General features: G+C 43.9%; 1 protein-coding gene, 1 long non-coding RNA gene and 1 pseudogene across 2 annotated transcripts; 1 reads left to right on the top strand and 2 right to left on the bottom strand.

Moving 5' to 3' along the window:
- Positions 1-58,019: 58,019 nt before the first annotated feature.
- RYBP (RING1 and YY1 binding protein) lies at positions 58,020-138,376 on the bottom strand. Its single transcript, XM_058726217.1, has 5 exons — positions 138,231-138,376; positions 137,338-137,463; positions 59,224-59,400; positions 59,028-59,126; positions 58,020-58,594 (listed from the first exon to the last, which is right to left on the bottom strand). The coding sequence occupies exons 1-5, from the start codon at positions 138,260-138,262 to the stop codon at positions 58,342-58,344; spliced, it is 687 nt and encodes a 228-aa protein (XP_058582200.1). The 5' UTR covers positions 138,263-138,376; the 3' UTR covers positions 58,020-58,341.
- Positions 71,058-76,335, top strand: LOC131509908 (uncharacterized). Its single transcript, XR_009260772.1, has 3 exons — positions 71,058-71,170; positions 75,352-75,580; positions 76,016-76,335. It is a non-coding gene; the product is annotated as an uncharacterized LOC131509908 (long non-coding RNA).
- LOC131511231 (small nucleolar RNA SNORA62/SNORA6 family) lies at positions 125,910-126,066 on the bottom strand (annotated as a pseudogene).
- Positions 138,377-144,179: the final 5,803 nt, after the last annotated feature.

Here is a 144,179-nt window from a genome sequence, read left to right as displayed (position 1 = left end):
AGTTAATCCTGCTGGATATCTCGGTAAGCAAAAGGTGCTGTTGACCCCATCCCCAGCCTCTTCCCAGATTTCAGCTCATGCATTCCGCAACATTCAGGATGTATTGAATAAGACTGAGTTAGGCTGCAAGTAACATGAAGCCCAAATATCAGTGGCTGCTCTAAACTATAAAGAGAGATTTTTCTTATATGACAATGTCCAGTAGGAAATTGTTTAAACTAAAAGATGTCAGAACAGAGAGAGGTCTTGGATGGCCCTGTTGGCCTTTGCCACACGGACATGAGATGGCTCCAGCCATTAAATGTATACTCAAAACAAGAGGAAAGCGGGAGGTCACGAACAAAAGGTCTCCTATCTGCTGAGTCAGGCTTTCTTTAGCAAGGCTGTTCTGGAAGTCCGCTGCAAGGTGTGACACTTTCATAACAGTCACTGCGCCTGCCCCTTCCACATCCCCGTGACAGTCATCACCCAGTCACCAAAGAATCTACTTTTACAAACACATTCCTGTGGCCCCAGGAGCTTGGTCAGATCCACACACAGACGAGGCTAGAAGTGCCAGAGTTCATGGTACCTAGGGGTAGCCTCAACCAAAGCTGGGCAGCCCTTGGTGAACAAATACCCAAGCTTTCTTGCCTTTGGGTGGGAAAACCTGGGGTCTGTCCTAGAGCAACTTGCAGAGGTTCCCAGTGGGATGGGGCCTCAGTTGTCCCCAGCAATAACCTCATCCCTTATATACTCTGCATTTGGCTTCTTCTCTTCTTTGTCTCATTTCCCCACTTCCATACAAGTCCTTCCTGGAATCACCTTCCAGAAAAACTGGCTCTTAGGCCTTTGCTTCACAACGTGTGCTTCTGGGAACCCAACCTGAGACAGCCCGGTTGGTGACACTACATGGCTACCTGGCTGCAAGGGTCTGGAGACTGTGACCCTTCAGACGGAAACATGACCCTCCCATCAACACAGGGATTCTGCTGCAACAAGGGGGGAAGAGGTATTGGGTGAGCATCTAGCAGTCTCTACCACACTTAAGTCTGGTTCTCCCCAGATTAGGTCTAGAATTTCCCATCTTTGCCCTAAGACCCACCCCGTACTATATCACACCAAGCATCATGCTGGGCACAGAGTTCCAGTGGAGGCCAGGCACAGCCTCTGCCCTCAGAGAGCTTACAGTCTCCAGGGAGAGGCAGGCAGACAGACAAAGAACAGCTATAATACTGCTTTGGAAAGCCCTAGTTCCAGGCAGGGCTCCATCCTATGAGATTTACATGCATGATGACACTTACTATTTCTATTACCAATACTCGTGTCTGAGAGCATCCAAACTTATGTTATACTCCTTCCTACTGCTGCGATGCACATTCCCACCCCCTCGCTTGTGTTCCAGCTGTTCTGCCCACCTGGCAGGCCTTCTCTTGGCCTCTCTGTGTATTCAAGCAATTCCCTGTATAAGACCTGGGAGCCTCTCCCTCCAGCTATGTCTCCTTTGGCTCGGTGGGTCTCCAACTTGGCTGCCTATTAGAATCACTGGAGAGATTTTCTAAATCCCCACACAGAGGCCGCAAAGGGATGTACTGCGTCAGCACTGAGCTGAGTGGGGACCAGGCATCGGTATTTCTTCTGGCTCCCCCAGGCAGTTCTGATCGGCAGGCAGGATGGGAACCAGTGTCCTGACCTCTCCCTCCTATAAAGGGCTTCCGTTTGACCCAAATTTCTCCGGCAGCTTTCGTTGTTTGAGGCTGGGTCGTGTGTATTTGTCTCGTCCCCCGAGACAAGTTCCTGCAGTATCTTTCAGAGCATCCGGCAAGTGCTGACCGTCCTTTGCACACTCGGTCAGGATGTGTCCACCAGGAGGCTGGTGGACACGCAGTGAGTCATTTATCTCTGTCTCTCTTCTCCTCCCCATGGCCCTTCCCGCTCGGTGGTGGCCATCACGCGGGCCCCCTCGGGGCTGACCTCTGCCTTGTCCACATGTGGCTCCCGGCAGGGACTCCTCAAAGCAAATTCAAAGGGCCTGCCCTACCCTCATGCAGCCTGCCCTGCCAGGGTCAGAGGGCCTCACGTGCTGGCGTGCGCACAGCCAGCCTGCACCCCCGTCCATCGCTGCCGGACACTGCCGCGCCCCCTCTGCCTCCCTCCCTGCAGGTCCGTCCTCAGGAAGACCTCGGGGACGAGAAACATGCAGGCTGTTGTAGAAAATATTCTCCAAAGTGGCCAGGGACACTGGAGTGGCTCTCACTCCACAGGCCCTTCTTAACATGTAACTTTGCCCACCTGCCACCAAGGGGGAGAGAGAGCTCCTCTTCTCCACCCAGGCAGACTTTTGTTTCTGCTTCTACCAGTAAAGTGTGGTGGTAGTAACTCCGAGGCTGGGTCATCAAGACAATTCAGCTTCCTTTTGCTTCTCCCTCATGGGACACTCACTCAGAACCAGTCGCCTCACGGGAAGGATGCCCAGGCCCCATGGAGAGGCTACGTGCAGGTGTTCCGTGTAGTAGCCCCCGCCGGAGCCTCAGCCAACAGTCAGATGGACTGCAGATGTGTGGGTGACACTCCCAGCCACCATCGGACTGGGCGTCAGGAGAGCCGAGAGAGCACCACGGCCCTGACCCAGCCAGCCTACGAACCGCGACAGGTAACGGTAACGGATGATTGTTGCTTCCCACCACAAAGTTTATATGGTGTCTTTCACAGCACGGGAAACTGACACACTGGTCCTGAAAGTGAACTCAAGGTCTTCAGGGCAGGGAATGTGGGGGTCCCCAGAGGCTGCTGGAGAAGTGGGGCTGTGGCCCTGGGCAGGCACACCCCTTGGCCGAGAGAGCATGGCCGACTGAGGTGTCCTGATGGTCTGGATCCAAAGGTGGCACTGCCCCCAGGCATTCACCCCAAAAGTGGCTCGGGAGTGATGGCCCAGACTGGCGGCCTTTGAGCCGAAGTCTCCCTCTTGCCTTCTGTGTGGAGGGAGCAGAGTGCAGGGGTGAATGTGCAGGGCTTTGCAGCAAGGAGTTACCACCCAATGCCGTGCTTGACTTGGCTGCCGTTGTGGTTTGTTGTTGTTGTTGTTGTTGTTGTTGTTGTTGTTTTAAAGACATGTATTGCCAACATTTAAAAACTGGAAGACTTCAAATAAAAACCTGTAGATACATAAATATGTATTTTCCCCCTGATTATAGAAACAAACATGCCAAGATTTTTCTCTTGAAAATCAAACAAGCCGGGCCCACTGGGTCCACCTGTCCTGGTGGAAGCAAGTAGCGAGAGCTGAGCATTAGATAGGGTGTCCCCGCCTGGGCACCCCCATCCCTGCCACTCCCTACTGCCTTCAACTTACCAGGCTTCACTCATGGCATTAAACCACCCCGGAGGTGTTTGATTTTAGAATTCCCAAGGCTCGTTTGCTCAGCTGGCCACCCAGGTCCACCACTTAGTAGGTGTGTGAGCTAGGACAAACCCCTTACCTTCCCCTACCTCTGGTTTCTAGCCTGGAAAACTATGATCCACCTGCCTGGGAGCACCGGGGGGAGAGCTAAACAAAAATGCATGGGAGAGGCTTATCCCAGCATCTGGCCCATGGTAAGTCCTTTATAAATAACTGCTATTGCTATCATTATAGTCATTTTATCTGAGGCCTTGGACCTAATTCCCTGCCTGCCATCTCCTGTAGCTCCCTCTCAGCCCACACAAGCTGTGTCCCAACACCCCACTCTGCAAATCCATCCCCCAGGCCCAGGAGAACCACGGGGACGGGAACCGGCCCTGAGCCACAGCTTTGCCTGCAAAAGTAAATATTAGTGTTGGCCCAGCCTAGGAGCACTGGATGCAGGAGAGCCTTGTGCCAGAGCCCCACGCAGCCCGTCTGCCAGGAGCTGCCGGGCAGAAGGACCACCCCAGCCTGGCCCTCCAGGCTGCTTACAGGAGGTTGGGGCCAGTGAGAACTCGGCGGGCAACAGTTGCACCCCCACCTGTGGCCCACCACCAGGACGGGTCAATTCCCCCCAGGCCTGGGGTCTCTGACTACAGCAGAATAAGAGCCGATGCTGAGGCCCAGGGCTCTGGATGGTCCAGGGTTCTCCCCTATCGATAGTAGGAGTTCAGCAAACTTCCAAGTACCCAGACATCTGCGGGGAGGTAGTTACAGGGGTGGTGGCCTTTGGGTTGGCCTGGGTTTGCATCCCATCTCTGCCATTTAGTAGCTGTGTGATCTTGATCAAGAGATCCTTAACTTCTCTGCGCCTCAGTTTGCTCATCTGTAAAATGGGGATAATAGTACCTACCTCCTTGGATGAAATGAGACACTTCCCCTTCCCCACGCCTGACCCTCAAGTGAATGCGGTTGGACTAGTTGAGCAGGGCTTTGTGCCCAGCACCTCCTAAGTCACTGACCAGCCTGTGGACAGTCAGCCTTGTGCCCACCCTACCTACTCCACCATCACCACTGCCAGCCCACATGTATACGGTGGAGTACTACGCAGCCGTTGAAAAAGGAACGAGGCCTTCTCCATCACCTTGTCTGGAAAGAGGCAGCAGCTCCCTCTGGATGGGCTAATGGACATCCAGGGAGGGTTGATGAGACAGTTTTCTTGGCTTATCTCTCCCCTATGGGTGGACAGGCACTGCAGGCTAATACCTATCATCTTGGCTCAGCACAGAGACTCTGATGGCCCCAACTCCCTATATGAAGCCGTCCCCCTCCTACAACAGCATCCCCCACAAATAACCATGGACACAGTACATTTCTGCTAGGGAAAAACTCCTTCTCAACTCAATTCACTGCCAAGCCAGGCGAGCGCTCCAGCTCGACAGAATTATCAGCACTGAGCTAACAGTGACAGATGAACCGAGAGGCGAGTGGGGACAGTGAGCAAACAGATCTATTTCCCAGCTCCGAGATTCCATCTGGGCTTCCCCCAACAAAAGACGAATTTCTCTGCGGAGGTGTCCACAGGCCCTTGTGGTGGAGTCAATTTTCTTCCCCTCGGCCTTTTGCCAGCGGCTGAGGAAGGGGACAGGAACCCCGGGAGGCGAGCCCCTTTGCTGCAGCCCCAAGCATCTTCCTAGCCAGGGAAGCTTTCCCGCCATCCCATCCAAGAGGCCACTGGAGGACCAGGAAAAAAAGAGTCTGAAAAATGCAGCTCTTTGGTGAAAAGAGATTGGCTGTCTGGAGGGTGAATGGAAAACAGTCAACTTCAATCCAAGGGGAAATTCTTCTTTTCCTGGGCATTCTATCTGATGAGTTTTTCCAGCCAGTCTTGCCCCCCACTCCCCAGCCCTCTATGGATTGGAACTGTTTGTGTGGGGGCGGTGGCAGCGGAGTGGGGGGAGGGCTCAGGTCCCGCCGGAAAAAGGCTCCAAAGATGATAAAACTGGAAGGCTCTCAAGGCAGTGATCTGTGGCTGCAGACGGGCCAGGTGGTGTCCACACACGTGCAGCCGCGGGGGCCGGTGACCCCGGGAGCTGTCTCTCTGAGTAGAGGGGAGGTCCCGCACCAGTGGTTTCCAGGCCCCCCCTCCCGGGCACCCTGAGAGAGCTGCTAAGTGACTTCACAGCTCAACGCCTAGACAGCCCCATCCATCACCTGGGACAGGGACACCCTCCCTTACAAAGCAGGAGTTGCTCGAAATATCATTGCTCTTGTGTCTTGATACAGAGTGTTTCCGTAGGCCAGACACCTGGAAGGAGAATACTGGGTCAAAGGGCATTGCATTAAACATTTTGATAGATACTAAAAGCTCTCCCAGTTTTCACCCCTGTGTCAGGCAGCTTTTACTACGTAACAACCTTGAAATTTCAGCTGTGCAAAGCAACAAGCATCTATTCTCTGGCCAACTTGCCAGCAGTGCAGCCGGGGTAGGGCTGAGCCTGGCTGGGCATGGCTGGGCCGAGTGCCAGGCCAAGTCTCCCGCCCTCCTGGGGCCAGAAGCTCCCCCAGGGAATGTGATTCTCACAGCATAAGCACCAAGGGGACAAGCGGAAACATTTGAGGCCTCTTAAGGCCCAAGCTCAGAACTGGCCGTCATCACTCCCACCCCCATCTTGTCAGGCAAAGCGAGTCCCGGTCACTCCTGACAGAGGGTGGAGGCTGGCTCCCCCCATGAAGTCTGGAGGAGGGGAGGAGGGAACACTCACTGAGCTATTGGCCCATCTACCCCACTCTCGGTCACGTGTGTGCCACACTCCTACATGGTGGAGGTGGCGGGGTATGTATCAGAATGTCCACTGTAACACAGTTAGTACTATTGGAACCTACGAGAGAAGCCCAAATATCCATCAACAAGAGAGTGACGAACTAAACCACACGTACACAGCAGGATAATACGAGGCCCTGAACAAGGAATGAGGCCTATCTCTGTTAACAGATCTAGAAAGGTTTCCCACATCACAGAACAAGTGATCATGCACAGGATGATTCTTCTTGGGGGAAAGAACATCCCACTGATGTGTGTGTGTGTGTGTGTGTGTGTGTGTGTGTGTGTCTGTGTGTGTGTGTGTGTGTGTGTGTGTGTGTGTGCGCACGCGTGCAGAAGGAAGACTGGGAGGAAGGCCATAGTCAATTTTACCTATGGGGAAGAACTTCTGAATTATTTTAACATTTTATACAGGGAATTATGGTTATATATGATTTTTTTTTTAAACTTGAAGAGCTGAAGAAAAATTTTAAAATAACTTTGTTAGGGGCTTGAGACCTTATTAGATGCAAATGTTCTAGGAACTCAGGAATGTTTGAATCCTGCCAAACCAGAGTGATCCTCTTTCCCCTCTGCCATACACACTCCTGTCCCACAAACTCCCTTTGGGAGACAAACTCACATGAGCCATCAGGGAAGGAAACTAAGAGTGGCCCTTTTATAATGAGCTGGGCTTAGTGCCCAGGCAGGCAAAGGCCTTGGATAGTAAATGAAGCATGAAGTGCAGGCCCACGACCCACGTGGGCTACTCCAGCCTGCTGAGCCTGGCCTCATGTCCTGCTGTCTGCTGGTCCTGATAAGACCAGAGTTTCAGAGATGCCCAAAAGGAGTGGAAAAGAGCCAAGTTCGTTATACAGGCCCTGAGGAGGTAAGCTGAGCTTACACTGGCTATCCAGCCTTGGAGAGAAGGAAGCCACACCCATGTGAGTGAGGCTGCCCACCAGGAAACCCCATTCCCCATTGGCATTCCCCCTCCCATCTTTTTTTTAAAGTTTATTGATTGACTTCGAGAGAGAGAGAGAGTTGGGAAGGGGCAGAGAATCCCAAGCAGACTCCCCACTGCTAGCATGGAACCCAAGGCAGGGCTCGAACTCATGAACCTCTGAGATCGTGACCTGAGCCAAAATCCAGAGTCAGACACCTAACCAACTGAGCCACCCAGGCGCCACAGCGTTTCCCCCCTTTTGGAGAGAGATGAGAAAGGGGGGAGGAGTACTATCTCTATAATCACAACAGTTTCTTCCAAACCTCTAGACCTACCCTGTCCAGTATGGCGGCCACTAGTCCCATAAGGCTACTTAAATTTAAATTGTTTTAAATTAAATAAAAGATCCAGCTGCTCAGTCCCACTAAACACACATCACGTGGGCAGTAGCCCCATGTGGCCGGCGGTTACCATATTGAGCGGCCCAGATGGAGAACGCTGGCAAGGACATGGGAAGTTCTGCGGGGCGATGTGGCTTCAGGCTTTCACAGCCTCTTGCAGGTGCAGTGACTGAGGGGTTCCCCCCACACTCTGCGTTTGGTATGGGAGTTGCCCCTAGGAGTGGTGAACCTCACCGATGCTTCCTGGACATCATCAGCAATTTCAAAATGTCTCTGGTTCATAACACCCCAGGAGGGTACAGTTCAGTCTCCCTCCAAGGGAACTGGGGGAACTGGTCTCACACTGGTTGGTTCGTCCTGGCCCCACTGGCTGCAAAGGGCAGCCCTGGTCTGAATCAAAGAAATTTCCATCTGTCTCCCCTTCATTGTTGCATGTGAGGAAGGTGGACACCTTTGGAACAAGAAAGATGGATCCCATACCCACCAAAGTCTGGCTTCTGCCAGTCTCACTGCACGACCCTGCTCTGTTAAAACCCTCACATACGTGATCCCCCAAAGCTCAAGTTTTCAGTCTCAAGCCCCTGGTCCTCTCTATGATGTTCGACACTCCAGCACACCACCTGCTTAGAACGGCTGCCTTCTGTGCCTTTGGCCAGACAGCAACCCCTACAACTCCACTCTCCCAGGGTCCTGCCCCCAGACTTTCCCTCACTCTCTTACCCCAGAGGCGGTCAACTGATTGCCCATGGGCTGAATCCAGCTCACAGATGTGGATTATTTGGTCCATACAGCCCTTAGAGCAAAGTTTGAGTAAATGGTCTCAAAAATCCAAGAACTGTCACATAAAACCCCCAATTTTTGGCTTCCTTCAACAACCAGAAGCTCTTACAAGCCCAGACCTATCTTTCCACATGGCAATAAGCCAATGGAAGCTGAGGGAGGCTGCCTCTTCTTCCAGAAGTGATACAGGCATTTACATTTGCCTCAGGCCTCATTGCTCCCCTAAAGCTCCTGCCTGACTCCCATAGGCATTAGAATAAGGGACTCTGTTCCCGCCATCTGCCCCCCAAGGGCCCTACTCTCACTGTTCTCTGGGGGTTCCCAGTATTCTTCCATGCTGGATTTTCCATCACCCCTCCTGTCCTCACTTCCATCCCTAGCCTAGACCTCACGTGAACATCCACCAACACCTCCACCTCATCCCATATAAATATGCCATCTTGCCTGCCTCCCCTGGCGTGCCCCCCACCAAGTCTCCAGGGACGGGAGCTCCCTGCACAGGCCAGAACACCAGGAACCATCATTACACTCTACAGCCCTTCTCTCTCATAAGTACGTTGCCCCTCAACCTCCGCTGCACAGTCTGTTCTTACCTGCGGTAGCTCAGTAGCTTCCTTCCTGGCCTCCCTGATATCAGCCAACAGCCATTCATTCATTCATTCATTCACCTGTTCATTCAGCAAGTAGGCATTGAATGACCCACTATGTGCCAGGCACTATCCCAGGAGCAGTGACCAAAACGGACAAAAATCTGTCCTCATGTGCTTACATTCTAGCAGAAGAGGACATAGTAAAAAAAAATGAGTGAGGAAAGATACTCATGTGTAAGATGGTGGTAGGTGTCATGAAGAGAAATTAAAAGGGGAAGGAGGGTAGCGATGGGGGGGGGTGTCATTTTAAAGAGGCAGTGAGTAGAGGCCTCAATAAGAAGGTGGCATTTCAGCGATGACCTAAAACAGGTGAAGAAGTGAGCCGTGTGGCTAACAGTGGGCAAAGCAACTCAGACAGAGGGAACAGCAGATGCAAAACCTCGAGGCAGGATGTGCCAGGGTCTAGGAACAGCAAGCAGCTCGCGTGGCTGGAATGAGTAAATCGGGCCTGGTGAGTGTTATGGATGAATCCAGGAGGTGTTTGATGGGGAGGTCATGGAGAACCTCGCGGGCCATTGGAAGGACTTCATTTTCTGAGCTGAAAGAAACGGGCTGTTCTCAGAATGTCTGAGGCAATATGCGAAATGGAACAGACAGGTGTTCTCGGGATCTCTCTGGCTGCGGTGTGGAGCAGAAGCCCAAGGGGCCAGGCCTAATGTAGGGAGACCAGTTGCCAGGCTGCCCCAGGGAGGCAGGCAGGAGATGGTGGGCTGGCACAGCGTAGGTAGAATGGAGGAAGGGAGACAGAAGCAGTGGTTTTCTGGACCCAAAGAAAGTAGCACCAAATGGATCTGCAGATGTGCTAGTGTGGAGATGGGAGAGCAAGAGCCATTTGAAGGTAAGGGCGAGCTTTATGGCTAAGTATCTACAAGGACACAGTTGCCATTAACCAAGATGGTGAATTTATTGTGTTCTAACCACTGAACCCAGTGCTTTACTAGAATTGTTTAATGTAATCCTCCTGCAAACCTACAAAGTTGGGACCAGCGCCCCTCCAGTCCATGTACTGGGTGGGTTAAATAAAGACTGTAAAGGCGGGGCTGGAGCCCCTCACTGCTTAAGCGTGGGGCTCCTGAGCCGGCCTGTGCGTGTGGCTCGCGTCCTGGTTCCGCCACTCTCTAGTTACATGATACAGGGGAGTTGATTTCCCCATGGCTCCCATCATGGCTGCGTAACAAACCACCCTGAACTTCACATCTGTCCTTTCATTATCACGCATGCTCTGGGGGTGGATGGGATCAGCTGGGCTGTTCTCCCTCTCCCCCCACCTCCCTACCCCCCTCACCATCCTCCCTTCCCCTCTCCAAGGGTCGCTGGTGCAGCCAGGGTCAGGCAGGGCCAGAGCCATGTGCCAGGGCTCTGGGGGCTCAAGCTCCCGAGACCAGAATGGCTGGAGCTGTTTGGGGCTCTCTGAAGCCTCTCCAGCGTGGTGGCTTCAAGGTTCCCCAAATTCTTTAATGGGGGTGCAGGGCTCCAAAGTACGTGTCTTAAAAGAGACAGAGCCAGGAGGAAGCTGCACCAGCATTGTGATCTAGACTCAGAAGTTACTGGGTCATCTCTATTCTATTCTATTCCTCAGAATTGAGATGCTAATCCCAGTCTGTATTGGAGGGGAAGGGAATTAGACTCTACCTCCTGATGGGAGGGAAGAATTTGCAGGCACATTTTAAAACCACTATAAAACCCCTGTCCCTCAGTCTCCTCATCTGGAAAATGGGGAAGATTATGATAAGAACAGTCTGCTTCAAAGGATGAAAAATTCAGGTGAAGCATTTATGCAACCTCCCATATATACTGAGCACTGTGTTTTTAAACACCTGATCGGTCATTTCATTTAGATCAAACTCAAATCACTTTCAAGCCAACGACCTGCCTTTTCCCGGATCTTCAGACATCTATCGGGGTTTTGGCTTAGATGCTGTGGATCCTCTGCAAGTACCAGCCAGCCCAGAAGGGGCTTCCAGCCAAGCAGCACCTGGCTGAGCCTGGGACTTGGGCCTTCCACGTTCTGCTCCCCCCATGGCAGGTAGGGGTTAATTCATGCTGGCTTATTAGTGAATTCAATTAGGGCGCACAGGTCTGTGGCTTCCAGCCACACTTCCCGCTCCCCTCCCAAGAAGCCATGCCAGAAGAGGGAAAATAATTAGTCATTAAAACAAGTGCTTCAGGAACATGACAAACGTCAAGCCCCCATCTCACAGCTGGGAGACATCCTGACATTTAAAACAGTTGCACAGCCCCCTTGCAATGCTCGGGATGCATCAGCCATCTGCCTTCCAAGGCATGGCCCAGAGGACTGCCAGGCTGCCCTGTTGGCTGCAGACCTCACGTGCCCTGGATTCCCGAGAATAACTCACTCTTTGTCATCTCTCTGGCGGGAGTGGAATTACAGAGAGTGTCCCGTGCTAACAACACCAAAATCAGGGCCTTGCTTCCCATCCATCCAACCACAAACCTGCTTATCTATCCATCCACCCGCCAACCTACTCCCCCATTTTTTCATCTCTTTATCCATCCATATACTAACCTAGCCATGCACTCACTACCCCTATCCTTTCATTAGTCACCCACCCATCCATCTGTATACCAATCTACCCATTCACCCACTCCAATATCCGATCACCTCCAACCCAACCCATTCCATCTGTGTGTCAGCCAACCCATCTACTCATCCAGCCAGGCAACAGACACTTAGCATCCACTAACCATTCATGTACTCATTAGTTTATCCACCAAACATCTATTAGCAACAACTATTCATGCACTCATGCACCCATTCAACCAGCATATACAAAGAACTTACTATCTCATTTATTCAGCAATGGGCACCTACCGTTTACACACTCAACACGGATGACGCAGCAACCATGTATTCACTTATTCAACATACATTTTAGCAACCATTATTCAGCCAGTCAGCAAACAAGGGAGCATTTATTGAGCACTTACTAATGCCAGGGCCTGTACCAATCATTTGGGATACCGGGATGATGAGGACAAAGCCCATACCGTTAAGCAACAGACAGTCCCAGCAAGAAGACAGATCCATCAAAGGAGAACTGTTCTGCGAGGCTGTTAGCATACTGATGAAGCCACACACATAGGGAGTCTCTAAGAAGGTGTGCAGGATCTAGTCTGGAAGATTTAGAGGAGGCTTCCTGAGGGAGTCATGTGAGCTGTGAGTCAACTGTGGGCTTGAAACTCGGGCCATCCGGAATCCCAGCTCCGTCTTCTGGCTCTGTGACTTGGGGTCGTCAGTTTCTCACCGTAGAATGGTGAGATCATAACAGTGAGCTGGTAGAGTACCAGTGCTTACCAAAAAAATCGTGAAGAGGGAGGCATAAATGGTTAATGACCAATAAGTGGTTGCTCCTACTACTTACAGCACGGGTAGCAGTTAGCCAGTGAGAAGGGGGAGGGAGGGCACTGCAGGCAGCAAGACCCAAAGCCAAGGAGGACCAGAGGTCAGAAAGTCTTGGCCAGGGCAGTTGGGACTAAATGTGATTTAAGGTTGCTGAGGGAGGAAAAGGAAGGGCAGGAAGGGCTGGGAAAGACACAGACCACAGCATCTAGGACAGGGTTCTCCAAGTTAGCTCCCTGGAGCACAGCATCAACAGCATGTGGACACTAGAAATGCAGATTCTTGGGCCAGACGCCAGGCCTACTGGATGAGAAACTTCAGGGTTGAGGCCCAACCTCCAGTGTGTTCGCCAGCCCTTCGGGTGACTGTTGATGCATTTGAGACTGATCTAGAGGGCTAGGGATTATCTCATAGTGGTGGCAGGGAGAGAATGGATGGAAGAGCCTGGCAAGGCTTCCCTGAAGGAGTGTTTTTCAATGGATTTGCTTTCCTTACCAAACAATTACATACCTTTTAAAAAAAAGTTTATAGGGGCGCCTGGGTGGCTCAGTCGGTTGAGCGTCCAACTTCTGCTCAGGTCATGATCTAATGGTGCGTGAGTTTGAGCCCCACATCGGGCTCTGTGCTGACAGCTCGGAGCCTGGAGCCTGCTTCGGATTCTGTGTCTCCCTCCCTCTCTGACCCTTCTCTACTTGCGCTCTCTCTCTCTCTCTCTCTCTCTCTCTCTCAAAAATACACATTAAAAAAGAATTCTTTTTAATAAAAAATAAATAAATAAAATAAAATAAAAAAAGTTTATATATATATGTATATATTTTTTTAGTGATCTCTACACCCAGCGTGGGGCTCGAACTTACGACCCTGAGATCAAGAGTCACGTGCCGTTCAGACTGAGCCCCCCAGACAATAAAATATCTTTAGTTGCAAGCTGTTGACAAGGGGAATGAGGGGCAGGGAATGCAGGTAACAGAAAACCCAGCTGTCCTGCTGACCAAGCAATTCCCTGCGGCCAGCTGGGGGTCCAGGCGTGAGGCAGCTCTTGCCTCGAGGGAGTTCTTACTCCTGAAGGCCAGGGACAGCTTCTGGCTCAGATCTGAGGGCAGCAGGCCAGGATCCAGCCAGTTCTGGGGGCTCTGCCTCCCCCGTGCTGCCCCTACCCTCTGCCTGTCGCACGCAGGGATGTCACAGGAAACAATGTGCCTTTGCGAGCCGCCCCGGCTGCGTTGGCAGCGGCCTGGCGTCAGGCCTCACAATGACTCTCATTTCCTAGGAAACAAGGAGTCGCACTTGTACCTTTGCTGGGAGCCTCCGCATTTGGAGCCATCATGTGACTCGGGGAGCTATTTTTAGCCTCCCCCAGCCCTGGGTTGTAGGAAGAATGATTTGATGAAAATACTAAACTCATTAAAAGCCCGGGGGAGGGGGAGGGGAGGAAGGGCTGCCAGAGCAGGGAGGCTGCAGCCACCAAGATTTCAGCCCAGGCTGAGCAGCACAGAGGTGATGACGGCTGGGACATGGCATTTCCACAGGGCCTGTGCCCTGTGGAGGTAGGTGGGGGGAGGGAATAACCCTAGGACATAGGATGGTCGGTTCGGGCTCTGGGCCAGGCGTGGCACTCAGCTTTTTATTTGCATGGTTTTATTTCTGCCTGACAATGCTCCTAGAAAAGAAGAACCACATCACATTTTGCAGATGAGGAAACTGAGGCTCAGAGGGTTTGGAGAGGTTGCTTGAGGTCATCAGTTAGGAAGCTGGGAATCCGGGATTGGAACTCAGGCCACCTGACGCCGGGGCTTGCCCCTTACCCACCCTGCCAGAGGGAACCCCGTCTGTACCCACTAGCTGTTGGAAGCAGGGGAACAGGGCCAACGTCAAGGGTGTGCCCTCCGAGTAGTCACACAGGGCCCACCCTTAGAAGGGCCCTGGGGTCAGTTTAATAAGTGCTGTTACCATCTTGAAATTCTCAATCACTCTTAAACAAGGGGCCCTGTATTTCCATTTTGCACTGGGCTAGCAAATGACACTGCCGGTCCTACTAGAGAATTCTCCTGCCCCCTTCACAGGCCTCTCTGATCTGCACACTAGCAAGTTTCTCAGTGTATTTTTCTTCCTCCTATTCAGGATAAAGGAGGACTTTCTTTTTATTGTGTTCGTGGTGAGGATTCAGACTCCAGAGTCACCCACACGTGCATTCCAGTCCCAGCTCGGCCACATACTAGCCGTGTGTTCCTGGGAATCCACTTCTCCTTCCTGAGCCTCAGTTTCCTCATCTGTTAAGTGAAGACAATTATAGTTGCTCTCTTGCTTCACTGCCTCCAGGATGAAATAGGATTTTTTGTGGCAAGCACCCAGCATGGTGCGGGGCCTGCAGTAAAGCTCACTCAAGGCTGGTTAGTAGTGTTGAGTAAATAGAAAAAGCATTTTGCGGGCTTGCTCCCCCTGCATGCACACCAGGACCTTTCGTTCCCTGCCCAGCGTTCCCTGCATGCATTAGGTTTCCAAGCAGGCGTCCTGTGGTCTCAGGAGCCTGCTGTCTGCACCATCTGCCTGGCACATCCTCTCCTCTACAGCCCCCTCCATCAGTGTTCACTGCCTGGCGTCTCCTGAGGGGGTCTCAGCTGTGCCCCCAATACCAAGATGGCTGAGTGGGTCCCAACAAGGTGTATGTGACTCCCAGGATCTTCAAAGTCTCGAAGCCTCCCAGAACACACCCCAAGAAGCCCCGGATTCCTGGCTGAAGTTAGGACACACTCCACACCATCATTTATCCAATGTATCCAGACCCAATGTCATGCTTACACTCACCCTGTGAGGTAGGTATGAAAAACTGGCCCCATTTATAGATGCAGAAGAATGAGCTTGGAGAAGAAAGTAAATTTGTCCAAGGTCACAGCCACAGGGTGGCAAAGGCAGGATTAGAACCCAAGCCTAACTATAGGTCCAGGGTGAAGGTCAGGCCCCATCCTATGTTAAGCAGACAGTGTGTCCCCTCATCTCACAGAAAAGTGTGACCTTAGTTTCCACTGTGGCCCCTTCTTCCAAAGGAGTCAGAGCATGATGTGGGGTCACATGGCTTCATGCCCAGCCTCCATACATACATGCAGGGAATCTCCTCCCGGCCCCTTTAGCCAAAACATGTTTTTTTGTTTTTTTGTTTTTAATGTTTATTTATTTTTGAGACGAGAGAGACAGAGCATGAACGGGGGAGGGCCAGAGAGAGAGGGAGACACAGAATCTGAAGCAGGCTCCAGGCTCTGAGCTGTCAGCACAGAGCCTGACGCGGGGCTCAAACTCACGAACTGTGAGATCATGACCTGAGCTGAAGTTGGACGCTTAACCGACTGAGCCACCAAGGTGCCCCTAGCCAAAACATGTTTTAATTGTCCTCAGGCAAACCAGCTCCATCCAGACCAGTACGCCATTTTCCCAGCCAGCTCCAACTGTTCAGAGCCCCCGGTGGGATGCCCTACCAGAGAGCATGGAGGAGAAAAACCTGGAGAAGGTGCCAGTGGAGGAAGGATTGTTCAAGACAGACCCATCATTCTCTGGGAAAGACACGGTCTTCAGAGTGGAGGAGAGGAGGGCCCCAATCATCTTTGCCTTGGAAAGACTTCTTAGCATCAGGGAGCCCAAATCAAGTCAATTGCTGCCTCACTTATGTCCCTTCGGCCCTCACTTCTGCTGACATCCAAAGGCTTCTTGGATGGGAACCCACTGTCCATGGGAACCACTGGTCTCAGGAGCAAACTTGGCCACACAGAGAATATCCAGTTATCCAGTTCGTGTCCCCCAGGAGCAGCCTCCAGCGATGACAGTGGGGAGGGAGGGATCAAATGCCTGCTGCCTTGCACCTCAAGTGGGACAATTCTAAGGTATGTTCCACGCTGTCTCCCAGGGGACCCAATGGCACTGAGGCCAGTTGCCCATGGCAACAACCTGCTCATTACCTCATCCTGTGTTGTTGGCTGCCTTCCCTTCTGTATCTCACTTCCCTACACCTCTGCCAGTATCTCCTGGAGTGTCCTCAAACCTTTCCTTCAGAGTCTGCTTCTGAGGGAACAGGCCTCGCCACAGAAGACATTCTTTCACTCATTCATTCATGCTACACAATTTCTGCCATTTTATGAACATTAAAAATTCCCTTAAGGGGCACCTGGGTGGCTCAGTCAGTTAAGTGGCTGACTTCGGCTCAGGTCACGATCTCATGGTTCGTGAGTTCGAGGCCCACATTAGGATCCTTGCTGACAGTGAGGAGCCTGCTTGGAATTCTCTCTCTATCCCCCTCTCTCTGCTCCTCCCCCACTCATACTCACTCTCTCTCTCAAAATAAATAAATAAACTATGAACAAAAAAGTTCCCTTAAGCCTCTAGAAAATGGGAATTGTCATTCAGTTAAATCTGTGGAACACCTCCGCGAGCCCCGTCTCTGACACCAGCCCCACCTCAGGTGTCTGGGAGGCAATGGATACAAATAAAACCAGAAAAATTTCCCGAGAGTGTCCCATGTGCCACGCCCCGTGCAAAGAGCTCCACGGCATTCTCTCCTTTTGCATCCACGATGACCCAGCAAAGTGGCTATTTGTAGCCTCCTTTTTCAGACAGGGAACTGAACCCTCAGGGAGGTCAAGTGTTTCTCCAAGGGGACACCACAAGTAACCAGAAAAGCCAGGATCTCAACCAGGGCTGTGGGAACCTTGAGTCTACTGAACCTTGACCTAACCGCCCCACTACACAACTGCCCATTCTCCCCACGGCCTACCAGGCTCCCCTCGCCGGCCAAGCACCCCTCGTCATTTCATCCAGCAACTGCTCACAGACTCAACCACAAGTGGAGAAGCTTAGGCCAAAAGGATTCTCTCCCCTCCCTTTACATGCTCTGTGACCTCAGGCAAGTCAGTTCACCTCTCTGAGCCCCAGACTCCTCATGGCCAAAACAGGGTGGTGGTGAAGGAAGTTCTTTGTCCTGTGGTTATGAACCGATGCTTTAGGACTACCAGAATCAGGACTGGGCCCGCATTGCTGTATCTAAACAGACAGGTGTGATTGTTGGTGGGAAGCCATTTCCAACTTTTCCCAGAGGCACCTGGGAGTCAGTGGGCTGAACCACAGATGCTTTTCCCATGGAAACAGTGTCCTCAGTCCACAAGACCCTCTTTGAGTCACCAGGTCCCCTGGGTAAGGCTGGTTCAGAGGATGACACTGGCCTCACTCCTCCACCAGCCGGCACCTCTTTCACGAGAAAAGACTGGGGCATAAAAGGTAGAAGTCACAAGGCCAAGAGCACAGGTCACCTCCCGTGGGGTAGGTGAGGGAGGTAGGCGGGAGCTTTGTGACAGCAGTGACTGGTGATGACCACCTGAGCTGCTGAAGGCTCTGGAGATAGGGAGGTTCTGACACTACGGCTATCTAGGTAGGTAGCCTTGGGTAAGTTACCTCTCTGAACCTCAATTTCCTCATTTCTGAAATAGCAGCAGAAGGAAGGGGTTGTTGTGAGGGTTACAGGAGACACTCTGTACAAAGGCCTCAGCTCATTGTCTGCCTAAGTGGTGACACTTGATGGGTAGGGCAACAAAAAGCAGGGCAAATCATACTTTTCAAATGTGATCAAAACAGTATCCCTATTTTGTATGCGCTTCTTACAATGTGATTTGACACTTCTCCCATCAAGAAATAGAGTCTCTGTCCCCTGCTCTAGAATCTGGGCAGGCTGTGACTTCCAAGGCTGGGTCAGAAAAGACAATGCACCCGTCCCTGGCTCTTTTGGGATGCTTGCTCTTAGGATCCAGCCGCCATGCTGTGCAGAAGCCCAAGCAGCCCCATGGACAGACTCCCACGGAGAAGAAACAAAGTATTCAATCTGCAGCCCTGGCTGAGCTCCAGGCCGACAGCCAGCACCCTCTTGCTAGCCACGTGACTGAGTCATCTCAAAGTACACCCTCCAGTCCCAGCCAAGCTGCTTCAGCTGTTGTCACAAGGAACTGAGAAAAGCTCTCCCCACTGAGCCCTGCCCAAATTGCAGCTATGAGCAAAATACATGATGGTTGTTGTTTTCAGCCACTCGGCTTGGGGGTGATTTGTTTACAGCAGAAGATCACAGATGCAGAGAAGTCAGAGGACTCACCTGAGTACCACCGCTGGTCAGTGGAACTAAACCTGGAACCAAAGTCCCAGCCTCCTGGGACAATTCTCCCCTTCGCAATCCTCACTTAATAGATGAGGAAAACGGGGCTCAGGGATGCTTGGCAGCACAGTCAAGGTCACAAAGCAAATGTTATGGGCTGAACTGTGTCTCCCCGAAAAGATAAGTTGAAGTCTAACCCCCAGTACTGCAAAACATGATCTCATTTGGAGATAGGGGTTTCACAGATACAATTAAATTAAGAGGAGGTCATTAGGGTAGGCCCTATGCAAATATGACTGGTGTCCTTCTTATTTTTTAAAAAAGGAAATTTGGGGGCACTTGCATGGCTCAGTTGGTTAAACGTCCGACTCTTGATTTCCGCTCGGGTCCTAATCTCATGGTTGGTGGGACTGAGCCCCACATAGGCTATCAGCACAGAGCCTGCCTGGGATTCTCTCTCTCCCTCTCTCTCTGCCCCTCGCCTGCTCACTCACAACTGAATGTGCTTTCTCTCTCTCTCTCTCTCTCTCTCAAAATAAATAAACATTAAAAAAAAAAAAAAAAAAAGGAAATATGGGCACAAAGGGATCACACAAAGAAAATACCATGTGGAGGCCCAGAGAGAAGGCCATGTACAAGCCAAGGAACACTCGAGGCTACCATCTGTAGGAGTCTCTCTCACAGCCCTCAGACAGAGTCAGCTGTGCTGACACCTTGATTTCAGACTTCCAGCCTCCAGAACTGGGCGACAATAAATTTCAGTGGTTTGAGATACCAAGCGTGTGGGACTTCGTTACTGCAGCCTCAGGCAAATGATAGAGCTAGTGAGTGGATGTCTAACCCTGAATGATGTTCTACTGCCTCTCCCCTGAGGCATTCTGGGAAGGCTTCCTGAAGGAAGGGGCATCTATGCCCTGAGGGATGCACGGGAGTTAGCCAAGGAGGCAAGAGGGTTCTCTGTAGAGGGGCACCTTGGGTGACAGGAGACCTGCTCTAAAGACACAAGACACTCTACTGGCAGGAATGGGCTGTGTGTGGCAAGGGTACAAGCTGGCCCCGGAGGCAGGAAGAGGATGGCCTTTGTTAATCCAGCAGGCAGGCCATTTGGATGTTATCCCAAGGGCAGTGGGGAGCCATCTGCCTTTTTCTTCTGATTCTTGTCACCCCAGCAGGATTCCTCTAAGAGCATTTCACACTGGGCCCGGCCCTCCCCCTTGGAGCCTGGAAGTGAGGAAAATGGTGGGTTTGTGCTCAGCGGGAGAGGCACTGTCTTTGCAAGCCCCCTCAGGTCTGGGAATTAAGGGCTTCTGCTGCTGACTTCTACCCTGCAGGCCCCTCAAAAAGTATCCTCACTGCCAAGTCTGAGTCCAAATAAAGAAACACCTCCATAGAGCCGCTGGGGGTGGGGGATAGGGAGTAGGGGGTAGAGGCTCGTTTGGGAGGCCCTCGGAGGGGAGGGTGGCTTACTGAAATCTCCCCTACCTTACAGGGTGGCCCCATCTCAGGAGGCTCTGAGTGGAATCCTCAGGTCCTTACTAAGAATGGGAAGTTTTCTAGATGAAGATGTCCCCTCCCACCCCCAAGGAGGTGGCAGGTGGAGTCATTATTAAGATTCCTGTTATGAAAGAAAGGCCCCGCAGGTTGTGGCACTTTGGATGCCAGAAGACTGTCTCCTACACCACCAACCCCCACCCCCCCCAGAAGTCTTCTTTGTATCTCCCAAAGTCTTCCCCTCCAATCCTTTCAGATTCAAATTCCTCAGCCAAACTAGGGTTTCTGAAGTGTCCCTGGGCCTCCACCTCCCCACCGGCTCCCCAGCGCCTCCTGCCCCCACCAATACCCACTCAGTTGTTCACCAGTCCTAGATCAACAGACATTGTCAACAAACACCTTATCAGGGGACAGCAGAGATAGAGCAGAGCCTGGGAGTCAGGAGGGGGTGCAGGGGTATGCCTGGGGCAAAGAAAACACAGCACCCAACCACTCCCCCCAGAGACCCTGGAAATCTTTCCAAGAAGCTTAAGGTATCTTTAAACCTTAAGATTCTCCAAGAAGAGGCTGTCATGGGAAGAGTGGGTAGTGGACCTGACAGGAGCCAGCCGAGCAGCCTGGTTAACTGGGTTCTCCCCAAGTGGGTCTGCTGCACTCCCCCAACCCCCACATGGTACAGGTGTGCTGCCCCCCACCCAGGACGCAGGGGCACTGCTCTAAAGAGGTCAAGGGTATGCCAAGTGTGGACTTGGGAGCACAGAGTAGGAAGGTGCGGGGAGGGGGGGGGGTATGGGGTGGGCAGGGTGTTAACTCAGACCTTAGTTTGTGTGCGTTTGTTTTGTGTTTGCTGCTGGGAAGGAATCAGGAGACAGAGCTGTTTGTGGCTTGCTCACAGCAGGCCCCAGGAGGTAGCCAGGCCCTTTGGGGTTATTGCTGGACTTGGAGACAGCCTCTCCCCGGCTGCTGTGAAATCTAGATTAGGCTGGGTTTCCAGGGGGAATCAAGGGGAATGATTTCCTAGGAAGGGGATGGAGTCTGAAGATGTTCAGGGCACCACCAGGGAGGTGGCTGGGGGCAAGGGGTGGGGGGTGGGTGGCCAGATGATAATGGATGTGAGGACCTCCCTACGAAGGCTGGCCCCTTCCTCAGAACTCACGCCAGCCAGCCCCGGCAGGCCTTGGAAGGAGCAGCAGCTCTGGGAGACTTCAAAGCACTGAAGTGTGGGGAGAGGCCAGAGGGACCTGCAAACCCTGTGGGAAAGAGGTGGGGTGTCTCCATGAGGCTGGGATGGCCCAGCCAGTCCCACCAGCCTCCTGACTGGGGCTTGCATCAGGCTTAGGTTATCTTGGAGAACATACAGACACGAGGCAGCTCTTGCACAACTGAATTCACGGCTGCAGATTCACCAAAGGAGAGAGAAAATATAGGAGAGAAGGAGAGACAGACAAAAGGAAACATTCAGACTGAAGGAGGGGGACAGGAAAAGAGGCTGGAAGAAAGTGATGATGGGAAGGAGATCAAAGTTCTATACAGGCAGAAAGAGACCCAGAGAAGAGGGGACAGAGGGGGAAGGGGAGGGACAGAGAGGGAGGAGGGAGGAGAAGGGAAGAGGGGAGGAGAGTGGGGGAAGGGGAAAAGGGAGAAGCAGAAGGGGAGAAGGGGGGAAAGGATTAGGGGAAGGGGAGGACAAAGGGAGCAAGAAGTCAAGTAGATAGGAGAGGCAGGAAGAAAGGGGGGCTAAAGTCTAAGTCGTCTCAGAAAAGGAAAGACCAGATGTTGGGGTGCAGGGGCAGGAGGTATACGTGGCTTTCGGTAGGAGGGGAGGCACCATGTGTCTTCCCCTGGACCTTAGGAGTCGGCAGGTTCTGATTTTGCCCCCACTACCTGTGGCTTTAGGCAAATGACGCCACCTCCCAGAACCTCCGTTTCTTTCTCTGTAAAGTGGGCATAGCAATAGCACGGACTGTTATCGCAGGGTTGCAGTGTGAAACACAGCAGTGCCAGGCACACCGGAAGCCCTCGGTGACTAGAAGCTATGATAGAGCAGGGGTGAGCGGAACCAGGTGGAGAGAAGGGACATGGGAAGAAGCCTCTAGGCGCCCCTTTGGCCTGGGCCATCATTTTGCCTACTTGGAAGAACTCAGTCCCGGGTGGGCGGTCCCAGGAAAGCTGCCCAGAGCCCTCTCCATACTTTCTTACATCCTCACCCAGCCCTAGTAGGTGGGATCCACTCCCGTCTCCATGTTAAGGAGGAGGGTACCTAGCGTCTAAACACCCAACATGCCCAGTGTGGTCACCAGGCTAATAAGCAGTTGGGCTCAGGTGCTAGAAGGGGTCCAGAGGGTCCTCTCTGCCAAAGCTCACTCCTTTCCAGCAGCCTCAGTTCTCCCTGAGATGAACGTTCTCCCCTCAGGCTTAGAAATCCTGGCAGACTCTGCCGGGCCAGCCTGTGTTTGCCAGGTAACAGAACGCCTGGGGAACCCTGCCTGGCTGTGGGAAAGCCCCAGGCCAAGACCCAGGCAGCCAGTGAGCCAGATGCCTCCCTCCCAGGCTTTTCCTCGTCACTCCTCTCCCTGAGCTGGTGGAGGAGGAGCTGCAGCAGGAAAAACCCGCCCACGTCCAGGTCCCTGATGCTCATGCCAGGATGGGGATCCAGCAGGGGCACGTGCATGCTGGGCAGGCGGAATCCAGAGAGCCGAGGGGAGGGGCCGGGGCACAGAGGGGGCCCAGTGTTTTCTCCCAGGCTGTTTGGAACAGGATGTTCTGCAGTGAGGAGGCAAGCCAAGAAGCAAGGCGTGTGTGTGTGTGCGCGCGCGCACACGCACGCACGTGTGCATGTGTGTGCATAGGGAAGGTGAGTGGCACTGTGGGAGTCAAGGGCAGAATCCGAGCAGATGGGGGGGTGGAGGGTTAGGCGTTTATCTGAGCAGAGCAACTAGAAGCTAATGATGGAGGATGGACAGGAGGAGCAAAGGGGAGGAGAGAAGGGGGAGGGGAGGGAGGAAAAGGAGGACCCCAGGGATTTCAGGGGCATCTCCTGCTCTCACTGTGCCCTGCTTCCTTCCACTGGGAAGAGCATGAGGGTCCCTGCTCTGAAGAAAGCCTCACAGAGCATCGAGGTGGTGAGGGCAGAAAGGTGGCCAAGGTCTCCTCCCCTGGCTCCCTGGCCATCAGCCTGCGGCCTCTCTGGTTGACAAGTGGGTTTTATCGGAGTCACATGTCAGCTTATTTCCCACCTGACACCCATCCTTCCTGACGAAACAGGAGGAGGAGGCTGATTTGGGACCACTAATTCTGGACATGGCTGCAGGGAGTTAAGGCACGTTTCTGGTTCCATTTAGGGATTCTCTCCGGAATTCTCCAATGATTCATTTGGTTCTGTGAGAAGCCAGCGTGGGTCTTGGAGTTGATGAGGTTAGATGACTGGCTGGTGGTAGATGGGTGGTTGTCATTGGGATTGACCAGGACTCAGGCTGTGGGAGCCTGTGACTAACTATGACTGACTGGCTGACTGAAGCAGGGTGGATGGATTGAGCCTGACTGTCTAGGTGACCGACTGACCAGCAGACAGACTCACCGACTACAGGTCTGACCAGCTGACTGGCTGAGAACAATGAGCTTGGTGGGTAGTTGACTTGTTGGTTGCCTCATTCAAACTGACTGGCTGACTGGCTGACTAACAATGACCTCCTGACCAGTAGCCCTGAGTAATGATCTCGCCTGAATGACGTTAGCTGGCCGTCTCCTTCAGACTGACTAGATGACTGGATGCCTGTCAGTGACCCCAGAGCCTTGACTGATGGCCTTTATTGCACACCTCACTCTCTGACATTGATCAACTGACTGGCTGGCTGCTGTTCCCTTGTGGCTGTGACTGACCAGGCCACACCGTAGTTGCCAGTGACGGACCAACAGGCAGAAAGTGACTGGTCTGGTTGGGTGGCCCGACCACCTGCCCTTGCTCCATGAACATCGACTGTCTGGCTGCCTTGACTGCCATAGGCCGCTCGATGACCATCTGGCTGTAGGACAGCGTCCTACCAAGTGACATACCTTAATATGCTGACTGGCTGACTGATTTTGATTAGCTGTTGGGTGACAGATGACTACTAGGGGGATGGCTGGCTGTTTGAGGTGGGCTGACTGACCCTGCCTTGACTGACTGGCTGGCTAACAGGCTGAGACTGACCAGGTCGGGGAGACCTGCTGACCATGGCCGCGACTCACACTGTGAGTGACTGTGTCTGACTGGGTAGCCGTGACTGTGCAGAGTCTGACTGTGAGACAATGAACAATGGATTGACTGGCTGAGATTGGCTGGCTGGCTGTGACTGTGACCCCTGGTGTGAACAGCTGTGACGGGGTGTAACTGAGTCCAACTGTGAGTCAGGGGCCGACTGCCTGACTAGCTGACTGGTTGAGGTGGGCCAGATGACTGGCTGACCGCAGCTGTGACTCGTGTCGCGAGTGGCCCTGCCTCGCTGGGTGGCCCTGGCTGCGTGTCAGAGTCAGACTGTAAGACCGTGACAGACTGACTGACTTTCCTGGCTGACTGCCGCTGGGTCAGCCTGTCAACACAGTCCCTACCTGTCCCGGAACCATCCGAGGCCCTACAGGGAGCTAGCCCAGCCTGAGGGACAGAGCAGTTTCTGTGGAGCAGGTGGGGCAGGAAGACGAGGCAGGAGCCGCCAGAGGGAAGAGGAGAATTGGCCCTGCCCAGGGCTGGGCCCAGATGGAAAGTTCTCCGCCTCACCCCTGCAGGGGCTGGGTCACTGGCACACATACTCTGAGCTGTGTTTTTGGCCCTAGTCTCACAGCTCCTTTATTTGGGTGAGGGGAGTGGGGAGGGGGAGGAGGAGGGAGCTGGGGGAACCTATAAAAATATTGAGCCAGTAACTCACCGACAGGACTCCAGTTATAACAGGAGCCTGGTGTGGGGGAGGGGAGGGAGGAAAGCCAGGTGGGGGTGGACGGGCTGCTTAGGGGGCTTGGACTGGGGCCAAACTCTGCCCTGGAAAATTCAGGCCTTGTAACGCAGAGCTGGGGAAGCCTTAGGAAGGAGCCGTGCGTCTGTCAGGCACACCTCCTCTTACTTCCTCCATTTTATAGCTGAGGAAACAGGCCCACGGCCCTCAGGGCCCAGGGCATTTCCCAAAACCCAGCCCTCCGGGGGCCTCCCCAGCAGAACCCAGGAAAACGGTGAACTCCAGTCCTCTCTTCACTGCCCCCAAAAGGTGCTGGGCAGCTGGTTTTCAGGGGAAGAACTGAGGACTTGGGGGTGAGGCACTCCAGCTGAGCCTCAGTTTCCTCATCTGTTAAACATATTTCTACCGGGAAGGCATCTGGCAAAACTCAGATTGGATTCACAGACGTCTCCACCACCTGCTCAATGTGTGGTTTCCTCACCCACAAATGTGAATGATATCAATAATGGCTCTTACTCTCTAAGCTTCTCAAGAGAGGAAAAAACATAATCCAGATAAAGACTTCAGCTCAGGGCCTGGCACTTAGTAAACAACTAGGAGATGTGAACTTTCATGATGATTAATACTCCTCTCTCAGGGATGTGTTGGGATTAGTGAAGATCTTCCATGCAAATGTACCTGGGAAGCCGCGAGGCTATGCCGCCTGGCAACCACTCTTTCCCTGGGCCTGGCAAGGCTGTCCCCAGCTGCCCTGAAATGCCAGCTGGCCCCCCCACCCCAAAGGATTCGACAGACTCTCTGGGGTTTTCAGCTGCTCCTGACGCCACAGCTGCTGGAGCCTGGCCCCACAGGGACAGGGAGGTGAAAACAGGAGGAAATTCTCTGGGGTTCCCCTGGGAAGAGCCAAGGACCCAGTTGTCACGCGTGAGCCCTGGTGGGGCCGAGGCCTCTTCTAGGAAGACCCAGGGTTTCAGACCCTCCAGGGCCAGGAGAAAAGGCCAGGCTTTCCTCTGGGGCAGGGCAGACTGAGGGGCAGGATTTCCCCAGGAGACTCAGAACCCAGGTATGAGCCCAGAAAAGTCCCTCCCACACTAATACCGTCATCCTGTTCTCAAAGAGCTGCTGAGGATATGAACTCATGTGACCTTCAGAGCTACCCGTATCTGCAAAATAATACAAACCAGGTAATGAAGCATCCCCAAGGTCACAGCCAAAGAACAGAAGGTCCCCTGTGAACTCATTCCCTCCTCACTCATTCCTTCGTGAGGCTTAAGACTTCAGGCAAGACTGCGTTCGAATCCCAGCTCAGCCAGTTGCTGGATCTGTGACCTTGGGCCACAAACTTACCTGCTCAGAGACTCAATTTTCCCATCTGTGAAATGGGGATGACTACAGCGCCAACCTCACAGGTTCATGGTGAGGATGTGACAAAATGCTCAAGAAATGTTTTAACAATGAACGGCTCGAGGAGCTGAGAGTTTTCCCTCTTTGGCCTCACCAAGTGCTTCCTCACTGAAAAATGGACACAGGGACCTACCACACAGGGTCCCTGGGAAGAGTTAACATGCGCTCGGCATAGTTGCAGCCACCTGGCACAGCTCCAGGGGCCCGCTGCTCACATCCTAGGTGATCAGTCACAGCCTCCACAGCTCTTCACAGCAGCCCTAGCTGGCACACAATCAGGGCTCAGTAAATAGAAACTATTTGTCTTACTCTTAGTGGGTAAAGCAAAGAATGAAACAAGCATTTAAATATGAAGGGTGTGCTAAGGGCCACGTGAAGGTGTGGGGAGGAGGCAGAAAGGGGCGGTGAAGGAAGGAGGAAGGAATAGAAGGTGTCAGAGACTTCTAGGGCTAAGCAGAGGGCCAGACTGCACCAGCTGGGGGCTCCTGGCAGAGGGAAGCCCATGCAAAGGCCTGGAGGCTGGAGAGAGTGGGCATCTGTGGGCACCCCAGATCCTAGTGGGGCTGGAGTTAGAATCCCAGGGGTACATAGCAGGGAAAAATGCCCTGAGCCCATGTTTGCGATGGGATGGGGCAGAAGGAAGACCCTTATTCCTGACTTCCAGGAACACTAGCGGGTGATCCTTGGGGCTCTGGCCGTGTTCTCAGCCAGTCCCTCAGCCCCTTTCCTGCCTGGGGCAGGGCCACTGGGCTCCCCGCTCCCCTCATGCTACAGGGCTTCAGGCAGGGGCTATCACTGGACCATTTCACATGAAAAGAAATGAGCTACTTCTTGTATTCCTTTTCTGGTGCAGTGTTAGAGATTGCCACAAACTTAATGGCTTAAAAAACACAAACGTATTCTCTCGCAGTCCTGGGGGGTCTGAAGTAGAAAATCAAAGTGTCGGGAGGTCTGCAACCCTTTTGAAGTCTTCTGCAGACACAGAGGTTCCTTGACTTTCCCAGTTGCCTTGGTTTGTGGTCTCTCCCTCTTATCACTCCAACCTCTTGCTTCCGTTTTCACAGTGCCTTCTGTCTCTCCAGTATCCTGCATCCTTCTTAATTAGACCTTCATGGTTATACTGGACTCACCAGGATAATCTCCTGCCTCAAGATCCTTGAATTAATCACATCTGCCAAGTGCCTCCTGCCCCAGGGCCTTTTCACTTGCTTTTTTCATTGCTTGCAATGCTTCCCCCCGCCCCCCCCCCCCGCCCCCAGATATCCATATGGATCATTCCTTTACCTCCCTCAAGGGTCTGCTCAAATGAAACCCCTACTCCATATCCTGGTATTCTTCATTCCTCCAACCCTGCTGTCTTTTTCTCCATCCCACTCATCACCAACCGGTATATTAAGGATTTACATACTTGTTTATTTTCCGTCTCCAACAAGAATTTAAACTGCACAAAAGTGAGGTCCTGTCTACCCCATTCACTGCTGTATCCTCAACACCTACCATACAAAATGAACAAATGGCTACAGTTCAGAGAGGTAGAGTGGCTTGCCCGAGGTCGCACAGCCAGTAAGTGACAAAGCTAGAGATGTGAACCCAAGAGGGCCTGGCTCTCATACATTAATGGTTTGAATCAGTAATGCCCGTCAGCCTCCTGAAATTTACTTATCTGGGTACCGGGCCTTCAGGCCCTGCCCTCTGCCTTCTCCTGGTTGATGATGGGGTAATTGTGGGCTGCTGTGTGACTCACCCTAGAAAATAACCAGAAGAGTAAAAATAGTTTCTGGCCCAGGGCATTAGATTTCACAACAGAACAAGGGCACCGTGAGAGCAGGGAGTGTGCCTGCTTCACTCCACACTGTGCGGTTGGTGCCAGACAAACGCCTGGCACGTAGTTGGTGCTCACGAAATCTTTGTTGACAGACGAATGGTGCTCATGAAATCTTTGTTGATGAAGAACTACTCTCTCCCCCCTCCCTCCCTCCCTCTCTCTCTCTCTCTCAACTCTGGACCACCAGTTTCCTGCCCTGAGGTCCTAGCCATATTCCCTGCTACTCTGAACATCCCTCTGAGTTTCATGACAGGGTCCCACCCAGCAGAGTCTCAGGAGGAGGCCCCACCCCTCCCCTCAAGTCCCTGATCTCAGACGTTAGTGCCCATGGCAGTGACCCCAACAACATGGTGGGAAAGGCCCCGCATTAGCCTTCCTGCCTCTCAGCCTGGACTGTACCCTCAACATTGGCCAGAAGGTGAAGGCAAATGTGCTCTCAGACCCTTCCCACTTTTCTCTACCTTCTTCTCCCTTTCCCAGCCAAGATTTTTCAAGAAAAACACACACTTTACCCTTCTCTGCACTTTACTTCCTAACCAGCTACCAAACACTGAAGTCTACAATGGGAAGGTTTCCATGAGGATTAATTAGCCCCTCCCCCAAGAAGCCCAGAGGGGCAATGCGGTGGCAGCTGGGGCTGCAGAGGTGTCTCCCCAAAGTGGGAAGAGGATGACAGGAGGGTCTCTTGGGCCAGCACTGATGTCACATTGAAGAAATGGAGCCAGATATGCAGAAGGAATGTTCGCTTTACTTAAGAGGAGGCCCTAATCAATGTCATCACAGTGTTCATTCAATTGCACGCACAAACATTTCAATCAGCCACTAAGGTACCCCAGGACCAGGAGAGCTGGTTAACTCTACTAACTGCATGGTTTAAAGCCTTTGCTTTACAAACACAGTCATCCTGGATTGATGTAACAATAGAACCGCGACTGGTGTATGTCACCCTGCGTCCAGCACCCACCGTGAGCTGGGGCTCTGCCCTCAGCACTTAATCTCCACTAAAACTCAGCAACTTCAGGGATGCCTGGGTGGCTCAGTCGGTTAAGCATCCAACTTCGGCTCAGGTCATGATATCTCAGTCCATGAGTATGAGCCCCCTGTGGGACTCTGTACTGACAGGTCAGAGCCTGGAGCCTGCTTCAGATTGTGTGTGTGTCTCTCGCTCTCTCGCTCTCTGCCCCTCCCCCACTCATTCTCGCGTTCTCTCTTTCTCTCTCTCAAAAATAAATAAACATTAAAAAAAACTTAAGGCTCAGCAATTTCACAGTGTTTCAGAGAGATAAGGTGTGTCCATTCTACACGTGAGAAAACTGAGGCTCAGAGAGGTTGGGTCACCTGGTCAGGGCCACAGTGCTCTTCTCATTTCCACTTTTGTTCCCCTACAACAGGAATGAGCAAACCATGGCCTAGAGGCCAATCTAGCTGCTGCCTATTTTCATAAAGTTTTATTGGAACACAGCTATCCCCGGTTGCTTACGAATCGCTTCTCGCTGTTTTTGTGCTATATAGCAGCAGTCCTGATTAGTCACAGCAGAAACTACATGACCCTCAAGGCCAAAACTATTTACTATCTGGACTGTTACAGAGAAACAACACAACCCCTGTCCTATAATCTATTCGCTGCCTGTTCCCCAAAGGGATTCTTTAAAAAGCTATCTCAAGTCATGACCCAACCTGCTTAAAATCTTTTGAATACAATCCCAGTTTCTTCCCATAGCCCACAAGTCAGCAGGATTTGGTATCTGCTAACCTCTCCCACTCTCCCCCCAATTAACAGGTCCAACACCCAGGACGTTTTTCCATTTACCTAAAGTACTGGGCTGTTTCTGACCTCAGGCCCCTTGTATACGCTCTTCCCTTGTCTAGAATGCTTTTCCCCCAGCTTTAAGCCTTAGCTCAAATACCATTTCCTCAGAAAGGCCTTCCCTGCTGTTATTCTCCATCCCCCTTTCTAGCAGTGATGATAGTTTGTCGTTTTTTTGTCAATATGGTCACTTTTTTAAAGTGTATTCATTTTCAGTCTCTACACCCAATGTGAGACTCAAACTCATGACCCCGAGATCACATGCATGCTCCAGCAACCGAGCCGACCAGGCCCCCCTGTGTGTTCACTTTTAATCTCTCTGTTGCCCTAGGCTGCAAGCCTCATGGGGGCAGGGACTGTCACTGTGTTGATCAGTGCTTTATCTCCTGCCTGGTACCTAGGAGATGATCAGTGACTGTATCTATGGACATATGAATGACTGTAGCACTGCATGGCGGCATCCGGGCTTGCGAGACTCCAAACCGCATTCTCAGATCCCTTTATCCCTCCTCCTTCCCACGAGCACTCAGAAGACAAGACTCATAAAAGCGTGCCAGGAACTAGACAAGTCCCAGGAAGTGGACACCCAGGCCCCGCCCTCAGACAATTCCCCAGGGACCAAATCCTCCCACCCAAACCTCTTTCCTCCTTCCGAAGTGGCTGGCCAGAGAAGAGAGACCCCCTTGAGGGGCTGCCTGGGAGTGTCCCCGTCCTCAGGGAGAAATGAGCTGCTCCTCACTCAGGCCCCACCAAATGTCCCCCAGGATTCCCGTCTGCTGAGAGGCTTTCTTGTTTCCCCAGAGAAGGTGAACGCTGCAGGACTGGGTTGGGGGCCGAACAGGATCCAGATCCCAGGTGTAATGGGGTTGAGTGGCGGCCATTAAAAAGATATGTGCAAATCCTAATGCCTGGCACTTGTGAATGTGACTGTATTGGGACTGTATCTGCGTCTGTAAAGACAGATGTAAATAAGGATCTCAAGATGGGATCATCCTGGCCTCCTGGGGTAGGTTCCAAATCAAATCACAAGGGTCCTTTCAAGAGACAGAAAAGAAGATGCAGACACAGGAGAAGGCCAACGTGGACACAGAGGCGCCCCAGAATGCCTGGAGCCACAGGAAGCTGAAACTGGCAAGGAAGGACCCTTTCCTAGAGCCCTGGGAAGCAGTGTGGCCCTGCCACCCCCTGGGTTTCAGATGCCTAAGCCCCAGAACTGTGAGAGAACACGTTTCTGGAGCTATCAGCTGCCCAGTGTGTGGCCAATTTGTTAGCACAGCCCCAGGAAAGGAATACACCTGCGAAGGGAAGGCTCACTTCTTGTTTCAGCCCTTAGAGGACATGCTTCCGAGAACCACAGAATTTTCTGCAGGAAGGGACATCAGGGCCAAGTCCCGTGAATCCAGGCACCTGTCGGCTCCACCTGTTTTCCCTTCCACACACCACTCTGCTCCTCCTCCCTGACTATTCGTCTTCACAGGGACCGAACTTTCCCCTGCTCAGGTGCGTCTCCAGACCGTCATCTGTGTGTAGAGAGAACCAGCACCATTTGCAACTTATTTCATCCACCCCTCTATTCATTTATCCGGTCCACAAAACAGCTGTGAAGCACTGACTCCACACCCGGACGACACTCAAGGCCCTGGAAACGCAGCAGGGATGCTGCAGACGTGAATCCCCACCCTGCTGGGCCTGGCGTTCTCCTGTGGAATGGGCTGGGGGATACTTGCCCAAGTAAATACAAAGCTGTTAAAAAATTTACAACCTGTAGTGACATGTCCCCTAAAACTGTCTGTGACCCCCAGGTGGGGAAGTGCTGACAAAGCCCCGCTCTTCCCTCACAGGGAAGTAGGGGAGGGTGGGGAGCAGGGTGGAGGCAGAGACCAGGGTTTGAATTCTGGGTGTGCCACTTCCTGGCTCTATGCTCCGAGAGCCTTGGTCTCCCCCCACCCCGCCTCCCCCCACTGCCTCAACCAAAGCAGAAGGCGTCCAGTTCCTGGGCCTCCTAGTCCTCTGTGGCCAAGAGCCTGTGCTTCTGTGAGAGGGGGGCCTGGCCCCGGGGGCAGGGGTTGGCACCGTTCATTTCCCAGGGGCTGAGTCCACCAGGCCCAGAGGCCGGCTGCGAGGGCAAACGAGAGAGAGGCTCTGGGGGAAAGAAGGTACAGCCTGCCAGAGCTCAGAGGCTGTGCCAACCCCATCCTCCCACGGGCGACAGGAAGGGGTGTCGTGTGACTTGTGGGATCTGTGGGCAAACAAACCGTGACGCTGGATACTCGCCCAGGGAGGACAGGAAGCCTGCTTCTGAATCCTCTGGTTGTAATAAACATCATGCATTGCGTAGCTACAATTTGGCAAGCCCAGACGACCTGTTTTATACGGTTTACCAGCACAACACTCATCGATGTCACAAATGAGATGGAGGTACAGCAAAGTCACACAGCTCTAAGTGGCAAGGCCAGGATTTGAACCCAGGGCTGATCTTGGCCACCTCCCTTGAATGTCTTTAGCTCTATTTCTGAATTAGTAAGGTGTTTTTGACTGCAAGGGACAAATAACGAAATCAAACTTAACCCCACTTCTATCCCCCAAAACAATTTATTGTAGAGTTCAGGGCTTTCAGGCACAGCTGGATCTAGATGCTCAAGCAGTGTTCTCACAACTCTGTCTCACCCTCGGGCTTTGCTTTCCTCAGGATCACCTTTACTTTATAGTATGAGAGGTACAAAGATGGCCACCTCTGAGACTCCGGGTTTCTACTCTGCTTTATAAACTCAATGGAAACCGGACCTCTGGCTCTAATAGTTGTAGCACAAATCCTGGGTATCACTGTCATTGAGCCAGGTTGGATCCCATGACCAGCCTGGAACCAATCATTCAGTCAAGGGGATGCAGCATTCCCATTGGCCAGAAAGGGATCAGGTGTCCACCCTTGAAGGGGGTGGGTGAGGACAGCAACCTCTGTCCCCAAAATCACATAGAATGAAAATGGGAGGAGGTGATTCACCAAAGGGAAATAGGAATCATTTACCAGCACAAGAGACTCTTGGTAAGCAGACACAACTGGCATGCACTGTGGCTTGTTTCTCTCCCTTCAGTCTTGGGTAAATTTCCTTTGGAAAATCTCCAACCTCATCCTCATGGAAAGTAGAGGCCCAGCCTTCTCCCACCACAGCAAGGCAAGATGGCCCTGGGATGAGTTGCCTTTGTGTGGTAGATTGGATTGTAGAGGAAGTGGATTATACCTCTCCCTGAACTGAGAGTGTCCTTGGCCATTCGACTGCCTTTGGCCAACAGGGTGTGAGTGTGTGGGGACAGAAATTTTAGATGCGTCTGCTGTGCTGAGTTCAGTCTCCTCAGCTTCTGCCATTTGCCACAGAAATGTCCTCTGGGTGACTACAGACTGTAGAATGCAGATGTACATGGAATACCCGATCATCGTCCCAGCCTAAACCAGAGCTACCCCGGATGACCCATGAACCCAAGAGGAAGACACATAAATGGAGGTTTTTGTTAAGTTCCTAAGATTCGGGACAAGTTGCTTGTTATGTGGCAGTATAACAGCAAAATCTGACTATCACACTTGGAAAGTTTAGGAGGTTTTATGTTGAGGGAGACCACTATTCTCTGAAGTAAACAGTCTTTGAGGAAGGTACTCTGGGCCGTGGTCAGTGGGTATTCCGCCACCATCCCCTGGGGACCCAGAAAGGCACAGCCACCATAGTTTAACACAGCACCCATATTTGAACTCCTACCCAAGAAAGTCTCCACAGGCCAAAAGGAGTTTCAGCATCCTTTCCAGAGTCCTGCAATCTGCCTTACCCTCTATCTGGGGTCTCTCAGGATCTTTATGAGCTGTGTTACTTTGGGCAATCACTTGCCCTCTCTGAGCCTTAGTTTCCTCACCTGCAAAAAGGAATAATACTAATCCTTGGCTTTGGGGAAACTGATTAAGAGTATCACAGTTATAGTGCCTGGCACAGTGAAATGTTAGCTTTGTATTTACTTTGTTTAAATTTATTTTTAAGTTTATTTACTTATTTTGAGAGAGAGCCATCATGAGCAGGGGAGGGGCAGAAAGAGAGTGAGAGAGAGAGAAACCCAAGCAGGCTCAGCAGTGTCAGACATGACCTGAGCCAGCAAGAGACGAACACTTAACTAACTGAGGCACCCAGGTGCTTGTATATTTACTTATTTTTCAAATTATTAGAGGAGTAAAGATGTATCTGAATGTCTGGTCTGTTTCTCTGAGCCTTGGGAACACCATGCAGTAAGCATGTCTGTATCCTATGGCAAAGAAGCTCCAGGGAAGCCTGACCCTGGAAGGGGGTGGGGGGGGGGGGGGTGGGGGGCGGCTGGGAAGGAATCTGGAAATTGACAAGGCAGGTATTTCTCTTCTGTTGGGTTTGGTTTCAGTTACTTGAAGTCACGTAGCCAATGTATTTATTTTGAATGTTCATCTCACAAGTAAAAATAAAACAAAGACATTTGCACAGCAGCAGCATTTACTACAACTTGAACCTATGATAAAGAACCCTGGCTGGAAGAAAAGTCACAATTCCATTAATCGGAAAGACATGGAACTGGCACCCTTCATTCCCCCCAGGGAATTTACTGTGAGCTGGGACTTTAATCCCAACTGACTGACGGGCCCCTGGTCCAGCCTTCTTCGGGCTCTGCCTCTCTTAGACTCCTGTTCCCGGCCCTGCAGTGTGAACCTCAGAGTGAAATAACGACGCTTTAACTAAACGACAGCAGCGAAGCAATAACCAATCGGGTACTCACCAGGTGCTAGGCGCTGTGTTACACGCTTGAGGTTACACGCTTCTTGGCACCCACCACATCCCTGCCAGGCTGCTATCCACTTTACTGCAGATAGGGAGCTAAGACTCAGAGATTTCAGGGCATGTGCCCACATCCCACCTCCAGCGGGGACAGATCCAGGACGTGAAGTCAGCTCTGGTCCTGGGTGCTGCCAGCCCAGGCGATGCTGGGTCAGCAAGAGTCCCCTCCATCTTGTATGGAGGCCCAGAAAGAAGCTCAGGGTCAGGGTCCTCCTTCTCCGCATTCTGTAGTTCCCATCCCAGTCTGTGAATCTGGCCATGGCTGCGTCCCTCTCCTGGGAGAGATGGATCCCAAGCGGCAGCCCCTTGGAGCCCATGGCTGGCCGGAGCTGGGGCGGGCATCCTTGAAGCTCGAACATTCTGACCCCACAGCCAAGTTCCCAGTCCGGGTCTCGGTGGCAGGCAGTCTTCTCTTCCCAGCTGCATGGCCTCAGGCATTCACTAATCTCCCTGGGCCTCAGCTGGCCCATCTGTAAAAGAGTAGCTTACGGTCAGCTCAGTGGTCCCCAATTTGAGGCGAGGACACAATGGGTGGAAGCACAGGTAAAACGCCCTGGGTCAATCCAGTGCAGGAGCAGCTGTTCCAGATGAGAGAGGCCTAGGTCTTGGCCTGCCTGAGTCCCCCCTGGGAGCAGTGGGAACACTCCTCACCTGGCTCATCCCTGAGGCCCCATCCAGCTCTAACATTCTGTGATCCTTGGATCTCAACACATGCCCCCCAGAAAAGTTTTTCTTTCCAGAGGTGTTTATCAAGACCCTTGGGATCCAAGTGACAAAAACTCAGCTCAAACCAAGGGAAGCAGAAAGGGGAATATATGGGCAGAGTCCCTAGAATTCCACTTTGGTTTGTTCAAACGTGGCAGTCCCTTGCTTTTCTTGAATGGCTTTTTTGCAGCTCGTGGGGGGGAAAATGCAAACGCTTTGTGTTAGCCTCTGAGTCTGTGCCTGACCTGGGCCCTGATGCTTACTCCCTCATCCTGAACCTTCCTCTCCCTCATCCGGGCCCTTGCACATGCTGTGTCCTCCACCTGGGACGTTTTTCTCCAAGCTTTTTCGCATCCAGCTCACTCTCCCAATCAGGCTGCAGCTCGCTTGTCACCTCTCCAGAGAGGCCTATCATGTCCACTCCAACTTAGGTGGCTCCTCGTGCTCCCTTTCGCCTCACCTGGCCTTATTTCCTTATCACAGTGATCTTACCTGTGCGCTCCAGTGCCTGCTGCCATCTCCCCGTTAGAATGTCCATTGCCTAAGGCGCTTTGAATCGCTTACTGGGGTATCCCTGACATCCACACTCCCCTCGCTGTGCGCAAATGTTCCATAAATATTTGTGGAATGAACGAATAAATAGCGACAGTAACTCTTCATGCTTTATCAGGTCCAGATTCCTCTGCCTCAAACTCAACATGCCCTTACAAACCAGAGCCTCTTGCTTTTCTCAGCTGGGAGCCACACCCCCCTGGCCAGGTCTGCAAGATAGTGCATCCTGGGCACCTCCCCGCACCCTCTCACCAACCGGTCTCCCCCCACCCCGATCTGTCAAGTTTCCACTTAATCTCCCAAAGCCAACCACTTCTGCCCGTCCCTACACCCCCCGCTCCAGGCCAAGCAGGCATCTCCCCCGCCACACACACACCTCAGGGCACCTGCTGCAGCTTCCCAAGGGCTCTCCCGCAACCCCTTCTCACCTCACGCCAACCTCATCCCTGCACCGCTGCTCTGATCGTGTCTCCCTCCACTGAGAAGCTACCATAGCCCCATCTGGACACTCGGAAGAAGCTCGCTGCCTTCTGGAGGCCACAGCTCTGCATGGCCCATCCCCAGGAGCCCATCGTGTGCCTTCCTGCCCCTCTGTGCGCCCCCAGCTTAACAGAGCACGGACCACGGTTGTTCACACGCTTCAGCTGGGGCTCCTGGAACAAGGCTGCCTCTTCTACTTCAGTTTAAACTCCAGGGGCGGAGACACTTGCCTGGCTTTGCATGCACAGCCCAGCCCTATTCCTGGCATTCAGTGGTGCTTGATAAATATTGGTAAATGAATGGATGAATAAACGCGATTGAATGTCTTCTATATGCCAGATGTTGAGCTAAAAATATAAACACGTTATCTAATTTTCCCAGCAATCTTGCAAACGAGGTGCTATTATGTTTGTTGATTGAATACATGAGTGAATGGATGAATGAAAGAACTAAGGGGAGCAGAGCCGCAATCCCAAAGCATACAAAGGCCAGGAGGAAATAAAATTTGTAAAAGGCACCCAACGTAAGGCACTAGTGAGTAAAAGAGACCGTGGCAAAATGAAGCCCCATGGCATCTATTATAGGCTGAGTTGTAGTCCCTCAAAATTCATAGGTTCAAGTGCTAACCCCCAGTACCTCAGAATGTGATCTTATTAGGAGATAGGGTCTTTGCAGATTAAGTTAAGATGAGATTGTTAGGATGGGCCCTAGTCCAATACGTCCTTATAAAAAGAGCAAATTTAGACACAGAGACAAACACACACAGAGGGGAGACCATGTGAAGGCACACAGAGAGAAAATAGCCAAGGACAGGGGGCCTGGGACAGATCCTTCCCCCATAGCCCTCACTCAGAAGGACCCCTTCCAGTACCTTGATCTTGGACTCCCAGCCCCCAAGCTGTGAAATCATACATTTCTGCTGTTTAAGCCCCCCCACCCCCCCGCCGGTCTGCGGTACCTGGTTACAGCAGCCATAGCAGACGAATGCAGCATCTGAAGGCATTCACATTCAAAACCATTTTTCACCCCTGGTGGGCCAAATGAGATTTATCCGGAGGCCACGTCCTGCCCGAGAGGGCACAGGTGGAAACCCCTGCCGCTTCCCGGGCCCAGCCACACTCTGTCCACTGGGAATTGGCTCTGTGGGAAGCTGAGGTCAAGCAGATCAAATGGGAATTCAATTATGGTTTGGAGACAAGTCCTCGAAGTCACAGATTAAATGAGGGCAGGTACTGAAGCCAGGGCTTCCCCGTGGTGCCTGTGCCCCAGGCTTAAGAAGCTGGGCATTGCCTCCCAGCAGAACCCCACGAGGCCCAGCCTGTTTGTCAAGTATAGCAGAAAACCCGAATTAAAAAGAAGAGGTAGATTGGATTAGTTTAGACATGCCTGTCGACTAATATCCCCAGCATATGGTAATCAATGTTCTGTAAAGCACATTGGAACTGCTGTTTACCAGTATCTGTTATTTGTAAAAAAAAAAAATGAATCTATTTTTTTCCCCTCCATTTAATTCAGAAATCTCATGTTACACAGAAAGGTTAATTACAAACCGACTTCTAAGAACCCTTTGTTGGAAGCTTCTGTTTCATTTTCTCCAAGATGAGTCCTTGAACTCCATATTTGGGAATGCAGACTCAGGCTGGCTTAGCGAAATCATTTCCTCATTCTAGCGGCCCCCAGATGCAGCAAATCTCTCAGATGGCCTGATGGAGCTGGGATTAACCAGAAACCACTTCAAACCACCCAAAACCGTCTAAAATGTGGTTTTGTTGCTTTTTCCATTTAGATTGAAGACCACCATCTTTTCAACATGTTGTCCTGGTTGCAAAAGTAAGAGGGTCTCGAGTTCTGGGACCACAATGAAAGACATCCAATATTCCAGTGGCTACACCAATTAGGTCTGTTTGCTCCCAGCTCCGGAGAAGGTAAACGGTCTATTACTTGGTAGGTAATGCATACCACATGGCATTCCTCAGCCTCAAGCCTGAGAGGCCTCGTTTTCCTGGCATGATACAGAGTAGGGCCCCAGCACCCAGGCTGAGCCCGTTCCCCACCGTTAGCTGTGCCCAGAGCTTGCCATGGCCCCATTGCAGCCTTCCCAGAAGGCTTCTGTTCGCTCCAGCCTTGCTTGGAAAACTTCCTTACAGGAGATGTGGGCAAGACTGGTTTTTGTCTGCCTGGACCCTGGGCATCGTGGCTGGGCCAATCAGAGGACTGCATCCCTCCGTTTGGGTCGCGGATGGGCATGTGACCCAAATTCCCTAGGACGCAGAGCCAGTGTGTAAAGATAGTCCGCCTCTTTAAAAGAAAAAAAAAAAATTTATTCTGTCCTACAAGAATATACAACTAAGCTTCTAGGAACCAACGTTCTTGCCCGATGGAGTGTTCCCAGCTGCAGCTGAACCACAAAATAAATCCCAATGATAATAATAATAATAATAGTTAAATACTTATATATTATTGACTCTGGCAAGCACTATTCTAAACATGTTACATATATTACCTCCCTGAATCCCCACAACTTTCCTCTGAGGTCAGTACTCTTTTATCACATCCTGATTCTATATAGATTAGGAAAATGAGGCACAGGAAGGTTAAGAAACTTGCCCAAGGTCACAAAACAAGTGAGATTCAAATCCAGGGAATCTAGCTCCAGAGGCCTCACACTCAAAGACTACCATAGAGCGAGCAAGGGAAAGAGGGAAAGGTGCCATCATTTAAGTCCCAGGATCTAGCCATGCCTGAAGGTACCGCTGGATTTCTTAGCATCACAAAGCAATTCATTCCCTTTGTTTGCTTACCTGCGGTGTTTTGCTGTCTTTTGCAACCAAAGGAGTCCTGCTTCATGTATCCCTCCAATACATTCTGCCTGGGTAGAAGATTGGCAAGAAGCATCTCAATGTTTCCTAGAGTCTATTTCCCAGGGCTTGGACGACAAGCATAAAATCCCTTCTTCAGGTTCTATTATTAATCTCGTTTCACTGACTATGAAACTGAGGCTGGAAGAGGTTAAGTCACTCCTCCAAGACTGCATAGCTGATAAGTAACAGGCATGCCTAAGGCCCCTCATGTCTGGCTGAACCTATGTCCATGACCCCCCACTACCTCCATCCCAATCTGTAGTATCACTGCGCTGAGTTGTAATGCATAGCCCGTCTACTTCCAACATCAACATAAAGGTTCGTAGTAGAAATTCAGATGCCAAGACAGTTAAAAGTGGATGTTGTTGTTAATTTTTTAAGTAATCTCTACCTCCCACGTGGGGCTTGAAGTCACATCCCTGAGATCAAGAGTCACATGCTCTACCAACAGCCAGCAGGCAACACTAAATTTGGTGCCTATTTTCTTTTTTTTCCTTTTTTCTTTTCTTTTGTTTTTTTTTTTTTTTTAAGAGAGAGAGAGAGAGAGAGTGTAAGAGAGTGTGGGGGGGGAAGGGCAGAGGGAGAGAGAGAATCCCAAGCAGGCTCCATGCTTAGCACAGAAGCCGACATGGGGCTCGATCTCACAACCGTGAGATCATGACCCAAGCTGAATTCAAGAGTTAGATGCTTTTTTTTTTTTTTTTAACGTTTTATTTATTTTTGAGACAGGGAGAGACAGAGCATGAACGGGGGAGGGTCAGAGAGAGGGAGACACAGAATCTGAAACAGGCTCCAGGCTCGGAGCTGTCAGCACAGAGCCCGACGCGGGACTCGAACTCACGGACCACGAGATCACGACCTGAGCTGAAGTCGGCCACTTAACCGACTGAGCCACCCAGGCGCCCCAAGAGTTAGATGCTTAACTCACTGAGCCACCCGGGCGCCCCTAAATTTGGTGCTTTTTAACAATAATTTTATTGATACATGACTCACATGTTACACAATTCAAACAGTAAAATTTACAATTCAATGATTTTTAGCATATTCACAGAGTTGTGCAGGCATCGCCCAAATCAACTTCAGAACATTTCATCACCCCAAAAGAAACCCTGTAGTCTTTCACAGTCACTTCCCATGTCTCTATAAATTTGCTAACTCTTAGACGTTTCATATCAGTAGGATCATAAAATATATGAAATTTGTGTCTGGCTCCTTTCACTCAGAATAATATTTTCAAGGTTCATCCATGTTGTAATATGTATCAGTACTTTGTTTCTTATTATTGCCAACACTGGAAATTCTATGGATATATTGAGTCTTACTTACCCATTCATCAGGTGATGGATATTTGTGGGGGTTTTTCGTTCACTTTTTGGATATTATAAAAAATCCTGCTATGAATATTTGTGAACATGTTTTCCTGTTTTCGTTTCTTTGGTATGTACCCAGGATTTCCTGGGCTTGCTTTAGGGTAACTCCATGCTTAACTTTTTGAAGAACTTCCAGACTATTTTCCAAAATCGCTACACAATTTTACATTCTCACCAACACTTTTTATTCTCCATCTTTTTAATTATGGCCATCCCAAGGAGTGTATCTCAACACAGTTTTGATTTGCACTTCTCTGATGGTTAATCATATAAGCATCGTTTCACATGCTTATTGGCTATTTGTATGAATATATTGGAAAAATGTCTATTCAGATCCTTTGCCCAATTGTTAATTGCATTCTCTTTTTATAATTGACTTGTAAGAGATCTTTATATATTCTATAAAGTCCCTTATCAAATATATCAGTTGTGAATATTTTCTCCCATTCTATGAGTGTCTTTACTTTAAAAAAAATTTTTTTTAATATTTATTTATTTTCGAGAGTGAGTGAGAGAGAGAGGCAGGAGAGGGACAGAGACAGAGGAAGACAGAGAATCTAAAGCAGGCTCAGCACTGAAAGCAAAAAGGCAGACCTGAGGTTTGAACCCACGAACCGTGAGATCATGACCTGAGCTGAGGTTGGATGTTCATCTGACTGAGCCACCCAGGTGCCTTTCTTTTCACTTTTTTGATGGTATCCTCTGAAGCATGAAAGCTTTTAATTTTTATGGACTCCAATTTATCATTGTTTCTTTGGTTGCTTTCGCTTTTGGCATCATATGTAAGAAATCATTACCTGATCCAAGGTTTATGAAGATTTACTCCTGTGTTTTCTTCTAAGGGTTTTATAGTTTTAGCTCGTACATTAGGTCTTTGATCCATTTTTAATTAATCGTGTATGTATATGGTGTGAGGTAAGGTGTCCAGCTTTGTTCTTTTGCATGTGGACACCCAGTTATCCCAGCAGCATTTATCAAAAAGACTATTCTTTCTCTGTTCAATTGTTTTGTCACAGTTGTCTAAAATCAATTGATTGTAGGGGCACCTGGGTGGCTCAGTCAGTTAAACTTCCGACTCTTGATTTCAGCTCAGGTCCTGATCTCACACAGGTCCTGATCTTATGGGGTTCATAAGTTTGAGCCCCATGTGGGGCTCTGCACTGTCACTGCACTTTGCTTGTCATTCTCTCTCTCTGCCCCTTACCTTGCTTGTCTCTCTCTCTCTCTCTCTCTCTCTCTCTCTCTCTCTCTCTCAAAATAAATAAATAAACTTAAAAAAATCAATTGATTGTAAATGTTAGGGTTTATTTCTGAATTCTCAATTCTATTCCATTGATCTATAGATCTATCCTTATGCCAGTATCACAATATCCTGATTATTGTTGCCCTGTATTGTTTTTAATATAAGAAGTGTGAGTACTTTGATTTTGTTGTTTTTAAAAAGATTGTTTTAGCTATTCTGGGTCTTTTACATTTCTGTGTGAATTTTAGGATAAGCTTGTCAATTTCTGCAAAGAAGCCAACTGAGATTTTGATAGGGATTGCATTATGTCTGTAGATCATGGGGGAGTATTGCCATCTTAACAATATTAAATTTCTGATCCATGAACATGGGATATCTTTCCATTTATTTAGGCCTTCTTTTGTCTCTTTCAACAATATTTTATAGTTTTCAGCGTATAGGTTTTACATTTCTTCTGTTAAACATATCCTTTTTAAGTATTTTATTCTTTTCAATGCTCTTATAAAATAAAATTTTCTTAATTTTATTTTCAGGTTGTTCCTTGTTGGTAGATAGAAATACAGTTGGTTTTTAAATACTGATCTTTTATTCTGCAATCTTGCTGAACTTTGCTGCAATAGCGTTTTGTGGATTCCTTAGGATTTTCTATATATAAGATCATGCCAATTGCAAATAAAGATAATTTTACTCATGTATTTCCAATCTGGATGCCTTTTGTCTCATTTTCTTGCCTAATTAGCCTAGCTAGAAATCTCAGTACGATGTTGAATAAAATTGGTAAGAGCAGACATCTTTGTCTTGCTCCTGATCTAAGGGGGAAAGTAGTCTTTCACCATGTAGTTTGATGTGGGTTTTTCATAGATGTCTTTCATCAATTTGAGGAAGTTCTCTTCTATTCCTAGTTTATTGTTTTTATATCACAATGGTGAAAATTAGTTTTAAAAAGAGATCTTGAGGCTTTCAGATTAAGACAGAGCATTGAACGCACATACCATTTTGTTCCCTCTTGGACACCATCTGAACTGGAGTAAAAGTTCTTTTGTTTTGTTTTGTTTTTTGCAAGAAACCACAGATCTGAGAGAATGAAGAGGACACAATAAAAGAAAATACTTTAAGCCGGGAAGCAGATGGGGAGGTAGCCACTGCCTGCTGAAAGCCAAATCTAAGCCAACATGCAAAAGCCAACAAAACCAACCAAATCCTCCAAAAGTCAGAAACTCATTACTCATGTAATTCTAGAAGGGCAGGTGAAGGGTGGGGAGGACCGAATAAGGAAAATCAGTTAAAAGCCAGCAAAAAAAGCAGATGGCTTCCCATATCTGCTCCCGGGGTCACCCCTCACTCCAGGATGCAGGGCATCCAGCCCTCCTCCACTCCGCTTAAGAAAGAAGGTTTATTTCCTGAAGAGTGTGACGCAGAGGATATGGGACTGTCCATGATGAAGGCTGAGGCCCCAGACTGCTCCCCAGTCTCTACCTCCAGGCAGGAATTTGGAAGGGTCTGACAAACACAAAGTGGAAAAAAACTAAAGATATTTACATTCAGGGTTCCCCCAAAAAAGAGTTCCCCCACAGCCCTCTACCTTTAACAAGTTCTATTCTTGGCTTGGTGTTTTTAGCCTTAGCTTGCCTCTCCATAGGATTTAGAGACACCTGAGAAGAGCCTTTAACAGGACATAAAACAAGGAACTTAACAACAGCAGACTAGTCTGAGAAAAGAAAGCTTTAAATCATCATTAATTTTCTCCAATGAGAAAATATATTGCAGGCATGAAATAAGAGGCTGAAATGACAAAACAGAAGTGTACAGAACAACAAAAGAATGGCCCGTGGAAATGGGAAACATGATATAAGAAATGAAGAACTTAATAGAAGAAATGGAAGGCAAAGATGAGGTGTATTCGTTACCTAGGGCGACTCTAACCAAGTACCACAGACTGGGGTAGTTAAAGCGATAGAAATTTACCATCTCACAGTTCTGGAGGCCAGAAGTCAAAAATCAAGGTACTGACAGAGATTAGTTCTCTCCGAGGACTCTACAAGGAGAATCTGTTCCTTACCTCTCTGCTCCATTCTGGGGGTTTGCTGGCAATTTTTGGTGTCCCACGGCTTGTAGAAATATTACTCCAATCTCTGTCTTCATTTTGACTGGCGTTCTCTCTGTGTCTGTGTCCAGATTGCCCCTGCAGTAATGATGCCAGTCATATTGGATTAAGACCTACCCTATTGATTTCACTTTAACTTGATTAGCTCTGCAAAGACCCTATTTCCAAATAAGGCCACACTCACAGACACTGGGGGTTAGGAGTTCAGCATATTTTGGGGGACACAATTCAGCCCATAGCATGAGGTTGTTTTTTTCTAAAAAAAAAAAAAACGAAAGCATGAAAAGAACACAAACAGAAATCACAAGAAAATCAGAGGAGGTACAATATCTGGATAACAGAAGTTCCAGAAAGAAAAAGTAGAGAAAATGAAGTCATCAGTGAAATAGTTTAAGGAAATTTCCCAACACTGAATGATTTGAATTTGGGGATTGAAAGCACCCAGTGGGCATTCAGCACGGTTGTGAAAATAGATCCACCCCAAAGACATAGTCATGAGGTATCAGTGTACTGGGGACACAAAAGAGCTTCTTACTTTATGTTATGTTATTTTATGCTATTTTATTATTTTATTTTATTTTAGATTTTATGTTGGCTGTTGCATCCAACATGGGGCTCAAACTCACAACCTTGGGATCAAGAGTCACATGCTCTACCCACTGAGCCAGCCAGGAGCCCCCAGAAAAGCTTCTTTAAATGTCCAGAGAGAAAAAAATAGGTCCCATGTGCAGGATCAGAAACCAGAAGGCTTGAGGCTTCTCATCAGTGTCACCAGATGTGAGGAAGGAAAATGACTTCCAGGGGAGTGTACAAGGTGGATATGAAGGAAGAATGCAGACATCGTTGGTCTTGAAAGGTCTCAAAGAATAGAGCCCCCCCCTACCCCCCCACATCCTTTCTCAGGAAGCTACTGGAGGATGAGCTCCACCAAAACGAGGAAGTAAAACAACAAAGAGGAAAACCGGGATGACAGGAAACAGGAGATACAACAGAGAAGAGAGGGACATACCAGGGTGGTAGTCAAGGGAGGTCCCACTGTGAGAGCCGTGCTGGGCCTGGATGGGGACAGGTCGGGAGACACTAGAAGAGAGGTCTTCAAGAAGCTGAAACGAGGGCACCTAAAGCCAATGAATCTGTTGGCAAGCATCGAGCCCACAGGCCAGCTAGCCTCGTCTTCCCACTCCACCCTGCATTTCCTCCCTTTTCTGACTGGCAGTTTCAGGAGGCTATCCCCGTGGATTGCCAGTTTTGAGCTCCCTCGCCCTCGGCTTCCTGTCGGGCTGGCTATTGAGTAGCACTGGCAGGAGATGAGAGGGGATGAAGCAAGGGGGGTCAAGTGTATTTCATGCTCCTCCCGGCCTGCTCTGATGCCACCTTTTTGGCAGTGGCTACTTTATCCCTCCCCAACCACAAATCCTGCAAAGCTGCCTCTCTTGCAGAGCTGTAAATGCTCTAGGCTCCGGTAAGCCTCTTTCCCCTCTTTGCCCTTCAGGCCTGGCACTGGTAATGGCTTCCCACTGTTGCTAATGTCTGTGGGTACCTCTCCACCCAAGTCCACACCTCTGTCAAAAGCCCTTTCATGTAGAGCCCTCGGGTGGAAACCTCTCAGTGATATGCTCTGTATGACCAGGGCCCTGACTAAGCTTATGCATGTTTGGTTTTGAACTGGTGATAAATGCAGAGAGAAATAAGCAGACAAAAAAATACTAACCCCAGAAAAAAAAAATTGTGCAGGGAAGACAAAGTAATCACAATTTTACCATAAAACTCCACTGTGATATACACTTACGTATATAGTCAAAATAATATAAATGCTGATGTTGATCTAATCAAATATGCTATACAGACAGTGGGTCCGGGGTCAGGGAGAAGTCTACGTTTGTAGATTGAAAATGGGCAGAAGGAAAGAGCTAAAATCTCATCTCCCATAGTAGAAATTAAGAGGTAACACGCAAGATGGAAAACAGGAAAGAACCCACTGGGCATGATTGTGACATGTGAAAAGAAATACCAAATAGTGATAAGGAATAAAAAAGAGTTTCCTCTGAGAAAAAGGAAATGGAAGAGAACGGAAGCAGGACTGGAAGTTTAGACTGCTGTTACTCTTAATGGACTAATCCTCTAGGGATGCATAACTAAATACACCGATTGGGTGGCTTAAAAAACAGATATTTATTTGTTCACAGTTCCAGAGGCCAGAAGTCTAAGATCTAGACACCTGCAGCAGGGATGGTCTCTGCAGACAGCTGCCTTCTTGTGGCCTTGCATGGCCTTTGCTCTGTGCGCGGTGAGAGAGTGAGGTCTCCGGTGTCTCTACCTCTTCTAATAAGGACATCAGTCCCTTTAAGGGACCCACCCTTACCACCTCACTTAACCTTACATATGTCTTTAAAGTTTTTTTTAATGTTTATTTATTTTTGAGAGAGAGAGTGAGACAGAGTGTGAGCGGGGGAGGGCCAGAGAGAGGGAGACACAGAATCAGAAGCAGGCCCCAGGCTCCGAGCTGTCAGCACAGAGCCTGACGCAGGGCTCGAACTCATGGACTGCGAGATCATGACCTGAGCTGAAGTTGGACGCCCAACCGACTGAGCCACCCAGGGGGCACCCCCCCTTATGTATGTCTTTAAAGACTTTATCTCCAAACAGTTCACTTTGGGAGTTGGAGCTTCAACATATGAATTTGGGAGGAACACAATTCAAACCATAACACCTAACATGACTTGATCCGGGAGATTCTTTAGACTATGACTATGTGCGTTATGGTGTATCTAGGGAGCATCCAACTGTGCGTTAAATTGTCCTGATGTAAAGGGCAGGATTAAGGGCATAAAGACACAGGCTAATGGTGGACTTTGGTGACATACACGCTTCTTATGGATCCTGGCTTTGGATCACACAGGAGACTTGCCATCAAGGGCTCCAGATATGGACCAGACTCACACAAAGACCTTCCAGAGCAGATGCAATTAAATGTGTAACTGAAACCTCATCCCTTCCCCAACCCAAAACCTCAGACCACGGAATTCCCCAACTTGAGGACCATTTCCCAGGTTTCACTTTGGAGGAGGAGGACTGGAACAAAGAGGTGACTGGGAACGTGAAGCGGGATTAATTGTCAGCCTGGCTCGCCCAAAGTTCTAGGTGCCTCCACCTGGGTTCAGTTCGCTCCCACTTTTAACAATACAGCCAGAATAGGAAACCAGGTTTTTCTGCTCGGAGTCTCTCCTTGGATACGGGAGGGTGAAGGGTGAAGGGACTGGAATGGAGGAAGTGAAGTTGGGAGTTCGTTCTTTCTAATTCCTGGTCAATCTCTGTTTATGTTCTTATAGTCTGGTAAAATGGTATGGTAGACTAGTTAATGCTCAAAATATCTGCTGCCCCTCCCTGTGGCACCCAGCCTAGAGGAGATGATACATCGCTATTCTGTGTTGGGGAAGGGATGCTTTTTTCTTCAGGGAGAAAGTCGTTTATAGGAAGAGAAGTCAGAGTCATGCCCAAGTTGTTTGGATCCTTCTTGGCCTGCGGTGGAGATATATACACGTCTCCTTCTTTTTCTCTGGAGAGCCCTAACTAATACATAGTGGTTTAAATAAAAGAGAAGTTTATGTCTCACCAATAGGGGTCAGGGGCTAGGCAGGGCGCCTGGGGATGACAGCTCCAAGGTGTCATCAGGGACCCAGGCTCTATCTTTCAGCTCTTCCTGTCCTCAATAGGTAGCTTCCATCCTTAAGATGACCTCATGGTCCATGATGACTGACAGTTCCAGCCATCACCTTAAAGTTCCAAGCCAGTAGCCTGAAGAATCAGGCAAAATTAAAGCATGCTGGCCTCCCTCCCATCATTCAAGGACATTAAGAGTCTCTACTGCATAAGGGCACCTGGCTGGCTCAGTCGGTTAAGGGTCTGACTTCAGCTCAGGTCATGATCTCATGGTTCGTGGGTTCAAGCCCCGTGTTGGGCTCCGTGCTGACAGCTGGGACCCTGGAGTCTGCTTCAGGTTCTGTGTCTCCTTCACTCTCTAGCCCTCCCCCACTCGCAGTCTGTCTCTCTCTCTCTCTCAAAAATGAATAAACATTAAAAAAAAAAAAAAAGAGTGTCTACTGCATAACTGGAAGATACCCTTGTTCTTATATTCAAATACGGCCCTGGCCCTTCTAATCAGACTCATTTCAGGCCATGCACTTTGCAACACTGGGCAACGGTTGTCAAGGTGTAAGGACTGTCGTGTTTGCCTTCAGTCTGTGACGGTTGTTTAACGGGAGGTCAGGTCAGACTCCTTTTCAGGGTGGGCTCCTTGCAGGCAAAGACAGGGTGGGCAGAGTGAAAGTAAATAAATATGCTGACATCTGACAAACAAGAGAAAACAGCCAAGCAGAGGCATACAAAACTCAGGAAACAAGAGGTTAAGCCCTCAGACGCAGAGGGTGGAGAGAGGGCTGGCCCCCAACTGGGCTCCCCACAAAGGGCCTGCTGCCTCTTAGGATGCCCGCCCCAGCTCTACCGGTGGCCCTGAAATGGGAGAGGCTGTTCTCCAAGCGTTAGAAGGCGAAGCCAGAATCTTCCCTGTGGGGAGGACTCCGGGAAGGGGGTGAGGCTTGCAGCTAGATTGCTGTCTTGGAACTAGGTCCTTTGGTCAGTGTTGGTGTCCACGGAGCAGTTCACACGGTTGGTTCCATGCTTTTAGGGGCGCTCAGGAGTGCGCGTGGGAGGGCCTCGGGCCCTATCTGCCAACTAACTGCTGGGCCCGGCACCCGCGCTCTGCCCGCTGTGCCTCCACCCTTCCCCCTCCCCTCCCGAACGAGGCTGCAGGCACGGGCGGCGACGGGAAGTGGCGGGCCCTCGGGGCAGAAAGAGGGGTGCGCCGACCCGGCAGCGAGTCCGCCAGTTCTTGCGCTTCATTCTTAAACACGCGGCCGGAGGACTTCGCCGCTCCACGCTTCGGGCGAGGACACTGCGGTCCGGCCGCTCCTGCGAGCCCATTGGCCTCTCCGGCTCCACCCTTTCCCTGCCCCCTTCCCCTTCTCTGTCCCCAGTCCTGTCCCGGGCCCCTTTCCCGTCCCCCCACCTTCCCCATCCCCGGATCAATCCCCACCCCGTTCTCCCGACCCCTTCCGCCACCCCGGCCCCCCTCCCTGGTCCCATTCGCGGCCTGTCCGCTTGCCCCCGGGGCCCGGGCGCGGAAGCCTCCCGCAGGCCGGGAGCCCCGACAGCACTCCTTTGCGGCAGCGGACTCTATTAAGCCGCATCTTCAGATGTCTGGGATGCGGGCGGAGGGGACTTTCTCAGACACCCAAGTGGACGGTCATGTCAAGAGGCCGCGGAAGCCTCACCTGCTGCCGGGAACAAAGGCTTCCGGCGTCCGGGAAGTCAAGAACGACTCACTCAAGCAGGAGTGTGACTGAGATGAGAGCGGAATCCAGAGTCCAGCTGACAGCCAGGGCGCACCGTTAGATCTGCTCAGAATGGGTCGGAGGAGAAACCTCCAAGGCGGAGCGCACGGGCTGGCCGGGGCCTGGGCCACGCTGCTGGCTCGCACTGGCTGGAGCCCACTCTCCCGTCGGCTTCTCTCTCCTGCGGTGGGGGCTCCCTGTTATGGCCCTGAATGGTCCTATCCTTGTAACTCATGGGCACCGGGAGGTGACTCGAGCCATCCCTTTGCAAAGCTACTGTGGTCCGCACGTGGCCTCAAAGGTAGGAAATGGCGGGTGTGCAGGATACGGAGTCACCCTGTGGAGCAGGGAACTGAGATTTTGTAGGTATCTAGGAGGAGCCGGGAACTCTAGCTCACGAGACCTTTGTGTTACCGTTCTCCAGAGAAAGAAGCCAAGGTTCAGAGAGGCTCAATCATTTTCTAACGGCCACAGAGAGGCCCAGTAGGTCTTAACTACAGTCTTTTCACAAACGCTCCCCCCAGAGTTACGTTAGTTGGTGGAATACATTTTTAAAACACCATATTAAAGAAAGTGAAATGGGTTTCTTTCCAGCAGGACTTCTCAGAGCCTTTGATATACTAATGATCACTGTGAAACAGGACTTCAACCAAATGTATTTGGCCACAGCCAGGCATCTGGCCTAACTCGAGTTCAAGGAACATACTTTGGAGGAAGCTGCCCATTCAGACTCTTGAAGACTAAACTCTGAATTAGACAGCCTTGATTCAAATCCCAATTCCTCCACTTACTAGCTGGGTGGCCTTGGGCAAGTTCCTTAAGATCTCCGTGCTCCAGTTGCCTCATTTGTAAAACAGGCAGGCAGCAATTTCTTCATTCCACAACCATTTATCCAGCACAGACTGCCAGTAACCCTTCTAGACACTGAGGGCTATGTCAGTGCTTACCTCATAGAATGTGACAGATGGCAGTGTATTCCAGGGAGCAGTACATTTTTTCTCTGAGGGGCCAGATAATAAATATTTTAGGCTCTGTGGCCCACACGGTCTCCAATGCAACAATTCCACTCTGCCTTTGTAGCAGGAAAGCAGCCACAGCACGTGAACAAACGGGTGTGGCTGTGTGCCAATAAAACTTTATTTATAGACGCTGAAATCTGAATTTCATATATTTTTCATCACAAATATTATTCTTTAAAAATTTCTTTCAACCACTTAAAAATGTAAAATCCATTCTGAACTCGTGGGCTGTACAAACACAGGCAGTGGGGAAGGATTTGGCCCACGGGCTGTCGTGTGCCCGTCCTGACTATATTCCATAATGTTTCTGTGCAGATTGAGTTAATACTAGGCGCTAAACACAGTACCAAGAAAGCGTGTTCTTGCTAAGTAAATGAATTTTGCTACGGTGATGTCGCTCCATGTTGCGCAGAAGGGATTTACAGAGTCAGGATGAAGTGAGGGTTTGTCACAGAGCTGGGAACATAAAAAAGGGTCCCACGCAACTGTGGTTCCCAGGACCCGCCACTCACACCCGCCGTTCCTGGTGTACACAGTGCTCTTCGAGGGTAAATCCCCACTAGGGATTCACGGGGCTTCTACGGAAGAGTAGCAAGCCCAGGCGTTGTCGGCCCTCAGCCTCTGCTCAGCAGCCACCAAAGTGGTCCCCACGTCTCGCCGGCCACACAGGCAAGCTGGCCCCTCCGTCCACCAGTGGCTGCTGATGGCTTCGGGATGAATGGAGGTGTTGGCAATTCTCCCTCTTATGAGTCTATTTGTTTGCATTGTCAGGATGATCTCTGCACATAGGAGTCAATTGGAACATTACAGTATCATTTATTAGAGGGTCTTGCCTCTTGGGAATGCCTCACCTTCACACATTTTCCACTCTGGCAGATTGTTATAATTCCAGCCAATGAGATAACTCTACTGTAGACTTCTCCAAACGGGTACAAATTTCTTTAAATGTGAAGAGGCAATGAATACAATTTATATATCTGCCTTGCTCCCCTGCACGGAGCTCTCCTTCTTCTGGGGCTGCTGTGATGGCTGAATTACTCAGGCTGAAAAAATGGTTCTCATCTACAATTCACTCTCCATGAGCGTATTTGGGGCCGATCTAATGGATTGTAGCTCAAACTTCTCTGTGCCAGGAGCTCGTGACATTTATGCATGAATGAAAAGTCCCACTCCCCATCAGTACACATGTGCGTATACACTTATGACATACACACGTATAGACACATATGCACGCAGGTACAATATATGTGTGTGTAATCCACAACCGATGCTTAGTAGTCTCCTACTGTGTGGTGATGCCAGGCACCCTGTGGCTCTCTAATTCTCCCACTGACTCTAAACTTTTTTGGTAATAACAGGACAGTGAACATCATTTAAAAAAAATCAAACTTTTAATGAAGAGAAGCCATATTCATTGTAACACTGTGTGTAGATACAGAAACACCAAGCAGCTGTCAAAAATACCACCGGACTTGATTTACATGTGGCCTTCGCCCAATTGCTCTGGGCCAGGGCCGGGGGTGGGGAGGTGGGGGGGTGGGGGGGGCAGGTATATAACATAAAATATAAAAACAAGATAAAACAATCACAAACCAAGCCTTTCTCATTCCCACTGTTGCCATCAGTGAAGCATTATAGCAAACGTCCAGGAAATAAAGTTGTCCCTCTTATTAAAACCATGACAAAATAGAAGCAACCCTGGGGGGTGGGGGGTGGGGGGTGGAGCGGAGACCTGGGCAGAGTAGGGTTTGTTTCTGAGATGAGGAAAATGAGCCTAGGGAGGCTGACTTGCCCACAGTCACCCACAAAGTCAGGTAGAGGTGGGAGCCTTCCACAGCTCTGACTCCCAGCATGAGCCTTGCTGTTTCCAGGAATCACATCCGTTTGGTGTTTTGCCCTGTTATTTGAGAGTCCCTGGGGTTGGCAGAACCGGTGCGACAGCCTGGGCAGGTCCTGGTCTGGCCTATATGGCTACACCCATCACTGCCAGCAGGCCTTTGGGTCTGGCATTTAAAGCTACAATGCTTGGCACTGGCCGCCTCCTCTGGTCCCATTTTAAACAGGAAAGCGGAGGTTTTCGAAAAGTTGGTGTTGGATATTTAGTTTCCTTCTTTCCGGACTCCTTCAAGTCTCTCAGCCAGCCTTCCATTGAGAATTCCTATGGCCCCAGGGAGGGCTCCACAACGGAAGAGTTGACTAAGTCAGCCTTGTAGGGTCCCCCAGTTGCTTTGGATGGGTTTGGTCCAGGGAAGGAATGGTAAATGAGTTTTACCACACAGGAACACGGGGTCACGAAGACTGTAGAGCTGTGTTGAGGCTTTGGAGTCTGAATTCAGCTGAGAAGAGAGTACTGTGACTGATTAGTGAGGTCTGGCACAGCTCCAGATGGGGGAACAGGTGGGGGTGTGGTCACTTGAATGCCAGGTCTAGGTCAAAAGCACCGGCAGGAGGGGGCCAATTTCAGTCTGCATCCACGCGCTTAACCCCCTTAGCTGTGTTCTGGCAAAGCACTGGATCGGTCATTGGGACTAGAAACACCCAGTCACCAGGTGCCCTACAGTGAGCCCCCCGTCGCAGCCTTGTGATGAATGCCTGGAGAGAAGGCAGGTTTCCCAGGCAGAACATGACACCTGGATATCTACTTTCACTTCAGGGTCTGCCCTGACCTGAGCGCCTTCCTCTATCTTTCCAGACATGTCCTATGACCTTTTCTAGAAAAATCAGAGCCTCCCCTGCAGTATTCAGTGGTCCGTGTCTATTGCACTTCACAGAACTCCGACTGCTAGGGAAAAGACTGCACCTTCCTGACAAACACTATTAGGAGCGGCCAGAACAGACCTTGGCTTCTTTGACAATTAACAAGCAGGACCTTGATCAAGAGGATGGTTCTGAACCTTTCCTTCCCGGGATGTTAAGGTTTCGGAGTAGCTCTTCAGAACCGCTCGGAGGTCAGGGACGAGACAGACCAAAGGCCTCCCTGACACTCCTCATCTCCTTGCTGCCCCAGGCAGAGGCTGGCCGGTTGCCACGTCACAGGATTATGAAAGCAGAGCATAAGCCTGGGTGCCTTCCGGCTTCAGGGATCATCCTATCCTTGACCAGAATGAATTCGGCCAGCATCTATACCATGTCGGTGTCACGCCCCAGCCACGGTGTTCCTCAGTGGGGGTCTGGACGCGTCGACACGGCGTTTAGCCGAGGACAAGAGGGAAGGAGCCATTGTCTCCCTTCCCTCTTGTCCTTACAGCCAGAAAGGATCCAACTTCTTGCTGTACGCCTCTATCTATGCGAGGCAGCTGCCATCCTCCTCAAAGGGTGGAGCCAGGGCCACCAGCAGCGGGGACCCTCACGCAGGACTCCTCAGACACCAAAGAAAGCAGAGAGGTAGGGGGTACAACCAATCGCCTGTCTATAGCCACAAGAGCCGCTGGGAAACAGGAGACGCCATCTGATCCCTGCCCTTACACCCTTCCAGATCCTTTCCGAGACTCCTGAGGAGCCAGACTTGGGTGACGACTCCGTACCGGCAATTAAGGACCAAGGAGAACGCAGCTTTCTTAGTTTCCTTCCGTCAGGACGAACCCATTTTCCAGTTGGGGGTCCTGCACCATTTTACACCGTGTTCCTTTCAGTGCTAGTCCGAGTGCAAACTCAGGACAAAGAAGAGTCATCAGGGATGCATCCTGAAGCGTTTCAAGTGGTTTTCGTATCCTGTGGAAGGGTACGGCGACCGCTGCGGCCACTCAGCAGTGGTCTCCCTAGCACGCGGCAAGCTTTGTGTGTGTGGCTTTCAGGTCTGACACTGCACTTCGTTTACATCGGAGTCACAATTTACCTAACTGCAGTTGGCCAGAAACGGGTTGTCTTCTGACAGTTTGCGGCGAGCCACCGAACTGACCGTCGTCAGCTGCCATCTCTTTTTAAATCGCTATAACCTATCTCAAAGGATGAGCTTAGACACGTGAAGATGGTTTTCTTCCCAAATCTGGACGTTCTTTTTGTTCAGTTAGGTTTGCTGTTGCAGCTTTGAGATATGCACACCTAAACCAACTTGCGCTCTTGGCCTCCTGTTCCCATTGGAAATAACCCGCGAGCTAAAAATCCGAGTACAGAATGGAACCATTTTCCTAAGGCTAAAATCTATACACAAGGAAATAAAGATTTCAGTGTAAATTTTACTATTTTATTTGTGAAAAAACTACAAGCAGAATTCATAAATAGACATTTCTATTTAAAGCAGGAAAATGATAAAGTGGCTTCTAATAACATAGTCGTGCACATGCCAGTAACAGGAATATATTAACATCTTTTATTTGCTAGACAAAGAGCAGTGTCCAATATAAATTTCCCCAAAACATTTAAGACCTGTGAATTTCTGACCAGTTCACAAAACCACCAACTGACACTTTAGCATGAAGAAAAAAACAAACCTAACAGACTGTCAGCTCTAAAGACGTTACAGAGCAGAAACTTCCAAAAGCGTTATACAAGCTGTCTTTCTGGGCAAATGAAAAATATAGCTCGTATAATACATTAACAAAAATTCACAAGATAAGATTATGTTTTGACATACTTAACAAGCATTCTCTATTTGTCTCCAACAAACAAAGCTAAGGAAATAATGTAACCATCTTTACACAGTAAATTAAGGTTACAAGTCATACACAAGAACAGAACTGCTTGCGCATTAAAAACTGTTCAGCTCCATTGTCATACTCTAAATGTTGGCTCTTAAACCATTTTCGGTTACATACAAGCAAAGGTTATTATATATTCAGCAATTAATAAATTTTCAATAATTTAAGATACGGTAGCTTAAAAAAGTAGACTGAGAATGGTCTTGATAAGGCAGGTGAGACATCTTAGTGGAACTAAACTCACAGAAGCTTCTGCCAATGTTTTTAAAGATCCAGATTGAAACTGAAAGGTTTGATCAGAATATTTTGTGGGTGTCAAGATGTCTTTCCCTTTTTTTTTTTTTTATAAACTGCATGACTCAAGCAGAGCACGCTGGGGAAGCTCTGTCGTGTGTGCGCACGCACGAGTGTGATAGAGCATGTGGTATGAAAACAAATGGAAACTTGCAAGCCTAACACTGTGCTTTTGTTTGTTTTGTTTTTATAACCTGCTTACTGTGCCACTGAATACCAAGTATTTCTGGTCCTCTTTTAATATATATCTTTATAAACTACACTAGTGTTTTTATGCGCTGCCTACTAGTTGTAGGGCAAACTGCAAATGCAGAAGTTATAGGAATTCCATTTCCAGAATACATGCCTGAGGGATGTCTTCAATTTCGGAAATTAAAAGTGTAGAGTCCCCACCACTTCACTACCTCAACAGGATACACCACAGCAGCCGGAGGACTGGCCCAACGGCATGTGACTGTCGAGAAGTCCCAGTGTTAGCTGCAGTTTCTAGCAAAATGCCAATTTCACCTCACCTGTTTGAAAGCAACCCTCCCTGCCTTCACCCCTCCCAATCCTTTCCTCTATTCTTTATCACGGAGGCAAAACTGAAAAACCAAGACACTGGCGATGAATTAATTAGCAGCCTATGAGTAGCTGGTTCATCAGCTCTTTCCACTAATCTAGGGGTCCAATCACTTTACATGAAACGAATTTTGAGAAAGTACACAGTGTTTCTGAACAAAGTGCATACCAACACTTATTGGTTCAAAAAGCAGTGCAACCCACGAGTTTGGTGGCATTTAAATTTTCTTAAAAAGGTAATTAGAAAACGTAGCAATTCCTTACATCTCTGGAAAATAAATATGGCTGACTAATTTACCCTCCCTGAGACCCTTAATAAAAGGAATATTAAAACTTTAGAAGGAATGTCTTTGCAATATCCCACTAATATTAAAACGTGGATTTAAAATTCATAGTCAAATCACTATGGATTATATATTCTGATGCTTACAGAAAGCATCTGATTTCCTTTGGTTCATTAATAAATACTTTAAAAATGTATTTAAAAAGAGAGCATAGCTTGCATCCCAGATACAAGCATCATTTTAAAAAGAGGGGAACAATTGTCCATGCATTTGAGAATAGGAGCACAGCAACAAATAGCACTGCTTTACAGCCTACACCTTTGAGGACAGAATTTAAATTACGGCACACCAGTGACTACCGAATAGTTTTAATGTAAATGTGAAAGGAACCTTTCCTCTTGGCTACTCAAATCAAGCTGTTAATTGTTTCTTTTTACTCGTTGCCTCCATAGACAGGTACTTCCGTTCTTAAGCAAACCAGGTTTTTCACCCCACAATGTGGCACTTCATCACAAATCGCTGCCCTCCCGTGAGTCCTTCAGTATGATCAAAGAAAGGAAGGTGACACCAAGTTCCCATGTTTGAAATGACTCTGAAGCCTACAGACCGCGTGGATATGAACGTTAAGAGTCAAACGCAAGAGACCCGAAATCCAAACAAAGCAAAACAACACATTTGAAAAACAAGGAGGGGGTGGAATCATGTTAGTGGTCTTTTTGTTTTGTTTTTGCAAGACAGTGAAAAATGAGGGAACAGAAATGTTGAAAAAGACAAAGATCACACGCTCGCAGGAAGTCTGAACTTTCCCTGCAATTCTGGCTGCTAATGCTTAAACCATTCACCACGTTCCCACATCAGGGAATCGAGAAATGTCTCTAAACACTGTAAATACTCCATGTCGGGACTGGATGTGCGTTTGATAACCTTGGTTCAGTCAAAAACAAACAAGAGTAGGTTTTAAGAAGGAAGAAGTCTCATAAACTAAATTGGCAGGGTAAGGAAAAGGAGAGGACACAAGGCAAACCAACTTCAATTACAAAAACCACGACTGCAATGTCACGTGCAAAGTGGTAAGAGGGAGTTGCTTCTTGTATGGACCAAAAATATAGGTTAGACAGTTTCAGTCCTGAAACTAAGAGATTTACCTCAGACATGAGTGGAGGTCTGGAAAATGGATGGAATTCGAGTTACAGAATACCATATTTTCATGAGTGCTTATGTAAGAATAGCAATGCTAACATGTAACCGGAACTTACACGAATACTTGGCATTCTGGAGCTAGTTTAGTTACTTTTGAATCGTCTTCAAAGCCCTCCCAACTAAACCATTTGTGATTTGTCAGTTATTCCATTGCAAATGCAGGCTATCTGGAGCAGTCTTGAAATCTGAGATCACATTGTGTAAAAAATATATATTTTTATATCGTCCAGTACTCTTTAGACAGATGAGAGTCAAGTTCCCACGTGGGTTGGAACATACTTCATGTAGGACTGATTTTAATTTAATTTCAGCACTTTCCTAGAAGGGACTGTCCCAGATCTGTAACTGTTCAATGTTGTATTCACTTCACAGTGTATCAAGCACCAGCGTTGCCATGGATTGGTTTCAAATAACCCTTTATATATAATTTTATATTTATATATATATAGTTATATCAAAACTGATAGTACATAGTATAACTGGAAGAAAGAACTAAACTTAAAAGGATATGCTGAAAGGATGGAGTCTGTGAACACAATAAATAAAAGTTCCCTCCCCCACCCAGCCCCCCCCACCCCCCCCAACAAAACAAAAACAAAAAACCAGTTGTCATGTACATGGAAAATTGTGCACAGCAGATTTTTTTTTTTTTTTTTTATAAAAAGTAGATTCAGGAGCACATCCAATTATAAATGATTGTTAGGAAAATCATATAAAACAATGGAATACATAAAAGTGTCAAGAGTAATCGTCAGGGTGCGAAATTCCTTGGTGGCCAGATGCCCATGGCAAGCAGAAATCATCCTGGCAGCTTCACTAAGAGGCCGATGTCCACAGAAGATTCTCCAGGGGGTGCAAGCAGCATGGGCAGGTGGAGGATTTGAATTTCATACCCTGATTCATAGTTTTCACAATTCCATGTGCAATTTCAGAAAGATTCATCATTTACTGCTGACATGTCGCCCTTTGGCGTGGAGGAACGGGAGGAGCCCTTGTCTGTGCTCTCTGACCCCGAGCTGCTCTGGTTCTGCTGTTCTGACCCTGCACTGGAGGTCACTGTGGATGAGGAGGTCGAGGAGGAGCGAGTCTTTTCCTTAAAGTCTGTGATAATGACGGTGACGTTGCCCACAGTCACTGCCAACTGCTGTGCGGTGCTCCTGTCCACGTTTTTCAGCCGGGGCCTGAAAGCAACACCCCGAGGAACAGCCAATTAAATATAAGCTATGGATTCAAAGCAACTTCTCCATCAATATACACACAGACCTCACGCCACCGTGGGTGGCAAGGGGTCTAAATCGCCACCACACACACCAAGAGCTTCCAGCAAAGTCTGCTGATTAACTTTTAGCGACAGAAACCACCACCGGTTAAACAAAGCTTTTGGACCAATGCAAAATTATCATCGGTTGATCTTTCTCCTGTTGTGGGCACAGTGATACAGAAGAAACCCACATATTTACACATGTGTTTTCCAAGCTCACAGGCCCACACCTAGCTCCTGCCCCCACCCCTTCTTAACTTGCAAGCTCACAGGCACAAAACCTGCCCCGGGTTCGGGACTAGGACAAAGTAAATCAGAGCAGCAATGCTGTATTTCAATCTAGCTTCAAATACCTTGAGGTGTGATTCGTTTCACTGGTCTTTGTTGTAGCATTTGCAGACTGTATGCTGTTTGCTTCACTAGGAGGATCTTTCAGAATATCGGACTTTGGTCTGGGGGGGCGGGGCGGAAACAAAAAGAGGCATTTAAAACAGGGCTGGAGTTCACCGGCAAAATAACAGAACTGTGCAGAGTGGGCTGGGAACTTACTTTGTTTTCTTGTTGGTATTTTTCTTGGTAACACTAGGACTGATTTCCTTATCTTTCTCAGGTTTCTCTTTGTCTTGCTTCTCCACCTTCTCCTTCTTTTCCTTCTTCGGGGGCGGCGGGGTGGCGTACTGCTGAGCCACTTGCTGCGCCACCAGCTGAGAATTGATCCGAGGTTTTCTAAAACGTTTAAGGAAAGACACGTCACTATTTGCTTTATATTATTTCTCTCACTTTTTTTTTTGCTTTGGTCTTACAATCTCTCGAAGTATTTTATGACCGGTGTCTGGCAAGTGCAAACTAAACTACTTGTTATTTCTCCGTTATTGCTCCTATGCAATAGGTAGAACCCTCTTCCTCTTTCAGATCCACCTCCTGCATGTCTGCCTTTAACGACACACACACGTGCTCACACAGACACATCCCTTTGCAGAAAAAGTCTTTCAGCCCATAAAACATGACACTGTTTCTAAGAGTGCAGAGAGCACTTCTTCTTTTGAGCTGTCAAGATTATACTGACTGACAGCTTTCAAATACTCCTGCTGCAGAGGGTTAATCTCATTTTATTAAATGGACACTGGTAATCCCTTGAAAGGAGAATGAAATTAGAAGTGTGACATTCACTCCTCAATCTAATTATTCCAACTCGGTCTGCTCCCCTGCAGCTCTGTGATTGGCATGGACAACACATATAGAGCAATAAAAGGTAACTGTGGTTCATACTAGCTCCCAAGGGGAGTGAAAGACTGAAAGTCACTATAAAAAAACCTCAGACAAGTGATACATTCATTGTGCCATCAACCATTATGTCCGTGCCAATCTCCAACTGACACCGGCTCTTAACACTATTGTTTACAAAATCTAAGTGCTGCCAAACACTTTGCACAATGCCGGAGCATTCAGACCCAAATGGGAAAAGGAGACAGAAGAGCCTATGCGTTATTTCTATACAATATTAATTTTCAAACATTTCCCATCTAGATCTCCATTTATAATATAATAGATCGCCATTTGCAATATAGTAACTTCTCCAAGAACAAGGTAGGAAACAAACACCTCCAGGTGGGTAGTTAATAAGGTGAAATGACCGGCTGCCACAATGTAACCATCACCTTCAGCCCCTACATCTCCCTCTCGGTCCCCAGGATGGAGAAGAGGGCTGGGGAAAAATAACCAGCCACACTAGGTCTAGCTCATCATTGGGAAGCCTGGGGGCGGGGAGTGAAACAAATGTGGGGGCAAGGGGGATGCTTCCTTCCTAAGTAATTCTGCCATTTTGGGGCAGGAAAACAGTTGCTAGATACCTGACATGCTGAACCCCTAATTCCTGGAGCTTCTGAGGGCTGGTGTGGCGTGGATGAGGAGGAAAGCAGCACAAGGAGGAGACCGTCAGCTCACTCCTGCGAGTTCCCCAAGGTGAGCCTGAGCGTGGAAGGCACTGGGTTTGCTCTGAGCATTTCAGTACTTGTTCAGTGGTAGGGTGGCTTTACCAGAAAACGTACCAACAAAGGTATAATCTCAAAGCAAACTTCTTATCAGTCTCTAGCAACATAGGCCTTGGTCATGGGTGGTCACCACAAAACCCAGTCACAGGTACACCTCAGCCTGGACCACAATATTGTCAGTGGTAAGAGATGCAAACGCAGACGTGAAGTACCTCTAGAGAAAGGGAGGAAGGTACTTAACTCTAAGCCCCCAGAGGATCCCGTATGAAAGTAACTTTCTTTTTCCACAGGTTCTGAGAAAGGCAGCAGCAGCCATGCTAACACATTCTACTCCTTCAAAGAGCAAGCACGAATGTGTTCATACTTACAAAGAAGATCATCACCACCACAAACATTTCCCAAGCACTCACTGGGGATCCAAACAGATCAGCTGTCTAAAGGGATTACCAGTTTAATTCAGGTGAAACAAAATGCCACACACTAAACAATACTCTGGTATCAAAATAAGTCAGCCAGAGTTAATACTGTGAATAAACCATAAAAACTATGAAAAAAACTACACCTTGAGAGAGAATTTCATTTAAGCCAGCACATTCATTTTATTCCAGAGAAGTCTGACGTGCAAGAACATGAAAGGACACCCGGACATCAGTCTAAGAGAACCTTCCACAGGGAAGGAATAAAAGGTTAACTGCCAGCCAAATCACCAGGCCCACCCAATCCGAGTTAGAGGTGCCTGTCTCATTCTAGAACACTCTACAAAGTTCTGTCACTTACAACGCTGTACTGTGATTGCCAGTCAACTGGACGCCCCTCAGTGGCAACCTCACATCTTAATCATTCTTGTCACCATGTCATTCAGCACAGTGACAGGTGCTAAATAAAGTTATCTACTGGATGAATAAAGAATAAACGAACATAGCAAAGACAAAGTAAAATGAGGATGAACAAGAGGGCCCAAGCTTCGATAACCAGAAGGAGGTCAATGCCGACCACCAGGAGAGCAAGCCACATGGGATTAAGGGCTGCGAAGACGGACGGACGGTCAGCGCACTAGTACAGAGATGGCCAATAGGAACCCTTCTGAGAACTGTGGTGCGAAAGTGAGCATGGCCCTGGCCATTGTGGAAAGGTTAGCAGGGTTTGAGACTGCTATAGGAAAAGAAGACTTAAATCATGCTGTATGCTGAAACAGACCGGAGGCAGGCAAGAGAGGTTAATTCATGGGGTAAAGGAGAGACAGTACAATCAAGACAAGTCCTGGGAAAGGAACGGGGACACATTCTTCTGAAGCAGGAAAGGGATGCTAAGTAAATGGGGGTTATGGGCAAAATTCGGGAATGAGAAGTCAGAGAAGAGATTCCGAAACCAGGGAACTTAGAAGCAGTGCCCGGTTCAGTGAGTAGCAGGCACTAACATTAGCAGAAACGAGAACTAATGATGAGCGGAGAGAAAGGGAAATTGCTTCTTTTGAGTACAGCTGACAGACCAGGTTAGTTTCAGGTGATTCAACAACTCTATATGCTGTACTCACCCCAAGTGTAGCTACCATCAAAAAGAAAGCTACTTGTATCTCACGAATGGCCCTTAAGGGCATGAGTGGGGGGACCATAAGAAGCTGTGAGGCAGCCAGACATCACACGTGTCCAGGACGGAGTACCCCGAAACGAGGCCGGCTTGCCAAGGCTCCAGGCAGACTGTGGACAACAGGTGAGGTGCCTGCGGTGTGTTTCCGTGCCGGATAAGCATTCCCTCAGACTTCAGCAAAATGCATGGTCTAAATTCTTCAGCACCATGGTCTAAATTCTTCATGCAAACCATGATTCACTATCTACAGGAAAAAATCTATATATACCAAAGGTAAAAATCAGCTGTGATTCCTAATACACAGCACACATGCACAGCCATGTGATGGCTTGTACCTGCTCCTAAGAAAATGAATGTCTGACTAGAAGAGTGAATGCCGCTCTCCGCCAATGGTTAACCAAGCCACAAGCTCAGAAAACGACAAGGACCCAAGGCTATTTGTGATCTGATAATAAGCAAATAAGCAAGGAATAGGGGATGTCTGCTAAAGACATTTGTGTTGTTTCAAAGGTATTACTGTTTTATGTCATCCATTTCCAAAGTCACAACCTAACTCCTCAGTCGTTACCTGACCCCCTCCTCACAAAAAACCCTCCAAAACTGAGGAATATTATTGAAATTACTATTGCCAAAAAAAAAAAAAAAAAATTATCGCAGCTTTTTCAAACTCTCTCCCTCCAACAAGTCCCATAGAATTTCTAAGAAAGATCAGGGTACAGAGGATGTAGGAAATAAACCTAGCCAATTTTTAAAAGATTTGATTTTTAAGTAATCTCTACACCCAACATGGGGCTCAAACTCACAACCCCAAGACCAAGAGTCACATGTTCTCCCGAGACAGCCAGGTGCCCCAAACCTATCCAATATTTACCAGCTGCACAGTACTTTTCTCAATCAAGTGCATACCAATACTTACTGGTTCAAAAAGCAAAGCCAACTTTTTTGCAAGGGGAAGGTTAAGAAGACCAGAAGGCCCACCCGTGTGCACCTGCCAAATAAAAGTGCCACCCCGTCAGCACTACTCGGGCAGCTCCTGCCATCTGTCCCCTCTGGTTCCTAGGCTTATGCTCTGACTGCATGTGGGACAATGGGGATGCCCCATCTCCATGAGAGCTGCACCCACCTCACTCCAGTGAGGCCACCCCAGCCTCTCTAGACTAGACACGGCTAAGTGCCTGGAGTAGCAGAGGCAGATCCATTTCCCAGCCATCACAAGACAGGCACAATGTGAAGCTAGATTTAGCACAACTCTAGGAAGAACTGACTGTCTCCAAATTACAAATTAAGAAGATTGAGGACCAGAAAGATAAACTTGTCGAAGGCTAACAATTAAGTGGCTGAGCTGGGATTTTTAACCCAAATCCATCTGGACTCTTCGTGGATTCCTATTTTGAAGGTAACCTCAAAAGAGTCTCTCTGCCTTAAATAGCCCAGACTTGTCTACTTGTGTGTGTGTGCGACTTGGGCCTGAGGTACTAGGGATGAAAACTTCAGGTCAATCCGCTGAGCTACACAACTCACTGACAATGCCAGGAGCCTCATTAGCCTCGTCATCCTCATTGTGGCAAGAGGACTACTTGGTTGTCCCTAAGGGAAGAGTAAAGGGCAGTGGAAACTACCAAGAATGCTTTCCACTGCCTGTGGAACATTCCCAGTAACAAGGGAACACCTATCATGATTATGTGATACTGCTGATCAGTGAGAAATCATTACTTCCCGCAGATTTACATAGCTCACTGCATCTTCTAAGTGTCCTACAACGCACAGTGTAGACAGCACATTTAGTGGGCAGAGCTTTCAACATGTTGCAGAAAGTCAATCCTTCAGTATGCAGCTGCAGAGTCTGGGTTCTTCAAAATTATGTTTTCCAACTATCAAACCTAAAATAAACTATTAATAGCCTTCAAAATACAGTGGGAAACATAGATCAAAACATATGGCTTAAGCTTTTGATGTCTAAGCCTTGAACTAAAGCCAATAAACTAACAACAACATAAAACAAAAACACTACTGGAGAAGTGTTATGTAGTAAACAGGGGTTCTAGTTTCTTTAAAAAGAGTAAAGCTGACACTGAACAAGTTTTCTGTATCTTCCTCAAGACTTTTTTATAACCAAAAAAAAAAAAAAATTACTCTATGGGTTTATGGTTGCTGTCTCAGTAACATTTACAAATGAAAATCTGCTGTGAAATTTCAGTAAAAGACATCATCAGGAAAACGTGTCTATTTATTTGCTTTTAAAACAGGTTAATATTTCAGGGGTGTCTGGGTGGCTCAGTGAGTTAAGCATCTGACTCTTTATTTCATTATCTGGCTGAGTGTGGTGCCTGCTTAAGATTCTCTCTCCCTCTTTCTGGGGCTCGCACTCTCTTAAAAACAAAAAACAAGAACCCAGCTAGTATTTCAGAAAAGTCCATTCCATGAAAAGTGAAGCAAATCTTCATCTAGGGACAGCCTTAATTTTAGACAAGGAAAATTTTCAGAGTTTGAACATACATGAGTAAATGAACACAGGAAGAGCACAAAACAATCTTTCTGAATTGTTTCTGGTTTGTGTACTCATGTCACTGGGGTAAGCACAGACAGACCTTTTTTTCTTTCTTTTTTTAAAAGGCAAACCGTATTTTTAAGAGGTGTTTCTACCATATACCCTTTTCCTTGTTTGCCTGTATACTCAGGGAAACCTGAGATTTTACCGCTCATTTCTCATAAACTTCTCTATATCTAAGCTACCTAACAAGCAACATCACAAAACACCGTCTTGTGGTTCAGGCAACAAAGAGCAAGAAGAATCTCTAACAAATTGTATCTTTCCCTTGATTATGTTCAGCTTTTCCTAAATTATCATTTGTGCATTTTGCCAACTTAGAGAATTCCATCTGGTGTTTCACTTTTCAATTAAAATACCCTAAAGGCTCTGGAATCAGAATATCAACTCATCCATTAAAAAAACAAAAAACAAAACAAAAAACAAAAAAAAAATGGTGCTTTACAAACTTGCCAAATCGTCTTCACTGAGCTTATACAGTCCTTGAGTTCTCTGGCCACTTACATCTCCCCAACCTTTTCCTTGCTTTGGTGATCTGCTAGGTGAAGAACTATTAACTTCTAGGATTTAACAGCTGTTAGAATGCTTTTCCATTTAGCTCACTTCTATCAGGACCCAAGATTCTTCATGAGAGACCACATGGCAATACAATTTTTTTTTTTTTTTTAACGTTTATTATTGAGACAGAGAGAGAGAGAGCAGGAGCAGGGGAGAGGCAGAGAGAGGAGGAGACACAGAATCTGAAGCAGGCTCCAGGCTCCAAGCTGTCAGCACAGAGCCCGACGCGGGGCTCGAACTCAAAAACCGCAAGATCATGACCTGAGCCGAAGTCGGACACTCAACCAACTGAGCCACCCAGGCACTCCGACCACATGGCAATATAAAAGGAAACTTGACATGACCAATTTTCCTGTCCTTACATGCAAAAGGTCATCCTACACATATTGTTACACCAGCTAGGACAGATTCTACACCACCCACAGTGATTGAATTTTTGTATTGATGATGCCCCCCCCCCCCAAAAAAAAAAAACACAGCAGCTGGGAACACAGCACAGTCTGTATTTATGGCAAAGGCAATACACATGTTGGGTCAACAACACTGGCCACTACACACTAATGGCCCCTGGCTTTGATGACTAGTACAGAAAAGAGGCCCTACAAAAACAACCTGTTTTCTATTCATTTTACCTACCGGCTCTTGAGACATTGTATTTTTTTTTTTTTTTTTAAATACCAAAGATAACCCAAAGTAGAAATGCTGCAAACAGAACACAAGTTAGAATTCCAGCTTTGACACCAAGGATCACAAGCCTAATGAGTCGAAATCATTTGTTTTAGTTTAAACTAATTATCATATTCAGTTCATTCTAGCCCTTTCTGGATTCGTTCATAGGCTAGACTTGCGGCTCAGAAATGAAATTAATAGTAGTGTCACGGTGAGTATGGTTGATAAATTGTCTCTTTGAGAGGCTCAGGGTAAGGGTAGCAGGAGTGCGATTTCTAGGTCAGTAGAAATGTAACAGCTACTAGGAAAAACTTTATGGAGAAGGGCAGGCTGGCAGACAGACCCTAGTGTGGGTCAAATCCGCATTCATATGGGCTTGCTTTTCCCGCGTAGATGTTTAGTTGGGGCAGGCAGAATGCAGTTAGTAGGAGTAGTGCAGATAATAACGTGTTGGTGAGTAAAGTTAATATTCCATTTATTATTCCTTTTAGGATTACACCGAATGTATAGAACAGATTTCAAGTTAACAGGCTACCTTTAGGGCTCTTCCACCTCTGCGTGTACATACACACACACACACATATATATATATATATATATATATATATATATATATATATATATATACTTTTAACAACTGTTGCCTCACTTTGTATCTTTAACAGTTCTAAAAGGTAACTTAGAGACTAAGATTCTCAGTTTTTAAAAATGAGAGGATTAACAACTAGACCAGAGAAATGGAATCTCCAGACTATTCATGTGGTGATCTTTCAGCTACACCATGTGAGGCTAAGACTTTTTTTAAATAAAGGGTTTTAATCTCTTAAAAACCTCTGTACTTTTTCATATTTGTTCAAGTGTTATAGGACAGTATTACTAAGAATCACCAATGTGATCAATTGGCCCAATGAAGAATAACGGATGAAGAAACACAGCAGATAATCTGGTTTAAAAGTAAAACCCCAGGGAATTCCTAGGTACGTGCTTTGTTTGCCACTATTTTATTTTATTTTAATTTTTTTAATGTTTATTCATTTTTTGAAAGACAGAGACAGAGCACAGGCAGGGATGGGGCAGAGGCGGGGGTGGGGGTGGGGGGGCGGGGAGACAGAATGTGAAGTAGGCTCCAGGCTCTGAGCTGTCAGCACAGAGCCCGACATGGGGCTCAAACTCACGAACTGTGAGATCATGGCCTCAGCCGAAGTCGGATGCTCAATCGACTGAGCCACCCAGGTGCCCCAATGTTTGCCACTATTTTAAAGGGCGGATTATCTTAATAGACCACTGTGCAAATATTCGTTATGTTCAGCCATGGGAAGATGAAACCAGCTCCAACCTAATTCGTCTCTGATGCAGGACATACAAGACTTTGTTGTACCAGATGTTAGTCCCAATGACCAAGGTACCCTTTCCGCTGGCTTGTTCAGGCCCATGTGAACACTCCTTAGACCTAGCTGGCTCTCCTCTGAAAGATGAGTACCCCTAGCTGTCCCATGAGCCACTCCTGACGCAACCTCCAGCCATGCTGCACCAGGGTGAAAAGAAACCTATGTGACCTTGTGACCTACACTGAAGCCAACCATCATAATAAGGGTAATTTTAAAGTATCTTTTTCTAAAAAAATGTTTATTTTTGAGGGGCAGGGGGGCGGTGCCAGAGGATCCCAGGCAGGCTCTGTGTGACAGCAGAGAGCCCGATGCAGGGCTCCAACACACAAACCATGTGATCATGACCTGAGCTGAAGTCAGACACTCATCCAACTGAGCCCCCACGTAATCCCTAATATGGATACTTTTAAAAGTCAACTATCACTTTACTTTGCTAGGATCATATACATGGTATGGCATTATTAACTTCTCCCCGCCTTGCAAACAGTATCTCTTCTTGCTGTTCTTTTTCTCCCACACCATTCTTTCCTCTCTCATGTAAATATCTGACTTCATGAAATCTCTCAAATCCTCTGGCTCATCCTTTAGAATGAGCCACTAAGTGACCCAGGGGGTCTCAGTTACTACCATTTTAGGTTACTCCTTCCCAACAGTACACATCCTTGAAACAGGGTAACCACTCTACTCTGTACCAGAAAACTCAAACTTTCTCTCAATTCTGACTCCAACTATCAAATTTTTTTTAGAAAACAAACCATCCCCTTTGTCTGTCTCTCCTTCTGCCGTCTTCACAGCTGAGAAGGAGAGCATGGACTCTGGAGTTAGGATAACTTTATATAATAGGCTCTGCTACTGGAGAGCTCAGCAGTAGTAGTAACTCAAAAGGGAAGGGGCCCTATCTCATTTAATAGAGCTGAAGCGAAGATTAAACGAGGTGAAGTTCACTTAGCTTGTCATAGGACATGTACACAGAATGTATAAATACTTAACAAAATAATTCCCCTTAGAAGTAATATATATACACTACTTTTCCAGCTGCAGATGTATCTACCACCCTTCCTCAGGTACTGGGAGGCAAATATAAAGGTTTACAAGTGAGACAAGTTGGTAAGCCCTGCCCTAGGAAAAGGATTCTAGAGACACATATCTTTCACAAAAGTTGGTGTCCCAAAGCTAATTATGCTGTCTAGCTTCAATACAGCAGCACTAAGCATCCTCATCAACATGGCTACCAATATTTCTACATACTTCAGAGAGCACTTTGGCTGTAGATATTCCTTTTAAAAGAGAACGCCTTCAGGGGAAGCTACCAGGCTTCAACTGTACAATATCTACGGTATTATCCAACTCTCACCAGACACAACTTGGTTAGGAACAGCTGACTCCAACAGAACGAATGCAAGCATCATTCATAAGCAGCAGAATCAACAATGTTCTATTCCAGATTAAAAATTGCCATTTTGAAAATTCAAATGTCTCTTATGCCCTGAAGCACATGACTTTACAAATAACCACCACTAAGTACAGGCACCAGAACTTTTTTTCTAGAACTCAGAAACATATTCAAGTAAGTAAAAGAGCAACAAATGGTTTAGAGTCTTGGAAGCAAGACCTGTATTTCATAAGCAAACCTGTGAGCAATGAGTATCTTAGCCCCATAGTTCTCAAAGCATGGTCCAGAGATTCCTGGGGGTCCTCTAGAACTTTTTAAGGAGGGTCTACCTATGAAGGCCAAAACTATTCCCATAATAATTTTCCATAACTTTTACTTCCACAATAATTCTAAGACATCACTTGCCTTTTCACTTTCCAAAGATTACATGACGTGTAACATCACTGCTCTGACACCTAATGAAATGTATGTCTGTACAACTGACCCTTGAACAATACAAGTTTAAACCACACGGGTCCACCTATACAGAGATCTCCTGATACAGTACTGTAAATGTATTTTCTCTTCCTTATGATTTTAATAATGTTTTTTCTCTAGCTTACTTTATTGTAGGAATACAGTATGTGATATAAAATGTGTTAACTGTTTATGTTACAGAAAAGAGAAGGTAATAGCAGGCTATTTAGTAGGTCATTGCTTTCTGGGGGGAGTCAAAAGTTATATGCAGATTTGACTTCAGGGGTGGGGGTGGGGGGGACTGGCGCCTCTGACCTGCGTGTTATTCAAGGATCAACTGTATAGTTTTGTGTTCTAAACATTTCTCAGTTTTCATTTCTGATATGGAAAACATCTATAGACACAACCAACATGATGCGAAAGCTCCTCGGGATCCATAATAATTTTATCAACAATGCAAGAGATTCTCTGGCCAAAAAGCTTGAGAACTGCTATCCTAGGACCATGCCAAATTATGTTTTTCTGTGCAAGTCTGCTTCATTATAGGCAAAGAAAGAAGAGACTTTCTTTAGATGGCAACTTCTAAAATAACTCAAGCTTAAAATCTTCCTTAGCAAAACTTCAAAAAAGAAACATGAAAAGCAACATTACCTCCAACTGCAGGTTAAAAAAACAGTTTGAAAATAAAGAAAAATTTTAAACTTACTAAATATCAGAACAACTTTCAAGAAGTGGGCTTAAAAGTATTTCAACCATAGACTATAAATCTGGCTTCCTTCCATTTCCTCTCCCCTGTGGTGCCTAAAATAACAATTTTATTGTGGTCATCCAAATATTTTAAGTAAATGTCCCATAATAAATATGCCCTTTAGATCTCCCACAGCTATCTTTCCAAAAGCAAGCCCACTGACAAAGAATGTACTAGTTGACTTTATATAAGGAAAAATGTTTCCTAAACTGTTTTTAAACTGGACCTTCTTTGAAGGTAGCTAACTGAATCTCTTTTTTTAATGTTTATTTATTTTGAGAGAGAGAGAGAGAGAGAGAGAGAGAGAGAGAGAGAGAGAGAGAGAGAGAATCGCAAGCAGGCTCTGCACTGTCAGCACAGATCCTGATGGGGCTCAATCTCAAGAACTGAGATTGTGACCTGAGCCAAAATCAAGAGTCAGATGCTCAAGTCACTGAGCCCAGCAAGGGTTCCTAAGCGAATTTCTTTTTGATACCTCCATTCATTATTTTCAACATGAATTTTATTCTACAGCAAAAGACTTCAGTGTTCAGACTGAAAAGGTCTTTTGCTTGCTGAGGATTTGGTCTGAGTAAGTGTTTTAGGGAATACTACTCATACTGGAGGCAGCCTATCACCGGAGCCATTGGTCATGTGACTACAGGTGTGGTAGCAACACTCTTCTCTTCACCAGCCCCCTTTAGAGGAAAGCCCAAACAGGCATCTAATCCCTAATATCTGGGCCAGCATCCTCTACCTCTCAAACTTCATTTGAATAAAGGGGCAGAGACATGGCATGCCTTGTGCTGTCTCCTTTCCCAGTTTCACGTCTGGCATTCTGGCTTTTGTTTTGAAATTCACTAAACATGTTTTTCCTGGTGCCTACCATATGCCGAGGCAGGGTGCTGTGCACTTGGGATGTGCATGCATATATGCTCATTATCCAAGGAGTTGGTAAGACATGACATAACAGATACCAATGGCCGAGATCACTGGTGAGGGTCCTCTGTGTTTTATGGGGTGCTCCCTGACACACAAAGCAGATCATAAGACTTAACAGGTGAGATGCCTAAGCTTTCCCCCTTCTTGCTTTCTGTACTTATTTTGGGACCTAACTCGGTGACTATGAGTACTACCTTCTCTAAACTTCAGTTTCCTCACTGGCAAAGGAGATTAGAGGTAAGTGATCTCTAAGGTTCCTTTAGCTGAGACACCTGTATTCAATATTTAATAAAGACAACTACATAGAGTATTTGTTCTCAAGGTAGAGGCAGGTTTTCAGTTTATGCTGTTAGGAACTCATTTAGCCTCTTATTTTAAAAAGGATTAAATATCATGGGGTACATTCTACAAACTATACTGTTGGTTTAGTGACTATGATATGACCTCTCTCTCCTGCTGCGAAAGACATACGAAATTACCTTATAAATCATGTCAATAATTTAGAAGGAATCACAGAAACTACAAATCTCTAAGCAAACCACATTTTCAGATGCAAATAAATCCAATGATGAACCAAGGTTTTCTCTCTCCAAGAAACACTTTACAAGAGCAATCCAATCTACTCTGCAAATTATAATTGTCAAAGATCCCATTTAAAATTCATTTAAACACTTCAAAATTACAGTTCATGTCACAAAACTGGGCACCTGCATAGCACACAAAAGAATTAGTAAACCTTCAAAGGGGGAAAAAAAAAGGCAATTAGATAACTCAAAGGAATCTGAGGTCTAACAAGTCCATTGCCTTCTTCAGGTCTTGGGTTTCCTCACCCGCAAAATTAAAGCATTGGGCTTCATTAAGGTCATCGTTTAGGATTCCTTCAAATCTAATCCTTGAAAAAACCAAACCAAAACGTACATACTAGACAGTAACCGTTCTAACAAACATGGCTAGAGCTAGTTCATGGTCAAATTATCATGTCATAATGGGTTTCCTACATCACTGGGAATCAAAACTTAAAGCCCGCCATCACTTGGCAAAGAGGTTCACTGCAGGGTTTTTCAGCCTCAGCACTGTTGTTCTTTTGGACCTCCTAACTCTTTGCTATAGGGGCTGTACTTAAGCACGGAGGAATATTTAGCAGCATCCCGCCCCCCACCTACCAGATGCCAGGGGCACCCCGATCCCCAAGTCATGACAGGCAGAAATTTCTCTAGACACTGCCAAATGTTCTCTAGGAGGCAAAATCACTCCCAGGTGAAAACCACTGTTATGTACAAGATTATCATACAGAGAAGCAAAATATCTACAAAGATGGGAAAGCGGCCCAGAATACAACAGTGCTTCTGTTAAAATGTTATCGAAAGATATCCACCAGAAACATCTGTAATGTGTTCATCATCCTAACTGTTGGAGGTTACCAGAGAGTGAGATTTAGGAAGAACAATCTGAAGAACTTTGAATATATTAACAGTGGTTTTTCAAATGAAGTCGTATGATCACTCTTCTCAAACATTTTGCGATACTTTTACTAAAATAAAGTTCTATACCTCACAGCAACACAAGGATTTACCTGTAAGATATATCATTTACACTGACATTAAACAGAAGTCTTTGGTAATTTCATATAGAGCCAAGCATCACACATTTGGTCGGGAACACACCAGTCGCTGAGATCTAAGTAACAGTGTTTTAATGTGTAGCACGTATTCTAAGGGGGGAAAACCCAAGGTAAGATGTAAAGCAACTTCAGTATATTAATAACCATGAGACCGGTCTGAGCAATCACCAAAGAGAAGGCAGAGGAAAGACTATTTGACGGTCTCTACACAATTTCAACTCTATTAAGATCATCTAGATTTCAGGCATTTCAGGTGAATCAGTTTTTATTTCCAGTAAGGGAAGGGAAATTTTAGGGTTATCTCATTTCAAACGGTTGAAAAGCTCGATGCGAATGAAGGCGAGAACTCTGAAACCACCAGTAGCTCTCAGCAAGAGAAACTAGCACTGGAGTTTGAGAACTCCTTCAACTCCATGAACAGGATTTTGTTTTGCTGGGACAGTGTGGCACAGGCCGGAGATCGGGATTCAGAGAGCAACTTAAACAGTACGGTAAATCTTTGAGTTAAATATTGGTCCCATTTGTTACACAGGGATGAAACATTTCTCAGAATCAGAAAATAATGAGAATTATTTGAATAAGAATAGAAGTTTCAATAAAGACGAGAATATTTTGAGATACACTGTCAGCAGTCACGTATCACACCCCCAACAGGTCCGAGCATGCACCTTATCTTAGTGCCTAAGAAATCAGTGATACAAGTATCAAAATCTGTGTCAGATAAGGAAAACACATTTGTTGGCAAACGTTGATAGCCATGCCTCCTAGAATGAATACCTTTAATTCTGAGGGACTGAAGGAAGTGTTTAGGACACTACATTAACCAACATCTCTATGTAAAAAGTGAATTCTGTGCACAGCCCCTACCCACCCTTGAGTACTTTTCTTCCCTTGAGCAAAATTCTCAGAACAACTTTCCTAGCAATTAAGTGTGGTGAGCTGAATGGGCGCTGCCTAATGCTTTCAGTGTCAAATAATGTGTTACTACTATGGTCAGAACACCTTCCCAGGAAGATATATTCTCTCCCCTTCCTCATTCTTAACATGCTACTGTGACCTCAGAACAGGGGCTGCTTACCTCCACTACTTATCCCTACAACCCCACTTCTAGATCTTCACTGTCTTCCTCCATTCTAGCTCAGGGCCTAAACACCTTCCTCCTCAATGTCCTACCTGCAACGTCCAGTCTTGCCCCTAGTTAATCCCACATGACCCTACTGAGACCAAGGGTCTGAAAAAGAAAGTGTAATTGGCGATTTCTCTGTTTAACATCTACCCCCGACCATGGTTTACAGAAGTAAATCTGAACTCCCGAACTTGATGCAAGGGGCTCCTCACAACTCGGTTCTGACGATCCTCTCCAGCTCACCCCGCCTCCACCACAGCCTGCTCCTGAGCTCTAGCTTAAGCCACACGGACTTGAGCCCATCTTTTTCAGAAGATACCTTTTATCTCTTGCTGTATTTGCTCACCATACTGATCCCTTAGCTTCTGAAATGTCCTTCCCCATAACTGATGTGCAAAACCCATACGTACCTAAGACCCAGCTCAAATGCTGCTTTTCCAAATTCTACTGGCTAATACCGGTTTGTGGCCAGATTTTCAGGGTTCCCTAACACCCCTGGACCTACCTCTACCACTTAATACTCTGTATTATAATCACTCTGTCTCTCCTTACTAGATTATGAACATCTGAGGCCATACTGACACTTTACATTTTGTTTTACTTCCCAAACTTGCTTCAAAATAACTGACAAGAGCTCAGTTAATGCTGCCTGCAAGAACCCAGGTCCTCTGTACAATGTGGTGCAGACAGCAAGTGCTGTATCAGCATGTGACACAAGATTATATTATTATCATACTGTACATAACAGTCTCTCTGGGACTCAGAACTGAGGGACTTGGTACAACTCCTCTTTCACACTGCCATTCCCCAGCAAAACACTAGGACACAGGAGGTTCTCAAAGAATATCAATACCTACTCCAGAGGCAGAACAGCTCCCAGTTTAAAAGAGGGGGAAAAAGGAGCAAGAAAATGAATGGGGAATGCACTGCACCCTCTGAAGAGGCACTGTGTCACGTGTCCTGCACTCATCACCTCACAATCCTCACAACTTTCCCAAGTCGCTGAAGGGACCAAAGCCTGAAGGTCCAATGGTAAACAGAAGGCTAGAGCCGGTAGAGTCTAATCCAAGTTTATGCTCTTTCCACTAACCCATACTGCCTGCCCAGTGAACCTCGAGAAGGAAGAAAAGAAGTGAACTGAAGCCAGTGAAAGTGAGGAAAACACAAGAGAAGACTATACCACAAGAGACACAGAGGCAGAGACAAAGAGACAGAGAGAGAGGGAGGGAGACGGAGATCGACTCCAAGAAGGAACAGCCAATATTGAAAGCTGCAGCAAATGAGGACACAAAAAATGAGATCTCTGAATCTGCTAATCAACGAAGTGCATTTGCAAAAGAAATGTTTCTCTTCTATTCCTTCACTACATAACATATGTGCCCCCTTCACCTTTCCTCTGACCTCAAATATCCCAACTATTTCAACATATCCAACCTACACTCCACAACTATATAGGTATGGAAAAAGCAGACTCTGACATTCTGTTGTACGATGCCTGTATTTTTAAATATCTAGAGCCCAGGAATTGGTACAAAATTCTTAGGAAGTCAAGTCTAAGGAATGCTCTTCATCTTTTCCGTTTCTTTAGCAAAGTAAAAAGATCTATGGGTACTAACAAATGACTTCTCAAAGCATTGCACAATTAGTAAGTCCGCTTACTTAACCTTACAGGAACCACACTATTTTCAAGAGTAAGCACTGTGGCATCAAGTGGGATCCTCATACTACCAGCAAGCTCTCCAATTACACAGCTTTATCTAAATCCCTGGCTTGTAAGAAGGGACATGCGGATACACAGAGACGGTGGTGTGGCGCACACCTGCAAGTACCCGCACCACTCTGGAACAACTTCTCAAGCTGGCACTCCACTCCACATCAAGTGTCTGCCTTTGGCATGAAAGTAAGCCAATCTGCATGCCTTGTAATAAGTTTCCAACAGGGTAAGGATCCTACAGGTTCCAAAAATGACTCTTACATGTCTTTGTTTGAAATGGGCTTTTTCTGTTCTTAAACCAAACTGCTACAACTGCACTTTGTTTGAAGGTTTGCTGAAAATTTGATTCGTTAACTGGCAAAGATAAAATAGAGATCTTTCAAATTCTTTGTTTTAGAAGTCTGAAAACACAAATGTTTTGTTTTTAACTAATTTTAGAGTTGCAAAAATGGTACTCAGTTAGCATATACCCCTCACGCGGCCTCTCCTGATGTTAACTTCTTATATAAACATAATTATCAAAACCTGAAAATTAACACTGGGGTACAATACTGTTAACTAAAATGGACACTTTCTTTTATTCTCACCACTCGTCCCACCAATGTTCTTTTTCTCTTTCAGGATCCTGTCTAGGCTCGTGCATTGCCTTCTATTGTTAGTTCTCATTAGTTCCTCAGTCTCCAGGTCTCTGGTGACCCTGAAACCTTTGAAGAGTACTGGTCATTATTGTGTAACAACATCCTTCAATTGGGGTTTGTCTGATGAGTTCTCGCGAAAAAAAGAAGTCACCCATTTTCACAACACCAGAGCCAAGATGTGTATCCTCCTGTGTGTCTGTTTTCACACCTTATTAGTAATGTTAACCATAACCACTTGGCTAAGGAGGTGTCTGTCAGGTTTCTCTAAAGTTACTGTCTTTTAAATAAACATCTTGAGAGGTATCTTGAGACTATATATAAAAATATGTTGTTTCTCCTCAAACTTTCACCTATTAACGTCAGCATCCAAATGTGGACTGTGCAAAAATTACTATTTTGTTTTGGCTTTGCCCAATGGTGGCTTTCTGGGTGCCTCTTTCTTTCTGTATTTACTAACTGGGATTCTCCTGGAGGTAAGAACTGTCTTTTCTCTGCCAGTATGGATTCATGGATATTTACTTTATCCTACAGGTTAATATGCAGTATTGCCATTATTTATTTTGTGTCTCCAATCACTTCAGCTTTGGCCACCAGGAGCTCTTTCTTCAGGTTCAGTTCTTGTGACAATCCCTCATCCTTTTCTGAGGCCTTAAAACTCTACAAAGTTTTAGGATCAGCTGTTCCTAGGACTATTTCACATTCCTAAGCACTGTACCCAAAACCAGTTACAGCCCAGCTAGCAAGGAATAAAACCCCCTAACTTACCAGTCATGTAAAGTGATAGATAAATCACTACATCCTGTCCCAATCAGCATTATATTCCAGACAGCACAACTATTAACAAAAACGGGTGATGCCTAAGCAAATGGGAGCTCTAGGTATCATTATGAGTACATTTCCTCCAAAGGTACTATTTTAATGCCTCTTCTAACAGAAAACTGCTGTGTTCTAAAGACATCCTTGATCACCAAACAATTTGCGGCCAGAGGTAAAAATGCCAGAAAGAACAATGATAGATTCCAGTTAGGTAGAAAGTGTTCTCTAAAACACATTCAGGGAGGGGGACTGTGGGGGGGGGGGGGCAGACTTCAAACTCTGAAAGAACCTGGAAATATTTTGACCAGGAAAAGAAAAGAGCGCAAAAGCCAAAGCTGAGTGCATGCTCCAAACAGCAAATAGCCTCTGGTGGGGGAAACAGAAGCCGCCCCTGCCCACTTTGTGAGGCTCTGTCCATGGCCTTGGAAGGAATAACTAGCGGCACCTCCAAAAGGACTTCCCTTTGCTTTACAGGTGCATGCTTACCTGCCATCCAAGGAAAACCAATGGAGGCAGGTAGTAAGAGTAATTGGTGCTGTGGCCTGCTAACTAGAACAACTTTTGCCTAGGATACATTTTAAGAAGGCACAATTTACATAAAATGCACACAGTTTTAGCATTACAGTTTAAGTTTTGACAAATGTATACAGCAGTAGTCATCACCCCCAACCCAGATTCCTTTGTGTCCACCTTCCCAGACAACCCCTACTGCCAGCTCCATGAGGCTACCAATTTGTTTTTTGTCACTATGGTTTAAATCTTTGAGTTTCACATAAATGAAATTATATAGCATCTTTGTTTGTATGTAGTTATTTTTGCTGAACATAGTATTTCTGAGATTCACCTACGGTGCTGTATTTTGCTTACCCAGTCTCCTAATGATGGACAGTTGGGCCACTGCCAATTTTTAGCTATCATGAATAAGGCTGCTATTAACATTCATGCACAAGTCTTTGTGTGAACATGTTTTCATTTCTCTTGGCTAAAATTCCTATGGCAAGTATATACTTCACTTTATGATAAGTGTATATTTAACTTTTTAAGAAATCGCCCAACTATTTTTCAACGGGATTGTGCCGTGTTACATTTCCTCCAGCAAAGTATGGGTATTCTAACTGTTCCACATGTTCAACAACCCTTGGTACTATCAGTCTTTTTGATTTGAGTAATTCTAGTGGCCGTACAGTAGTATCTCAATGTGGTTTTAACATGTAATTCCCCAAAGAATAATGATGTTCAGCCAATGTGTTGCCTAGGATGTACTCTTATACAAGTGCAGTTGATGCCTTACCAGAAACAGTAAGATTTTACAGTATTTGTAAAGATCAAGAGGCTTTCCAATATGGTAACTGTTGAAGCTGGGTGACGGGTAGAGAGACTGTGGTCTCTACTTTTGTGTCTAAATTATGTTTATTAAGAATAAATAAACCAGAAGCCTGCTGGGTTGCATGCCCAGAGAACGTCTTAATGTTTTAACTGAGGTAAAGAACTCAGAAAAGAATGAGGTAAAGACAATTACTTGTCTGATTCTGGTACAGAGTAATGAAATAAAGCATTTCTGATTCTGACTTAAACAGCCTAAAGAAACTATGAACAAACTCCTAAAAATCAGCCAACTGACCCAGATGATTAAGCGTTTATGTACTATATAGAAAAGTTTGTGTAAATCAGTGAATTAGATGCAGACACACAGGAGACAGGGGACCAGGGGACCAGACCAGTAAGGATAGCTACCACTTTAGATGACAGAATGAAATTCTGAAGAGGTTCAGCAAACTGGAATAATGGAGAGATCAGACAATAAGATTTCACAGGACAGCGGTATTAACGGACATAATCTGCTTCTTGTACTTCTTAATCTGAATGCGACTGGTCAAGAGTCACAGATGTTAAGAAAATGGAATTTTAGCTCTGGTTCTTTATCAATTTGCAGAATAATAACCAAGAAACACAGCCTTCAGCCTCAGTTTCCCCAGTTGTTAAAGAGAAAAGACCTGTCCTATGTTCCTCCCATAAGGTTAAGGAGAAAATGTTGGACAAGGAAAACAAACACTTGGGGAGACAAGTAGAGAAGACCTATTTTGGTTTTCATGTTCACATACACTTTTGCACACATGTTCAAATTTTAAAAACTTTGATTTTAGTAAAAATGGAAGACTATCTCCCCATATGTCATAACAACATATGCCTCAGAGGACTGATGCTACATAAATATCTCAGCAAGAAAAACAGACAAGCCTTCATTGCCACACCACATTTACTGAGTACCACTGGGCGTAGGTATGCCCAGTGCCAACCAGGGTTAAAGAAAAAGAGCTTTTAAAAATTATACTCTATATTCCTATTATTAAATATTTCATGGAAAATAATTTAACCCTGATTATTTTAAGCTATTACAGCGAGAGTCCCTGGAAAAGTATGAAAGGTGGCCCCAGTCCCCCACAGTCCACATTACTGTTTTCATCGGTCTGTCCATGACAGTGCCATCTCTGCTACCCCAGCAGCTGTCTAGTTCCCGCTGTTAATAAGGAGCCATCCACACACACACTCAGGAAGCCGAGAATGCACTTGTAAAAGAACATGCCAGAATTGAGAATACAATGTTTTCAGAAGCAGATTACAATGCTCTCAACTTCTGACCGCTAATCTGGCATCTTCCCCAAGTAACTTTTCAAGAAACTTGTTCTCTTTAAAAAAAAAAAAATTTTTTTTAATGTGTATTTATCTTTGAAGGAAAGAGAGACAGTGTGTGAGCAGGGGAGGGGCAGAGAGAGAGGGAGACACAGAATCCGAAACGGGATCCAGGCTCTGAGGCGTCAGCACAGCTCGAGGGCTTGAATTTACAAACCCCGAGATCATGACCTGAGCTGAAATCGGTCGCTTAACCGACTGAGCCACCCAGGTGCCCCGAAACTTGTTCTCGAGTTATTACTACGTTAAATCCATCAAACAAAAATACACTTAAAACTTTCTGTTATACTTAACTGTTCTTAGTAATAAGTCACAGCCAAGTTATCTCACTATGCAGACACATCCAACCTATAATCTAGTAAGAAAAACTTGAAAAAACAAACCAACCAGTAGTCATCTTCATTCTACAAGTAGAAAGTACTATCTCACAAGAATGACATCTACAGTTAATATCAAAGCTGTTCCCTTCAAACAGCAACATACACACACACACACACACACACATGTACATATATATTTTGCCAGCAGGGTGGGGGTGGTATTCTGTTTTCCTAAAGAAAGTTGTGATTCGTTTCTTTTTTTTCTAGTAATAAAAGTTAATTCTAAAAAGGGCTAAGTGTCTGTGATAAAAGTATGAGTTAGAAGCCAAAGCGGTAATGAGTGTAAACATTTCACACATTACAGTTCCCAGGGTAATCTTATTGTAGTTACAGGATTATTAATGCCTTCCAAAAATGTTAATAGGTAAGAGAATACCTACAGAGGTTGCTGGAGTATGCTCAATACCCTCTCTTGTGCTTAGTTTCAAAGAATGGTATGACTTGATGGTGTGAAAGCAATGCACAATCAGAAGAGGCCATCCTTCAAATTTGGAGTGTGGATCTTTTCCCAGGCTGGTGCTAGATGGTATGAGCCTCTCCTGTGAGGCTGGGCATCTGCACGTGCAGCTCCCAGCCAGCCCAGCGATCACAAGGGTCAATAACTGATACGCTGACAACTATTCTATTATTCACTTTCAGTACAGTATTCAACAGATTACATGAGATGTTATTATAAAATATGCACATCCCCACAAAAAAGGCCTTGTATTACAAAATAGGCTCTTATTTTAAAATAGGCTTTGTGTTAGATGATTGTGCCCAACTAAAGGCTAACGTAAATGCTCTGAGCACGTTTAACATAGGCTAGGCCAAACTGTGATGTCCTGCAGGTTAGGTGGTATTACATGCACTGTAGACTTATATTTTCAACTCACAATGAGTTCATTTGGAACATAACTCCATCCTAAATCAAGGAAGACCTATTAATTACTTTTTCATAATAGTAATTTCCTTTATTTTTACAGATGAGTAAAGAGGCTTAGAGATAACTAGTAATTTTCTCAAGAATCCGAGTGTCATTTACCACACAGTAACAACCAACGACCTAACCAAGACTCCTAATCATTTTTCCCAGTTTATAATAGAAGGGTCATTGCCTAACTAAAACTCTTACTCATCTATTCCAAGCCCTAAACCCAAGCGATGTCATGTTTCTTAATCTAACCAGGTGTCAAAGGGAAACTTTTACACTCCCACTTTCTAACACCAACTGAGATGTCAACAATTTTAATGTGTGTTACTATTTCAAAAGATTAAAATGTGGAAGGTGATGTATCAGAATGGGCAAAACAGGGTATGATTTGATTTACTCCTATGGATCACTTAACTGGAAGTTACCACTGCAATAGGTATGGTGCTTAAAAATTAAACTGCATGAACTTAAAAATACTCTAATATTCTAGTTTTGAAGTCAGATTGGACCCCTCCCTTTCTATTCCAAAATAGTTAGCTCTCATTAATACATAACTTAAAGCTCCACTTCAAGGAAATGTCTGTTACCATGTGTCTATCAATTGCTATTTAAAAAAAAAAAAAAAAACCTTAAAAAAAATAAAAATTTTCACAATGATCCAGGACAAGTATTCTCCTTAAAACTGCATTTTATTCTGCTGTTCTGGGGCCCAAAGAAAAAAGCAAGAGCATGGGTTAGTGGAGGATATTATGGGTTATCTACAGTAATAAATTTTCCCAGAAAAATACCAGACTTCTGTCCCGGAGATAAATTTATTCACGGTCCTAAGTGCTAAGGAAACACATTAAGAACACTACCTATGTATCTCAAATTCTTCAGTACTTAACATGGGTCTTTGGGTGGGGTCTTCTATGGAAGCTTTTGTGACTATGATAAAAAGTATTAATCTACTCAGAAAAAAGTACACAAACAAGTAAATATCTGTGTGCAATTTCAAATTTATAGATCCCCCAGTTATAGCTGGTCCAACAAATATAAAAACAAACAAGAATAATAGGGATGACTGGCCAAGATTCCATCTGGAAGCCACAAAATCTCCAAATGTTACTGTTCAAGCCGACTGACTCTTATCAACTAGGAGAACTGCAAATTCAGCATTTAAGGTAGATCATGCCTTTAACAGTATCCAAAAACTTAGCTAAATTAAAATGACTGAAAATGGCCACACAAATGCCATCCTACCTTTTTTTTTTTTTTTTTTTTTGCCATCCTATCTTTTTTTGGTAAGATAGAGTCACCTGTATTGTTTCTGTTAGCGTGCAATTTAATCCTTCCATCTTTCCCTCTCCCTTTTCCCAACCCTGTCATCGCCATTTATTACAGAGAAATTAACAGAGTTTATATTTAAAAAAAAATTTTTTTTTAATGTTTATTTATTTTTGAGAGAGAGGAAGAGAGTGAGTGGGGGAGAACCACACAGAGAGGGAGATACAGAATCCAAACCAGGCTCCAGGCTCTGAGCTGTCAGCACAGGGCCTCATGCGGGACTTGAACTCATGAACCACAAGATCATGACCTGAGTTGGATGCTTAACACAGAGTTTATATTTTTAAACTTGCTGGGGAGCCTGGGTGGCTCAGCCAGTTAAGTGTCTGACGTCGGCTCAGGCCATGATCTCATGGCTTGTGGGTTCAAGCCCTGCGTCAGGCTCTGTGCTGACAGCTCAGAGTCTGGAGCCTGCTTCAGATCCTGTCTCCCTCTCTCTCTGCCCCTCCCGCCTCGTGCTCTGTCTCTCTCTCAAAAATAAACATACATAAAAAAAAATTTTTTTAACTTGCTTATTTTTCTCTTAAGTTGAGTTTTTGCTGTGTGTTTAACTTCCTTAACGAAGTATTTTGTAATCAACAGTTTGCTTATTCTTTTTTCAAATCTGAGCCTCTGTAAAATATGATCTTGAAGATGAAGACGATTACCAACATCTAGCATTACAGGACTAAGATCTGTTTCTTTTCTCCTATGACACCTTGAACATTAGCCCTGAATTCAAAAATCTGCACTTTAAAGTTCTCTCAGAATAGAGATTATTTTGAAATATGTTCCAACACGAGGGAATAAGTCTTTATACAAAGGTTTATTCAGTCTCCTTCACAGCTGAATCCACTGGGCCCACTGTGAAAATATGAATATGAAGAGAATTTGGCCTTAACTCAGTCAGATGCTTGAGTGATGTGATGAGGGCAGACTAAAATGGGGTGGGGTTGGCTAAGATGAGTTCCACAGGCCTATGTAGCAAAGCCATCCATATGGAGAGAGAGAGAGAGAGAGAGAGAGAGAGAGAGAGAGAGAGAGAGTGTGTGTGTGTGTGTGTGTGTGTGTGTGTGTGTGTGTGTGTAATAAGATAATCCCAGTTGAGGGCAAAGGCAACTTCCAAAAGCAGAAATGTGGCCTCTCTTGGAGGTCTCCAAATGAAATTTCAACCTGCCAGATAAGAACCTACTCTTTCCCACCAAACAGCCTTCCTTCCAGGTAAAACAGTACTCTACTGTTAACTGCCTCTTGTTCTTCACCATGGACTATAGCTAACAAACAGAATTAGACTTAACTGACTTCTGAGTTTAGAATATAAAAAAATCATGGCTTTCTCCCTTGCTCTCTCTTGGACCATTGTGAAAAGCCGGCAGTCATGGTCATGAAGAATCTTACAAAGACTCAGGGAGAGGTTCATATGGTGAGCAACCAAGACCTCCCCTGCCATGCCTGCCAACAGCCAGCAAGGAACTGAGGTCTTCCACAAAGTCATGTAAATAAGTCATTTTGAGAAGCAGGACCTGCAACCCCCCCCCCCCCAATACAACGCCAGTCAAGCCTCCAGATGACTGCAGCCCCACCAAACATCTTGCTACATACATTCTTATTAGGGACCCTGCCTGAACCAGACCATCCAGATAAGCCATTCCTACATCCCTAACTCTTAAGAAAAGATATGACAATTGATAAAGGTGGTCAAAAGCTACGAACTTCCACCTGTAAGATTAAATAAGTACTGGGGATGTAAGGTACAACATAAAGAATACAGTAGTACTGCTCTCTTGTATATCTAAAAGTTACTAAGAGAGTACATCCTACAAGTTCCCACCACAATGGAAAAACCTTCCTCCTCACTTTTTTTTTTTTTTTTTTTTTTTTTTTTTAAATTTTTTTTTTCAACGTTTATTTATTTTTGGGACAGAGAGAGACAGAGCATGAACGAGGGAGGGACAGAGAGAGAGGGAGACACAGAATCGGAAACAGGCTCCAGGCTCTGAGCCATCAGCCCAGAGCCCGACGCGGGGCTCGAACTCACGGACCGTGAGATCGTGACCTGGCTGAAGTCGGACGCTTAACCAACTGCGCCACCCAGGCGCCCCTCCTCCTCACTTTTTAAAAAAAATGTATGTGGTTAAAGATGTTAACTAAACTTTGGTAATCATTTCGCAATGTATGTAAGTCAAATCATTATGCTGTACATCTTAAACTTATGCAGTGCTGTATGTCAATTATATCTCAAAAAAAACTTGAAAAAAGGTGTGAAATAATAGGTTTAAGTTGCTATTTGGGGAATCATTTGTTACACAGCCATAGATAATGCATACACACACACACACACACACACACACACACACACACACACACTTCTCAAATATACAGTAATTTTTTTATAAAGTAAAAAAAAAAAATGCCTAGAAAAAAAAAGATTCATGTTCCAGGTTATAAAACATCTACTACTTCCTACAAAACCTTTAAAGGTTATACATCCTAATGAGATCCACTCTAGGGAGAATAAAGGTTAATTTGAGAAGCCAGAAGTGAATCTTAATTAATATAAGTAACCCAGCTGACCTCACAGTCCAGTTGTCAGATATTCAATCAAATACTGTCAATAGTTACTGTATTCCTTTAGAACAGGGATCAGTGAACTTTTGCTGTAAAAGGCCAGATAGTGACTATTTTGGGTTTTGTAAGCTAAGAGGCAAAAACTAAAGAGTATGGACACACTTACGTAACAACCATTTAAAGCTGTAAAGAGCATTCTGAGCTCCCAGACCCTACAAATATAGGTGATCAGCTTCCGAGTCTAGGCTACAGAAAGTATATGGTCTCTCATATTAAAGCAATCCAAAACTTTCAGGGTCTGTGTTTCAAAGGACTTCGCCCAAAGGTTGCACATTATGCAAGTACTGGTAAAGCAACAAGAAACCTTATAACTAGTTCCTAAGATGATAAGATCTGCCATTCCAAAGTTAACAAAATCTCAATACCAGAGTCAGAAGAACAAGGATACATTCCTGTCAAACTGGAAGATGCAAATGTGTTTCAGTAAGAATATTAAGGGCAAGAGAACGATAATGGTAATATTGCCAGCAAATAAATTTATCATTAAACAAGGGGTCTGAGTAGCAAAAATGGCATAGTGGCTAGCCAATACAACAAAGAAACACAACTCACCTTCAACAATTCCCATTCTCTGGCTTTCAACAATTCCCATTCTCTGGCTTTAAAACTCAAGTTACAGATATACACACGCACACACACACACAGCTTTGTAAACTCAACTTATGTGGATCAATGGGTGCCTGAAATAAGGTTAATCACATTAAATTAGCCCTCATCACACTGTAAGAGTCAAGAGACCTCCAACATCTAGTCCTTATACTTTGTGACTAACTGCTCAATCTTTGCCCATTTATCTTCACTGGGATTCATATTCTACGTGATGGAACTAGAATTTATTATATCTCGGAATCTTGTGAATGGCAAAAATCCATGACCATAGGTGTATGTATTTATAATAAAAAGAAATCTAAAATAAGTTAATTCTGTCTCCTTAATGGATTTAAGGTGTTCTTATACTAAAAAGAGGCAAGAAAACCAAGAGGCAAGAAAATACTCCATTTGCTCAAGTTCTCACATAGAATTCTCTAGCCAATGAAATGTTTTCTTAAGGGAAAATATCACTAAAGAACTTGAAATCAGTCTGGCAGGCCAATCAATGACCCTGAAAACCCCTACAGGAAAATAACAGGATCAAGCTACATCTGCCACAAAAGAATAGCCAGGTAGTTACTGGGAAATTAGAGAGAGGCTTGCACTCAACTTGTCTACATGGTATCCTACTTGATGGATGAAAGCATTGAGGGAAGACATTATCCTATCTTTGGCACATAGTGATAGCAAGGATCCAGTCTGAATCCAAGCAGAAACTGCTCAAAATCTTCAATATTTTAGATATATTTAGCATAAAATTGTGAATGTACTTTAGAGTCCATACTGAAGTAAAAAAATTTTTTAAATTTGAAAAATAATTTTGATCTTTAGGAAAACTGGATGTTTTAAGAAAACTTGTATTTCCTTAAATTTATTTCTTCATAAATTTGGTGCTGCACCATGGCTAATCATTTTCTGGCTAATAAAATCTATTTTATATATTACTTTAATGAGGGTCAAACAGAGGGAACAGAAAAGACCTAAATGTTTCAAAATAAAGAGTGCAAATGAAACGAGTATTTATTAAAAAAATTTTTTCTAATGTTTATTTTTGAGAGGGGGAAGGGAGGGACAGAAATAGAGACACAGAATCTGAAGCAGGCTCCAGGGCTGACAGGCTCTGAGCTGTCAGCACAGAGTGACGTGGGGCTCTAACTCACAGACTGCAAGATCAGGACCTGAGCCCAAGTCGGATGCTTACCTGACTGAGCCACGCAGGCACCCCAAAACTAGTATTTAAATGAGCAGATTTGGGACTTGAAAACAAAACAAAACTTAACCATTATTCTCCTTCTTCTGTGTTCTACAAAGGATGAGATGGCTTACAATATTTAAGTTGCAATATTTATCTACACAAATCAATATATTTATTTATATATACAAAATCAATACTAAATGAAAAACAAAAGCAGAAAATGAGGACAAGGAAAAAGAATATAGAACACTGTTGGTATATAGTTAATCAAACTTCAAATTCTGGCTCTGTGTTTTCCAGGACTCTTAAGTACATGTGAAAACCACTGAGTAACAAGCCTGTGTGGCCACTTGATCCTCAAGGGAGAGTTTAGGAGCAAATGGACTAAGGAGTCTCTCTAACCTTCCTTTAGTATCAGTAATTTTTTGTTTCTGTCAATTTTTGAGAGAAGCTAAACAGAATCAACTGGAGGAGAAATTTTTTGGCAAGGGCCCAGATACTAACCAGCTAGAAGTTAAGTGCTGAGGCAGGACAACAATTAAGACACTTAGCACCAGGCCATCTACCCACTTGGGGAGTGAACAGCAGAGAAAGCTATAGGCAAAGTGTCATTTTTTTGTTATTTGGATAGCCCATTTACGCACATGTACAAGTTCTTAAGCTGACCTCCCTGAAGTTCTGCATCACAGGCCATGTAAGGTGATCCTCACTTGGAAAATTTTCAGAAAAGGCGCCCCCACCAAGATCACAGAAAGGTCTTCCGGATCCTGCCATGGATATTCTGGCTTTGCTAATGCTTTCCCGTGTGTTTAACCACTAAATAAGCATAAACTTCTGGCAAGGCCAGTTATTAGCAAAGAACACTGATAAATCTGTGATTTTATTCCCTGGATAATTAAAAAAGGGGATAACTAAGGTGGGGGGGAAGCCAACCACAGTTATAATTTTTCCCTTAGCTTATGTATTAGAATGTCTTATTTTAAGCTGTGAGATAAATCCAGACAAAAAATAGTAGGCAACTATGTTCTATTGGTTCTTCACAATTAAAAAATATTTACACCAAAGTCTTTTGTTTTATAGATAACAACAACAACAACAACAACAACAACAAAAGCAGATACTTGTGTTTTGCCAAATGTTTTACTGTTATTTTGTCTCTCCTACCTCCTGGGAGAGAGGAGAATCTTATAAAATTCACATATATATCCTGAGTATTTACAGATGGATGAAAATACATTATCAGAAATTTGCCCTAAAGAATCATCTGCTATCAAAAAGCATCAAAAATTAATGAACTGGTTTGCCTGTGAATTTTGGACAAAGGAATGGATCATCTCCATCTCTCTAAAAACAGTAACAACAACAAACCAAAAAAACCCCCAACCATCCACCGAAGTCACAAATACCTTATTTAAGTCAGTAAGTTTTGCTAACCATTTGACAGTGGTTCCACTACAAAATAACTGCTCTTTATTATTTCTCCTCTACAAGTGTTCTTACCATCCATTCCACAAAGTCCAAGAATGACAAACAGCCGGCACCAATTCTCGTCCTTCCAAACCCAGAGCAAACATGGCCAAGCCCAAATGAGGCTCCAGATTCCTCAAAACTACATTCCAGGAAGCTGTTAAGATCAAACCCATAACCTACTCTTTTCTCTCACCTAGTACTTCCAGTTCCTTCTTTCTCTTCCACTTTAGCCTCTATACTATTGCCAAAATCATCTTAAAATACAACTTTGATCCTGCCTCTAAGATCTTAACGGTCCTTCAACCACTTAGAAAGTCCTAAAGCCCACAATGTAACATGACATACATCTAAAGCCTGCCTTTCTCCAGCCCAACTGCTATGTCCTTAAAAATTGGTTTGGCCACTGACACTGTTCACCGGTCCAAACTGACAACTACTCCCTTTCCTACCTCCTCCTACCTCTGTTTAAACCTTTCCTGACTGCTCCTGTCCACGACAGGATCTCCAGCCTCAGTAGTCTTTGACCTCCTGTTCGCTCTCTTATTCTTTATTTGGTTCTGCGGACACATGGCTAATGGAATTTCTGTCCAGTTACTCTGCACTTTCATTTATTCTTTCATTCAACATATGCTGTAACTCAAGCACTGTGCTAGAAACTAGAAATAAAATGGTGGATAAAAACAGGCTAATCCCTGCTCTTTAAGAGCTTCATCTAAACAGATAAGTCAAACCAGCATATAATCACACACAAACAGAAAATTACAGAGGAAAGAGTTCAAAAGAAACATCAAGGGCATATTAAAAAAACAGTAGTTTGGGGGTGAGGGAGTTAATGAGGGATATGGGGACGTAAGAGTCAAGGACAGCAGGCTCAGGTAGGGGAAACATGGAAAATAGCACTGTGGTAGGAAAGAAAGTCTTATGGTATTAAGTAATACTAAAAAAAGACCAAGGTGGCCAATTTGCAAAGACCAGGCAGTAAATGATGAGGCAGGAAGAGTAGGCAGGGAGCCAGACTGTCACTATTATTTAGGGATCATGTATTCTGTTTACTATAAATTCCCTGTACTGTCTACTATAGTATCATATAGTGAAAAACTTAACATTTACTTGCTGAATGGAGGTAAATGCATCAACAGAACTGTGCTGAAACAGTAAACAAAATATGCAACTTGCTAAAGAAATGAGCAGTCTGGTAGCCAATCCTATCAAATTCATATCATTGATTCCCACCCATGGTTACCCTTACAGAGCCTCAATTCTCAAATCTAACTGCACATTAGCATCAACTGGGGAGCCTTTAAAGAACCATAATGCTCTGGCCACAACAACAGGGATACTGATTTAATCGGTCAGAGATCGGGCCCACCTAGGCAAATAAATTTTATTTTTTTTATTTATTACTGAAGTATAGCTGGCTTACAATACCATACTAATTTCAGGTGCACAACATATTGACTTGACAATTCTATACATAACTTAATGCTCACAATAAGTATAGTCACCGTACAATGTTACTACTATATTATTGACCATATTCCCCAAACTGTACTCCTCTCCTCCATGACTTATTATTTTATAACTACAAGTATGCACCTCTCAATCCCCTTCATCATTTTGCCCATGTTCCCACGTACCTCCCCTCTGGCAACCACCAATTTGTTCTATTTAAGTGTCTGTTTTTTTTGGGATTCCACATATAACCATATCTTCTTTATCTAGTCATCTATTAATGGACACCTGGCTTGCTTCCAGATCTTGGCTACTGCAATAATGCAATAAACACAAAGGTGCACATATCCTTTTAATGTCTTTATACGGAAACCCTCTTGCCCTATTGGTAGGAATGCAAACTGGCGCAGGTGCTCTGGAAAACAGTACAGAAGTTCCTCAAAAAATTAAAAATAGAACTATCCTATGACCCAGCAATAGTGCTACTAGTAATTTATCCAAAGGATACAGAGTGTTGATTCATAGGGGCACATGTACCCCAATGTTTACAGCAGAGCTTTCAACAATAGCCAAATTACGGAAAGAGCCCAAGCGTCCACCAACTGATGAATGGATAAAGAAGATGTGGTTTATATATACAATGGAATACTACCTGGCAATGAGAAAAAATGAAATCTTGCCGTTTGCAGCAACATGGACGGAACTGGAGGGTATTATGCTAAGTAAAGTAAGTCAGTCAGAGAAAGACAGATATCCTATGTTTTCATGCATGTGGAATTTGAGAAACTTAACAGAGGACCATGGGGGAAGGGAAGGGGAAAAAAAGAGTTTTAAACAGAGAGGGAGGTAAACCATAAGAGACTCTTAAATACAGAGAACAAACTGAAGGTTGATGGGGGAGAGGGGGAGGGTGCCACAGGGAAAATGGTGATGGGCACCAAGTAGGACACCTGTTGGGACAAGCACTGGGTGCTATATGTAAGTGATGAATCATGGGAATCTACTCTTGGACCCAAGAGCACACTGTATACACCTTATGTTAGCTAACTTGGCAATATACTGTATTAAAAAAAAAAAAAAAGATACAAACCATAATCGAAAACAATGTAAAAAAAATATGAATTAGTGTTTTTGTTTCTTTGGGTAAATACCTAGTAGCAGAATTACTGGATCCTATGGTATTTGTAATTGTTGAGGAACCTCCATACCGTTTTCCACACTGGTTGCACCAATTTACATTCCCAACAACAATGCATGAGGGTTCGTTCCCTTTTCTCCACATCCAACACTTGTTATTTCTTATCTTTGATTTTAGTCAACCAAACAGGCATACAGTGATATCTCATTGTGGTTATGATTTGCATTTCTCTGATTAGTGATGTTGAACATCTTTTCATGTGCTTGTTGGCCATCTGTATGTCTTCTGTGATCTTATTCAGGTTCTCTGTTCATTTTTAAAATCGGATTGTTCTTTGGTCATGAGTCTATGTATTTTGATTATTACCTCCTATCAGATACATCATTTGCAAATATTTTCTATTTACGAGGTTGCCTTTTCACTTTGTTGATCATTTCCTTTGTTGCACAAAAGCTTTTTATTTTGGTGTAGTCCCAATAGTTTATTTTTGCCTATATTGCCAATGTTTCCTTTTAGTTTTAAGAATTCAGGTCTCACATTTAGGTCTTTAATCCATTTTGAATTTACTTTGTGTAAGGTATAAGTCATCTAGTTTCATTCTAAGAAATTGTCTTTCCCCAACTGTATATTCTAGCCTCCTGTGTCATAGGTTAATTGACCAGAGAGGTGTGGGTTTATTTCTGAGTTCTCTATCCTATTCCATTGATCTGTATCTATTTTTGTGACAGTACCACACTGTTCTGATTACTGTGTGGCCTTTTTTTTTTTTTTAAGTTTATTTATTTATTTTCGAAAGGTGGGGACAGGCAGAGAGAGAGGGAGAGAGAAAATCCCAAGAAGGGTGTGCACTGTGAGCAGAGAGCCTGATGTGGGGCTCCAACTCATGAACTGTGAGATCATGACCTGAGCTGAAATCAATAGTTGGACACTATGATTATTAGTGTCCACTCTGATTATTGTACTATTTCTTCATATTTCTTCATATCTGGGATTGTGATACCTCCAGTTTTGTTCTTACTCAAGATTACTTTGGCTAGTCGAGGTCTTTTGTACTTCTACATCTATTTTGCAATTGTTTTAGGTCTAACACACTACTGCCATTTTGATAGGGATTGCACAGAATCTATAGACTGCTTTGGGTAGTATGGACATTTTAAGAATATTAATTCTTCTAATCTGTGAGCATGGTATACCCTCCTCTGTCGGTATGGTCTTTAGTTTCTTTCATCAGTCTTAAACAGTTTTTGGGGGTATGAGGTTTTTTACCCCCCTGGTTAATTAAAATTTATTCCTATGTATTTTATTGGGCAAAAGTATTTTAAATAGCTTCCCAGGAAACTCTAATGTGATCTCTAGGTAGAGAACCATTTGCCTTAGGGACAAGTCCTCTTAACAAATTGTTCAGAAATAGCTTTATGTTTCTCCTAGCTTTTCCTTAAACACCAGACATAGGCCCACCCCCATTCCTCCTAAGTTTAAGGCAACCGCTGGTGTTCTCAAACACCAAACGCATCTCTGTAGGTACATCCCAGGAACCACCTTTATTCATTTCACACACTTTCAAACAAGCAAGATGGTATAAAAAAATGAAGGGGGGCTGTAGGTGTTGATTTGGAATAAAAAAAAAAAAATCCTGAAACTAACCCAGTTCAGTTTTGAATACCCTAGTCAAAACTCTAATTTGTGCAACAAGAGTAAAATCTCTAAGGTGGCAAACAAAATGAGAAGATGAGTGAATTCTGTCCTAAAGAAAACAATCTGCCTCCATCATCAGTAAAAAAGGAGAAAGAGCTGGGAAAGGGAAACCACTTAATTCATGTTTGCTTGTGTCCCAGGCAAAAGGCTTTGAGAGACTGAAAGAACATTACACAGTGGGATCCCAAGACACTGGGAGGAGAGGAGTGCATTCCAAATTGCTCCTGAAGTTGCAGGCCTGTAACAGTTATAAGAGCTCAAATACAAGTAAAATGTACGTCGACTCTTAAGCTATTAAAATTGCTTGCCTTTAAGGAGAGAGATTTTGGCTATTGCTTTTGTTTTGTAGTAGAAGAAAATTGCTAATTGAGGTCACCTGTAATACTAGGATTCTATCCCTAATGCTGGTTATAAACAAAGGTAATATTTAAAATAATTCAGGGTGCCTGGGTGGCTCAGTCGGTTAAGCGTCTGACTTCGGCTCAGGTCCTGATCTCAGAGCTCGTCGGCTTGAGCCCCGTGTCGGGCTCTGTGCTAACAGCTCAGAGCCTGAAGCCTGCTTTGGATTCTCTGTCTCTGTCTCTCTCTGTACCTTCCCAACTCATGCTCACTCTCTCAAAAATAAATAAACATAATTCAAAGTTAAATGCATCTTATGAACAAGTTTAGATTTCACTGGCTACTTTGGATTACCTGTGCATGTCATATTCTTCATCATCAGGCTGATGTACAAGCACAAGGTAAGATTTTAATCCTTATGTATGTAGTTTTACACATGAAAAAAAAAAACAGGATGTTTGCTGAAATTTATCTCAAAAGATGCAAGCCAATTTCACCTTCTCTATTTTAAAACTAAACCCATTCTAAGAACAATTACAAGTGACACAATGAGAAAAATTAGCTCTCTCCAAGAACTTTCCGTTCTAAGACGAACCTGGGCCAATTGTAAATCACACCGTCCTGGCACCATTATTTGAAGCCTTTTTCCATTTAAAGAGTCACATCAATGGCAGAAGTGCCTTTCATTACCCTTCCCATTTAATGGCCACAATCTCTCCCAGGTTCCACCAACTGGACTATATAGAGCTGATGTGAGAATGCATTATTGGGCTTCTTAATGCCTTTACTTCCTGTTAGCTAAAGGTTGAACACTTGGCAAAGCATCTCAACTATGTAATGTGTGGAAACGTCAGCCTAACACAGTGTTTTAAGCAGAGTCTTGAATGAATAAATGAAATAAACAATGTCGGCTCAGCAAATGCCTCCCACCTCCAAACTTCTAAATTTCAAACATACATAAAATGTTTTTTTCTTTAAATCCAGGAACAAGAACATTCTGCTTCACCTTTTGAGGACACAATTTAAAAGACATTTCCACCAGATTTTTATTTCCTTCCCCAAACGTAATTACACTTTGGAAAAAAGGATAAATGAAAAATGCCATCCAGTGTTAAGTCTTTCTTTTAAGAATGGCTGTATTCTTGGAAATGTGTTCTATTCTATCATCACCATTAAAGACAGTGGTATGTGTTTGTGTTTAAAATATTAACGTTACATAAATCTTAGAACTGGCAGAAACAATGCCAAATTACTTTATCATGCAGCAGGCAGCATTTTCAAATATATTCTCTTCATGTGGTACTTAAAAGTTTTGTCTATCATCTCAGCAATTTAATACTCCCCAAACCGTTTCCTCTACCTTTAGTATTTCATCCAATTGTAGATGAAACATATGAAACATTAAACTAAACTACCACTTCTTACTAAAACTATTTTTAAAGTAATAAGCCTGTTCACACTGGACTAAGCTCAATACCAAACAAAGAAAAGATAGTGATTCCCTTTTGGAGATTATGATCTAAACCTATAGAACACAAAATATTCAGGGCACCCAAAAAATATTTGATGCAAGCTAAAAGGTTCATCCAGTGGACTGGTGAAAATATATATGGGCAAAGGAGTAAGTAACAGCAGTATGTTGCAATAAATCCTTAAGACTTCCTAGAGACTAGATGAACACTTCTTGATAGTACAGGAATCTACATGACTCAAATCTCTGGGGTTACTGAAGGGAGGAAGAAGACAAGCTGATAAAAGACATATCCAAAATAAATGCAATTAGAAGGACTGAATAGAAAATAAATGAAGTGGACTGCTGTGCATATATCTGTATGGTCTCTAGAAGGCAAAGAAGTGTGAAGATATGAAAGGAAAAAAATGTAATGCGTTCAAGAAAGGGTGCTTTGGAATATAAAACAACTGATACAGTGCGCTCAGCCAAGTAAGTTAACTGGTAAAAATCATATTTTCGTTTTTTCTTTGGGTACTTAGCATAGATAGCTAAGTTACTCAAAGTGGGAAGTTAATTACTGGACAGAGATCTTAGTTTTACTTTCAAAGGTCTGTATTTATTTTTCTCCCCAAATTCTTAATTTGTAATAAACTACCCATCATATCAGATGATCTTTTAGAAATGGGTATTATGCATTTTCAAAGTGGTTAAAGATCCTCACAGTAAGACTGATGTCCAATGTTACAGTAAAAACTTAAAAGTCTTATTCAAAAAATAATTACTAAATCCCTTGAACAGAAACAAATTATGTTTCTCAAGAAATCAAAACCAACTTCACCTTAGCTCTCCACCAAATTTGGAAAGGTAAAGCCTGAAGAGGTGGGTCCACAAGTTAAAGGTGATCCTTCACAACAACACAACTACCACTCCATTACTCCTCACTTTCTTTCTCAATGTAACTCCTTCCTCTGCAACTCAAGTTAGTGTATTATACTGACTACATGTATCCTCTGGGTGGGTTATGGCTATCTTCACCTATAAGTTTATGTATTTATTTGTTTTAAGAGAGAGAGAGCATGAGTCAAGGAGGGACCCAGAGAGGGGGAGACAGAGAATCCCAAGCAGGCTCTGGGCTGCCAGTGCAGAGCCGGATACAGGGTTCGAACTCACAGAACTATGAGATCATGACCTGAGCCAAAACCAAGAGTCAGATACTTAGCCGACCCAGCCACCCAGGTGCCCCAACTATCCTCATCTTTAAAATGAGTGAGGGGCACCTGGGTGGCTCAGCTGGTTGAGCGTCCAACTTCGGCTCAGGTCATGATCTCACGGCTCATGAGTTCGAGCCCTGTGTCGGGCTCTGTGCTGACAGCTCGGAGCCTGGAGCCTGCTTCGGATTCTGTGTCTCCCTCTCTCTCTGCCCCTCCCCTGTTCATGCTCTGTCTCTTCCTCTCTGTCAAAAATAAATAAAACATTCAAAAAAATTTTTTTAAATGAGTGATACTGAGGGCCTTAAAGGCTGCTGTAAAGAGTCACCTAAAAATGTACCAGGCCTGGGAAACTTACTGGAGATTTACTGGTCACTTGGTAAATCGTTATCATCTCACCTCCTGCTGTAGATCAAAGTACAGCTCACCTGAGCTACTTGTACTAAGTACAAACCTCCTCGCCTCTAGTACTGCCCTTTCTTGTTTATCACAGAGTCTCAAAGTTCATTCTTCCACTGTCACAGATTATATACCACTCCTTTCCTCCAAAGCATCAGCCTGAGTTCCCATATGCATTATGGGGCTAGACCCAAGTTGTTCACTTCATGACCCATTCCTCAGGAGCAATGGCATTTCTAGACGTTCTCCAGAGGTACCTTCTCCCAGACTACTCTTTCTGCTGCATAGTTTAACCTATGGTGCCATTCTTGTTCATTATACCTCAAGATCACTTCTTTCACTGACTCAACAAATAAGTATTTACTGAATATCTACTATATACAAGGCCCAATGTATTAATCTCTGATCTACAGAATAGCCAATAGCTAGAAACCTCGCCACAATTCAAACCCAGAATTCTCAGTTTCGCTACACTTCACACTTGTACTTTGTTGCTTCCTCACTTGCAACACAGTTGTTCATACATTCATTTCTCACAAAACAACACTTTCACAAATAAGAAAACTATGAGAAATCAGTAATGGTGTTGACCTTTTAAGACCTAACTAGGGACAATGTAGGCAATCTCATTTAAGTCTTCTCGTACACCCCTCCTGTGAAGCTCTATTTATTTTTTTGTGTTTATTTTGACCCGGCGCGGGGGAGGGGGGGGATGGGGGGGGGAGCAAGCGAGCAGGGGAGGGACAGAGAGAGAAGAGACAAAGAATCCCAAACAGACTCCACACTGTCAGGGCAGAGCTCGACACAGGGCTCTAACTCATGACCTGAGCCAAAATCAAAGAGCTGGATGCTTAACCAACTGAGCCACCTGGGCACCCCTAGTTATTTCTTTAAAGACCCTGCTGGCTTATTCTCTGCCACGAATTACGTACCTGTGTTTGATGCATTGTAGTTTTTACATCACTCAGGACAGTGTTTTAATGTTCTCATGCTCCTGTCAGGCAGCAGCAAGTAGTATGGGTTCAAAGGGTTTGAGTGTGGTGTTTACAGAAGCCAAGGCTGAATGTATATCTCCGTGTAGACCAAGGTGTTCTGTCTGGTGCCCAGATACGCTGCTGCTGTTATTGCTGCAAAACCTTCCGATAAATGCCTACCATTACGCAGAGCCAGAGAGTATAATGTTTCCTTCAACAGTCAACCAACACACACTGGCTGTTGACAGGTCAAACGGTCCCTGACTTCTGGGGATGGGTAGGGAACAGGGGTGGGGAGACAATTCTGTGAAACATTACTGTTAAATGTGAAAGATGGTGAGGGTGCTAGGTATGGTGGCACAAAAAAGAGGGAAGACCAACTTTGCCTTGGGAGATGAATGAAGGAGTCTTCATTCACAGAACTAGGTGAACAAAGGGAGGACCCCCAGGAGGGACAAGGTCTAAGCGAGGGGAGAGAGCCAAAGAAGGATGGGAAACTCCCAAATCATTTGGGCAGCCAAGCATGGTATCACTGCTGATTAGAAACGACTTCAGGTGCTAAGTATTCGCGTACCCGGAAAACTAAAAGCATTTGTCTGGTGGTGATGTCTTAAGTACAAAGAACATCTCTGCTGCCAGTTTTGTTCTGCATTTGTAAATTCACATGAGAAATGATTCTATCACAGTATATTCTTCTAGCTCCACAGCCTTTCTCAGCCTCAACTGCACATCTCAAAAAATGACTTATTTTCTCGATTCTCCCAAGGATATACGTAACCAGTATGATTTCAAACACAGAGAGGGTAACTCACTATCCAGTGGAAGCCTTAGAGCAGTGGGGCCAATTCTCTCCAGAACCGAGTAAGAGAGGCTGTTGGGCTTCACAACGCTGCGCTTGCACTTGTCTTAGAACTGAACACTGAATGGATACATAACTCAACCTGAGGTTTGTGCTCTTATCTGAAAGCTAGTAAATGGCAAGGAATTTCCACTGCTGTTTTCTTGTTTTGTTCTCAGAGGTGAGGGGGGAAAAAAGCAGTAGGAGACACTATTTTCCATAGTCCATGAGATATCTGCAAATAATGCAACTGTTAAGCCTTTCAGATGAAGTATTTACTTAAAACAAAGCTTTGTAACACACACACACACACACACACACACACACACACACACACACACACAAACCACAGCCTGCAAACTGGAGGATTTAGAACTGGAAAGCACTGCTGAAGTCTAATAAGCCTTTCATTTTAGAGATCAGAAAACAAAGGCCAGAGAAGGCGTGTGACTTGCCCAGAGTCGCACACAGTGCTCAGGCAGAGGCTGCACACTGAATTCCAGACTTTCCAGGCATGCCCCCCCTTCACTACTTACCCTCCTTTAAAGCAACATACCCCACTTCAAAACTTTATAATAGAGTAATAATGAGCAACAGCAATGATGGGGGGGAAAGGCTGACTTATATTGCTTCCCAAACTCGGTATTTATATTCACTTGAACATATACTATAATAACTAAGCTCATCTGGTTGTATTTCAGTGACAACCTTTTAAGTCTAAAAATACTTTTAAATGTGTTTATTACTGACACTGTTGTTCTACTCAGTGAGAAACTGATTACGATCAGAAGTATTTTCTAATGTGCTAAGAACATCTAACATAGATACCAATTTTGTAGTAATTTTTTAAAAGCTACTACATCGCTAAGGTTTCTATAAGGAGATATTTTACAAATTCAACTATAACAACATCTTGTGTCTCATTTAACTCTTGCTTTACCAGAATAAATAATCAAAGCATGAATTTATTTGACCCACACCAAAGTAATTTATTTTCAGTTTCATTTCATTGTGGTGATTACCTACTTTTTTTCTGTGATGTATTTAGAAACTTTAAAGTACAATGTAAACTACGTCAATACCTCAGAATACAAACCTAAGTACATCTTACATATAAAGAGAATGAGTCATCAACCAACTTTAGCCCAGATGACAAATTCCAGAACAAGTAGCAAAAATCAAGGATAATTCAGCAGATTTGTAAATATGTTGAGAAGCCCTCTGAATATTTATCACAGATAAATGTGATTAACTAATGTGAAAAAAGGATTCCCTCATGTGCCTTGACCGTTTCATATGTGGCCTGCATGACATATACAGCTTGGCAAATAAAATTTTTTTAATGTTTTTTTTGGGGGGGGGGGGCAGCGTGAATGGGGGAGAGGCAGAAAGAGAGGGCGACATAGAATAGGAAGCAGGTGCCAGGCTGCACAGAGCCTGATGGGGGGGCTCAAACTCACAAACTGTGAGATCATGACCTGAGCCAAAGTCGGATGCTTAACCAACTGAGCCACCCAGGTGCCCTCACAGCCTGGCAATTTTAAAGGCCAAGATCTGTAGGAAGGTAAAATGAGGTTGGTTTCACTCTTCTCCTTGTCAAAAGATTCAGGATTCCAATCAATCCTTATGCAGCTATACTAATGATGTAAGAAACAATACACAATTTTTTTCTATACTGCACCAAAAGGGGTTCCATTATTTGTTAGCAGATTTACCTTTATAACACATTCATCCTTAATTACTGGAGAGCTGTCTAGAGATCAGGGCAAGTGTATGGTCAAAGCAAATTCCTTCCTCAAACACCCTCCTCTCCCTCCTCCTCAAGACACTGACAAACAAGTGTTACTAGAGAATATTCTTCAACAACAGAAAAATAAAATCCATCACCAGCTCTTAAGCAAATGCTGAGAAGAAAAACCTAATTAACTCATACAGTGAAAATGTAGCCAGGGAGCAAAACCATAATGCTTGGGAAGAGAATTAAAGCAAGGAGGTTAAGTCTAGTCACCTGCTTGTTAACTACCCATCTTTCTTCAATGGTCCGCACATATGCTTCCTGGTTTGTAACTGAGGGAAAGCATCCACATCAGCTGGGGGCGGGGTGCCGGGAGCAGGGCCTGCCCACTCAGTTTCCCAGACAAGTGTGGCAAGAGGGCAGGATCAGAATGCCTACCCAGCTAGGTGCAGCTTTGCTAACTGCAGCCTAACCAAAAGCTTGGGGTTAACAACATGACCCATCACCACAGAAGGCTTGAAACTGTTACCTGATATCAGTTTCTGGCAAATTCCAAGAAAGGAGAGGTTTAAAAGATTACAGCATGCTTAGTAAAATAACACTTTCCCCTATTTTCTGTGCATCAATTATGTGGAAAAAAAACTGTTACATGTCTGCAGAAGCAGACACTCCATATCTACAAGATGAACCTCCACACAACTGTGTTCCACCTAAAACAGAGAAGACACCCGCCAAAAAGGCACAGCTAAGTCTCTGGTGGGAACAATCTTGTACATGAGCTTCACATGTTATTTCACCAACACTCCAAATGCCATACTTTCTCCCTCGCAGAATTCCCTCGTTTAAGAAGCTTTCCAGTGAAGCAGCAATTAAATTCCTACTGACTTTCCCATCTTCTCATCAACTTTAGAGATGCTGTTTTACTCCTTTGCAGCAAGAAAAATCCACACTTTTCCAAGCAAAAATCTGCCTGTGAACCAAGAAGCATACACTCCTCAGTTCGTACTATCCTGTCCTGAGATGCTGTCCCAGGCCCCTCTGGTTTCTCACTTTCATTGTCGGAGTCACTGATACAGCTTGAGCCCGCACGTGTTTATACAATGCCCAAAGCAGAACTGTTCTGTACAGAATAGATGCATACAAGACAGCTGATAGAAGGCAGTGCTAAGTATATGGAAAAAGTACTCAGAGAGCTCTTGAACTGGTCCCCATCTTGAAACGCACCTAAGCAGTTCACTTGTAATTATCAATATGCTGACTTCTGCGTATAAAGGTGCTGAGTGGGTAAGAAGTCCGACTCTAATGCCATAATTAGGGATATAGTTTGCATTCCTTCCCTTATCAGATTTTCCTTTTTAACAAAATTTACTCACAGTTTGCCTCTGCGTTTCGATAATTTTACTAGTAGCTGATAATGGCAAACTAAGATGAAACTGAGACATATAGGTATGAATGGAGGAAAAAAGAGGACAAAAATTTAATATTTCTCAAGCCAGAATTACATTGCTGCAGTTTACTTCTAGAGGGCAATTTTTAAAAAGCTTGTTGTAACAATGAAGTTATATTAAAAAGTTGCAGAAGGAGAAACTGAAGACCCTTTCTACTTCTGCTACGAGTTCGAAAACGGTGAGGGATAGATGATAGAGCTGGAATAGAGACTAGTTCCCCACTAGCCTGCACTTCTAATAATATTTGGATGGCATCTGGCATTCATTTTAACGTGTGTGTATGTATGTATGTATATATATCTATATCTATCTATAGATCTATCTATATAGATATAGATATATATAGTGCATCTCAATCAAGCTCAATTACTATTATTCAAGAAAATGTCCTGAACAGGTCTAGGGTGAAAAGTATTCATTGCTTTTTCACAGTAAACAAATAATGAAAACCAAACTGTTCACATAAGATTTGTAATATATTCAGAAGGTTCTGGGGCAAAAATACAGATACTATAAGCTGTTTTTTCATTATTGGGTAATAAAACTAAAAACAAGAAAAGAATCAAGGCAGTAACCCAACATCATTTTAGAAACAATAATAAAAGCTCATAATGTACATAATTCTTTTGCTGGCTAAAACTGACTTCTCAAAATATGTACTTCTGTTAAGACAAAAAAAATGTGCTAACTGGGCTTCCATCAAAATTAAAAACTTTTGGGGCGCCTGGGTGGCGCAGTCGGTTAAGCGTCCGACTTCAGCCAGGTCACGATCTCACGGTCCGTGAGTTCGAGCCCCGCGTCAGGCTCTGGGCTGACGGCTCGGAGCCTGGAGCCTGTTTCCGATTCTGTGTCTCCCTCTCTTTCTGCCCCTCCCCCGTTCATGCTCTGTCTCTCTCTGTCCCAAAAATAAATAAAAAACGTTGAAAAAAAAATTTAAAAAAAAAAAAAAAAAATTAAAAACTTTTGCTCTTCAAAAGATATAGGTAAGAAAATTAAAAGGCATATTTACTTGATAAAGGACATATATCCAGGATGTAGAAAGAACTCTTACAAACTTTAAGCAGACAACCCAATTTAAAAAATGGGCAAAATATCTGAATAGACATTTGGCCAAAGAAGATATACAAATGGCTAATAAGCATTAAGAAAAGATGCTCAATATCATTAGTCATTTGAAAAATGCAAATGAAAACCACAGTGAACTTGGCACAATACGTCTACTGAAAAGGTTATAATCCGAAGTGTTGGTGAGGACATGGAGAAACGAGAACCCTCATATGTTGTTGGCGTAATATAAAATATTGCAACCGCTTTGAAAAACAGTTCAACAGTTTCTTCAAAGATTTAAACATGAAATTACCATACAAGCCAGCAATCCACCTAGGTTATCTACTCAAGACAAACACTTGTACATGCAAATGTTTATAGTAGCACAATTCATAACAGCCATAAATTGGAAACGATCCTAATCCATTAACTGGTAAATACAGAAAATGTGGTTTATCCATGCAATGAAATACTACCCAGCGATGAGATGGACAAACCTCACAGAGATTATGAAAGAAGCCAGAAAGAAGCCAGATGTAAAAACGACTACAGACAGTTATTCCACTGACACAGTATTTCTATAGAGACTAAAAGCGTTATCAGTGGTTGCCTGGAGAGTAAGGACTAACTGCAAACAGGCACAACGCGACGTTGTGAGGTGATTAAGTGCCCCAAAACTGGGGAAGGGTGATGGCTGTACAATTAAATTCACTAAAATTCACTCAACTGTTTGATAACTCAAATGTATAGTCAATTACAATGCAATCAAAGTTGTAAAAGTTTTAACAACCCAATCCCCCAAAAATTTTAATATAGAAGCTACTTTAATTTTCAAAATATTCTCACATTTATTTACCAAAGACAAGAGATTATGTTTTCAAACACAAAGTGTATTAGGCTTAAAAGGAACTCAAGACGATAGCAGTTTCTCATTTAAGGCGTATTGTTTAGAAATATCTAACATGGCAGACACTTCATTCTCCTCTATAGGGTCAAATAAAACAGTGCATTGCTCAGTAATTGTACTCTTGGACATTTACTCTAGAGAAAGGAAAACTAACATTCACATAACAAACTGTACGTAAATGTTCACAGTAGCTCTATGTGTTCATAGCCCAAAACTGAAAACAACCCAAATGTCCTTCAGTGGGTGAATGCTACAGCTGTGGTACATCCATACCACACAGAACCACTTAACAAAAAGGGATGAACTACTGATACACACTATCTTAATGGACATTAAAGGAATCAGAATAAGTGGGAAAAAAATTCAATCTTAAAGGGTAACATATGTAGGATTCCATTTACAAAACATTCCTGAAATGATGAAATTATGGAGATGGAGAAGAGATTAGTAGTTGCCAGAGAGGCTGGGAGCAGAGGAGAGGACAGTGGCTGCAAGAGAGTAGCATGTGGGATTCTTGTGATGGGCCTATTCTGTATCTATCTTTACTGTGACAGTGGCCAAATACACTACACATATGGTAACATTACCTTTAAGTCAATATGCGGGTACACACACTCTAACAACATCACATATAGGTCCAAGTGAAACTAGAGGAATTTGAATAAAGTTTTGATTGTGTCAGTGTCAATTTTCCTGATGTGGTATCGTACTACAGTCATTCAAGATGTTATCACTGGGAAAAAGAGGATGAAGAGTATATGAGATTTCTCTAGTATTTCTTACAACTGCACATAAATCTACAATTATTAAGATAATTTTTTTTATCTTTTAACTATTTTTTAATAGTTAAAAAAATCAACACAGTGTATTTTCACTGCTACTTTCATGGAATACCAATATACCACATATTCTGAGGCTATACTACATTTAAGTCTTACAATATACTACTCTTTTTTATGGGGTACCAGCATTCTCATAAACAGAAGGTTTACCAAGAAAAATGATTAGAATCAATCATTAACTACTGAGTTTTAAACACTGGAGAACAAAAGGTAGGAAAGACATCTAGCACTTACAACTTCTACACCAAGGCTGCAAACAACAATCTCTAGAGGTGGATTTAAGTTTTTCTCTCTCTCTCCCTCACACACACACACACACACACACACACACACACACACAATAGGGAGTTTCTTCAATTAGAAAGGTATTTTCTAGGGGTGTCTGGGCAGCTCAACCAGCTCTTGATTTCAGCTCAGGTCGGCTGAGGTCATGATCTCACAGACTGTGGGATCGAGCCCCACAAGGCGCTCATGCTGATGGCAGAGAGCCTGCTTGGGATTCTCTCCCTCCTTCTCCCTCTCTCTGCCCCTCCCTCGTGTATGCACACAAGAGCTGGAGTGCATGCTCCTTCTCTCTCAAACTTTAAAAAGAAAGAAAGGGTATATTGTACAGAAGGACATATTGTACAGTGTGCTACAGATGAAACCATGCCTTCAAGAATACAAGACACACAAAAAGGACACATCTTTCATTGTGAATTCCAAGTTTACCAAGTAAGTTCAAATCACTAACCTGGGTTCTTAGCACATTTTGACACCTTAAACTGCATCTGACAGGATCCTTGGTTACTGGAAAGAAGGATCACAATCAACTGCCATTCTGCGAATACTTCAGTCTTTTGGGATCCCAATTTCATCTCCATCTCTCCACTCCACATAAAGCATGAAAAGCCAAACCCCTTCAACCTGGTGACCTCCTGATGGCACCCAGAAAATCTTCCAATGCTGGACAGCAGTCAGGAAAGGGAGAGCTGGGAGTGAAGAAGGTGGGGAAGCCTTCCTCTCCATTTCAAAGTAAAGAGAGACAGTAAAGGAGCCATTCGAAAACTGTAACATTACCTGATAGTTAGAATAGAAAGAAAAGCAAGATGGGCACATACTGTAGTCCTTTTCGCACCCTGAAATAAACAGTTAACTAAAGACAAAAGACAGATGACATGAGAAGAGACTATAAAGGAACCAAAAGAAAGGGAACACCAAAGTTCAAATTCAAAAATCAAAACTAAGGGACCTTAACATTCCAATACAGTTAACAAAAAGAGCAAGACTTCAAAGAGCTAACAAACATATGAAAAGAAGTTTACACTTCTGGATAAGGGAAATGTAAATTAAAACAATGAAACATCATTTTTAACCCTATGCTTTCCACTCTTTTCTGAATTTGAAATCTAATAATCCCAACTATTGGTATTATACAGGAAAACTGGAATTGTGCCCTTAGCAAAAACACTTTCAACACCCAATTTAAAAATTCTTAAACAATGAAGAAGCCCCATCCTATGATTCGGCAATTCCACTTAAAGATCTCCAACCTAAAGAAATCTATACTTGTCACAAGACGTGTAACAAAGAGGCTCACAACAGTGTTATTTGTAATAAAGGCAAGGAGAAGCTATCTAAGAATAGATAACTGTATTTTACCCAATGAAATAGAACCTAACAGTTAAAATGTGCAAGCCAGATCCACCATCAACATGGTAAGGTTGATCCAGCATCACCAGGGCATCTAAGACAATGCTAAGCTGTGTGTGTGTGTGTGTGTGTGTGTGTGTGTGTGTGGCGGGGCAGGGGGTGGTGGTGAGACAAGGTGCAAAAGGATATGTACAGTACACCATTTAGGTCCATTTGTAGAACGAAACACATCTTCAACAAAGTGTCTGGGGAAAGGCACCAAGGGAGAAAAAGTCAGAGAAAAGAGGTGCTCACTGTTTACATTCCTGCTAAATAAATGTTTACCGTTTGAACATTTCATCAAAACTATCCAAATCAAATGCAGAAAAACTGTTAACACTAATAAGCAGTAGGTGAGGAGTATGTAATACTTTTGTGTGTTCTAGTAAAGGATTATGTGTTTTCTGAAGTTTTAAAAGGCAGTAGTATATTAAGTCAAAGTGAAAAAAGAAGATGCAAATTCTTTGTATCAGGAATCAAAGAAGAGACATCATTACAAGTCTTACAGACATTAAAAGGATAAAGGAACTTATAAACAATTTCTGTCTAAATTTGACAGCTTAGATGAGATGTCTCAAAGAATTTTTCCAAATTAACAAAGCTTACATAAGAACAGGTAACATAAATAGACCTATACATATTTTTTTTAATGTTTGATTTATTTTTGAAGGGGGGGCGGGAGGGAGAGGGAGAAGGGGAGGGAGGGAGGGAGGGAGGGAGGGAGGGAGAGAGAGAGAGAGAGAGAGAGAGAGAGAGAGAGAGAGAGAGAGAGAGAGAGGCAGGCAGAGCACAAGCTGGGGAGGGGCAGAGAGGGAGACACTGCATCTGAAGCAGGATCCAGGCTCCGAGCCATGAGCACAGAGCCTGACATGGGGCTGGAACCCATGAACTGGGAGACCATGACCTGAGCCGAACTCAGACGCTCAACCCACTGAGCCACCCATGCGCACCAGACCTCTACATATTAAATAAACTGGTCTGTACTTGACACAACAAACCCAAAAGAATCCTTCCCCGACCTCTAATCAAGAGGACTTCATTGGTGAATTTCTACCAAAAATGTAACAACGAACTCTACACACACTCTGGCAAAAGAAAAAGAACACTTTTCAATATTATAAAGCTAGCGTTACTGAAACACCAAAATTAAAGACAACACAAGAAAACTATAGATCCATCTCTCAAGAATATGGAACCAAAACTCCTTAGCTAATTATTAGCATACTGAATCCAGCAATACCTAAAAAGGATAAATAACATGTGATGACCAAGTGAGTTTATACCATGAATGCAAAATTGTTTCAATATCTGAAAAATGAAGATAATTCATCATGTCAACATATTAAAGAAAAACCATATGATCATAATAATAAATGAGGTAAAAATGTATTGACAAAATTCAGCATCTATTCATAATAATTTTTAAAAAGCCAGCAAACGCAGCCTTCTGGTCAACATCTGGTGGGCCAGGAGTATGGAATAAGTGGGGAAAACAAATACAATTAGAAATTAAAAATAAAGAAAAGTACCACTTACAGTAGCATAAAAAATGAACTATTCAGGGATAAATCCAACAAAAGATGTACAAGATCTATATGCCACATTCTACAAAAAACAATGATGAGAGAATCAAAAATTTAACTGAACAAGAGAAATACTATGCTTGTGGATTAGAAAACTCATTATTGTTAAGTCAACTTTCCTGCAAATGATCTATAGTTATGATTTTCAATACAGTAGACACTTGTAACAGGACTATTTTTACATTTGAGTTAAATAAAATCCGGTAAAATTTAGAATCCATTTCCTCAGTCTAACTACTTTTCAAGTAGCCAAGTCACATGCTGTTAGTAACTACCACATACTGGACAGCATAGACAGAAAACATTACCATCGTCACACAAAGTTCTGGTGTTATTGGACAGTGCTGAGCTACAAATTCAGTGCAATCCAGTAAAAATCTCAGCAAATTTCACAGAAATGAGGATGGAAAAAGAGGACCTATTATACTCAAAAAAATTTTTTTCTGAAAAAGAAGTACCAAGTTTAAGGATAGATTTCATGATTTATGTTGACTTACAGTATTCAACAGTGTTGCTGGATTTTATGATTTATGTTGGCCTTACAGTATTTAAAAACACAGTGTGGTATTGGCAAAAGGAGAGTCCAGAAATATATACACACATTGATGATCATCCGATTTTAAACAAAGACACCAACATAATTTGATAAAGAAAGGAGAATCTTTCAACAAATGGTATAGAAAAAACTGGGATGTCCACAGGTAAAAATTAAGGACCTTAATCTATACTTTATCCATATATAAGAATTAAAAAGGCAAACACATTATTGAAAAATCTCAAAGTTACTATAAAACTTTTGAGAAAACATAAAGGAAAATCTTTAAGACCCCGTCTATGCAAAGATTCCTTGGATAAAACATAAAAAAAAAGAAACTGCAAAAGAAAAAAAATATTGAATTACAAAAAGTTAAAAATAAAAATCCTCTGAAACATAGCATCTCTCCAGTTTTATTGAGAACAAAAAGTTTAAGGTGTGTAGCATGTGGCTTGATTTACACTTATTATAAAATGATAACCCCAAGTTTAGCTTAACACCCATCATCTCACAGAGATACAATAAAAAGGAAAAAACTCAAGGGGCGCGTGCGGCTCAGTTGGTTAAGCGTCCAACTTCGGTTCAGGTCATGATATTGCAGTTTGTGAGTTCGATCTCTGCGCCCAGCTCTGTGCTGTCAGCTTGGAGCCTAGAGCCCGCTTCCAATTCTGTGTCTGTCTGCCCCTTCCCTGCTCGTTCTCTGTCTCTCGCTCTCAAAAATAAATAAACATTAAAAAATTAAAAAAAAAAAAAAGAAAAGAAAAGAAAAAACTTGCTCCTCGTGGTGAGAATTCTTAGAATCCACTCTTTTAACAACTTTGCTATATGCTATACAGCAGTATTCATTATGGTCATAATGCTGTACATACATCCTTAGTATTTATCTATAAGTGGGCATTTCTACCTTTTGACCACCTTCCTCTTATTCTCTGCCCCCACTCCACCCTGAAAGACACCATCAAGAAAATGAAAAGCCACAGACTAGGAGGAAAAAATATGCAAAATACGTATCTAATTTGAAAAAACTGTTAGATTATACAAAAACCTCTAAAAGCTGAATAATAAACTACACACTTTAAAAATGGGCAAAAAAAAATCTGAAGTCATTTCCCCAGAGATATATGGGTGACTTACATAAACACATGACAAGAGATTTATCACTAGTCATTAAGGCAATGCAAACTAAAACTACGGTGAGATAACCACTAAGATGTATATTGGCTATTAAGAAAAAAAAAAAAAAACAAGTGGCAATGCTGAGTACTGAGGTTGTACAGCGACAGGAATTTCTATAGTGTTGACGATGAAAAGCAAAATGGTATTTTTGGGGGGATGATGGGAATTTGTTCTTCTTAATCGTAATTACAAGTCTAAGTGCATAAAAATTCACAGACCCATACACCCAAAAGGGTTACGCTTAATATGAATTACCTCAGTAAACCTGACCTGAAAAAAATTCTCCCTTTTCCAGTATTTTCTTTGAAATATTTTAAACACTTCAGTTTTCCAAATTCAATTCAAACTTTTCTAACACCTCTCCTCAATTACTTCTAAATGGCCTTCTGAAAGCCTCCTATAACCAGTTTGATCAAACCTTAACTCCACAAGGCAAGCAAATGTTCCGTATGACTAGACAATCTGGTTCCAATGCATATGATGTACAATTAATCAGAGAAGCTTCAAGAAGGAAAGACACGTAAAGCATTCCACCTGCACCCAAGTCCTACAGGTGCTCCAGTTATCTAAAAGAAAATCGTCAAGAGGAATAATCAAAGGAAAGGATTCTAAAAACAAAAGAAATCTTACAAAGGGAAAGGAAGTGCTCTGGATGCGATGGTCACAACAACAAAAAATCACCAACCCACACTCAGACATACCCCCTCACTGGGAGAAATCAGGTGGGCAGAAGAACAGAAACTATCAAAAGAAACCTAATGCTCACCCTGAATCACGTCATATCAAATTTCCCTGTCGTGGAAACCAAATCATAGGACTTCCAAGACAATATACAAGCATTGGAAGTCTAAGATAGTTAGAACAGTTAATGGACTACGCCACGGAGAACTTCACAGAAATGATTATGCAGAGGAAAGTAAGAGCTGGTAATTGAAAAAAACAGTTGCTATTTCATTATGAAATGCACATGTGCCTGCCATAGTTCCAAATCTTAAGTGTAAAGAAACCCTGAAATACAAAGCACTTAATACTGCATAGAATCCAGAGGAATACCTCTAATCATCTTCTTAACGCTTGCTTTGTCACAAAGACGGTACCATTTGTTGGGAAGAGGACAAATCTAGTCCAGAAGTCTAGGCCAGGTTCTATTACTACTAACCTGTTTCACAACTTAGGGTCAGTCCCTGAATCTCACTGAATTCTAGTTTTCCTGGATATAATGACTGGATAAAATTACCTCTATGAGGCCCATTCTAAAGACATTTTTCCATGGAGGAAGAACAGGAGCCTAGGGCAATCCAAAGAATTGTAGCTCTTCTTGGCCAGATACGGCTACAGCCATATGAATGTGGATTTAACACTATCTCATTTTGTAAAACTACATTATATATTTACCAGTAGCATATGGGCTTCAGCAAAAAGCAAAACGCTGCCCTACAAACTCTAAGCACAATAAACATCTTCTACGTAGAGAGCAACACCAAGGCTCATCACAATCAAACTGCCAAAAGCCAGTGATAAAGGGAATCTTAAAAGCAACTAAAAACGCATTTTGTAGAGAAAGAAAGAAAAAAGAATGGCAGATTATTCATCAGAAGTGATGCAACCCAGAAGACAATGGAACAACATATATTTAAGGTACTTAAGGTACTTTAAGGTATTAAGGTACTTAGATAAAGAGGTCTGGGCGGCTCAGATGGTGAGCTTAGGTTCTGATCTCTGGGCTTGTGAGTTGGAGCGCCACTTCCGGCTCACTGCTGTCAGCATGGAGCCCGCTTAAGATCCTCTGTTCCCTTCTCTCTCTGCCCCTGCTGCTGCTGCTGCTCTCTCTCTCAAAAATGAATTTAAAACAACATTAAAAAAGATAATAAACTGAACCTAGAATTCTATATCCACCAAAAACATCTTTCAAAACAAGCACAAGAAATTGGAAGGCTCATAGACCATCAGTGGTAATATAAAATGGTGCAGCCACTTTGGAAAACAGTGTGGTAAACTTCAAAATATTAAAGACTTATCAACTGTCCCAGCAATTCTAGGTATATACCCAAGAGAAATTAAAAGACATATCTATTGGGGCACCTGGGTGGCTCAAGCGTTGAGCGTCTGACTTCGGCTCAGGTCATGGTCTCACAGTTTGTGGGTTCGAGCCCCGCATCGGGCTCTGTGCTGACAGCTCAGAGCCTGGAGCCTGCTTCGGATTCTGTGTCTCCCTCTCTCTCTGCCCCTCCCCACCCACACTCTGTCTCCATCTCTCAAAGATGAATAAACATTAAAAAAAAAAAAAAAAAAAGATGTTATCTATTAAAAATTGTATATGCTAATGTTTATAGCAGCATTCATAATGGCCAAAAAGGGGAAAATTCAAAATAACCAACTGGATAAACACAATGTGGTATATTATACAATATTATTTGGCTATAAATAGGAACGGGTACTGATACATGCTACAACATACATGCTGTTTCCAAGGTGAGCCTTGGAAACATGGCAGTGAAAGAACCCTGTCACAAAAGACCACATATATTATTTCATTTACACAAAATACCCCAAACCAGAAAGAGTGTATCAATGGTTCCCTAGAACTGGGGATGCCTGTGTGCAGTGGAGTGGGGATACCCTGGAGGGTGACAGCTTAAAAAGCACAGGATTCCTTTGGGGAGTAAGGAAATGAGGCCACAGTTCGTTATTCTGTGAATGTACTAAACACCAATGAACTGCACACTTTAAATAGATGAACTGTATGATACAGGAGTTGTATCTTTAAAAAAGCTGTTATAAGAAAAGCAAAAATTAAAACTTCTGAGAAATAAAACACAAATCAATCAATCACCCGCAGACCTCAGCTACAAGGAATGTTACACTAAGTCTTTCAGGCAGAAGGAAAATATTACTGCATGGAAATCTGGACCTAAACAAAGGAATGAAGAGCACCAGAAATGGTAAATATGTGGGAAAATACAAAAGACTTCTTCTGTTATACTTTGCAACCTCTTTAAAATATAATTGACTACATAAAAATGTTAATATATAATGGGAGATTACAACAGCAGTAACAGCAGGAAGGCAAGGTATAAGAGTGGTAGCATACTACTCTAAGATTCTTACATTACAGATGAACTTGAACACCACCAGTCTGAACTGCATGGGTTCAATTACAAGTGGGTTTTTTTTTTCCTCGAAAAACACAGTATCGTAAATGTATTTTCTCTGTTCTCTGATTGTGTTAGTATTTTTTTCCTTAGCTTACTTTATTGTAAGAATACGCTATATAATACATATACAAAATGTGTTGAGTGTTCATGTTATTTGTATGGCTCCCTATAAATAGTAAGCCATCAGTAGTTAAGTTTTAGGGGAGTCAGAAGTTATATGTGGATTTCAATTCCATATGGAGTCAGCACCTCTAACCCCCGTGTTGTTCGAAGGTCAACAGTATAGGTAAAAAAAAAAAGTCTGTCAGGGACGCCGGGGTGACCTCAGTTAAGTGTCCTATCAGGATCTAGCCCCAGGTCATGATCTCAGGGTTCCTGAGTTCCGAATGCCACATCAGGCTCTGCGCTGACAGTGGAGAACCTGCTTGGGGTTCTTTCTCTCTCTGTCCCTCTTCCGCTTGGGCACAGGCATGCTTCCTCTTTCTCTAAATAAATAAGTAAGTAAGTAAGTATACTAAGGCAACAAATTAAACCAAAGACTTACAGGTAAGAATAAAGAATATAAACAGAAATTAAAAAAAAAACAAAAAAAAAAACAACACTCAACCAAGCCAAAGATGGCAGAAGAAAAGGGGAAGAAGATAGGTGGGAAAAACAGAAAACAAAAAGTAAGACAGTAGATTTAAAACCAATCATATCAATAATCACATTAAATGTAAATGATCTTTATTTAACTACAAAAATTTAATTATATCTGCCTGTAAGAAATCCATTTCAAAGATAAAGACAAAAGGGCATTTGGGTGGCTCAGTAGGTTAACCATCTGAGCCTTGATTTTGGCTCAGGTGATTATCTCATGGTGTGCAAGTTTAGCCCCACACTGGGATCATGCTGACAGTGAGGAGCCTGCTTGAGATTCTATCTTCCTCTTTCTCTACCCCTTCCCCACTTGCACACTTACACACACATGCACGTGCTCTCAAAATAAAGTAAAAAAAAAAAAAAAAAGACACACAATTATGGAAAAAGATAAGTCACAAAAACCCTACTCATTTATTAAACCTCCTTGATATATGACAAAGGAGTATCAGAACAAAAAAACTTATCAGTGATAACGGTGATCCCATAATGACAAGGGCTCAATTCCTCAAGAAGACACAATTCTAATTATTTATGTATCTAATAAGAAAGTGGACATAATTAAATCAGAAGTCAAAAACAGAAGGGTAACTGGAAAAACCTCACGTTTGGAAACAAGGTGACAACTTGAAATCATGCATCAGCCAAAAGAGGGAGGGAAAATTATAAATCACTTTTAACGGAATGAAAACGAAATACAATAATATCAAATTGTATGGACTGTAACTAAAGAAACACTCAAAAGGGAAATTTATAGCATTAAAGGTCTATATCTGAAAAACAAAGTTCTCAAATCAATCACATCAAACTGACACCTTAGGAAACTAGGAATAGAAGAGTAAATGAAACTCAAAATACACAAAATAAAGACCAGATCAGGAATCAATGGAAAACATAAGAAAAACAATGGAACCAAAATCTTGTTGAGCTCAATAAAATTCTGATAAGCCAGACTCATCAGAAAAAGAAGACACAGGTCAACAATAAGGAATAAGGTGACATCTCGATAGCTGCTACACATCTTAAAAGGATAATATGGGAATATTACCAACAGTTTTATTTCGGTAAAATGGACAAATTCCTACATTCCTTGAAAGGCACAAACTGCCAAAGGTCACTCAAGAAGAAACAAGTAATATCTCTATAAATTTTAAAGAAATTCAATTTGCATTTCAAACCTCCATAGACAAAACTCTAGGCTCAGACGGCTCCACTGGTGAATTCTACCAAACATTTAAAAAGACTTAATACTAATTCTACAGAAACCCCTCCCGAAAAATGAAAACGAAGAAGGAATTCCCAACTCATTCTATGAGACCCACATTAGTATGAATACAAAACCAACTACATGACAAGGTTAAGTAAACCACATACCAATGGCCTTCATGAATGTAGGTGCAAATATTCTTAAAGAAAAAAAAAAAAATCTAGGGGCACCTGGGTGGCTCAGATGGTTGAGTATCTGACTTTGGCTCAGGTCATGATCTCACGATTTGTGGGTTCGAGCCCTGCGTAGGACTCTGTGCTGACAGCTCAGAGTCTGGAGCCTGCTTTAGATTCTGTGTCTCCTTCTCTCTGCCCCTCCCCTGGCTCATGCTCTGTTTCTGTCTCTCTCTCGCAAAAATAAACCAACATTTAAAAAACTTTTTTAAAAATCGAACACGGATTATTGCCAAGAACATAAATGTATCATGACAAAGTGGGCTTTTCCCCCAGGAATGCAAGGTTGGTTTAAAATTCCAAAAACCAACCAATGTAATTCGGCATTAAACATGAACAACTGTATGATCTTAACAAATGCAGGAGATGCAGAGCAGGGAAATGTACTTGACAAATCCAACGTTCATTCCTTAATTAAAAACTCTTGGCAAAGTAGAAAAGAACTTCCTCAATCTACAAAAAAGTACAGCTAAAACCATACTTAACGATAAAAGACTGAATTAAAACTCAAGAACAATGTAAGGATGTCCACTCTTTATAGTTTCTATTCAACACTATTCTGAAGAGGTAGTGTAGCAGGCAAGTAAAGAAAAATAAAAGACATCAAAACTGGAAAAGTAAAACTGTCTTAATTCACTGATAGGGTCATCTATAGAAAAAAACTGCAAAATCCACACAAAAGCTACAGAGGCAGTAAGTTTAGCAAAGATGCAGGAAACAAGACACACAAAAATAACTATTTGTATAAACCAGCTAAAAACAACCAGAAATTAAAATCTTTAAAGTAGAAACAGTTACATAGATAGCATCAAAAATGTGAAACACTTTGTGATGAATTTGACAAAAGATACCCAAGAATGAAACCCAAAGAACGCCACTAAGAGAAGACCTAAATGGGAAACCCACAAAGTTTTCAGAGATTGACTACTAAATCTAATGTGGTTAAGATGTCTGTTTTCTACAAATTCAATGCATCCCAATAAAAATCCCAGCAGGCTTGGGGCGCCTGGGTAGCTTTGTCAGTTAAGCGTCTGACTTGGGCTCAGGTCATGATCTCACAGTCCATGAGTTCGAGCCCCGCATCAGGCTCTGTGCTGACAGCCTGGAGCCTGCTTCAGATTCTGTGTCTCCCTCTCTCTCTGCCCCTCCCCCGCTCTCACTCTCTCTCAAAAATAAAAATTAAAAAAAAATCTTTTAAAAATCCCAGCTTTTTTTGCAGAAACTGACAAGGTGATGCTAAAATTTATATGCAAATACAAAGGACCTAGAATAGCCAAAATAACTTTGAAATGAACAAAAGTGTATCTTAATACTCCCCAATTTCAAGAGCCTAACAAAAAAAATGTTAAGACAGCACAGTACCAGTGTAAAGACAGAGATTGAGGGAACAAAACAGAGTCCAGAAAGTGACATGTATACAGTCCATTGATTTTCACCAAGATACCAAGCCAATTCAAATGAAGATATAATCTTTTCAATACAAGATCCTAGAATAACAGGATGGGCATATGTAAAAAACAAAACCAAAAGAAACCACCTAATTCACCCTTACAAATACGTATACAAGTATCAGCTCAAAACAGACTGAAGATCCAAATTTAAGAGTTAAAACTATAAAACTCCTAGAAGTAAAGACCTGAGAAAAGCTTGGTGACGTTGCGTTTGGCAGAGCTTTCTTAGATATGACACAAAAAGTAAAAGTTATAAGAGAAAAAAATCACAAATTGGACTTCATCTAAAACCAGTGTTCTTCAGAAGACTTTTAAAACATACACCTGAATCTAGAATAAAGAACTATCACAATTCAGTAAATCACACAACCCAATTTAAACATGGGTAGAAGATCTGGGGGAAAAAACCCACAAAAAACCTTAAAATATACAGATGGCAAATAAGCGCATGAAAACAACGATCAATGTTATTAGTTATCAGGAAAATACAAAACCACAATAAGAGACCTTCAAGCATCCTCTATCTGCCTAAACTTAAAAACACACACATCAAGGTTGACAGAAATGGGGAGCAACACAAACTCACACACTGCTTTGGGAATTTAAAATATAAAGCCACCGTGAAAAAACAGTTTGGCAGTTTGTTAAAACATTAAAAATACCCAGTGACTCCAGCGCTTAACCCAAGAGAAATGAAAGCATATAGGTGTACACCAAGACTTGTTTGGAAATGTACAGAGCAGCTTTATTTGTACTGGCTAGAAACTGGAAACGCAAATGTCCAACAACAGGTGGATAAACAAGTAGAACAGGTGTACAATGGAATATTATTCAGCAATAAAAAGGAAAAAATATGGACAAATCTCAAAATAAGTACGCTGATTCAAAGAAACCAAAGGAAAACCAAAAAGTATATGTTGTAGGATCACATGTATACAAAATTCAAGAAAACGCATACTAATGTGTAGTTGCAGAAAGCAGATTAGGGGCGCCTGGGTGGCGCAGTCGGTTAAGCGTCCGACTTCAGCCAGGTCACGATCTCGCGGTCCGTGAGTTCGAGCCCCGCGTCAGGCTCTGGGCTGATGGCTCGGAGCCTGGAGCCTGTTTCCGATTCTGTGTCTCCCTCTCTCTCTGCCCCTCCCCCGTTCAGCTCTGTCTCTCTCTGTCCCAAAAATAAAAATAAAAAACGTTGAAAAAAAAAAATTTTAAGAAAGCAGGTTAGTGGTTGACTGGGAACAGAAAAGGGTAGGAGGAATTACCAAAGGGCAAGAGGAAATTTTTAGAGATGACAGATAATTATTTCACTTGTGGTGGTTTCTCCAGGTTCTTCTTTAAACACGAAGTTTCTTACAGGCCAATTATATTTTAATAAAGTTAAAAAATTAAGCCCAGATGACAAGATGTTGTGCTTTTTCTCCTGATTACAATACTTTTTAGTTTTTCCTAAATAATAGAGGATTTAGTAATACAGAGTAATAGAGAAATTATACATTAGTGTATAAATTAATGTTTTGTTGTTCATCACTTTTTTAAAATCAGGACATCAAATCTAGTTGTTCGGTACTATTTGATAATGTATTACAGAAATGCTACAAATACATCTGTTTTTTGTAAAGTATTTCTCACTAGCTTGTAAGTATTTTCAAAATGCTCTATCTTCCTTCCCAGTAATTTTAATTGGCAAATAAGCCTAACATTTTAGCTGTAAATTTAGTATCAATACCATCATTACCATTACACAAACTCACCCCATAAATTATAACATGCATCTCTTCAGAAACAATCTGTACCACCACAGTTTTCACCAAGGCATAAAGTGGTTTTCCTGATGGCTGGAAGAGTTCATAAATCCAGCTTGTTTACAACTTCATGTAATTTTGGGGTCACTATGTTATTTCTTATATTGCCTATATAGTAGAGTAAAATCCTATTCTTCTTCCCGATCTCTACACCAGTATCTAGTCCGAAAGTTTTTAGGCCCAGCACAAGAAAAGATATGAAAGGCAAAAATCACAGCCAGGCTAAGTTTACTTAAAGGTCAATTACCTAGCTGGTTCTTTCTTGCTTATGGCATGTAAGTTTTCATGGGGCTAGACACAGGGAGAGATGGGACTTCTTTCACTACTTTTGAATCCCTGAGTCTTGAAAAGCCAGAGGTAAGGAAAGAAAGTAAGCCAACTCTCATTTACCAGAAGTCTTGCTTTTTTCAATTCCAGGGCTACGGTTTGTTTGTTTGTTTGGGGGGGATGGGGTAGGGTGGTGGTAAAAAGGTTTAAACTACTAATTAAAATGAATTTTCAGGTTAGATGAGGAAAATCCAAATCACGTAAGACAAGTGGAAACTGGCACTAATTGCTCCGCATTCATCATTCTTAGGCTGTTTTTTGCTGCAAAGCAGATGCAAAGAAAGCCAACAAGATCGCTTTCTTGAGTCTAAATACAGCCAGTCGCAAGAATTAAAAATATGTTCATTCATATACAATAAATGGTATTCCATAACTTACAACAAATACTTGCTTAACTGAAGATCCAATTAGAATCCTCAAGAACGGACCTGTAGAAAAAGTCTGATTTATCTGCAGACTACAAATATTCTAACTCAAAAGGGCAATCCATCAGTCCAAAAGTCTGTTCTTGAAAGAAAAAAATATATATATACATATATATATCACACAAGAAAACCACATTCTGTATCTTACTTTGTGCAACCCTGATGGATTTACTCAATTACATCAAGGTAAGAGTTTTACAATGAAAGATTAAGGAGCAGACACCACCAGGAAGTCAAAGTTACAAGTTTAGCTCACACCTCTTTCCTCAAAAATCTGACTCATTAGCACTAGACTTAGCAAAGTTAAAATGACACAGAAATATCCAAGATATGTTTGTCATTATGTAGAATTTGAAAGACTTTTACACTTCACCACACTGCCTATTATTAAGACTTTGGAAACACTACTATAAATTTAAGTTCCACTATATAAATAAGACACTTGAAAAAGTAAAGAGTTACCAAAATAAATAAATAAATAAGTAAATAAAAGTAAAGAGTTACAATAAAACTCTCATTTCTAAAGCCCTATTTCATATAAAACTAGACAGCCTGGATAAAGGAAAGAGGACTAGGAAAAGATAATTAGGACCTATTTACTTGACAAGATCAATGAACTGGAAACAAAACAAAATTCTGGTGATTACAAAACATAACTGAAAGAGTGAAGACTATACTGGTCACTGAGAAAAACAAGGAAATATCCTTATACAATTTTCTGTGCATGTTATGAATAAAATTACATCTGAAAATATACTTTTCAAAAACAAAAGGATCACAAAGATTCATCGAGTTACCATTAGCTGGTTTAACTAATAGGAGGATTAAGCCAAACACTAAATTTAGCAAAAGTTCCCGAGCTAGGGATCAACATGGTTGCTGTGTATTAAATTTATTCATGCTTATATAGAACATTTCCTGTTTGTAAATGCTTTTAAAACTAGGTATGGACTTTCTAAGTTTGCATGTAACCTCTTTTTAGAAGCCAACTCTGCAGTTCGGCATTAGTCTCTATTTTCACTGGGTATTTGTTTATTCCCAAAGTCGTGTTCCAGTAATTAAATGCATATTAATAGCTAACAGGTTAACTGAAAATGTAAAATTCTCTTTTTACAAAAACATTCCAATTCATCAGAAGTATCTTCTTTCATGAAATTCATTATTAGGTCAATGAGTTTTAAAAATACTGATAAACAATTAAGAGGCTTCATTTATAAAATAGAACCAACTGAAAGGGAAAGCTCATATAGGACTTCCATTCTGAAAATAATAGGTAAAATACCAATATCTGTATTATATTAACGAGTTCAAAAAATTCTCCAACCCATCTCTTGAAAACCCCTTGCTAAGAGAATTCCACCCATTCTGAGTCCTACTGAGCTTCAAAATTTCTAAGAAAAACAGACTTCATGACTTGGTCAATTTTAATCCTATCCTCCTTTAAACCATATTGCATCTAGACCAGTCTAGCCACTGTTTTACAAACCTTTCAAGATAGCTGTTTCTAAAACCTTAAGCCAGCAAGCAGAGAACAGAACGGAATTTAAGAGAAAGGTATTTTTTAGTTCTCCTGAGAAGGAGAACCTTTTTAAAAAAGACACTGGTTCACAAGAATTCTATTTTGGGGTGCCTGGGTGGCTCAGTCAGTTAAGCATCCAATTCTTGCTTTCAGTCCAGGTCATGATCTCCAGGTCCATGAGTTGGAGCCTCACATCCTGCTCTTTGCTGACAGTGCAGACAGAGCCTTCTCTCTTTCTTCCTCTGTCCCTCCCATGTCTCTCTCTTTCAAAATAAATAAATCAACTTTTAAAAAATTCTATTTTGCAATAAACTGTAGTCTCAGCTGTGAGCAGAAAAGCAAGTATGAGTTTGAAAGGGAGATAATGAAGGAACCTATCTTAAGAATAATACTATGCAAAGAGTAAAAATTCTATAGAAACTAGAGAGAAAGTAAACAAATGTGGGTAGTATTTCCAAGTCATTTACCGAGTGATTTTTTTTTTGAAAGGACATAACCTATGTGCACAAAGGGTTAACCAATATGACATTATTTTAAAAAGGAAACATTTTACACTAGAGATTGGAGAATGGATTACACTTGAAAAGGAACACCTAAGAGTACAAAGCTGCAGCAAAGTAAGATCCTGCCTCTGAAGACTGAATAACAGTCACTGTCCCTGCCCATGAGGGCTTCAAATTTATATTTGGGGCAACAAATGTTAACAAGAAATTCTGGTGCAAAATGACAATGTGCTGCTAGAGAAATACACAAAGTTCTTCTATGATCACAGAAAAAAAGAATCAACAGAGGTTTCCCAAAAGAGTTGACATGAGCTGGGTCTTACCATGCAAAGGTGGTGTTTACTGTTTACTTTACCAAGTAACAGTAATAAGGTAAGAGTCTTCAGGCACTGTTACAAAGAACATGCTGAAGGAACACTTAAGTTTGACCAGAAGGTGCATGGTAAGAACAGGCAAACATGAGCGGGTGGGTAGGACAGTGCCAGCCCAGGCTGGGCCTTGCACATGACGTTTAAGGAGACAAGGCAATACCTCCCTGGGCAATCAGGCAGCAACCAAGTATTCTAAGCAGACAAGCTACATGATCTAGGTGTTTTCTAGAGAGATCACTGACTACCTGGCCGACCAAGGCTACTGCAATAGTCCAGGTGCAAGTCTGGACTAGAGAGGCTTGCAATTAATGAAGTTCACAATGAAATAATGAGGACCTGAAGTGAGGTGGTAGCAACAGGAATACAGGAGAAATAGAGTAACAGAATTTGATACCTGGCTGCTACAGGTGGGTGTCTTAAAATGATGTCTACAGAGGCGCCTGGGGGGCTCGGTTGGGCGTCCCGACTCTTGGTTTCGGCTCAGGTCATGATCTCACGGTCCATGAGTTCAAGCCCCACATTGGGCTCTGCGCTGACAGCGTGGAGCCTGCTTGGGATTCTATCTCTCCCTCTCTCTCTGCCCCTTCCCCCCCAAAAGTAAATAAACTTAAAAAAAAAAATGATGTCTACAGATTGGTGGCTATATAGGTGGCAATGCCATCTTCAGAGGAAAACTAAATAGAAACAATATAAATGTGGAGTTGGAAAAGATCTGAGTCACGTGCAACTGTGCTATGTAAACTCAGGTTGGGAATGTAAACTCTAAGCCTCATTTCATTATCTGAAATGGAGATATATATCATAAATTTAAAGCGATGAAATGAGACAATGCATGAAATGGGCTTAATATAGTGCCTACTATACATTAAATGCCCATTAAATGTTGGCCCTTATCAGCATAATTATTAGGTAGGTTGGGGCCAGGTTACTGATGAAACCTTCGATGAGCTGTGTCCCACACGTCTTCCTGTTACCTAATGAAGCTCGTTCTAGGTCTTACAGTTACAGTACCTAACTCACTCAATTACGGTTTGTTCAATAAATGCTAAGCATAAAAAAGTATAGGGGCACCTGGGTGGCTCGGTCGGTTAAGCGTCCGACTTTGGCTCAGGTCATGATCTTGTGATGGTTCGCGAATTCGGTTAAGCGTCCGACTTTGGCTCAGGTCATGATCTTGTGATGGTTCGCGAATTCGAGTCCCGCGTTGGGCTCTGTGCTGACAACTCAGAGTCTGGAGCCTGCTTCCGATTCTGTGTCTCCCTCTCTCTGCTCCTCCCCCACTCATGTTCTCTCTCGCTCTCTCCCTCTCTCAAAAATAAATAAAGCTTAAAAAAAATCTTTTTAAAAAGTGCAAATTACTCCTGCTGTTTTAGAACCAAGCTTTGCCTTGAGGCAGGACCCAGGATTAACTATTGCAGAAATACAAACTTTGTAAAAATAAGAAACAGAGAGAAGCATCAGAGTCATTCTTTTAATTAAAAGATATAACAAAGACTACCACTAGGACTGCAGCACACCTGTCTGTAGTTAAAACGCCTTCCACACCAATGTTTTGACAGAAAGCCTGTATCTTAAGGATCCTTAATAGGAGATTAACTGAATCTAGTTTTGGTCAGTCTGAAAGTTTAATTTTTTAGACCGGGTAAAACAGAACAAAGATTTTTAAGTCCACAAATGAAGGATTTCAAAATAAAAACACTAACTCTATCTTAAATAAGGAAACTTCAGCTATACATACTCTTGCCAAAAAATTTTAACACATAAAGCCTTCCTATTCCTATTCAAATTCTGAAATATACAAATATCTACGGACATTATCTTGGAATAGAGGAGTGAGACATTACAAATAAATTATTTTCCATATACTTTTAAACAAGTAATTTGGCATCATGGTATTTAAGTCATTTCATTATTATAAACTGCCAAAACTGACACAAATCACAGAATTTTACAACTGGAGGAGACACAGAAATCATCTAGTTCTGCAAATTTCAGGGAACTTCAACTTACTGCAACTCAGTTTAAAATCCCAATCTGTTATCTGTACATACATAATGTCTTACAATGTGATATTTTTAAAGCTTTCATTCACAACTGCAGTAAGCAGAAAACTGTGTATAGTGAAACTTCTAAGACATCCTAAGACTCTTTGAAACATAATTCCATCAAATTTCAGTCTGTCTGGACAGCCAAATTCCACAATCCTCATAACCTTCCAATAAAGAAAAAAACCAAACCAAACACTAATTGCAGAATTTCATGTTGCTAAGATTCACCTAGATCAGAAGTTCTCCGTATAGAATTCTGATGGGTTTTTTGTACATGATTTATAGGTTGGGTAGACCAGAGACGAGGCATTGTCAGGCACATCCTGCGGGGCCAAAAACAAAAACAAAGGGCAGAGAAAAAATCAGGGGGCAAAGAACACTACCTACCCACCTCCCCGTATTATTTATCACTCCGGTCCTGAGCATCAAAATGTAACTCCCCTTCTTATAAATTCACTTCAATGATGCACACCAAAAGTACATGTCAGGATAAGCTGACAGTTTACAGTCATACATTTTGTCCCAGAGTACACAACAAATTACATGTCCTGTGAGTGACTTCTTTAATTTTCTTAACTGGAGGAAAAAAACACAAATAAAGACAGCAGTACATACCAGGATAGCAGAATGTACATAACAGAACACAGATGCTGAACGTCTAATGATATGTGTGCTCCATCAGACCCTGCTCAGGAGACAGATACCTTCCACTGCACCACTGCCTTGGGAGAGTCAATAATTCACAAACTCACTGCTGCTTCTGACCACTGATTTTAATGGTGGCATGGCATGTTCTTTCAAAGAATTGTGTAATTTTCTGAATGAGTCAAGCGATGAACAGTACTTCAAAGGTGATTTTATGGCAGTCAGCACATACTGCATATTCTCGGCCCATTTTTATGGGCCTATTTGATCAAGAGACAGACTGAAAAACATCACAACAAGCAAAATAAATCACCCAATCTATACAGGCTTATGGTAACTTTTTACATCATAGGTGATATGATTAACCTAATAATCTCAGGATAATTCTAAGCAAAGTAGCTATTCAGCAAACATTATATTATGGCCCTTTTCTAATTTTAACGGCCCTGGAAAAGGGTGACATGTTCTCCCGTGAGATGGCAAAGGTGAAGGGAAAGAATTAAAAGAATGCAGTTAAAATACTTTGGTACTATATTAATTTGTCCATTTAATTATGTCACATTTCTATTTCTTCCATTCTACTAACTGGGTAGGAAATCAAGTAAGTTACTTCACTTGTCTGAGCCCCAACTTCCTTAACTGTGGAAGCTGGAATAACAACTTTATCTCAGGATTGCTTTGAGGATTATACTGGGAAAACGGACATAAAAAAGGTATGGAAAATGTAAAGTGCTATGCAAATATAAAGTATTTGAATATATCATCTTAAGATTTACAGTCTAAATGTTCAAGTGCCTGGTGCAATACACTCTACATGAGTGCTCAAATATTTGTCCATTTATTCAATCATCATTTAAAACTTAAGTCCCAAAAATTCAATTCTGGAACACAAAGACCACCTCATGTACTACTTATATATTTTTCAGTAGTAACATTAAGAAATCAGTTTTGCCTAGGGGCACCTGGGTGGCTCAGGTGGTTAAACGTCCAACTTCAGCTCAGGTCATGATCTCACGGCTTCTGAGTTCAAGCCCCATGTTGGGTCTGTGCTGACAGCACAGAGCCTGGAACCTCTTTTGGATTCTGTGTCCCTCTATCGCGCTGCTTCTCCCCCACTCATACTCTGTCTCTCTCTCTCAAGAATAAATGAAACATTAAAAAAAAAAATTAAAAAAAAAAATAAATCAGTTGTGCCTTTAGAATGAGTCATTCGATCCAATCCAATCCAATCCAACAGGTTTTTGGGTTTTTTTGTTGTTTTTTTTTTTTAACAATATGTATTCTGTGCTAGGTCCTGCGCCAAGTTGCTACATACAGTAACTCACTCATTTAGTACTTATAATACCCCTGTGGAGAAGTTACCATCCACAAATGAAAAACAAAAGCACAAGTTTAAGTAACATGGCCAGGGACATAAGGTTAGCAAATCACAGAGCTGGTGTTAGTTGAACTTAGGTAGGACACCAAAACCTTGGCTCTCAACTACTACTACTAACTCTCCAATATGGTAGCCACATGTAGCTACTGGGCACTTGAAAGCTGGCCAGTCTGAACTCAACTGTGCTGTAATTACAAAATGCACACCAGATTGCGAAGACCTAGTATGATAAAAAGAACACAGAAAGTCTTACTGCAATTTTATGTTGACTACATGCTGAAGCGGTAGTATTTTAGATAAAACAGATTAAACAAAATAAATTCTTAAAATTATTTTCACCTGCTTTTCACTCTCTCACTGTGGCTAGCAAAGTTTAAAATTTCATGTGGCTTGCAATGCATATACTTACATTGGACAGCACTGATTCAGAACATCATACAAAACATTTCTAATACAAAAAGCACAAAAGAGCTTTAAATTTACAAACACAACATGTTTTAGAGTACAAATATACTCTTCAATCTCAGCTAATAGCTGTTTTAATACTAAATCAGTGTAACCAATATAAAAAAAACCTTTATATAATCTCTTAATGTGAATTATTATTTAAATTTTATTCCAGAATTAGATTTTTTAAATTTCCCATTATGAAAATTGCTTTTTCCAACTGCAAAAGTGGTATCAACTCATCTATACTATAGAAATTATAGAAAAGCACACACACAAAAGAATCCATCATCTTACCAGTCAGAATATTTTAATCATTACTTCCAGGTATATATATCAAATGATATGAAATACTGAAGTGCGATCATACGGTTTTATCATTTTGAAACTCACTTTTTTTCTAATATATTACGAACATTTCCTTTTAGTACATATTCTTTCTAAAACTTAACTTTTTATTTTGAAATAGTTAGATACACAGGATGTTGCAAAAATAGTATGAGGTCCCATATAACTTTCATCCAGTTTCCATACAGGGTCGCATCTTCTGGATTATATATAGTACAACATCAAAACCAAGAAACTGGGCACTGGCATGCGTGCGTGTGTGTGTGCATGCGCAGTTCCATGCCACCTTTTCACAAGTGTAGATTCATGTAAACACCAACACAGTCAAGATTAGATTTCATCAACACACAACTTTCTGTCTTGCTACCTCTTTACCCATCTTCCTCCTTTCCCACCAGCCCTAACCCTTGGCAACAACTAATCTAATTTTGTTATTACAAAAATGTTAATGGGCTCCTAGGGAATGTGATCTTCAGAGATTGGCTTTTTTCACTCAGCATCAGATAACTGAAATTGGTGCCAGTTGTTCTATTTATCAAGAATTTGTTCCTCCTTAATTGCTAAATAGTATTCCACATGGTATGGATGTACCATTCGTCTACTGAAGGACATTTATATTATTTCCAGTTTTAGGCTATTACAAATAAAGCTGCCGTGAACATTTGTGAGCAGGTTTTGTGTGAACTTAAGTTTACATTTCTCTGGGACAAATGCCCAGGAATGCAACTAGTAAGTCATACAAGTAAGTATATGGTTGATTTTGCAATAAACTGCCAAACTATTTTTCAGAGCGGTTTTACCATTTTACATTCCCACCACAAATGTATAAAAGACCTCCAAACATTTTTTGAGCTACAAAATATTTACTGATAATCCATAGTTTTGTTTTGTTTTTTTTAATAATTCGCTGCTGATTCCCATGTAGGTAATTTTCTTCTTCTTTTTTTTTTTAAATTTGTAGCAAGAATTACTACTATCAAACTCCACTTACTGGGCCAGAGACCCTTGTGGTATTAGGGAAAGACTTGCCCCTCAGGTAGCACACTACCTACATTTGTGAGTTTATCATCCAGTCATTTTGTTACAATACTGATGTAATTAATATGTTTACACAAATATTTTTACATGCAGATCACACAAATTCCTAGAAGGTGAATTGTTTGGTCTCAGGGTACAAATATTATTATTTTTAAAATGCAACACCCAGTGCTCGTCCCAACTAGTGCCTTCCTCAGTGCCCATCACCCACTTTCCCCTCTCCCCCACCCCCAATCCACCCTCAGTTTGTTCTCTGTATTTAAGAGACTCTTATGGTTTGCCTCCCTCCCTCTCTGTAACTATTTTTTCCCTTTCTCTTCCCCCATGGTCTTCTTTTAAGTTTCTCAAGATCCATATATAAGTGAAAAGATAGGATATCTGTCTTTCTCTGACTTATTTCACTTAGCATGACACCCTCCAGTTCCATCCATGTTGCTACAAATGGCATGATTTCATTCTTTCTCATTGCCAAGTAGTATTCCATTATATATATAAACAACATCTTCTTTATCCATTCATCAGCGGATGGACATTTAGGCTCTTTCCGTAATTTGGCTATTGTTGAAAGCACTGCTACAAACACTGGGGTACATGTGCCCGTATGCATCAGCACTCCTGTTATCTCACGGTACAAATATTAAAGGCATGTTACCAACTGCCATAATGGCCTTCAGAAAATTTAAATCAACTTACTCAGCCACCAAGTATCTGTGAGAACACCCAATTCTTCCTAGACTCACCAAAAAATTTTTAATCTTTAAAATGAGATTTCCCAAAAATGCTTTTTTGTATTTATTTAACTAATGGGAAGGTGATACATTTGTTTCCTGACTTAATTTGTGGTTCTTTTATAAACTACCTATTTGTGTTCTTTGCCAACATTTTACTGAAATGCGGGTTTACTATAAAACTTAGTTCTATCGTACGTTGCAAAGAAATAGCTTAAAATACGTGTATCTGAAATTCAACGCACGTGTTAATAGTGCAAGACAATATCTGATTTTACAATGAAAAAAAGATGCAAGTTTAGTTAATATGACTCCCCAATTTATTTGTAAGTATTCCTATATTACATACAACGTACTGGTTAAAAAAAAAAATCATCTCCAATGCCAATTCTAGATTAAAAACATGGCTCGGCTAGTTAAGCGTCCAACTCTTGGTTTCAGCCCAGGTCATGACCTCAAGTTTGTCAGTTCAAGCCCTGCAAAGGGCTCTGCATGGACAGTGCAGAGCCTGCTCGGAATTCTCTCTCTCTCTCTGCCCCTCCCTTGCGTGTGCATTCTCTCTCTCCTCAAAATAAGTAAATAAAACAGTATAGAGCTGTGGTCTTCTAATAAAAGTTAAAATAAATAAATAAAAACATGAATGTTGATCAATTCTCTTAAATTCACTCTGAAATGCCAAGACATAAATTTTCCATAGCAAACGTCAAGAACTATCTCCAGCTTCATTAAAAAACATGGCTGGCTTCTCTTTAGGAGAATTTAAGGTCATCCAACCAGCGCTTCTCAAAAGTGCTTCCCAGACCAGCACAGCAGTATCAACATCACCTAGGACCTTCTAAGAAATGCAAATTCACAGGCCCTACCCCAGACCTACTCAATATAAATCCAGGGGGTGAGGGAAGGAACAGGGAATCTAGCAATGTGTTTCAACAAGCTTTCAGGTGATTCTGATACATAGTGAAGTTTGAGAATCACCACTGTCAACAAATTTAATATAAAAACATGGAATCTCGATTGCCTTGTATCCATATTCTTTTAAATGGAGGACTTGGGCAAAGTTAATCAGGCCACAGATATTACAAATTCATTGAGAGATTTTCATTCTTCCCCAAATTAAAACAATCCAGAAAGAAAACTGTAAACTGAATGTTAGCTTTATTTCCTGCAAAAAGGAATCCTAAAAACCATGAAGTGTTCACAAAAAATTTCTCTTAGAAGAAACATCCAAAATGAACCATATAAACTAACAGGTCGCAATATGTGTCTTTCAAACCAGAAACTCAACTAGTTTTGTACCATACACTGCCTGACTTTCCCACTCCTACGTCAACTATTCCCTACCACACTGACAATTCAGTGAACTAGCATATTAGATCACACCTGGAAAACTATTTACTCAAATATTTGTGGTCCAGTAAACAAATAAATTGGTCAATAAATAAAAATAATTCTGCAAGGCAGTATATGGGTGACCCTTGTTTTTCTCTTTTGTCCCCAAAGTTTCTGTAGTAACTATGTATTACCACCTTCACGACGAAAATAAAGGAAAATCGTGACTGTAACTAATGATACAGGAGATGAACCTATTAAACACCCATATTATTAATTTTACCAATGTACTGATAATCTTTCCTTCCTTTATCTGTATGATTAAAAAATTTACATGATGCTGGTAAATAAAATTCCAGCCTTCAAGTTCATTACAGTTCGCAATTAGAACTGAATATATATCCTAAGTATTAACCCAGTTACAAAGTTGTGTTACTATGGTAATTATTTTCTATCCACCTGGTTAAGTGTCAATCTCTCTTCAAGTAAGACTTCAGATGTGTTTGTTAGGCTTGGACAATCCAAGTATCCCAACCTCCAGGCAACAAAGAACGGTCCAAGAGCTGGGCAAGTGACAGGGGTCCTGATTCCTGCAGCTGACTCCGAGTTCAAATTATGTAAACCAGCAAAACTGTTTTGTTTTGACTTAAGGTTAGTTTGAGCTGAATTCTTCATTCTTGAAACCTCGAATATTCCAGCAGCACTTAGGACATGAACAACTTTTAAAGGAATGTTTTGTAAAAGAATGAAGAGTGCATAAACCTTATAACCTACATATGAAATGATATCTTCTTAGAAAGCAGTAACCAAGTTTGTTTTCTCCTTAACTAACCAGCATGTACTAAGTTTTAAGATCCAATATGTGGTGATGAAACTGGCTACATCACCTTTCATTTCTTCTCCCTCCCAAAGGCTACTTCATCTTAAATTGTACTGCTAATGCTCTTAAATGATAAAGTTTTGAGCAAGGTTTTTCTTTTTACATATCCCTTCCACCAGTTTATTTCCTAACCAAAGGATAATTTAAATGGTTTTCAAAGTAGACAGGAGAGGGAAAGGAGAACAGTAATATCTAATCCTATTTAAAAATTAAAATTGCACCTGTTTACCTTGTGATTTCAACTATCCATGATTTCTGAGTAACACTGCAGTTTATTTGCATTGCATTCACTGAGAATTCATCTTTGGCACAACAGTCTGTGTCAATCACTGTTTCAGCATGCAACTGAAATTGAAGCTAAATAAATGAAGTGAATGAGTCAAGACTTCAACGGAAGTAATTAACCCAAATTACTCAACAGAACAGTAATACACACTATGTAGAAGGTACAACTACCAACTTATAGGTATGTTAACACAACAGAACTTATACAAGGGACAGTGTAACATCAACAACACCCAACATGTTTTGAGTCTATTTTTAGACTACCTTTAGGTGCCAGCTCTCACGCACACCCATCTAGTTCCTTAAAATTGGTTTTGCACAACATGACTGATCCTCGGCCCCAGTGTCAGACTTTTATGACTCTGGGCTGCTTAAGTAACCAAATGGGCAACCAAAAAGAAGATTAAGAATCGCCACGGTTATTTTTTAGGTAAATGTGCTAATGCTCTGAAGCTCCAAACCACTCCAGGAAGTACTTTAAATGAACTGCCTACAGCCTCCAAGGCTGAAGTTCTGTGTTTAATTTCTAGTACACGTTTAGAAAAACAAACCCAGAAAAACAGGAATACTACTTTTAAGGACACACTTTATCAAGAAAACTTTCCACTAAATCAATGAATTACCACACAAGATGCAAGACTAATGTGAAAGCATATCTATTACTCAGAACCCTTAGCTGGGACAGTTTTAAAGGGAACTCCTCTTGAAACTCCTAGACTTCATTTATTCTATATACACTTACTGAACCCCTGGCAACTGCCAGGCACTGGACTAGATTTTCAAAGAAAATAAAGCTGTGAAAAGAAATGATCCTGCCCTCAAAAAAGGTGAAAACCTAACAGAGGTGATCAAATAAAAATTCTGTTCAAGTGTTACAATGAAGTATACATGATTTGAAGGGTGAGGCAATCAAATAAAAACACTTCAAGCGTTACAATGAGGGGTACCTGACCAGAGAGTGATGGAAAAGTTTCCTGAGACGTCTAGAAGGACAGAAGACAGGCAGGACACAGAAGGAAGGAAAAGCATTTCAGAAGAAAATCCAGAGGAAAGGAATGTGTGAAGGTATGGAAATGAGAGATCACCGTCCGTGCGTAGAAAATAAGCAGTTTGGCATGAAACACACACATGCTGTATGTGGAGGGCAGATGGGTGTGAGGTAGCAGGCAGTCGGCTTCCAGAAATCCTAAAGGAACATGAAAAGATTAACCCAGAAGCCCCTCGTGATGATCAGCACTTAGACTTATCTTAAAGGCAATAAATACTAGGAGAGAATTGAAGTTGACCAGGTGGAACGGCCTCAAAACAACTTGGATTTGATCGTCATGGGTATGCACGCATGAGAGCAGGGATATGTATGGTTACTACATAGTATCTGCGAATTACCAGCCAGCCGGGAGAAGTTGAAAGGTATGGATGACATCTCGAGTGAGAGAAAAGCTTAAAAGGAGGTAGAGGGAACAAAGAACTTCTTTAAGCCTGTACAACAAACTCTGCATCAATCACAGAATCATACAGTCCTCATTCAAATCCCAGATTCAGTGAAGCCTTCCCCAATGTACCCACACAGACTACCTCTACCACGGACTCACTCATTCCACGCATACCGTCACTGGGTGCTTTACACCACTGAAGATGTTACCTAACTTTTTCAACTTGGTTGTTGGGGGTCCCTCAAAGCACGAATTTTCTGTTTACTTAACCAATGACTTGAAATATTATAAATGACTTATGAACACAACTGGATGTGAGGCAGTTTACTCCCTTTACGATCTGCAGGAAGTTCCACACACCAGGTTTTATCCTCTCACCTAATGTGTCAATTTACACCAGCTGAAAGAAGACAGCTGGGTTCAAGTATGTAGGTAATAGAAATCAAGAAGAGACCCTATCGCCAGAACGTCTCTAAGGGTCTACATGTAAAAAGCGGAGTTCCAGGGGCGCCTGGATGGCTCAGCAGATTAAGCGTCTGACTTCAGCTCAGGCCATGATCTCACCAGCTCTGAGTTCCAGCCTGGAGACTGCCTTGGATTCTGTGTGTCCCTCTCTTTCCACACCTCCCCCACTCACGCTCTTTTTCTCTCAAAAATAAAATTAATAAAAAAAAAAAACTGAGTTCCAATATACTCTTAGGATAAAACAGCACTGATAAAATAAACAAGAACCACACAATAATATGGATGAATCTCAAAAACCCAGACCCAAGGGCACCTGGGTGGCTCAGTCAGTTTAGCATCTGACTCTTCTTTTCGGCTCAGGCCATGATCTCATGGTTTCATGGGTTCGAGCCCCGCATCTGGCTCTGTGCTGGTAGTGCAGAAGTGCACACAACCATAGGACTCCACTCATAAAGATCAGAGACATGCAGAACTCCTCTGCAGCATTACAAATCAGGACAGTGGCTAAAGTGACTGTCAAGAGTGTAAGATGGGCTCTGGGGTCCTGGCAATCTTCTGTTTCTGGGTGCAAGTTACACGGATGTGTTCACCTTGGGAAAGCTCGTCAAGTCTTATTATTATGATTTGTGCACTTCTCTCTATATATACTATCGTTCAAAAAGCTTACTTAAAAATAAACAGGTAAACGGCTCCCAGCTGACTCAGTCAGTGGGGCATGCAACTTGATCTTGGGGTTGTGAGTTTGAGCCCCAAGATGGGTGTGACTACTTAATTTATTTTTAAGATTTCATTTTTTAACAGGTAAAAAAAAAAAAAAAAGAGCAACACTCATGATGGGGAGGATAAAGAGGTCACAAAGGAAAAAAGCCCTAGTGATGGAGCCAAAGAGAAAATGAGAGCCAGAAAGACTAGAATGTTTTAGTTCAAGCCGTAAAGGAGACATTTAGAGATCCACTATTACCTAAAGTACTAATGAACTGAATTAGTGCCAGCAACTTCCTCAAGTAGCTGTAGTTTACCAAAATAGTTTTTATTAGTCTTGGAATTTCTTCGATATTTACAGAAGCACAGGACAAATGTATGCCACATGAATAATACATAACTGAATCCATTCAAACCTCCTATCCCAGTAACTAACAGGATATACTAACAAGTTTGCTGGCCTGGCTTCAATACGTGACATGCAACTAAGGAAAAGTTGAGTAGCCTGTGCACAAAGGTTCCAACTCTAAACTGTCCCCAACCCAATGAGCTAAATGGCACAGACTACAGAAATAACTATCTCCTTACTCCAAAAGAAAGCAGCATGCATGCTGCCTAAAAAGACCAATGTGTTATCTCTACGTGGTCTAGAAAGTAGTCACCTGCCCCAGCTCTCATCACTCTATAGTTCCATACCCTGATCTAATTTCTCCCAAACACTTGCGACGGGGCGAAATTGTATTTTATTTTCCGGTTTACTTATTTTCTCTTCCTCTCCATAGTATTTTAAACTCCACGAAAACAAGGACCTTGTCTGTCTTTCCACCACTGTACACCCAGAGCCCATGCGGCTGTGTGCTCAATAAAAACTTGTCAAATAACCACAACTACCCAGGTAATTTACTTTAAGGTCACCAAGTAGACATAAGATCAAGTCGATACCAATAAATCAGTAAGTCCAACGTAATAGCAAATAACAAAATAAATTATCACTGTTTCTGGGTAAGAGTGATCATTAAAACTCCACCAGCTTTGAGGCTGAAAGGTTTCCTAAGGTTTGATGGTTTGGAAGACAGGTAATTTTTCCATATATTTTATGGAGAAATTTTATGAAAGACAAATACTACGGCAAAACCAATGTGACCTAAGGAGCAAAACCACTGTGGTGGGTGAAAGCATAGGGAAGAGTTAGGTACACCCCACCCCTGCTTTCTGGGAGCTTTCCTATCTGAACATTACCTCAGGGTGATGTAGTTTTGAAGATCAGAACTTTCACTTATCGCTAATTATGTGTGTTTTCCTCTAAAACTTCACAATAGTGAAGTACTTCACAACTATTCAAGGGATGTTGAGTTGTTAGGCTATCTGAAGTTAAGGAGAGAAAATGTCCACATTTATAACTGCAAAGAATGAGGGAGCTCCTATACAAGGAGAACATTTTACAAATAACACAGCTGAGTACCAACCTCTAATTCAATATCCTGAGTACCGACTTTTTTTTTTAAGTGACATAATCTTATTACACATCTAAAGTAAATTCCTCACTTCTACTTGCCTATAAAAGCTCTAAAAAGAGTACACTTTTCAGAGGGATGGTATTTAAATAAACAGGATTTGAACACAACATCATGATACAATCTGGCACTGAAGACTAGCAAAGTTCTAAATCTCTGCTAATTACCCAAAGCAAAAGTTTACCAGTTTTCGAGCGTGACTTAAGCAGTAGCTGGTCAAAATGCAGCACTATGATCAAAAGAAAAACCACTGATCAGCGCGAGTTGCAGCGGTGTCTCGGCGATCCGTATTTTCCAACCAAGACATCGCTGCATTTCCAGCAATAGTAGACCGAAGCAAAACACATTTCATTTATCACCAAGTCTAGGAAGTTACTCTGCTCAACACTCAAGAAATTCCACTTAAGAGAATAATCAGGTAATGTGTTAATTTGCAGGGTTTTTTCCTTCTAAAAGCTGGTGGTATCAACTTTCATGAGACTGGCAAAGTAGGTTGGGAAATCCTACTTTATCTCCTATTTACCACCTACGACAGGGATAGTGTTTCCTCCCCACCCACGGCCACCTTACAGACACACTCTTTTATTTCCTATGTTGAAAGGCCTAAGCCCTTAGAGAGCTCAGCATGGTGAGGAGGCAACCTTCCAGGGCTCTTATGACATATCACAGAACAGGCAGAGGAAAACCATGTGATGTGATGAAAATCTAAAACTCGTTTGTGGTGATGCGAAAATCTAAAATCTAGTTTGTGGTGATGGCGGCAGAAGTCTTTAAAATAACTAAAGTTCAATGAATCATACACTTACAATTAGTGAATTGCATAGTATGCAAATCATACCCAGTAAAGCTATAAAAAATGAAAACAGAGTGTGACGATATAGTTAGAAAAAGGAGCGTATACGGAGACCCTCCATATAACTGAGATATCCAAAATACAGATCTCTACTGCCCGCTGAACTTCCAAGCAGCCTAGTAAGCATCTCCTCCTTCCCTTAACACGTTCCTTAGGAGCAATCTGGTCCTCCTTTCTTCATTCTGCTCTATGCTGCTCCAATAGGAAGAAGACCTTATGAATTACTCTCATGAATCTACCTGCAGAATTCAAGATATCTAGTACACATGGCAATAACAATGAAGAGGTGGCAGGTGATTTTGTAGAAATCAATTCTCCTTGCCCAAAGAAATGAGGAGGAGGAATCCTTCTAATTGATTCCCCAAGTCAGATTGCTCCAATCTCCCACAGTATTATTTACACCACTCTTAGAGTCTTTATAACCTGGATTCTGATCATCCCTGTGCATGCCTAACCAACCCATGCTCCCTACCAATGTCTTGACCAGTATTTTTCACCTCCTAGGAATTTAATAAATGTTCTTTGGATGAGAGTCAATATTTTCCTCATCAAATTGAGTAACACCAATTCTATCTCGAAGGGTAAATGCACTTCTGTGTCCTATTGGACCTACTACTAATTAAAATCTGACTTCAATGGTTGACTAGATGATGGTGACAGCGACAAAAATGATGAACTCCAAAATGGCCAGTGGCTAGGCCACCAGATAGGCTGTTACTACGAGTAAGAAACACCAGCCCAGAGCAGTAAAACCTAATTTCTATACCAGTCAACAGGTTTACAAAGCCCTTTTTGATTATTTAAGTTATTCTAAAATCAATTTCTGCCTATTACTCAGCATCCAAAACCCAACAATTTTCTACTGTCATCAATACCAGGTGTGATTAAAACAATGCAAGGCAAAAAGTATTAAACCTTTGAGGTACCAAGAAAATTTCAAGAAAAAGGCACAGGAAAAATCACACAGCAATAAGGAGTACTATCACTGAGAAATTAACCAACAGCTACCAGACTGGATAAACCTGGATGAAGAGCTGTGAAATTCACCTGTCTACATGAAATCCATTCACAGCATGAGAAAGCCAAAATGTCATTCACCTTCCAATTAATGACGACTTCAAGAATAGATCTAAAACACCAAAATATTGACAGTAACCAAGAAAACACACTTTGGCTATGTAAGGGTATCATAAGTGACTTGTTAGGAGTTTAAGTCCTCACATCTCGGAAAGCTGTGTTCAAATCCTACTCAACAAGAGACCTCAAAAAAATCACACAAAAACCCGTAAAGGTTAGAAGAGACTGTCCTATTCCTAAAATATTTCATCTTTAATTATTTAAAGTATTTCTTTAAAAAAACTGAATCTCACTGTCATCATCTGTAACCCTGAAAAAACTAAACATTTCTATTACTTTTAAAATCAAACCTCCCACAGGTTTTCAGAAAGTTTGATAAGTCAGATTTTTTTTAATACACCAAGAAACTGAAACGCATTTCATTATAAGATAATTATTCCCAGCAATACATCAGATGTAAACTTGAATTTGGTTTTTGCTCTTCACCAGTAAAGTTCTCAAGTTCTTAGGAGTTTCCTAGTCACTTGAACATCATCTACGGTAACACTCAAAGCAAAACCACAATAAAGAGGTTTGGCCTCTGAGGGATTCTACGTGTAAAAAAACATTACTCATAAATAAAATACAATCACTATTGCTTTAAATAACAAATACATTTCTAAACTTTCATCCCATTTGATGGAATTCCCTGTTTCGTAGAACAAAGCAAAATCTATTAAGCTCCCAATAAATGCTTTTTATTTTAACTAAATCTGTTCTATGGTATTTAGTTCTTGGTTCTACAAAACTTGACATGAATTTGCTGTAAAAACTTCTGAAAAAATATTTCTAGTACTTGAATACTTTTATTCAAAGCACTCATTACTTCAAGAGTTAGTGGAAGTCACAGAACTGCTCTCCCAGTAATTGCACCAATTCATCCCAGAATTATATTCTTCAGATTACCCGATATCCTAGGTAATTCCCAAGTATAAATAAAGCAAGAAAACCCTAACGGGACACATTCATTCAGTCCAAGGACCTTATCCAGTTAGAACTATGCAGTACTACTACACAGTCATATTGGAACACTACCAACTCAAAAATAAGTACCTGATGAAATGAGACTTCTGGCAATCGACTTAAGTCTTCAAGGATTCACTAGGAACTCAACTCCTCTCTGGCCTTCACACACACATCCCCCAATGCCCTCCCATTAAACGACATCAAGAACAGTTTAACTTCAAACTCTAACATCCCCTGAACCAAATTCCAGATACGATTTAAAAAATGACCAGAAAACTACAAAATCAACTTTGACATTTTATCCAAATATATCTGAACGTTAAAAGTGAAATATTTCCACTCATTTTGATACCAGATGCGATTTACTACCTTCACAAAAAAACGAAAAGGAATTCTTTCAACATTCTTTTCATTATAATAAAGCTTTACATGCAAACTTCAATATATTCCTTTCACCATTTTGCAAAATCGTCCTCCATCACCACTCTGCATAAGCTAATCAGAAAACACACAAATTGACAGCTCAGCTTTCCAAATACTACTTTATCAAACCCCAACATTTCTTTTCACAGGGCAAGAAAATAACAGACATTTGCAGCTCAAGACAGGAAAAGCACAATAACCAGCCTAACTGTACATTCACCGTTAAATCTCTGGAAAAGGAAAAAAAAAAAAAATTCAGGACAGGCAAATTAAAAACATTCTACACATGGCAAAAATAAAAGGTCTAAAGTCCTACAATGCATAGCAAAAGCACTGCTTCCTCTCTTTTTGAGCCAATACCAATAAGCCAATGGATACAAGTGTCAAATAAATCCAGTCTGTTTGAAATAAGACGAAAACCTGGAAAAATTCCCTCCCATAAATCATTCAGTGAATAGGAAGCTTTGCACCCAACACGAAATACACACAACCAAAACCACACATTACCCACCCCCCAAATGCAAAAAAGCCGCAATCAACAAGTTGGAAAGAGGGCAGCAAGTACAGCTCTCTACCCTATCTCCCACCTTAAGAAAAAAAAAAAAAAAAAAAAGTCCTTCAACAAAAGCTCACACAGATCCTCAAGTACCTGGTGGAGGTGCCTTTCCTCACATCGCAGATGCTGCATTTAAAGGCTTCAGCGCTGTTTCTGAAGGTGCAGACGCTACAATCCCAAAAGCCTTCGTCTGCGGCAGGTTTCGCTTGTCTTTTTGGCCTTCGGAGGAGTGAGGAGTGGGGGAAAGGGGAGGGAAGAGACAGGGAGCAGGAAAAAGGGGGAGAAACAGCAAAACACAGGCGCTGGTGAGCCGTCGCAATTTCGCAGGAATCCAGTGCTGGAAACTTCGCTCAGGCGACCACCCACCCACCCTTTTCGGGGACTGAAAGAGGGACCGGGGGAGGGCACGGGGCGCCCCTACCGGCACCCCGCAACCCCCGGGCGCGGGCCGTACTGCCTCGCACAGCAGGCGGAGGCGGCGGCGGCGCCCCGGGAAGGGCCGCGGCGGGCGCAGGAAGCGGGCGGACTTGTGGACTTGAGCGTGGGGCTGGGGGGGGGGGGCCGGCAGGGGAGCCGCGGGCCGGATCTGGAGGGGGCGCGCAGGGGCAGCCCGAGGCCGGCGGCGGCGGGGAGTGGGCCGGCTCCTTCCCTCTCCCCTCCCATGCTCGCGCCCTCCCTCCCTCCCCACCTGGTTAAATCTCCCTTTGTCTGGGAGGAGTGGCGGCGGCGGCGGCGGAGGGCGGCTGAGGAGGAGCCGCCATGGCTGCGGCGCGCACGGCCGCCGGCCCCGAGCGGGAGCGACACCGCCTCCCGCCGCCGCCGCCGCCGCCGCCACCGCCCGCCGCCGCCGCCTCCCCCCGCCCCCGGATCTCCATCTTAGCAGCGCCTCCCCCCCGCCCCGGGTGGCTCCGGGGCCTAGTCGTCGCCGGCCCCCGCCCGCCCCCAACCCTCCCTCCCCTTCCGCCCCCTCAGCTCGGAGCAGGTACCTGGTCGGGCTCTTCTTGTCGCCCATGGTCATGGATGGGCTGTACCCCCGCCCCCCCCAAAGCCGAAATCGGCGCCGCTCGGAGGAGAAACGCCGTCCGGGGAGTCGTCGCGGACCGGCCCCCCTCCCTCCCCCGCGCCCGCCCGCCCGCCCTCAGCCGCTGGGGCTCGAGCTCCGGCCGCCGCCGCCGCCGCCGCTGCCAGTCTCCGGACGAGACTAGTCCCCGCCAGCGCCGCCTCCGCCGAGTGACTGACGAGGGGCGGGGCCGGGCGCCGCGCGTCACGCGCCGTGTGGCCAATGGGAGGACGGCAGCCTGCGCCGCGAGGGCGGGGGCGGGGCGCGGGGGAGGGCGGGGCGTGGCGGACGTGGGCTGGGCCGTCGGTGTGCGTGCCCGGGAGTGTGTGCGCGCTGGGGGCGCGCGTGCCTGCCGGTGGCCCGGCGGCCCGGCGCGGCGGAGCGTGCAAGCCTAGAGGGGCGCACGTGGCCGCGCCCGGGAAGCGGCGGTGGGCTCCGGATCCCTCGCTCCCGCTTTATCGGGCTGTCGCGTGGACCCCGGCCCCGAAGCCGCCTCGGGGGAAGTAGTTCCGCGCAGTTTGCGCGCGCCACTGGGGCTGGCAACTGCCGCGCCGCTTGCAACGCCTCGAGGCTTGTAGTGCCCCGGGAGTCGGCAGGGCCTCTTTCTTTTGGCCCGGGCTTCCCCGCGCCCCTCTGCTCCTCTGCCACGCGGAGCTTTGTATCTGCCTCTCTTAAAGTCTTGGCTTCCTGCGGATACTCCGGCCCTAAGCCCCTTCTCTGGTCCCTGACGCAGGAGAGAACTGTGCATTTAAGGGTGTGGCACAACTAAAGGTTCCCCAAGGCCGACTCTGAACTCCAATGCACCAACTCCCACTGGAGACCACCCCCCCCCCACCACCACCACCAGCCTAAATAGGGCGTTTCCCTAGGGAAGTTGCTGTTCAAATCCTGGCAGCCACATGCCAGCAGGCTAACCTTGTGCCTCAGCTTCTTCATCTCCAAGGTGAGGGTTAACAACTGTCCTCTTAGTGTTGTTGGGGAAATTCAGAGATGGAATGCACGAAAAGCACGCAAGTCAGTGCCTTGCACTAAGGAAGGACCAATACAAAGTATCGGGTTAAGAACTTTTGTAATTGGGTCTGGGTTGAGCACCATTTCCCCCACTTTGGAAGATTCTCGAAGGCGAAGAACAACTTTCCGCCCTGCTCCAAGAGTGCTTGCCAAATTGACTTGAACATGATTCGGGCCCCTTTGCCCTCAAGGAGTCAGGACCCTAAGATGGTTAGATAAAAGGCTTGGCGGGGCTGAAGCTCTGGCTGGGGGGTAGAGACTTGGTCAAAGAATGATGCTAGTAGTTGGGAGGTGCGGATAGGGGTGTGGAGGGAAGATAAGACAGGCGTGCAGCATCTACTGAGATACGTTTATATGCAAACACAAAGTGGATTATCAGGACTGCCCCATGGAAGGGAAACATACGGAAGCCTGAGAGACCAGGGAAGCTTTCCGAGACTGAATGCCCAAGGAGCAGGAAGTCCTAGGATCATTCCAGGGAACAGAAGGGAGAGAATAAAAGAGGGAGGGAACGTGTCAATGATAAGCTTGATCAGCACATGCTGTCCTTTGCAGGCAGGCACACCCTGGAGGGCCAGGAGGGACAGCATTATTTAGCAAGGGTCAGCAACTCCTGCACCTCCCGGGCTTCCACCCCCCTGCCTTCTGAGGAAAGGAGGGAGAAAAGGAGGAAGAGAGAGGCAGAGGGCCAAAGGGGCCAGAGAAAGCCAAGGGGCATGCACACAAGCCATGGCCCAGTGCCCACAGCCTTGGCCTCTGGTGTCTGCGTGGCTTCCTCCCAGGACTCCACCCCTGGTATGCAGGTACTGAAAAAAAAGGAGCATTAGGAAATCCCAGCTGGAGGAGTGGCCTCTGGGTAGGGAAACTGGGTAGGTGGGAGCCACAGCTTATGGAAAGGAGACTGACTTTATTATTATTTACATAGAATAAAATGCACAAATCATTCTACAGCTCCATGAATTTTTATAGATACCTGCTATACTTTGTATCCACCATCCAGATCAAGATATAGAATATTTTCATCCTCCCACTGAGTAACTACCTTCTCCAAAGGTAGCCACTGTTCCAGCTTGTGTCACCAAAGATCAGTTTTGCTTGTTTGTGAATGTCATATATATAGGTCATAAAGTATGTATTCGTGTGTCTGCTCAAAATTATTTTTGTGATATTCGTCTATATTGTTGCCTGTTATCAGTAGTTCCTTTTAATTTGCTTTCTTAAATGTGTGGCATTCCATTGCAAATACACAGTAATTTAGTTATCCATAGGAGACGAACTTTTTAGTGGTTTTTCTTTTTAATCATTGACCTGTTTTACCTTTTCAAAAAACAAAAAAGTTTTTAAAAGCTGTTTTGAAGGAAAAAGAAGTTCCAAAATAGAGAACTCATTTCTAGGAAAATATCAGACCCACACATCACCATGTGGTTATAACTGTAGAGACTAATTTGGTTTCCTTGTTGGGAGTAAATATCTTTTGAAACCCTCCTTATAGGTACAGAAGCCAGACAAGCATACTTCTGGAGCAGTGTACTATAGAACACTTGTCTCTAGGCAGAGCATCAGATTATCATTCTAGAGTGGTTTTTGTTGCACCTGAGCTATTTGGGGAATAAATCTTCCTCCATGGTGTTGCCTTGAACCATTGTTGGGTACAGGGATGAGTGGGATTTGACAGACAGCCCCTCCTCTGCTCCTCTGTTCCCTATTTTGAACTTCCATTTCAAGTTTCATCTGAAGGAAGGGTTCTTTTGATTTAAAAATTATTTGAAACCCATGGTTTTTTAGAATAGATGCTAGTTACAAGCACTCCCCAAGAAGTGTCCGATGTAAATGATTACACAGAGACGTAGAATAGGTTAAAAAACCATATTCTTTCTCCCTTCCCATCATTCACTTTACTCAAGTCACATTGGCTTCTTTGCTTTTCCTAGAGCACTCGTGCTCCCACCTCAGGGCCTTTGCACCTGCTCTTCTGTCTGCCTGGAATGTTCTACCCCTAGATAATCACATTCTTAGCTGCCTGGCTTCCTTCAGGTCTTTGTTCAAAAGTGACATTCTCAGTGAGGTTTTTCCTGGGCACCCCATTGAAACATATCACACACCACCCCATAACCTGATGCCTTAACTACTTTACTTTTTTCTCCTTAGCATTTAACCATCATCTATGTACCATGTAGTTTACTTATCTTGTTTAGCAGCTCATTGCCCAGCAGACTGTAAGTTCTGTAACCTCAAGGATTTTCTCTGTTTGCATTTTTTCCTTCCCAATGTTATATATAAGTGCCCTGAGAAGTGCCCGATAAGCATGCACTGAAGAGAATTTTGTTTTCTTTTAACAGTAATTTGTAGAGTAGCAACTAGGTGCCATACCCCATGCCAGGGACTGGAAGATCAGATGGCCGTCATAGACTTCATTCCTAATCTTTTGGAGTTTACATTCTAGTTGAGAAGGCAGACTTTATACAAGTAATTAAGTATGATTATGGCAGTTGCTACAAAGACAAACCATAGGATGCATGGCAAGAGGGTACTAGGGGAGGAGGGGAGTTGATACAGCTGGGGGGAAGGGGGGGCACGGCCCTGAAAAAGTAAAGATCACCCAGAAGAAGAAAAGAGCAGTCAGGGATATGTTACTTTGCAGGTGATGAAGACAAGCAGCTGTGGGCAGAGCCCTGCAGGAGAGGAGAGATGAGGCTGGAGAGGGAGAGCCCGCCTAGATCCCCTATATGGCAGGGCAGGCTCAGCTGGGATTGGTGTCTGTATCCTGAATGCCATGGAAGCCACTGATGAGTTTACCAAGACTATTTGTTGGGGCACCTGGGTGGCTCACATCGGTTGAGCGTCTGCCTCTTGATTTCAGCTCAAGTCTTGGTCGCAGGGTTAGGAGTTCAAGCTCTGCACCGGGCTCCACGCTGGGTGTGAAGCCTACTTAACCAAAAACAAAAAAAAGGAAAAAGAAGAATATTTGCCTGTTTGTGGTCTGACTTCACAAATGAGATGCGGGTGAAAGCAGACCCCTTGGAGGCAGGAGGTAGTGAAGGAACTTTAGATTGGCCTGATAGTTGGAGCAGGAGGGCAGCTCCAGCAGGCTTCCTTTCTTTTGCTCAAGAAAGAAGCAAAAATTATTAGTGCCCACCAAAGAAGGGTCTGGAGTTTTATCAACTTTGCCTCCTCCTGCCTTTAAATTTGTAAGTATTTTTCCTAAACAGAAATCCTAAATACTCTGTGCTATTTCTAAAAATTTTTTTAATGTTTATTTATTTTTGAGACAGAGAGAGACAGAGCATGAACGGGGGAGGGTCAGAGAGAGAGGGAGACACAGAATCTGAAACAGGCTCCAGGCTCTGAGCTGTCAGCACAGAGCCTGACGCAGGGCTTGACTCACCGCAAGATCATGACCTGAGCCAAAGTCAGATGCTTAACCGACTGAGCCACTCAGGCGCCCCACTCTGTGCTATTTCCAAACAGAAAACCTAAATACTCTTTGAACCTTAGAAATACCCAGGAAAGCTATTATACACAAATGAGAGAAAAAAGTCTTTCTCCAGATACCTCATGGTTTATCCCACACCACCCATGTTATACCTTCTTATGGTCTGAGCCCCAAACTGTGATTTTCACCAGTCTCCAGTGAGATGAAATGAGAAAACTAAGAGTACATACATTTGTAGGAACAGTCTCCTACAGCCAAGTAGATTACCAACAACTGATTCTTGGGAAAGAGTATTTTTTATTCTGAGATTATGTCCTGCCGACTTTTTTCTTTTCTTGGAAGTTTGGATAATTTAATACCCCCCTCCCCCCCCCCTTTTTTTTCCCCAGATTTCTAGGTTTTTTAACTTTTTGGCCTTGAAGATATTAGGGCTTATGGTTGAGTAAGAGCATCAGATTCACACACTAGACCAGTGTAAAAAAGAATTTTATATTCATATCTCAAGTTAAAGACCTGATACTCTTACAGAAATAGTGCCAGACCCTTTTAGATACTCTTTTTCTGCCTCATCATTCTTGATGTAATAAATAAATGCCTTCTAAATAAAAGCAAGAGTAGACATTAGTTATCTTTGTTAAAATGTTCTCTACTAGCCACATCACAATGTGACAATTCTATATTGACTTCCTTTTTTTGTTTTTTTAAGCAATCTCTACACCCAACGTGGGGCTCAGACTTCCAACACTGACATCAGGAACCCCATACTCTCTACTCATAGAGCCAGCCAGGCAACCCCATGTTGACTTTCTAACTTTCTCTCCTCACTGATTTTATTCTTGACATTTTAAGCAGAGCAAAATCTAAATGATTTTAATGAAACTTTAATGAAACTTTTATTGAGGAGAAGAGGAAGGAGAAAACAGTATGATCTGGTGACTAGAAAAGCCACCCAAGCAGGACAGAAACTAGGAAGGTTAAGATTTCCACCCTAATTGTTAAGATTTAATGCCCTACTTTGCACTGAATGTTCCTTCAGTGGTTTAAGAGAGAACACTGCTTCTCAAAGCAAACTAACTACATGGAGTGTTTTAGGAACTGGGGAGAACCTAATTCATTTCAAAGACTCAGGCTTGTGCTGGTATCACTGGGGACATCAGCAGAGCAATACTCAGGATAGGATTAACATCTAAAGAAACAGCCCTGGAGGCAGAGAGAGGTGGAGCTTCCCTGACCACCTGTGTTTGAACCTTAACCAGATTTTGCAACCAGCCTGTGCACATGCTTATCAGAGCTATGAAGTTTTATTGATCTGCTTCTGGCATAGTAGGAAATATCACCAGTCAAAATTGTCCCTGGTTATACCTCATGCCATTTACAAAAATTAATTCCAAATAAATCATAGGCCTGAGCATAAAACCTATAACTATAAAA

This window comes from Neofelis nebulosa, chromosome 4 (assembly GCF_028018385.1).
Source record: "Neofelis nebulosa isolate mNeoNeb1 chromosome 4, mNeoNeb1.pri, whole genome shotgun sequence".
NCBI classification, from domain to species: Eukaryota; Metazoa; Chordata; class Mammalia; order Carnivora; family Felidae; genus Neofelis; species Neofelis nebulosa.
Note: the sequence above shows the minus strand (reverse complement) of the source record. Positions and strands in the feature narration are given on the sequence as shown.

Bases quoted from the DNA above. Each gene is read 5' to 3' on its own strand.
- RYBP (XM_058726217.1), bottom strand. From the start codon at position 138,262: ATGACCATGGGCGACAAGAAGAGCCCGACCAG. The intron at 137,464-138,230 runs GTACCTGCTCCG...ACTCCTCCGAAG, and splicing joins GACAAGAAGAGCCCGACCAG to GCCAAAAAGACAAGCGAAAC. The intron at 59,127-59,223 runs GTAAGTTCCCAG...CCGCCCCCCCAG, and splicing joins AATACCAACAAGAAAACAAA to ACCAAAGTCCGATATTCTGA.